The 121,896-nt window shown below is 54.3% G+C and overlaps 7 protein-coding genes and 1 pseudogene across 9 annotated transcripts in view; 4 read left to right on the top strand and 4 right to left on the bottom strand.

Annotated features, from left to right (window-relative positions):
- Positions 1–1,052: 1,052 nt before the first annotated feature.
- Positions 1,053–11,206, top strand: NXF1 (nuclear RNA export factor 1). The gene is given in 26 exon segments (XM_038411146.2): positions 1,053–1,245; positions 1,831–2,045; positions 2,431–2,596; positions 2,936–2,948; positions 2,951–3,009; positions 3,011–3,019; positions 3,413–3,517; positions 3,846–3,875; positions 3,877–3,930; positions 4,019–4,088; positions 4,194–4,282; positions 4,413–4,433; positions 4,435–4,521; positions 4,610–4,719; positions 6,381–6,417; positions 6,501–6,569; positions 6,805–6,837; positions 6,839–6,861; positions 7,040–7,147; positions 7,622–7,680; positions 8,013–8,128; positions 8,451–8,493; positions 8,628–8,700; positions 9,253–9,435; positions 9,524–9,584; positions 10,047–11,206. Coding segments are annotated over 26 exon segments (1,902 nt in total). The 5' UTR covers positions 1,053–1,215; the 3' UTR covers positions 10,086–11,206.
- A 440-nt stretch (positions 11,207–11,646) lies between these two features.
- On the top strand, positions 11,647–13,172 carry TMEM223 (transmembrane protein 223). Its single transcript, XM_038410517.2, is given in 5 exon segments — positions 11,647–11,858; positions 11,860–12,067; positions 12,657–12,863; positions 12,866–12,908; positions 12,910–13,172. Coding segments are annotated over 5 exon segments (669 nt in total). The 5' UTR covers positions 11,647–11,684; the 3' UTR covers positions 12,947–13,172.
- Positions 13,173–13,429: 257 nt separating this feature from the next.
- LOC119858454 lies at positions 13,430–25,486 on the bottom strand (annotated as a pseudogene).
- A 1,523-nt stretch (positions 25,487–27,009) lies between these two features.
- On the top strand, positions 27,010–33,296 carry CATSPER1 (cation channel sperm associated 1). Its single transcript, XM_043518666.1, has 11 exons — positions 27,010–27,106; positions 27,476–27,691; positions 28,609–28,722; positions 28,967–29,120; positions 29,605–29,696; positions 30,971–31,114; positions 31,369–31,432; positions 31,690–31,762; positions 32,191–32,251; positions 32,604–32,676; positions 32,967–33,296. The coding sequence occupies exons 1-11, from the start codon at positions 27,010–27,012 to the stop codon at positions 33,163–33,165; spliced, it is 1,287 nt and encodes a 428-aa protein (XP_043374601.1). The 3' UTR covers positions 33,166–33,296.
- Positions 33,297–34,384: 1,088 nt separating this feature from the next.
- On the bottom strand, positions 34,385–40,315 carry ZDHHC24 (zinc finger DHHC-type containing 24). Of its 2 annotated transcripts, XR_006282740.1 has the most exons (5): positions 39,816–40,298; positions 38,999–39,276; positions 38,049–38,361; positions 36,588–36,997; positions 34,385–35,134 (listed from the first exon to the last, which is right to left on the bottom strand). XR_006282740.1 is itself a non-coding variant. In XM_038411536.2 (4 exons), the coding sequence occupies exons 1-3, from the start codon at positions 40,088–40,090 to the stop codon at positions 38,051–38,053; spliced, it is 864 nt and encodes a 287-aa protein (XP_038267464.1). In that variant the 5' UTR covers positions 40,091–40,315; the 3' UTR covers positions 34,385–35,134; positions 38,049–38,050. The 2 variants fall into 2 exon arrangements, 1 of the variants encoding a protein (XP_038267464.1); XM_038411536.2 differs by lacking the exon at positions 36,588–36,997 and having other exon boundaries at positions 39,816–40,315.
- A 2,678-nt stretch (positions 40,316–42,993) lies between these two features.
- On the top strand, positions 42,994–73,808 carry ACTN3 (actinin alpha 3). Its single transcript, XM_043518564.1, has 21 exons — positions 42,994–43,359; positions 55,068–55,182; positions 55,813–55,932; positions 56,433–56,519; positions 58,131–58,218; positions 58,533–58,611; positions 59,135–59,216; positions 60,787–60,872; positions 61,244–61,336; positions 61,741–61,971; positions 62,538–62,685; positions 63,089–63,239; positions 63,615–63,723; positions 63,875–64,015; positions 65,063–65,245; positions 65,530–65,664; positions 70,314–70,493; positions 70,753–70,899; positions 71,522–71,587; positions 71,744–71,902; positions 72,849–73,808. The coding sequence occupies exons 1-21, from the start codon at positions 43,228–43,230 to the stop codon at positions 73,005–73,007; spliced, it is 2,691 nt and encodes an 896-aa protein (XP_043374499.1). The 5' UTR covers positions 42,994–43,227; the 3' UTR covers positions 73,008–73,808.
- Positions 73,809–79,026: 5,218 nt separating this feature from the next.
- RCE1 (Ras converting CAAX endopeptidase 1) lies at positions 79,027–86,747 on the bottom strand. 2 transcript variants are annotated; one of them, XM_038408411.2, is made up of 8 exons: positions 86,371–86,747; positions 83,793–83,895; positions 83,018–83,101; positions 82,400–82,478; positions 81,677–81,844; positions 80,954–81,025; positions 79,841–79,903; positions 79,027–79,354 (listed from the first exon to the last, which is right to left on the bottom strand). In XM_038408411.2, the coding sequence occupies exons 1-8, from the start codon at positions 86,577–86,579 to the stop codon at positions 79,125–79,127; spliced, it is 1,008 nt and encodes a 335-aa protein (XP_038264339.1). In that variant the 5' UTR covers positions 86,580–86,747; the 3' UTR covers positions 79,027–79,124. The 2 variants fall into 2 exon arrangements, with proteins under 2 accessions (XP_038264339.1, XP_038264340.1); XM_038408412.2 differs by having other exon boundaries at positions 86,402–86,746.
- Positions 86,748–98,980: 12,233 nt separating this feature from the next.
- C7H11orf80 (chromosome 7 C11orf80 homolog) overlaps positions 98,981–121,896 on the bottom strand; it is a 57,842-nt gene continuing 34,926 nt past the window's right edge. The window contains exons 12-16 of the mRNA XM_038408410.2: positions 121,563–121,673; positions 118,912–119,007; positions 104,084–104,201; positions 102,256–102,539; positions 98,981–99,128 (exon numbers count right to left, since the gene is read on the bottom strand). Of these exons, the coding sequence (XP_038264338.2) occupies positions 99,075–99,128; positions 102,256–102,539; positions 104,084–104,201; positions 118,912–119,007; positions 121,563–121,673 (663 nt within the window). The 3' untranslated portion in view covers positions 98,981–99,074. The remainder of the gene's footprint in view (positions 99,129–102,255; positions 102,540–104,083; positions 104,202–118,911; positions 119,008–121,562; positions 121,674–121,896) is intronic.

Here is a 121,896-nt window from a genome sequence, read left to right as displayed (position 1 = left end):
CTGGAGGTCTTAAGTAATTCATCTTAATCGCCACCTGGGTATTGGTTCCTGCACGAGCTGTGGTAACCCTCCCCCCATGGAGTGCATACAGTCCCTGGCCCACAGTGATACCTAAAGCATTAATGTGATATGGTCACTTAATATGTTATGGTCTCAAAAGATACTGCCTGGGGCATGTTTTTGGGAAATGCCTGTTCTGGTTGTGGGATCTCTAGCAGTCCCAGGGCCCTGGAAAGTGTCCATCCCACCAGTTGCTCCTCTACAGGCTCAGTACCTCCCACTTTCCACCTCTAGTTCATTAGTTGGTTTGTAGTAGTGCGTGGGAACCCTAGTCCCGGGCCCTGTTGTGCTGGCACTGCAAAAACAGAGCAGAGACAACCTGTGCCCCAAAGAGGTTGCAAATAATGCCAATCAAGGGTTAAAAAAAAAAGTTGGCCCCCATAAAAATCGCCAGATTTCTATTTTATAAAATGATCTGGGGAACTGATTTCATTTTGGTCTGGTTCATAATGGTTTCCACCTGTTTGGGGCCTTCACAAGGGTGGTCCCAGGGACTGAGGCTAATGGGGGCAGGAGAGGGCAGCTCTCTAAAGATGAAGCTGCAGCCACAGAATGTAGCCAAAGATCCCCTGGTGGGACTTGAACCCAGGACCTTGGGGGTGTAGGACAGGAGAAAAGGCAGATGATCTAGGTAGTTAGTGGTCCCACAGCAACATTCTCTGCTAGGATGCAACTTGAACACAGATCAAGTTGGGAGTCCTGGCTGCCGCAGGTAAGACTCGAACCCGCGTGCCAGGCGAAGCTCTGTCCCTAAGATTCCCTCCCTTCCAGCAGCCGCTGATACTACGGAAAGGAAAGAGAGGGGGCTTTTGTGGGCATGCGCAGTACAGCGTTCTGAGCCGCGTTGAGCGTCGGCTTTTTTGAGCATGCGTAGTGTCTCCACCTCTTCGGAAACAAATTGGGGGAGGCGGAATTCAGCGCACGCGTAACTTCTCCCCTCAGAAAGCGTCCGACGCTGCTGAATTACGCATGCGCAATGCCTTCAGTCGGGCCGCCCACCGCATGCGTAGCTTCCGGGAGGCTGTTTACGCATGCGCTTGGGCCGCAGATCGGAGCCGAGCGGTTGGAATCGTTGCCTGGTTCCTCCGCTCGGCTAACTAGCGAGATTATCCTTCCCCTCCCCCGCCCAGCAGCGGCGCGCGGAGCCCCCCCTCGATGGCGGAGGAAGGGAAAGGGGGGTACAGTTGATGGGGCGGGCAGGCGGAGTGGACTGTGGCTGAGGCCTTTGGGAGCTCTTGGGGGTGGCGTTTAGGGGGGCGGAGCCTTGGGTCGGGTGGGGAGAGGGCTTGAGGGCGGTGCTGGTAGAGGTGGCTGGGGGGTGGCGCATTTGGGGTCTGGAGGGGAGAAGGGTGGAGGGCCTCTGAGAGGGCGGGCCTTTGGGGTCTGGAGGGGAGAGGGTTGAAGGGCGGGGCTTTGGGGGTTGCGTTCTGGGGGGTCTGTGCAGTCTCGGGGGGGGCTTGCGGAGTGCGGAGGGGATGCTGGCTGGAGGCTGTATCTGTTGTGATCTAGTTCGGGCTTCCCTAGCTCCTGGGGAATCCCTGTTCCCTATCTCCCCGCCCAGCTTGGGGGGAGGGCAGGGTGATGAGGGGCTCTGGGGGTGATGGGTGCAGTGGAAATGCTGGCGGGTGTTGGGAGCCCTGCGGACTGGACTGGGAAGAGGTGGAGGCGACAGGAGGGTTAGGGGTTAGTGTAGGCAGTTTGCCATGTGTCAAGCATTCAAAGAGGGCAGTCCCTGGATTATGTCTGATGTTCCTTTTGCCCCTCTTCACAGAACATGATGACCGTGTGGGCGGCACAGGTGGTGGTGGGGGCTTCGCTGGGAGGAGGAGGAAAGGTCGGGGACCGTTCCGAGGCAAGATGTACAGTGAGGGGAACCACCGCTCGTGGAACCGGGGTGTAGCAGGTCCCAGCCCTTCTGGTCAGCTGGAGGAGGGTGATGGAGATGTTCCCATGAGCGATGCCCATGACAGTCTTCGAACCAGATAGTGAGTGAGAGGTGCTGTTGGGCATTGTGTGTGATGGAGTGGCTCAGGGAGGTGGGATGCCTTCTAGGGGATGCCAATTTCAGTCAGGCCCCAAGGGGAGGGGACTGGTTGGCTCAGGGAGGCAGGGAATGGGATCTGGGGCCATTTTTCTCCAGGGGGCACCAGCACCACTCCAACTCTTGATTGGGGAGCAGGGGAAAGCTGCACTGTCACTGTGCTTTGTATAAATAGGGCCTCCATGTCTGGAGGTTGCTGCGAAGATTTTATTCCAATGCAGCGATGACCACTGGGTTCACTCAGGTGTTTCTGGGTCCCTTTAGCTTTCAAGGTACCTTCCCCCCCCCCCATCTTTAACGCTAAGCTCTCGTATTCCTTTGCTTCCCAGCACTCCCTATGGGCCACGGCTGAACAGGCGAGGCGATGACTGGCACAGCCGGGGCCGGGGAGGTGCCACCAACATCCATGTCACAGTGAAACGAGATCTCACGCCCCAGGACCGGAGTGGCAGTGCCAGCCGCAACAGCAGCCGGAGGAGGTGGTACAAGGTCACAGTGAGTGCTGGAGGGTGAGGGAGGGAACAGGGAATTTGGCCAAGCCCCTACGCCATAGCTCTGGCACATCCTGGTAACCCCAGGCACATCCCTTGCAGGTCACCTTGCCGTCCTGTCCCTCTGACTCAGTTTGTGAAGGGGGCATAATGTCCAGCCTGGCTGCCAGGTGCCTGACCAGCAGGCAGCTCCCTGGGCAGTGGGGAAGGACCCTGTTGCTCATTGGTTGATTCTCCTGGTTCCTAACACACAGGCCTACTCTCTAAAACCTCCCTAGCTCCCAGCCCCATAGTTTGCTGCCAGCTTACTGACATGCTACTTACAAGTGCCTTTTTTTCCTAGATTCCTTATGGAAAGAGTATGAAAAGTCATGGCTTCTGAGCTCCCTCCAGAACTTGTCCAGTGTCCCTTTTACCTCCAGTGGAGGTGAGAGCTGCACTGAGATGTCATGCAGGCTGTGAGCAGGGAGACAGAGTCAGCACTCCTGGGTTCTGTCCCAGTCTCTGGAAGGTAATGGAGTCTATTGAGTTAGAGCAGCGAGGGAGGGGGCAGGGTTAAATTACTAATTCTGGGAGGGAAGTGGAGTCTAGTGGTTGTAGCAGGGGGGCACTAGTAGTTAGGTCAGGACTTCTGGGTGCTCTTCCTGGCTCTGGTACAGACTTGTTATGCAGGCTTGGGTGAGTCAGTCTCCCTGTGCCTCACCTTCCCCAGTGGAGCTGCGGGATGGGAATGCCTGTAGGCAGGCGTAGCTCAGCCAGGTTCTTCCTGACAGGGCGGAGGATACCAGAGCTCCCTGACTTGCTTGTCTTTTCCCCTCAGTTCCACTACGACCAAAGCCGGGCCTACTTCTATATTGAGGACATGACGACAGCCAATGCGCTCAAGCAGCTGTCCCGCAAGATCACAGATCAAGACAATTACAAGGTATGATTCTCCCTCCCCTGGGCCATTCTGTGTTTGGCACCTGGCTGGAAAGACCCCCATGTTGAGGAAGGGATGTAATGCCTAGAACTGGCCTTGTGCCTTCCTTTCCCCGGGGGATCCCTTGGGCCTGGCCGGGTCTCTACTCTCTTCTGCCTGAATTAGCATGGGAACATGCCTGTGTCCGGACCTCACATAGCCTGACAAACACATCTCTGCCCTGCATGGGCCCCCTCTGTGGGCACCCCCATCCACCCTACTAGAACCCTGACATGGCTTCCTGCCCAGTGTTGGCTCTTGCCCTCTGTGACCCAGCTTGCCTCTGTTCCAGGTGGTGCTAATTGTCAACCACTCATCTCCACCCCCAGTCTGTCCAGAAGGAGCTGAAGCCAGAGGAGATTGAGCAGCTGAAGGGAGTGGTGCAGGTTAGCTCTATTGTGCCCCCACTGGGCTCTGCAGGGTTTGCAGCCAGTCCCCTCTGACCCATGGTCTCTGTGCTTTCAGGTCACCATGAGTAAGAGATACGACGGGTCCCAGCAGGCCCTGGACCTGAAGAACCTTCGCACAGACCCAGGTGTGTGTTCTCCTGGCAGATGTGGGGGGCTGGTACTGAGGAAGTGGTGCTGAGGGAACGGGTAGGGCCATGGTGTGGGGTGCTCAGCCTGTTTGTTTTTTCCAGACCTGGTGGCACAGAACATTGATGTGGTGCTGAACCGGCGGAACTGCATGCAGGCCGTGCTGCAGATCATTGAAGAGAACATCCCGGAGGTGAGGGGGGGGGCCGGGGGCGGGCTTCCTGGAACCTCAGTCTGGGCACTCAGTGCCCTGCCACCAAACTGGGGATGGGTAGCTCTGCCTTGGATCCTCCTCTGACTCTCTGTCCCCTCTGCAATTGCAGCTGCTCTCGCTGAATCTCACCAGGCAACAAGCTGTACCAGCTGGATGATCTGGCAGAGCTGGTCCAGAAAGCCACCAATCTCAAGATCCTCAATCTGACCCGCAATGAGGTAGGTGCTTGCCACCATCCCCGGTCCGGCCACCCCTCTGCGGCCTTGCGCTCATGTGTCTGCCCCTCTGCTCTTTTCCCTGCCACAGCTGAAGTCTGAGTGCGAGCTGGACAAGGTGAAGGAGCTCAAGCTGGAGGAGTTATGGTTAGATGGAAACCCTCTGTGCAACAATTTCCGGGACCAGTCCAGCTATGTCAGGTCAGTGGCAGCCTCTGGGGCCTGTGGATCACCTGGCCCCAATCACTTGGCCTTTCGTGCCCGGTGCGGGGCAATGCAGTAGAACGAAGATGCCATCTCCTTGCTGGGAGCTGGATCCCGGCTCCTCTTGCCAGTGGCTCTAGTGACAGTGTCTGTCTCCCCACATCCCTCTCTGGTTGTGCTGAGGCTCTGAGCCCCCCTGGGCGCATGGGACCTGACTGCTGCATGGCTGATGATGTGGTTTTTATTTCAGTCAGTTCGGAGCCCTGCTCCCTTTCACCACATGCACTCTACTCCCGTAAAGTAACAGCTAGACTCTGCCTGTACACTACTTTCCTCTCCCCCTCTCTCCCCATTCCTCCTCCCTCACCCTGGGCACTGGGACTCCAGGATGCATAGCCTCTTCTAATATCCCTGTTCCACATTGCCATGGGAGAGCCACTGTCCATACCTGCTCTCCCTAGTCGCACACAGGAGGGGTTTGTTGTCTCTGCCCCCTGATGGATGTTTAGGGGGATGCCCCCCCATATCGCTCTGCACCAAGCGCTCCCGGAGCTGCTGTGATTGCCAGTCCCTGCGCCCCCTGTTTGGCCCTCAACGATGGCTGGCTAGCCAGAGACGGGTAAGATTCCTCACGGAAGGAACAACCTAAGACAGGCACAGCCGTGCAGTGGGCCAAACTAGACCGCACAGCGGTCGGCGCAGAGGGGCCCTTCCTGGTGTAAGGGCCTGGCACATGCTACGTTGTTCTCTCGTGCTCTCGGTGAGCAGCTGCACACAAGCCCATCAGTGGCCCCAGGTCCTGCCATGGCAGCAGGCATGGCTAGGACTGGCTCTGAGCAGGAGCAGGAGCAGGAGGCCCGGGCTTTCCATTGACCAGAATGCTGTGTTCTCCCAGAGCGAGTCTTCCTCGAGCCTCTGCAGCACCAATACTCTGGGATAGGTGTGAGGAGCCATGCAGGGGAGGAAGAGGCTCTGCTCCTGGGCTCCCGGATCCCTCTTTCCTTCTGTTCTGTCCTCCTTTTTTCTGTGCCATTGCATCCATCTCCTCTGTCATTCCTGCCCTGCGTGCCATGGCATGGACATTAATTAGATCTGGGCCTTGATGCAGGAAGCTTCCCCCTGCTGTAAGTTGGTTGCATGACGGCGACTCCATGATCAGTGGGAATCCATGTCCACTCCCCCCACCATCCTGCCCTTGTCTTTCCCTCCCCACCCCCACTCTCTCCTCACTGGAGAATAGCCGCATAGGTGAGTAAGAGCCAGGTAAGTGTGGAGCCCTTCAGCCATGTGGCACCAGCCCCATAGTGTTTCTGGGCCTGTAATCTGCCAAGGCTCCAAGATCTAGAGGGGGAAGATGTTGTAAAGCCCTGGTCTCTTTCCCTCCCCACCTTAGTGAAGAATCTTGGGGCATCTGCTCTGTCCCTGCCATCCAGCCCCTCAGCGCTGGGTCCCTGCCCTGCTGGGGTGAGAAGGGGTGCTGCATTGGGTAAGGGGGAGTGTGGTGGGCACAGGAACAGTCCTGTTCTGTGGCCTGCAGAGTCAGTGCCAAGGGCATGGGGGTGGGTCCAAAGTGCTGGGTGGGGTCAGGGAGGGAAGGAGGCCCCATGGGGGCCAGGCTGGCCCTGCTGCCTCACTGATTCATGTCCCATTTTTGACAGCTCCATCCGACTGCGGTTCCCGAAGCTTCTGCGCTTGGTGAGTGATTTGCGCTAACTTGGGCTGCCCTGTTCAGGACCCATTGCTGGGGCACTCACTGCTCTACCTTTGCCTCTCTGCAGGACGGCCATGAGCTCCCCCCTCCTATTGTCTTTGACGTGGAAGCACCCACCACCCTCCCACCCTGCAAGGTAAAGGGGCCAGGGAGTGGGGGACTTTAATCTAGGACGCTAATCACTCTGGCCAACAGATGGGCCCTGGTGCCAGGCTGGGGAAGGCACTCATGGGCTGTGGAGAGGGGATGGACTGTGAGCCAGGGCACTAATTGCTACTGCCAGCAGGGCAAGCCCTGGGGCAGGGGCAAGGGTGTTTTGGGGGGAAGGGCTCCAAGCCAAGGTACTAACTGGCGCATTCTCTGACCCACAGGGCAGCTACTTCGGCTCAGATGACCTCAAGGGTGCTGGTGCTGCGCTTCCTGCAGCAGTAAGTACCTTGATGTGGGGGGATGAGTTATTTAGGGAGCTAGAATGGAGGGGGGCATATGGGTCATGTTGTTCCAGAGTCACGGGCAGAGGGCATTCAGGTGTGGGGAGAGCTCTGGGGCAGGAATAGTGTCCTAGCAGCACAGCTACCCTTTGCTAACACGCTCTCTTCCTGGCAGGTATTACTCTGTATATGACTCTGGCGACAGGCAGGGGCTGCTGGATGCCTACCACGATGGGGCCTGCTGTTCCCTCAGCATCCCTTTCCTCTCGCAGAACCCCTCCAGGTGCGTCCACTAGGGGTTAGTCACTGCCCTCCCAAGGGACTGCAGAGCTGAGAATTCGGACCCCTGAGTTCTATCCTCTGCACAGGAGGGCTGTGAGTCTATGGGGGTGGGGGGCTGGGAGTCAGGATTCTTGGGTACTATCCCCAGCTCTCATAGGTGAATAGTGTCTTCTGGCTAGAGCAGGGGGCTGGGAGCCTGGACTCTTGGTTCTATTTCTGGATCGACCCCAACTCACGGTGTCCGCTCAGGCAACTCTCTTCCCCTCTCTGTGCCCTGTTTTTTCTCTGTTAAATGGGACTCACCCCTGCCCTGTGCAGTAGGGTGAGACTGCTTCTGTTCCCATTTGTGAAGTTCAGGGAGAGGCGAAGAGTCGGGTAAGAGGAAGGTTTCCATTGCATTTTCCTGTGGGGCTGATGGGGCAAGAGCTACAGGGTACTGTTTTCCAGCTACTCACTGGGCATCTCTTCTCAACAGGAGCATCCTGAGTGAATACTTCAAGGGCAGCAGGAATGTGAAGAAACTCAAGGACCCCAGTAAGTGCTAAGGGGCTGCATCGATCACACTCAAAACAGCACTCCCCTCTTATCAGCTCAGGCGCTCTGCAGACTCAGGCAGCATCACTGTGTCAGTTACACTAGAGGCAGCTCTAGCCCCTGTTTGAAGGATCAGCTCAGGCTGTTCAGACTGAGGCAGCGTTTTTGCATTGGTTACACTCAGGTAGTTTCCCCGCCCCTCCCCCAAGTGACCAGCTCAGACTCGCTGCAGTCTCCTGGTCTGGGTTTCTGTGCAGGGCAGACTTGAGGTTGTGGTGCTGTGACTGGGTTGTCAAGCTGGGTGGGGTCTCACCTCCCCCTCCTCCCTCCAGCCCTACGCTTCAAACTGCTCAAGCATACGAGGCTGAACGTGGTTGCCTTCCTCAACGAGCTGCCCAAGACCCAGCATGACATTAACTCCTTTGTGGTGGATGTCTGTGCACAGACAGTGAGTGCCCCTGTCCTGGGGGTTGGGTGGGCTGTGCTGAGATGGGGGGGGTTGAGGGTGGGGGGAAATGTCCCTATCTTGGGGCAGGGCAGGCTGTGCAGTGCGGTGGGAGGGATGGGAGGTGGGGGAGAGTGCCCCCACCTTGAGAGCAGGGTGGGCTGTGCTGTGAGGTGGGGTGGGGGGGGAGTGCCCCTGGGGGCAGCGTGGGGGAGAGAGGGGAAGTGGTCGGGCAGTGGGGGGGGGCAGCGTTGGCAGGTCCCTTGGGCCATGGGCATGGTGTGGGGGTGGCAGTTCAGTGACACGACCCCCTCTCATATTGCAGAACACCCTGCTGTGCTTTGCTGTCCATGGAGTCTTCAAAGAAGGTGAGTGTCCAGAAGACCCCTACCCTCCATTTCCAAGCTCCTCCCTGCACCTCTCCTTGCTAAGACCCCCTCACCCCATGGCAGATCTCTTTCCCCATACCCACCTCACTGGGCTCTGTTCTCTCTGTGTGCAGTGGATGGCAAGTCCCGGGATGTGGTGAGAGGCTTCACCCGCATGTTCATTGCTGTGCCGGCTGGTATCACAGGGTAAGTGGGGGAAGGGGACACTGGGGACAGAAGCTGGGGGGGGGGGGGCAGCGGTATCCCCTTGGATGTGCAGGAGTAGAACAGACTCAAGGCTGCTGCCTCTCGGAGGGAGGGCTGATAGCCTGTCCCTCCCCCCACATGCCCAGGTGGGGAGATGGATGGGATTCCCCCCAGCAGTGCCTTGCCCCTCCTGTGTATGTGTATGGCAGGTGGACCAATGGAGGTGGTTCCCCCTAGTTAGTACCTTCCCATCTCCCACAAGGAGTGGGAGAGGGGGCAATGTATGGAGATCCTTTTTCCTCACCCCAGGGTGTGGAGGGGGGAATGGGAATCCCCACATTCCCCTCCTCAGTTCTGCGGGGGAGAAATCCCCCCAGTGCCCTTCCCCTCCACCCAGGCTCTGTATGTGTGGGGTGGGGGGGTGGAGGAGAGATCTTCCCCTCACATGAGGGCTCTTAAGTGAGGGATGGATGGGATCCCCTATGCCCCCAGGCTCTGGGGGAAGGAATGGATGAGGATCCCCCGCCAAAGCCTCTCTCCCTACCCCCTCAGATTGTGCATTGTGAACGACCAGCTGTTTGTGCGCAAAGCGAACACGGAAGAGATCCGCAAGGCCTTCGTGATGCCAGCACCCACGCCCTCGTCCAGCCCTGTGCCCACGCTGTCAGCTGAGCAGCAAGAGATGCTACAGGCCTTTGCCATGCAGTCTGGCATGAACGTCGAGTGGTCCCAAAAGTAAGTAGGCCCTGGGGAAGGTTGTGGGGAGGGTTGATGCTGCCCCATGGCCTATCACTTGCTCACTGACAGTGTCCCTCTGCCCTAGGTGCCTCCAGGACAATGACTGGGACTACAGCCAGGCAGCCCAGGTTTTCACCCAGCTCAAGGTGAGCCAGTGCCTGGATCTGATTCCATCCCTGGGGCCTGGGGTCAGAATCCTGCACCAGAGAGGGGGAGGGGAGGAGCCAGGGGCATGTTTGTTCCCCACCAGTGGCCTCAGTGCTCAGAGATTGAGGGTGGGATGGGGCCAGGAGCCACCTTGGATACCTTGACCCCTCTCTATCCCCACAAGGATCTTCTTTCCTAGGCCCCCTGAGGAAGGCAGCCCTGGCTCCATCATTCTCTGCTCCCAGGCACCTCATAGGCACAGGAAACGACAGTCTTGTGGAGAAGGCACTGGGCTAGGAGTCAGGACTCTTGTGTCAACACTATCCCTGGCTCTGGGAGAGGAGTGGGGTCTAGTAGATTGGTGGGGGGCTTGGATGCAGGGGTTCTATGCAGCCTCTCCCTGGGCAATGGGGGCGTTGCAATGCCCAGAGTCCCAGTGACTGGTTCCTAATCTCTTTCAGACGGAGGGGAAGATCCCGGACGTGGCATTTCTCAAGTGAGCAGCGACCCTGCAGTTCCCCCACCACTGATGTTTTATTTTCCATGACAGTTTTTGTAAATAAATGAAAGTTTAAAATGACAAAGGTGGGGGCTCATCGCTGGGAGCAACCATGGGGCTTGGACTCTGAAGGGGGAGCCCCTGCAGCCGGCCCATGGAGCCAGGGGTGATGCAGACAGTTCTGGCCATGCTGTCCTGCCTGCAGCCCCAGCCATTTCCAGCAGCAGTGGAAGCAAGACTGAGAAGCAGGTGTTGCTGGGGCACCCAGAAGCTTGGAGGACAGAGCCAGAATCCTTTCCCTCAGGCTTTTAGCCGGGAGGGGGAAAATGACTTTTTTTTTTTTTTTTGGTATGTTTTAAAACAAGCAGTCTTGTGAGTGGCTTCAGTGAGTTGGGCTAGGTGTACCGCTTACAGCCCCTGCGCTTTCCAAGCAGATGAGCCAAGTTGCCCTCAGACTTCAACCCTGTGGTGTTCACAGTCCCTAGAGTCCCCCATTCCCACAAATGGACTTGCACTCTTCTCTGGGGAAAGGCACCCGCAAGGGCCCTGGAGCTATCTCCCTGAGAACATGTCTCATGCATGTTGAGATTGAGAGATGGACAGAGGAGCTGCCAGGTCCTGGCAGGCCTTTGCCACCTGCCTGCTCTCTATTGCAGCAGCTGCTGTGTGGGTACATGGGGCACAGCCTCAGGAAGATGACATGGCTTCCCTTAGGGTGCTGATGGGATTGTGGGGTTGTGTGGGACCTGGAGAGGTTGGTGCTCTCAGCTTGTCATTGGGCAATGGGCAATGACAAGCAATGGGCTTGTCATTGGCTATGCTCTCCCCTGTTCCCCACCCTGGAGCTAGGGGCTGAGGGTGGGGCTGCAAGATTCCTATGTGCCAGGGCAGCACTGGAGTAGCAGGCACCAGGGGTTTTCCTACACCCATGGGGGAAGGTACTGGCTTCACCCTCTAGCAGCACGCCTTCCTGCTTGTACATCTCTGTGCTGTGGAATCACCCCCTAAATCTTTGGGCTGAAGCAGACTGTTGCAGGGCAGAGCTGGGCACCACTGCCCTCTGTTTCTCTGTGGCTGTATGTGCTAGGACCCCCGTGTTCAATAAAGTGGTGTTTGTTAGAATCTCGGCTGAAGGCTCTGTTGGATACATCCCCTCCTGTTCCCCAGTCCCTCCTCTAGGGCCTCTCCATGTAGCCCCCCAATCCAAGTACCATCCTTTCCAGGTCCTTTCCCCAGGCCAGTCCCCCCCTCCGGTCCCTGTCCTCCATTCTCCGCTCTCCCCTGCCAGGCCCTCTACATTCCTCCCTAATCCCAGTCCCCCCCTCCATATTACCCCCCAATACCAGTACCATCCCTTCCAGGTCATCTTTCCCCCCGCCCCCCCATCCCAGTTGCTTCCCCAGGCCCTCTCCCCCTTCAAAGCCCTCTCCACCGTCCATCCTGGCGGGGTGGCTTCCCCCTCCCCGCCATCCCCCAGTGTAAGAAGGCGCTGTGGGTAAGGGGGAGGAGCCTCCTGCCCCTACACAGAAGCGCCGGTTTCCTATTTGAGAGAAGTCGTGAGGACTACAAGTCCCAGGCGCCCCCGCGCTCCAGCGGAGAGATGGCGGGGGCTGGGCAGCTGCGGCTGTGGGGACTGCGCTGTTGCACGTGGGGGACGGGGGGCCCCTGGGCCCGGCTCAGCGGTGCGCGGGGCTTGGCAGGCCCGGCGCGCGGGGCGTCCCCCCTGGACACGCACGTGCCCCGGGACCTGCTGCTGTTCCGGCACGAGCGCGCCCCGCTTCTTCCGCCTGCTCGGGCTGTTCTGCGCGGGGCAGTTCGTGTTCTGGGCGTACCTGGCGCACTTCGCCTTCAGCGCGCTGCGGCCCGCGGGGCAGCCCGCGGCCAGCGCCCGGCCCGCGCCCACCCTGCCCGGTGGGGCCTCGATCAACCCCGGCCTCCAACAAGTGGCGCTACGGGCTTCCACCGTGTCCTGTCTGACCGTGGGTGAGAGCCGGGAGCGGGTCCCGAGCGGAGGGACCCCCGAGCCGGGGGGGCCCCGGGAGAGAGGGGCGTGGGGGTTCCCACCCAGTGTCTATGGGAGCACAGCACAGCACTCAGGCGGGGGGAACTGGTGATTCCAGTCCTCGCATCCTGGGGAAGCGGGGCGGGATAAGCCTTGGGGTAAGCGTGAACCGAAGACGCTGGTAATGGGATTCTCCCCTCTCTCCGCAGAGAGAGAGTCTGCCCCGGGGGGGTTGGTCATGACAGGGAGCTGGGTCATTGCCCTGGGGAAGAGGGATCTGGGACCCGAGCCTGGTTCCGCCCTGCAGCTGCGCCTGGGCCACCTGAGCAGCTGAGTGGAATCAGGCTTCTGAAACTCAGAGCCAAATCCTGCTGCTGGGAGATGGGGAGGCTGTGCCCCCAGCCTTGCTGATGTCCCTCAGTTCTAATCTGCAGCCCCCTGGTATCCCAGCCTTGGGCTCCCTCCCCAAGTTTTGCCAGTGCCTCCCAACCTACAGCCCTCTGCTAGCCCAGTCTGGTATGGTGGATGGCATCTGGGGGTTTCATTCTCTCTCTTTCTCCCCCCATCCCAGTTCACTGATTGTGGCTGCCGGCTTCATGTATTCACGCCGCTCGGTGTGGCAGGTTGTGCTGCGCCAGGGGGGACGGGATGTGACCCTCAGCACCTACTACCCCTTCGGGCTGAGCTCATCTTTTACAGTGCCCCTGCGCCAGGTCTCCTGCATGGCCCATCGTTCTGAGGTGCCTGCCATGATTCCCCTCAAGGTCAAGGGGCGGCCCTTTACTTTCTGCTGGACAAGCAGGGACTGGTCTACAACCCCAGCTTTTGACCTCACTGTGGGGGCTTACAGGAAGCTGTGATGGGGGGAATGAGGATGCTTCCCCGCTGCTGGAGGATCCTGGGGGGTTGCCGCTGGACAGTTAAAGAAGAGTTCCCAGATTGGGGGCAATGGACAGATTTACCCCCACACACTCCCACCAACCTCCTGCCTTTCCCCAAGGACAGCAGGTCCCCCCATTGAAGGGGGCACTATGGCCTGGTGGGATGGGGCTCCAATTGTGTGCTTTTGAAATAAAAGTGAAACTGGAGCAGCTGCTGTGAACTCCCTGCCAGCCATGAATATCTGGGGCCGGCAGGGTTGGGAGGTGGTGTTCATATGCAAGGAAGCTGATAAAGGAGCGATGGACTGGGGATACTAGGGTGGAAAGAATCAATGGGGGAAGGGGAGGCATGCATCATGGTGGACCTGTGCTGGAGGGGTCTGAGCTAGGGAAGCATTTGTGCAGGAGAATCTGAGCCTGTGACACCCCCTATGTGTGAACAGGCTCCAGCAAGATGGGTGCGCACCCTGCACAGATCACATGGCACTAAGTTTGGGGAAATCAGTTTATGGGGGCGATGTGATGCTAAGGGGTCCCAGCCCCCCTCCCCCTTTCCCATGAGCAGTGAATCCTGGAGGGAGGGCTCACGCTTCCCTCGCCTGCATTGTCGCTGTCCCCTTCTCCTCCAGGCTGGGCCTGAGTGGTGAGACCTGATGGCCAGGCCAGCCCCTGCTCACGGGCGAGGCGCTGCCAGCGGGCGTCGTCACTTGGATGGGTGAGGTAGCGCTGCCCCACACGGGTCTCCAGCTCCCGCAGGGCCAGCCAGGTCTGGAAATCCTGGGGGGGCATGGAGACAGCTCATCAACAGGTGCTGTGGGGAGTCCAGGCTCCTCCTATCAAGGGTGCACCATGTACTGAGGAAGGGATCTCCAGGGGATGGGGAGAGCTAGGGAGGGGGTTGAGTTAGCCATTTACTGTTGGGAGAGGGGACTGGAGACTGGGGGGAAGCTGAGCAGGTGTTGAGTTCTGGGGTGGAGGGAGTTTACGTGGAGTTAGACAGTGCCAGGGGATGGAAGAGGTGTGTTATGGGGTATGGATTGTGGGACAGAAGGTATCTGCAGGCAGGATATGGTGGGGTGAATAGGGATTGAGGGGTGGAGGGAAGGTACCTGCAGCCAGGGGTGGTTCAGCGCCTTGTTCACACTCAGTCGCTTCCTCAGCTTCACCTGCAGCAGCTGGTGGAATGAGGCTGACAGCTGGGAGGGAAGGAGGGGGTTACATAGGCCAAGACCTCTCCCCACTCCTCCCCCCAGGGAGCACAGCCATTGGCTGCCAGAGGCCTGCAACAGCCAAATTTCCTGGAGATGCCATAGGGCTGCTGTAGGTACATGCAGGCCATGCTCTGGAGGTGCAGGGGCAGTGGGAGGGGTAGTGTGCTGCGAGTGGCATGCCACGGGGGAGCAGAGCAGGGCAGGGTGGTGGTGGGGGGCAGAAGGTCTCGCCCTCGAGAGAGATGCTGGCCCAGGTCTGCCGGAGGTACATGGCCGTCTGGAGGTAAGGGGGCAGTGTGATTGGGGTGCAGGATGGTGGGGGAGACAGGAGGTCTCACACTCAAGGAAGATGTTGACTCAGGTCTGCTGGGAGTACATGAATGGTGGCAGTCTGGAGGTGGGGGGGCAGGGTCGAGGTAGGAGGGTCTCACCCTCAAGGGAGATGCTGGCCCAGGTCTGCCGGGGTACATGAAGGCTGCATTCTTGATCTGATCGTGACGTCCTCCTCCTCGTTGAAAGGGAAGGTCCCGCTCAGGCTGACATAGATGATGACGCCCACGGCCCACATGTCCAGGGCACGGTTGTAGCCATGTTGCCGCAGGACTTCGGGTGCCAGGTACGCTGGGGTCCCCACCACTGAGCGCCGGAATGATGACTCCTCAATGATGCGGGCGAAACCAAAATCACAGAGCTTCACCTGAGAGTGAGAGGTTAGCATGAGGGTTGGGAATATGGAGCACTTCCCTGCTGGGGGGCCTGACTGAGAGGGGACCGGCTGGCTTGGAGTAGGGGCCTTTCCCCTCTAGGGAGGGTGCCAGCTCTGGTCCAGCCCCAGGTTGGTAATGCAGTCCTTGACGGAAAGGGGAAGGGAGAGTGGGGTGCGGAGCTAGGATGGGTGTTCAGGAGAGGGGGCTAGAAGGGTGAGGTGGTGGAACAGGAGGGGCAGGGCTCCAGGGAGGTGAGCTGGGAGGCAGGGCAGGGATTGTCCCACCTGGGGGTAGGGCTCATCTGAGACCAGCAGCACTTCTCTGGCTTGAGGTCACAGTGCACGATGTTCCGGGTGTGCAGGTGGCGCAGGGCAGACAGGATCTGCAAGCACAGGGGGAATATCACAGGAGGGGGTGGTTATCTGCATGTGGCGGGAGTTCCTGACAGGTCCACGCACAGACTGGATGTGGCATGGGGGCTGTTGCACGCTCACATGCGCTGGTGAGTGCTGTGTGAACCGCGACCCAGGCATTGGGGAGCAGTGATGGGATGGTGTGTGTACGTGCACAGTGATGGCGAGGAGCATGCAATGATGTGCAGTGCTGACGTGCACAGTATACCACCGTGCTGAGTGGCGTGAGTGGTGAGCCAGGGTGTGGTATGCAATGGTGACAGGACCACAGTGGGGGCACAATGGAGATGGGCAGCGATGCGGAGCAGTGCATGAGAGCAAATGGCGTGCCACAGGGGAGCAGCATGTTGGGGGGGCCAGGACGGGAGCGGTGGGCCATGGGGGAGCAGTGGGTGTGGTGTGTGTACATTTTCACAAGGACTCTGAGTAATATGCATGCTGTGATCATGGATGGTGCAGCATCATTAACATGCCCGACGGGGACACCTGTGGGGAGCACCAGGCTGAAGAGTTTGCTTGGTCCTCCCTTGATTGCTGTGAGGCCACGTGGTGTGGGGCGGGGAGAGCTGGGGCACCCACCTGGGCAATGAGGAACTTGGCAAGGGGTTCTGGCAAGCCGCCCTGTCTCGCTGGACAGGATCATTTCCAGCATGTCGCCACGCAGCCGCTCCATCACCACGAAGAGCCGGGGCAGGGCCCTCGAACATGCACTCCAGGTGCACCACGCAGGGGGAGTGCAGGCTCTGGCAGGGGAGAGGATGGAGCTCCCTGAATGGGGATCCTCCCCAGCCTTTGGGCCCCGACCCTGCTCACAGCCCAAGAACCCTCCCCACCACTCAGACCCTGCCTCTAACCCTGCAGGCCCTTCTCTAGTAGCTGGTGCTGGACTGGCTTGGAGCTCCCTCCAGGGGGCAGGGCCCCAACAAAGCCTCCAGTGCATTGGGGAGGGAGTGCTGCCTGTCCAGCCATTGCCCCGTTTCCCCCACTGGGCCTGGGGGTCAGAGGGCAGCCAAACATGTCCCTGGAGGAGTCCCCCATGTTCCCCCCACCCAAGGGTCCCCTTTTCCACACACCCCTCCTTTCCCACCAGGGTCCTTGTGTTTCCCATCCCCAGGGCTCACCTGCAGGATGGAGACCTCATTGCGAACTGATTTTCCTGCCGGGGAGGGAAGCGCAGCTTGTCGATGACTTTGATGGCCACGTCCCGGCCAGATTTCCTGTGCTTTCCTGGGGTGCAGGGCAGTGGTATCAAGGCTCGGGTGGAGGCAGGGCTGGGGCAGGAGGGGTGTGTGACAGGGCTGGGGGGAGATTTGCACTGGCACACCAAGGTGAGCAGTGGGCAAACCATGCTCCTGGAAGCATGGGCAGTGATGGGATGGGCATGGCTACAGCACCTGGGGAGCCGTAGTCAACGTGTTTGCCCCTGGGGGGGTGCACATCCCAGAGATCCCAGACTTGGTCCAAGGGGGAGGTGGGGGGGATCAGCACAGAGGAGGGGAGTTATTGGGGGGGACACAGGAAAGGGGAGCCAGGATAGGAGGTTGGGGAGCAGGGGCGGGGAAGGCACCTACCGCCGTACACCACCCCGACTGCCCAGCGCCCAGCACCTCGTCAGGGAAGATCTGATAGGAACGGCTGATGTCCTGGGGTGAGGGACAAGGACAAGGTTGGGGGGATTGAGGCATGGTGCCCACTGGGGCAAATCCCTGACAAACCAGGCCTAATGCTCCCACTACTGCCACCCCGCCACCCACCCTTATGCCTGCTTCTCACCCCAACACCAGCCCCCATGTTTGCTCATCCCCTTCCCCGTGCTAGACCATACACCCCACCACCTCCTAGGGTTCCCAGTGCCACCCTCTCCAACTCACCATGTCATCTGGGGACTCATAGTCAGAATCTGCAGAGATAAGAAACAATGGAGACATTAGAAGACCCTGGCCAAGCTGGGACTGGGACATTCATACCCACGCCCTGTTATCCTGGGAGCAGAGAACAGCACCTCTCAGATGGCCACTGGGGATGTTTATACAAGGATCCCTCACCTCGTACTGAGATGCAACTGTCTCTGGAGTATGGCACAGGGGCTGTTGATATAGAGGTTACTTGCCCAGCACTGAGATGCAGCTGGCACTAGGGTGTGGCACAGGGGGCTGTTAACACAGAGGTTCCTTGCCCCACACTGAGGTGTGGCACAAAGGCGTTAACAGGATCCCTTGCCCAACATTGAGGTCTGGCTGGCTCTGCAGTGCAGCATGGGGGCTGTTGAATCAGGGATGACCCCTCACCCAGCTCTGAGAGCAGCTGGCTCTGGGGTGAGGGGCTCATGGCTGCCTATAGAGGGATCTCCACAGTACTCACTGGGCTCCTGGACAGAGCCGTCAGGCTCGGGGTTCACAGGCCATAGGGCCTGGCGGATGGCCCTGGCCCAGCCTTTCCAGCCTCCGCCCTTGCCCAGAACCTGCCCTGGCTCCCGCTCACTGCTGTGCTCGCCCACGTAGTACACCAGGGCCTCCGTCACCAACTCAAAGCAGGGGGGGCTCCCGCTGGGGGCCAAGGGTGTCAGCCCTCCCAGGGGCGGATCTGGAGGATCTCAGACAACAGCAGCTCCTGCAGGAAGAGCAAGATCATTGGACAGTGGCTGGGCTCCTCTGGGGTGAGGAATCAGGAGGGGGGTTGCCACGGGGAGAGTGCAGGCTGCTTTGGACTTGGGCCTCAGGGGAAGCAGGGTGCTGTAGGGAATGGGATGCAGGGGATGGGACGAAGTGGGGATCCCTCACCTTGTAGAACTTGCCTCCGCTCTCCACAGTGGAAGAAGCTCAGGCACTTTACTGTCCAGCACCCAGAAATGGCGCTTCCTCTGGGGGGCACAGAGATGTTATTCTGGGGGCTTATGCCCATCCCATCCCAAGGCCCCCCAACCCAAACCTCTGCTGCCCCCCCAACATTGCCCTGAAATTCATGGCCAATAATCCCCCTCATCCTGCTCTCAGTCCCCACATAACCAGCCCTGGCCAGCCGCAAGCCCCACTCCCTGACACCCCACTCCATGCCCATCCTGTTACTCTGCCTTGTGGCCCCACCCCCTGCCCATCCATGGCCCCTGCCTCCCATTCTCCTCTGACTCCACCCCGCATTCCAGCCTGCCTGAGGCTCCACCCCTGACCCCATATCTCCTGTGGCTCGACCCCTGACCCTCCTGTAACCCCACCCTCTGTCCCCAGTTAGGGCACTCACCATGGGGTCCCTGCTGGTGAAATGCACCATCCATCCCTCCAGCAGGACGGCGCTGCGCCGCCTCTTGTGTGCCGGCAGGACTGCACCACCCGCATCAAGGGATGTAGCTACTGAAACAGGGGCTAGCGCCAGGAGAGACAGGACTCAGATATTGGACTCCCCTGCCCCCAAAGGCACAGCCTTCCACCACCCAGGCTCCCTGGGCTCAGGACTCCTGGGTTCTACACCCATCTCTGGGAGGGGAGTGAGGTCTGGTGGTTAGAGCGGGGATTGGGAACCAGGATTCCTGAGTTTGCTGACCCCATAGGAGATCCCCTTCCCCTTCTGTACTATAGAGCAGCAGGCCTTGGGGAACCACACAGCCCACCCACCCATCCTTGGGGGGTCCCTACCTGAGGCTGGTGTGCAGCTCTGCCTCTAGAGTCCCAGGGTTGGGCTCTGTCTCTTCTGTGTCCTCTGCCAGCCCGTGCCCACTGGTGTCTTCCCCATCCGCCTCCCCTTCCATTGGCTCTGGCTTACTAGACGGGCACTCTGGGCTCTCGCCATCTATGTGGGTGAAGGGAGAGAGTGAGATATCCTGCTTTCTGCAAGGCCAGCAGGGAAAACACAATGCGGGATAGGGACTAGAGTGGGGCCACTGGGCACCAGGATTCCTGGGTTCTATGCCTGGCTCTGGGAGCAGAGTGGTGGCTAACGGTTAGAGCAGATGGGCTGGAAGCAGGGGTACAACAAAGAAGGGCTCAGGTCCCCCCTTGTCTCCTGACTAGAATTGGAAATTGAGCCTGGCTGTCCTGCCAGAGGGTGACCAGGCCAAATCTGAGGGTGTGGTGACCCTGTATCCCTCCTTGACCCTCCCTACCTCTGCAGTGCTGGCACACACAGGCACTGGGAACCCCCAGCCCCAGGAAGGTGGGAAGATTGGGTCTGGGCTTTTTGTGCTGCCTGCAGAAGAGGAGACACAGAAAGAGGATGGGGCCTGGGGCTCCTAGAACTGCCTGGGGCCTGGTGAGGATGGTGCTCTTCAGCCTGACACCTCTCTGGGTGAGAGCTCAAGGCTGGGAGCAGAGTGGGGTGTGGGAGCAAGCATGAGGCTGGGTGCAGAGGCAGTATAAGAGAGTAAGGGCTGGATATGGGGGATTGGGAGGGGGTGAGAGCCGGACTGGGTGGGGTGGGGAGGAGTGGGGCTGGGGACAGGAGGAGAGTGGGGGGCGGGAGAGACTAAGCTGGGGGTGAGGCAGGGCAGGGAGTGCTCTGGGCTCTCTCCTTAGAAAAGTGCTTTTGGTGCCCAAGGGGGAATCAGGACTCCTGGGTTCTATCCCTAGCACAGGGAGGGGAATGAGGTGTGGAGCTTCTGGCCCAGCCAAGCTTAGAGCAGTGGAGCTCTAATGCCGATTGAACAGGGTCACTGGGTTGTGCCCAATGTATTGTGGGATAGCAGTGCGGGGCAGTCTGGGAGGGGTCAGGCTTCCCCAGTGGGCAAGCTGAGCAGGGGGCAGAGCTGGGGCTGGGAATGGGAATGGGATAGTGCTAGGTATGTTGCCTCCCTGCCCCATGCGGCCCGTCCTTACCTGCTGTGCCAGGGACCAGGCCTTCCCCACACACTCTTCCGGCACGAACTGCTCGCAGCGCTTGTGGCAGTTGAATTTACAGTCTATGGGGGGAGAGGAGAGAGGCTGAGGGCTGGGACAGGGTGGGGCAGTGGGCCAGCCGGGATCCAGCTCTCCCTTTCCTGCTGGAGTCCTGGAGCAGTGTGGCTGTGTGCTACCTCCCACTGCAACAAAGGGGGGGTAGCTCCCTTCTCAGAGCAATTGGCTCAGGCTCTTTGCAGACTCAGGCAGTGTTGCTGCATTGGTTACAGCAAGGGCAGCTCCTCCCTTTTATCTCTGTCCCTGAATCCCCCCCACTTCTCCCTCTGTACCCGTGATGTAGGTTCCCCTGCCATACGTGACTGTTTCTGCTGGTTCCCTGTCAGCCCCAGAAGGATGGGGAGAAGCCACGGAGACTGTGACTCCCAGCTCCCTGTACAGGGTTCTCTTGATAAGTGGCCCCTGCAGGGCAGGGAGGCCTCACTGGGTCAACAGACAGCAGTCAAAGGGGGCACCTCCCTCGGGTGGTTGCTCGGACATGCCATCAGAAGGAGCTTCCAGTGCTGAAAGGGGAAGCAATGGGGGAAGAGCTCGAATCTGGGTTGCCAGGTTCTGTACCCCTATACCCCAGTGGGGCCACAGTGACTCTGAGGTCAATCCCAGCAGCGTCCCAGTCCAGGGTTAGGCCCCTCACCCCAGTCCTGGCAGGGTCCCAGCCCGGGGTCAGCCCTTTACCCCAATCCTCTGCATGGTCACAGCTGCTGGTACCTTTGCACTGCAACCCCTGGCGGAAGAGCCCCTTGAGCAGGCGCTTGCAGTGTTGGCACATGGTGGGCCGGGTGTACGAGTGGACCTGGAAGGTGTGTGGCACCTTGACCCGGTTCAGATCCATCCAGTCCTTCCAGAGCGGGCGGCCAATCAGCACAGGGCCCTGTGTCTGCTGGCCCCACTTCCAGTGACTGATCTGCAGGGGAACCAGAGTCCATGTTAGACTGTGGTGAGTGTCCCCACCCTCCCCGCAACTCCGCACTGTCCCTGTCCCTCACTGCACCCCACTTTCCAGGGGCCCAGCCAAGTTGCCAGCCATCCCCAATTCTGATTTATCCTGGGTCTCTGCCTGGCCTTCCCCATCCTATCCAGCCACCACTGCAGGGAGTTAGCAGCCAGGATTCCTGGGTTCTATCCAGCTCTGGGAGAGGAGTGAGTGTAGTGGCTAGAGCAGACATCGTATTCCTTTGTAGGGTGTATCCATCGCCTCTGAAGTCCTTGACCTTCCCAACACCCAAGAGCCATCACCCTCTGGAATACTTCCCCCAGCTCTGTGGGTCCTGGCTCCTACCTCCTCCAGGCTGCCCCCTCCTGTCTGGCCAAGGCCAGGGGTCCTGGGGCTGGTGGTAGCGCCCAGTGAGCGACTGGCCAGCTGGCTCCTCCTCACACTGCGGCAGTTGTTGGGGATCTTGAAGGCACAGCGCTTGTGATAGTTCAGCCCACAACCTGGGGGAGGGGAGGGAGAGTGAGGACTTGGCCCCCTGCCAGGCCTGGAATGGGGGTAGCTGGGTCCCCTGGTCATGGGGGTGGGAGCCCCAGAGGGGCTCCAGGAGATTGGGCAGGCCTGGAAGGAGGGGGCTACTGGTGTGCAAAGGGCTGAGGAATTCAGCCAGGCCTGGGGAGAGGGGTGCCAAAGGGACCCAGGAGATCTGGAGGGAGCATTGTCTGCCCAGTGGGACCCAGGGGATCGGGCCAGGTACAGAGATGGGGGTATGGGCACCAGAGGGACCCAGGAAGCAGGAGAGGGTTGGGGTCAGGCGACTGGGTCAGTCCCAGGGAGGGGAAGGGGTAGACACAGATTGCTCCATACCTTGACACTTTAACCCTTGGCGCACCAGCCCCCAGAGCATCTCCCCACAGTAGTCACAGAAGGCCGGGGCCTTGTAGGAGTGAACAAGCAGCACATGGGGCCGGATAGTGAAATCCAAAGAAACTGAGGCTGTGAGGAGAGAGAAGAGTGAGGAGGGGGTGGGTTTGGTAGGGAGCATGGGAATCCAGGGCCTGCCCTTCTGTGGGCCGCTGGCTCCGATCTGCCACTATGGCATGGGAACTGACTGGATGGGATGGGGGAATAGGACAAGGGGTCTTTCCTCTCTAGTGGGCGCCAGTTCTGATCTGCCCCAGGGTGGGAGACTGGCTGGCTCACATGGGGCAGGGAGGGGAAGCTGAGGCCTTTCCCCTCCAGACCCTGCTTGGCATCCACAGGCTCTGGTGCCCCAGGACTGTCTCACCTGACAGCACGACCTCAATCAGGTCCCCAGGGCGCACGACACCATCTGGCCCCAAGTGCTCCAGCACATTCTCTGACGCAGCATTGTGCCGGAACAGCATGATCTTCTCTGACACCCCTAGGAAGCCGTACTCAGGGAACTAGGAGAGAGATGGCATTAGAACCCAGGCCTCCTGGGCCCCCCTGGCCTGCACTAACCATTAGATCCCACTCCCCTTCCTGAGCCAAGCATAGAACTCAGAAGTCATGGGCTCTTTCTGTGGAATTATGGGGGACACAGACAGTAACCTCAGCCCTCCCCTGCCGCCCAGCCTGCTCTCAGCTGGTAAAGGTTGGCCTGTGAGCTCACATTAGCGTCTCCCCCCAGGGGAAGATGGGACCAGAACAGGCCTAGTTATTATAGACATGAAGTCTTCACTCTAGCTCCAGGTTTTGCTGCTCCCAGGCTGTGGGCTCCAGCTCTTCCCAGCACCATTCCCTGGCTGGGCAATCCCCCATGCCCACAACTTTCACAGAGTCCGGAGCCTACCAGGGCTTGCAACGCACTGGGAGAGGGAGGGGAGCGCAGATAGAATCCCCCCCCTAATGCCAGCCTCCTGGATTCCTGTAGCACAGGGGTTCTCAAACTGGGGGTCGGGACCCCTCAGGAGGTCGCGAGGTTATTACATGAGGAGTCGCGAACTGTCAGCCTCCACCCCAAACCCTGCTTTGCCTCCAGCATTTATAGTGGTGTTAAATTATTTAAAAGTGTTTTTCATTTATAAGGGGGGGTCACACTCAGAGGCTTGGTATGTGAAAGGGGTCACCAGTACAAAAGTTTGAGAACCACTGGTGTAGCACTTCTCGAATGCTCGCATTGTTGCAGAAATGCTATATGTTCTCATTGTAACTGCACTGAGCTAAAATGCAGCTGCTTCTGGACATGGGGACATGGGGTTGTTTATACAGGGATCCTTCACCCAGCACCAAGATGCAGACCCTTCTGGGGTGGGGTGCAGCAGCTGTTTATACAAGGATCCCTTGCTTGGCACTGAGATGCAGTTACCTCTAGGGTGGGGTGCAGTGGCTGTTTACACAAGGCTCCTTTGCCTGGTGCTGAGAGGTAGCTGCTTCTGGGCTGGGCTGCGTGGGGTGTTTATACAGGGATCCCTTGCCTGGCGCTGAGATGCAGTCACCTCTGGGGTGTAGCGCAGGGGGCTGTTTGTACAGGGCTAGTTGTATGAGACTCCCCGCTCCCTGCAGACAGACGAGCCCCCGCTGCAATGCCATGAGTGAGCACGGAGCGGAAACGAGCCGCTCTGCTGGTTAGGGCGGTTTCCTCTGTCACTTGCTCGGTGCAGGGGGACTGGGCAGCCGGGGAGGGGGCAGGCCCTCAGAGTGCACGTAGGAAGCACAGGGCCCTGCTGACCCCAGCCGCAGTGGAAAGATTGACTCAGCATGGCTGCTGCAGCACCCCCCCACACACCCCAAGTGCTCCCTGTGCTGTCCTGAGATGGGAACTGGTGGAGAGGGGGCAGGGGACAAAGGAAATGTGGGGGTGCCAGGGAACCTTTGAATAGCCACCCTCCTGTGAATGAGAGAGCGCAGGTCCACAGCAGAAGGGCAGACACCCCCTCACATTCCATAATATTAAGGGTGTCCCCTCTTTGGACCTGGACCAGAGCTCTATATCTCCCAGTCATCCAACATTTGGGTCACATCATCTTCCCCCCGACCTCGAATCCTGTCTGCAGGCTCCCTGGTAAGATCAGGCCCCTTGACCCACCCCATGTGCCTCCCCTGCTCCCCCAAGGGTGCTGTCCAAGGGCTCTGAGAACCATGAGGTTCCCTAGGGAGTGAACCACCTGTAGCCTGGCAGCCCAGCAACTCCCATCTGCCACCCTACCTCTGGGACACCGCAGTCTCCAGCCGAGTGTTTCCCCCAGGCTGTGCCTCATTTAATCTGTTTTAGGAGAACAGCAAATCAATCTCCAGGCATCAAGAGGGGAGGAGGAATAGTGGTTAGAGAAGGGGAGAGCAGGATGCCTGGGGGGTCTATTCATAGCTCAGGGAGGGGAGTGAAGTCTAGTGGTTAGAATAGGGGAGGTACTGGAAGGTAGGACTCTTCGATTCTATTCCTAGCTGAGGCAGGGGAGTGAAGCCTAGTGGTTAGAGCATGGCGGGTGGAAGCCAGGACTCTAAGGATCTGTCCCCGGCTCTGGGAGGTTCGAGCAGCTGGGGCTGGAAGTCAGGACATTGCTGGGTTCCGCGCCTGCTCCCCTACATTCCAAGCACTAATCAGACTTTGAGCAAATTCCCCTGGTGTCTCCGTGACCCACCATTGGCATCTGGGCACAGCTCTGGGATTCCTTCTGGGGATCCCTCCCATCCCCGCACCCTGGATTCTGGCCTTTTCACCTGTACTCCCCTTCTCGACACTCCTTCAGCTTAGCCCCATTACCTTCCTCTCCACCAGCTCCACTGCCAGGTGCCGCAGGTGCCCATAACGCAGCTCCTCTGGGGGCAGCATGTATGATTCTCGGGACAGCCCAATCTGCAGGCGCACAGATACTGTGCCCAGGGGGGCACTCCAGAGCCATGGGCAGCACCGGGTGCCAGGGAAAGCTGGGTCTTGTGCTGGATCCAGCTCCTGAGGGTCTCACGTGGGGATGGGGCAGGGTAGGAGGCAGGAGAGAAAGGGGTCCCTTCTCGTTCCCCCCCACAGTCCCCACACTGGCTCCCTGCACTGCCTGCCCCCACAGCTTCTCTGAGCTGCAGGAAATGCAGTGTTAACTCTCTGCTCCCCAGCAGACGGAGCTGTCTGCTGATAATGATGGGTGCAGGCAGCGCAGCCTGGTGGGTTAGTGCATGGGGTGGAGAGCCAAGACTCCAGGGTTCTGTCTTCAGCTGTGGGAGGGAGAGGGGTCTAGTGGATTAGATGGGGCGGGGGGAACCAGGACTCCTGGGTCCTATTCGCATCTTTGTAGTATTAATAACCGCATTTCTATGGTGTTCCCCCATCAAAGCAACACCCGGATGGTAATGAATTACCCCAAGTTTGGTTCCTGGTGAAGGGGGCTTACAGGGTGAGATGGAAGTGCTGGACATGATGGGTCACCACTCAGCTGTCATCTAACTCAGTGGTTCTCAACCAGGGATATGCATACTCCTGGGAGTCTTCCAGGGGGTACATCAGCTCATCTAGATATTTGCCTGTTTTTGCCCCAGGCTACATAAAAAGCACTAGCAAAGTCAGTACAAACTAAAATTTCATACAGACAATGACTTGTTTATACTGCTCTATATACTTTCAACTGAAATGTAAGTACAATATTTATATTCCAATGGATTTATTTTATAATATGGTAAAAATGTAAAAGTCAGCAATTTCTCAGTAACAGTGAGCTTTGAAACTTTTGTATTTTTATGTCTGATTTTGTAAGCAAGCAGTTTTTAAGTGAGGTGAAATTTGGGGGTACGCAAGACAAATCAGATTCCGGAAAGGGGTACAGTAGTCTGGAAAGGTTGAGAGCCACTGATCTAACTCAGCCCCAATGACTTTCATTCATTGCACTAATGTAGGGTCCCTGTCTGATCCCCTTGACTCCTGGGGTCAGTCGAGAGTCACCCATTGACTGCAGTGGGTCAGGGACCAATTCTGATCTCAGATCCCCTGGGTGAAACTGGAGTCACCCTTCCCCAAGCGGCATCGGTGCCAGCTCCTGCTCTCCACACCCTCAGCTAGATCTGTCAGGAGTGAGGGGCCTGCACAGCCACAGGGCAGCAGTGTGGGTAGGGACAATGGGGATGGGCTGGAGCTGTTCTGCTGAGACCCAGGTTCGGTTCTCTGCGTGAACAGCGTAGGCCAGATCCCCTAGTACAGTTCAGATTCAAGAGGGAGGGGATAGGACCATTCATCACAGCTGGGGGAGGGGAGGGGAAGTGAAAGCACCAGGGGCTGCAATTGCAGCAGGTCAGGGAGCTGTTATAGTGCTCCCCTGCCTGCTCTACACTCCTCCTGGCCCCCACCCCACTCCCACTCTGCAGACTCCCTGCCCTCCCCTCCACACAGATACTACCCCATCCTCAGCCCCACCCTCGGCTCTGACTCAAGTCCTCCCAGACACCTAGGCCCAACCCCTGCTTGCTCCGCCCTTCCACAGAGCCCCTGCCCCCCTCCACCTCCTACTCTGCCCCCCACAGACACTCCCCCCGCCCTGACTCTACAAGAAGGCACCACCTTGCCCTGCCCCCCTAACCATGCTCTGTCCCCCAGCTTCTTCCTGGGGCCCAACTCAGGCTCCCTCCATACTGCTAAGCCCCATCCTGTCCCTAAAGGGCCCCCCTCCTAGGCCCCCTGCTCTGTCCCCTCCCCCACTGTGGTGTTTAGGAGTCACCACAGTGACGGCATTACAAAGGCGGGGACTCTGATCTGGAACCTCCAGGTCCCCGGAGTTCTGGGGCCACCAGGGAAATCAGTCTGGAACGTGGGCTTGGCTGGGGTCACGAAAGAAGGAGGGAGGGTCATTTGGGGTTCACTGAGGGAATTGGGATGCAAGGTCCCAGTCAGGGAGAGTTGGGGCACACACACACCATGGACTACCTGACCGTGCCTGTTGTGTCCCACCCAGATGGAGAAGCCTCTGTACAAGGAGGAGATGCCCCCTGTCTCCCAGGCCTTCTTGCACACCACCTTGGCCTCCTCCCACCCCCCGAAGATATTGAAAGGTAACGGGGTGCTCCCTGGACATCCCATCCCCCCATGCCTCTGCACATGTCCCCACCCCAGCTCCTAACCCCCACTGCCCAACACCTTTCCCCAACAAGAGCCAAAGGGAAGATGGGGCTCCTCTCACTATCCTGCAACCCCCCTCACCCGCAAACACCTCATACTCCTCCCCGCTAAGACTCAGCACCACTGCCGGAGGAGAGCCAGAGGGAACATGGCGCCTTACCACACCCCAAGCTCCGCACAGACTGCACCTGCCCCCTACACAGCCCCCCAAATAAGCCACAGCCCGCCCTGCCCACCCTCCCATAACTATCATTTGTCCTGTTCCTTCCCTATCATGGCTGATCTGTGGCATCTGTGCCCAGGGAAGCAGGACCCCCGGCAGGGGCGGAAGTGGAGGGGCACCATGGTCCTGCTGTGCCTGGCATGGAAGAAGACCTTGTCCTGGCTGCTGACCCTGCGGGCTGTCATCCACAAGCTCACTCAGCTACTGGCCTTCGAAATCTTCATCATCAGCATGGTTGGCATCCACACGGCAATGCTGGTGGCGCAAACCTTCGCCGCAGTGCAGGTCCGTGGAGGTAAGGCTGCCCCTGGCCTGGCCTGGCCTGGCCTGGCCATGGGAGTCATCCCATTCCTCTCCCCCCATCCCAGGCATGGGGATCACCTCCCAGCCTTGGCCTGGCCATGGGAATCATCCCATTACCTGACCCCGCCATCCCAGCCATGGGGATTGCGCTCCCCCTTGTCTGGCCATGGGGATCATCTCATTTCCCCTTCCCCATCCCAGCCATGGGGATAGCCCCATTGCTCCCACATCTCAGCTATGGGGATTGACCACTCCCATCCTGCCCCTGCCCCAGTCATAGGCTTGGCCTAGTTCTGTCTGCCCACCCTGGGACATCCCAGTTCCCATTCACCCAGCAGTGGTCTCCCCGGTGCCCCTGCTAACCTAAGAGATGCTGCCACCCCCCCGAGGTTGCCCCATTTCCTCTTCCAAGCAGTTGGGTGGTGCATCCGTCTTACCTCAGGGACTAGCTCATGGTTATTCTGAGTATTATGGTAGTGCCTAGTGACCTGGGTAAGACCAGGGCACCTGTTGTGCTGTGCGCTGCACAGACTCATGGTGAATGACAGTCCCTGCACTGAAGAGCTCAGAGTCTGAATACACATGGGGAAACTGAGGCATCAAGTGGGAGGATGTTGCCCCAGGTCACACAGGAGGTCAATAGCACAGCTGGGAATAGAACCCAGGACTTGTGGCTCCCAGCATCCCTGCTCTAAGCACTAGGAACTCCTTCCCCAGAGACAGAGAGAGAACCCAGGAGTTCTGGCTCCCATACCCACTAGGCCATGCTGTCTGCATTCAGGAAGGGGCTGCGTCCAGCATGTGGGTGCCCATTGCCACACAGGGTGTGTTTCTAGGCCGGGCGTGGATGGTGAGGGCAGTATGGCCTAGTGGGTACATTCCCTCACACCAGCCCCCTCACCCCATCAGAGTGGTTCTTCTCCGCCATGGATGCCATCTTCTTGTGTGTATACGTGCTGGAGGCACTGCTGAAACTCATCGCCCTGGACCTCGACTACTTCCGCGATCCCTGGAACGACATTGGTGGGTCACCATGGGAGGGGGCTGAGGGAACCCTGGCAGGGAGGTGGGGCAGAGAGATTCCCTGGGGCTGGGGTCCATGGGGGGATGAGACAAGCCACCTGGGGGTGGCCTGGGGGGTCAGGGCAATGGGGCAAGAGAGGGGGCGAGTGCCTGGGATGGGGCAGTGTGTGTGTGCAGGGGGAGCGGGTGTTGGGGGGCTGTAGTGGGGCCCCCTCTCCTCGATGCTGCTTCCCCCTCCTCACAGATTTTTTCATCATGATCATGATGGTGCTGGACTTTGTGCTGCCGCTCCTCATCTACCCGGGCCACACCGGCAATGCTGTCAGCCTCTTCCGTGTGCTCCGCGTCTTCAAGGGTGTCCGGGCTGTGCGGATCCTGAGGCTGCTGCTCACGCTGCGGTTAGTGCCTGGCGGGCATGGGGGGTAGAGGGAGCAAAGTGTCAGGCAATGGAGCTGGGGCCCTGCTGGGGCCCTGGGTGCTGTACTTTTGCTATGACCCCTGCCTTCTCCCTGCCCGCCAGGGACCCTCCCCTGGTGTGACACCTGGATGCCCCCTTGCTCTTTCCCTGCCTCTCTGGGTGGCCTTCCCTGCTGTGCCTCCCTGGGTGCCCCTTTGCTCCCTGCCCCCTGTGTGTTCTGCCACCTGGGCTTCTCCCTGTCCCCCAGGTGCTGTGTCCCTGCCCTGTGCTGCCACACCCTTGCTGACCCCAGTGCCATCCCTCTGTCCCCCTTGGTATCCTCACCCTTCCCTCCTCACATGCCCTGGGACACTCCCCATGAGTGGGTTCTTTTCTGGCCAGTGCTCCATCCACAGCAGATCCCATGGGTCTCTGGGGCTCCTGCAGCCCTGAGGCCCCCCACAAAGCCCCTGTCTCTGCCCCAGGGTGCTGGAGAACCTGCAGGAGCTGACAAGCACTTTCGCGCTGTCCGGCCCGTCCATTGGGGCCATCCTGCTGCTGATGTTCACCTGCCTCTGTATCCTGCCATGTGGCGGGGGGAGGGGGCTCTGCCCTTCCCCACAGTGAGATAGATGGGGGGTGCTATGGAATGAGAGGGGGTGTAGTGGGGACTCTCTCCCCTGTGGGGTGGGGGACATAGGAGGGGCTCTCTCCCTGTCGGATCAGGGTGCAGTGGGGGCTCTCTTCCTGGGGGTACCTGACGCTTCCCAGGGCTGGGAGGCGCCTCACCATCTCCTGCTCTTAGTATGAAGCAACCTTGTCTGTGCCTACTGTAGATCAGCTACCTAAACCCACCAGCCTCTGGCAGCACCAGCCCAGCCTTCCAGGCCCCCACAAACCCCGCTCTCTCTGTCCAGGTCATGACAGGCACACCCCAGCCCCGAGTGCTCGGAGCATATCCTTCAGCATCTAGCCCTTTAGCCATTGGATGCTCCCAGACTGTCCAGGCTTACTGCTCCCAAAGGAGCCATACAAAGCAGCTGGTAAGTCAGCTCAGGCCCATCCCTTTGCCTGGCACCACAGCACCTGCATTTATAGGGAAAACAATAAGTGTATTGTCCGAGAACAGAGACTCCAGTGACATACTGAAGCAAATGGTGACACACAAAATAAAATCATTGCCTACTTTCTAGCACCTCAGCTTAACTCTCCGGGCATCCTCCTGTTGAAAGAGCCTGATCTCACCCAAAGGTCACTCCAGCATGTTCCACCAAGCCTGGCTGAGATCTCACATTCATGAAGCAAACCCGCTGTCCTTTCCCTTCCTAGGTAGGGATTCCTGCCTGTCTTCTCTGCCCCCCAACTATAGTCAAGCAAACCTTTGAAGTGTATCTCGAGGCAAGGTCTCTCCTCCATCCCCCACATCCCCCCATTTCCCTTCCTGTTAGTTTCTTACATTCCTTCATTTGCAGTCAGCTCAGACTGATGCTAGGCAACCCTTGTGAAGGAGCCAGTACACATGCAGACAGATTCATGGCTAACTGGCCCTTGTCTGACAGGAAACCTTTAGCTACACTTGCTGGTGGCCCGCCCCCCAGCCAGAGCTGTCAGACCATACTGTCAGTGCAGGTACAGAACTCCTTACACAGCATCTGCCACACGTGCCTTTTGTGATGGTAGCGGTGTGACACTGGCTTGTATCTGAGACCTCAAGTGACGTCCTTTGGTGAACTAGACAGTTCATGTCAGACTCAGCAGGTTCCTGTAACCCCTCTGCACTCCCCTCCCCAGGTGGCATTAGGAGGTCCTTGGTTCACAGCACTGTTGCTCCTTACCCCTTCACCCTCCCAGTCATGTTCTCAGTGGTGCTGCATGACCTGTTCCAGAAGTCTGACCCCAATCACTTCGGGGAGCTCTTCGACACCATCTTCACCCTCTTCCAGCTCTTCACGCTAGATGACTGGTCCTTAATCTACCTGGACTGCGTCCAAGCGGGTGAGACACCTTCCCCACCACCACAGGGCGGGACCCTGGGGTTCTATCTCCATGCTGGGAGGGTAGTGGGGGTCTTAGTGCTTAGAGCGTGGGGGGCAAGAGTCGGGGAGCCAGGACTCCTGGGTTCTAGCCCCAGTTCTGGGAGAAGAGTGGGATCTATTGGGTTATAACAGGAGAGGCAGGGAGCCAGGATCCCTGGGTTCTTTTCCTGACACTGCTCCATTACCAATAGAAGCTCACCCTTCCCTTTGCAGGTGCCTCATACATTATATTCTTCCTGATAGCCTACATCCTCATTGAGTACTTCACCTTCCTCAAGTGAGTCCAGCCCCTTCACTACACTGGTCCTCCCCTGCCCCCAGCTCCCCATCCTCCTTCCTTATCCCTATGCCCCTCCACACACCTCCTTCCCCCTGACACTTAGCCCCTGAAGAGGGAAATGGCCCCATATCCCCCTGTTTGAGCCAGACAGTTCCCACATCTGAGGGCCCAATCAGAGCTGGTGTCCCTTAGAGGGGAAAGAACCCATTGTCCCAGCCCTATCCCACGCCCCTCTTTCTCTCTCTCTCTCTCAGCCTGGTCATCGCTGTCCTGGTGGACAATTTCCAGTTGACCCTGATCAAGCGCAAAGAGCTGCAGAAGCAGAAGGTGCCTCTCCTCACACCCTAAGGAACGGGGGAAGTAGGCATGGGAGGGAGTTGTCTCAGCAGCCCAGCTACTCCAGCCTGGGAAGGGAGTGGGGTCTAGTGGGTTACAGCAGGGGTGTGAGGCTGGGAGCTAGGACTCCTGGGTTCTATTCCCAGCTCTGGGAGGGCAATGTTATCTAGTGGTTAGAGTGGGGTGGGCTGGGGGGGCAGGCTTCCTAGGTTCTATCCCTGGCTCTGGGAGAAGAGTTTGTATCTAGTGCTTAGAGGGGGGCGTCAGAAGTCAGGGCTCCTGGGTCCTCTTCCTCGTTCTGTCCCTGACTCCCTCCATGCCTGAGTTTCCCCCATTGAAACAAGGGTACAATGGGCTTTTCCCCCTGTTGGGTCCATGTTTAATGCTGGGGTTGTTCCTCTCCCCCACTTGCATTACAGACTCTACTGGAGCAGAAGGAGAGCAGCATAGAAGATATTGTATCAGGCAAGCCAGCCCAGGGTAAGCTCCCCTCCCTCTAGCTCTGGCTGGTGGGGACAGTTCAAAGGGGCAGTATGTACCCCCCTCCTCTGGGTTGCTTAGGGAGTGGGGGATACCAGGCTAGACTCCCAAGTGCCTGCACTGAGGGAAATCCCCACTAGGGGGCTGTCTCCATAATGCATTCAGCCCCCAGACACTGTGGGACAAGGGGGTTCCAGGCCATTGTTGAGATCCAGCAAACTCCTCTCACCCACACACCATCCGCTGCTGTGGATTGTTGGCAGTGGTGAGGTTCTCCTCCCTGGGCGGGTGGGGGCTGGTGTCCTCCCACCTGGCTGGAGTCTCACAGACATCTCTCTCTGTCCCCACACAGAGGTACACAGGAAGCCGGAGGACGATAAAGCCTTCCTGGCTTGGCTCATCAAGCACATGGACGGCAGCGAGAGGTAAGAGGGCCTCATGGCACAGCCTCTTCCCTCCATCCCATGTGGAAGTAGCCAACATGGGGCATGTCAGTGTGGGGTAATGAGCCCTTCCAGCTCCTCTCTCCCCTCAGATCCACAGGCCCATCCGGTCTGGAACCTCCTCCCTGCAATCCATGGGCCCATCTGGCCTGGTATCACCCAACACAGATCAGTTCCAGGGGTGCATGTACCCAGAGGGGCCCTGGCAGGAGGGGACCCCTTAGGAGAGCAGGCTTTGATCCCAGGGAAGTCACTGTGCCCCATTCCAACAGGGAGAAGCAGATGCTCTTCACCTACCTGCAGCTGATGGCATCAGTTGAGCACCTCCAGCAGCAGTTCCGCTCCCAGGCTGCCACCACTGACAAGATTGTCGACAGCTTCTTCGAGGTGGGGGATACTGGCACCTGGCGCAGGGAAGGGCTGGATGGACCCAGGGCAGGGTATACCAGGCTGGATGGGCCCATGCGCTGAGCCAGGGTGGCTGGAGGGGGGATACTGGGCTGGATGGGCCCAGGGGTCTGACCCAGAATGGGACGGGAACGGGAAACACCGGCTGGGATAGGCCTATGGGTCTAATTCAGAGTAGCAGGGAAGGGGACAGGATACTGGGTATGATGGAGCCATCAATAGCCATTGTGCTGCCAGATCCTCCCCCTGGGGTGGAGCTCAGTTTTGGGGGGCCCCATGGTGCAGCAAGTCAGGGTTGGCTCCATGCCAGAGTGCACCATGCTACCCCACCCCCTCTAGGCAGGGATCAGCAAGGAGACCCCAGTGGCCTGGGACACTACTCTCTCCCCTCTGTTCCTTGCAGACAGCTGAGCAGGACTTTCCCCACCACTGAAAAGGCTGGGCTGCCCACACTGTGGGGGAAGGATATGCCCGGAGTCCCAGGCATTGCAGGCATGAGGCTGGGACAGGCCCCAGATCCAGCCCTCGCCCAGATGCTGCCACGGCTCTGTATTAAAAGGCTCCTGGCCACCAGGGATGCAGGGGAAATGGTGTGTGAAGAGGAACAGTGAGGGAAAGGAAAGGATGTCATGCCACACCATGTATTTTCCCTGCTCTGGGCCCTGGACTCCTGGGTTCTACACCTAGCTCTGGGAGCGGAGGGGGATCTAGTGCATTAGAGTAGGGGTGGGAGGCTGGGAGCCAGGACTCCTGGATTCCATGCCCAGCTCTGATGGTCTTCCAATATACCCTGGCTCCTGGCCCTCCCCAAACACAAGACATGCAGGAGCTCAGCTAAAGATCCCTGCAGCACCTGGCTTTGGCAGCTGAGCCCTGTGGGGAAACATTTACAAGGGCAAGCAGGGCAGCCACTTAACCCGCCTGCCAGCCCCTGGAGGCGAGCACCAGCTGCCCAGGGATCCCTGCTGAGCTGGTCCTAGGGAATCTCACAGACAAAGGCTGACTGAGGTCGATGGTCAGGAGTGATGCCAGACAGCTTCAGATAGGGAACGAGGGGCAGAGGTTAAGCAGATAGGGGGATTCCCTGGGGGCAGCTCTCCTGGGTTGGGAGAATGCTCCATCCCTTGAGGGCTTTACATCCAGGCTGTACGGCTCTAAAAGCCATGCTCTGGTTCCACCCCCAGATCTGGGCCAGGGGCAGGAAAAGCTGCAGGGGGTCAGGATGGGGCTCAAGCTGGGGCTCAAAACAGGCCCCTCCAAAATCAGACAAATCAATCTTCAGTCACTGTGCACCTGGGGTTTGGAGCTTTATTGGAAAGCAGTGGGGACAGGGTGCCAGAGGAAAGCCCCCACCTGGGAGAGGGGCTGGTAAGGCAAGGACTCCAGCCTCTGGGGGTGCACTATCCTGCTGGGCCGGGCTGGGCCATGGGAGAACTGTGCAAACACAGAAGACAAGCAGTTTTAGCTCTGGGCTTGCAGAACGGCAGTCTTGTGCTGCTAGTGCTTTAAAAGGAGAGAACTGGGATCCACAAAAGGTTAGTGCAGTCAGGAGGGCGCTGGACTGGGAGCCAAGACTCCTGGGCTCTATTCCCTAAGCTGGGTAGTCCCTTTTCCTCTGGGTGCCTGTTTACCCTCCCACCTTGGGTCTGTTAAGACTGTGAGGTCTTCAGGACAGGGACTGTTTCTCATTCTGTGTTCGAGCTGCACCTGAAACAACAGGGGTCTCTGATCTTGCTCACAGGCTGCACTATGCCCAGAGCAACAGGACCCCCCAATCTTGGTTGGAATCTGTCCAGTGCCTGGTGCAACAGTCACAACAACTGCAGAGTACAGTGCAGACATGGCTCAGACGCAGCATAGGATCACCCCCTGGGCAGTGTCAGGACCCAGGTCAGATGGGGGTGCGAGTAACCCATGGGGCAGAGCAGTGGACACAGCTTGACATTTGCCCCTCAGCAGCGCTCCCGCTCTGGGGAGAGGCAAAGCCAGTGCCAGCCCCACTGCAGTACTGCAGCACCATCCGGAAGGAGACCTGCAATCAGAGAGGGAGGGATCAGAGCTGACCTGGGCCATCATGGACGAGGCCTCCCATGGGACAAACCCAGAGCAGTTTTGTGCCCGCCCTCCCCCCATCTCAATGCCTGACAAGGATGAGAAAGGGTGGGGGATGATCCCTGGATCTCAGCCACAGACTGGCCAGCACAAATTCACTCCCCCTCCCACGGGCCTGAGGCTGCCAGCTCCACAACCAGCAATGACTGGAGCAGAGCAGCCTAATCTTGGGATGAATGGATTATGGAGCAGGGTGATAGGCTAGTGGGTTACAGCGTGGGGGCTGGGAAACAGGACCCCTAGGTTCTATCCCCAGCTGTGGAGGGTAGAGGGGTCTAGTGGTTGGGGGATGTATGGGAGCCAGGACTCCTAGGTTCTGTTCTGTTCTGTCCCTGGCTCTGCCACTGATTCTCCAAGTGACTTTGGGTGAGTACCTTCCCTCTCTTGGTGCCTGTTTCCTTTCTGTCTTTTGTCTGTTCAGACTGTGAGCTCTGGGGCAAGGCCTGTCTCCCACTGTGTCTGTGCTGCATCTGATCTGGGTTGGGGAGGATAGGCCTTTAGGTGCTACTGTAATACCAACGGAAGAGCAGTGTCCTGAGCTAGGCTCTCTCTCTGTCTCTCACCCCTCCAGCTGCTGACCCTTACCATCATTAGTGAATTCATCTAGTGAGGGATCCTTCCCATTTACGATGGGGAAACTGAGGCACAGAGAGGGGAAGGGACGTAGAATAGAAATGTAGGGCTGGAAAGGACCTCGGGAGTTCACTAGTCCGTAGCCCCATGCTATGGCAGGGTTACATAGATCTAGCTCATCCCTGACAGGTATGTGTCTAACCTGTTCTTAAAACCTCCAGAGATGGACGTTCCAGTGCTTAACCACCTGAGAGTTAGAAAGATTTTCCCCCGATAGCCACCCTAAATCTCTCTTGCTGTGAATTAATCCATTTACTTGTTGTCCTGCCCTAGGTGGGAGAACAATAGCTCACCATCCTCTTTATACAACCTTTTACATATTTGAAGACTTATGTCCCGTCAGCCTTTAATTCTTTCACCTAAACATGCCCAATTCTTTCAACCGTTCCTCACAAATCCTTGCTCTCCTCTGGACTCTCCTGTTTGTTCAGAGCTTTCCTAAAGCGTGGGGCACGAAACGGGACCCAGCACGCCAGCTGAGGCCTTGAGAGTGCTGAGCAGAGCACAGCAATTACCTCCTGTGTCTTACATTCGCCCCTCCCGCTGACAGAGCCCAGCATAACATTTCCCTTTTTCACAACAACATCATGCTCTTGGCTCATGTTCAATTTGTGATCCACTACCCCCAGATCCTTTTCTGTAACTCTACTGCCTACCCAGTATGTCCCCATTTGGCAGTTGTGCATTTCATTTTTCTTTCCTAAATGGAGTACTTTGTACTTGTCTGTACTGACTTTCACCTTGCTGATTTCAGATAAGTTTTCTAGTTTATCACTGTCATTTTTCATTCTAATTCTGTGCACCAAAAAGCTGGTAGCCCTGCCCAGCTGGGCATCATCTGCAAATTTTATAAGCATACTCTTCACTCCATCATCCAAGGCATTAGTGAAACTACTGAATCATACTGGATTCAGGACAGACCCCTGCAGGACCCCAGTGGATACATCCTCCCAGTTTGACAGCAAACCATTGATAACTACTCTTTGAGGACGATCTTTCAACCAGTTGTGCAGCCACCTTATAGCAATTTCATCTAGATGACGTTTCCCTCATTTACTTATCAGAATGTCCTGTGGGACTGTGTCAAAAGCTTTACTAAAGTCCAGACATCATGTTCACTGCTTTCCCTTTATCCACTAGGCCAGTAACCCTGTCAAAGAAGGAAATTAGATCGGTTTGGTATGATTGGTTCTGACAAACCCATGCTGGCTATTTCTTATAACCCTAGTATCTTCTAGGTGTTTACAAACGGATTGTTTAATCATTTGTTCCAGTACCTTTCCAGTATTGTAGTTAGGCAGACTGGTCTATACATTCCCAGGTCCTATTTTTCCCCTCTTTTTAAAGACAGGTACTATGTTACCCTTTTCCAGTCCCCTGGACCTCACCATCCTCTAATGGTTCTGAGATTGCTTTGGCTAGTTCCTTAAGTACCATCGGGCAATTTTCATCAGGCCCTGCCAACTTGAAGACATCTAACTTATCTAAATACTATAAAAATCATAGAACTGTAGGGCTGGAAGGGACCTCAAGAGGTCATCAAATCGACCTCCCTGCACTGAAGCAGAACCAAGTAAAACCTAGACCATCCCCGACAGGTGTTTGTCCAACCGGTTCTTAAAAACCTCCACTGACGGGGATTCCACAACCTCCCCTGGAAGCCTGTTCCAGAGCTTAAGTACCATTATAGTCAAGAAGTTTTTCCTACTATCTAATCTAAATCTCTCTTGCCCATGACTGTCTGTCCTACCTTCAGTGGACATGGAGAACATTGGCCTCTTTACAACAGCCCTTAACATATTTGAAGACTGTTTCCCCCGCTTCTCCTTTAATCTGTTCTTTCCCTGGTCTGATCTGAGATCCTTCCCCCTTGCTAATAGTAATTGTGTTAAGCATCTGCTTCCAATTAACCATTTTAGTGAACACTGAAGCAAAAAAGGCATTAAATACTTCAACCTTCTCCATTATATGCTCTCCTTCCCCTTCGAGTAACAGCCTATACTTTCTTTAGTCTTACTCTTATTTCTGATGTTTTTAGAGAATCTCTTCTTGTCCAAGGTCAGCAGCAGAGCTGGGACTAGAAACCCGGAGTCCTGCATCCCAGCGCCCTACCCATTAAGCTAGTCAGTTGGTGTTGGCAATGTGGCCAGGACCCTGGCATATCCTGCCCCCTCAACATCAGGGGTGGCTCCTGAACCCACCTTCAGAAAACAACTGGCTTGGTGGAAGGCTCAGTGCGGGGAGCTCTGCTCTCAAAGGCCACGCCATCCCCAGGAAGTGGGGAGGCCAGGAGCGGGCACAGCCAGACAAGGTGCCACCTGTCCCCCAATGCCTCCTGCAGGTTGCGGCGCCAGCCCAGGTCATAGCAGCGGCTCTCCCCAAACCACTCCCTGATCGTCTGGCCACGCAGGCTCAGCAGCACGTGTAAGAAGAGGAAGCCGGAGCAGAAGAGGAAACTGACCACGCAGGTGTCCGCCACGAAAGCATAGATGAAGGTCAAGGTGCTCACCTGGCCTGGGGAAACACAAGGGGGTGCTGTCAGTACTAGGGCAACTAGAAGCCAGGTATTCCCCAAGGGTACACCTAGCATCCTTCAGACACAACCAGGTCTTGGCATGTTCCCATTAATCCTGCTCTGCTCCCTATTCCACGGACATGTGACTGCCTCTGCAGTAGGGCACAGGGACTGTTTATACCGGGATATCATAGTTGCCTCTGGGGTAGGGACTGAGGGAGGGCTGGGTGGCTCAGGTGACAGGAATGGGCTGTAGAGTTTCTAAGGAGCTGCCTATGCTGGAAGAGCCTCCCGGGTGCACACTCAAGACACAATCTGCAAAAACAACATGTGATTTAGGGGTCCCTCAGTTTCCAAGGAGATGTCCTAAAAGGGTCTATTTTTCAGAGGGTACAGGATCAGCAATCTATAAAATCAGGGCCCTTTATGGAGCTTCAGGCTGATGCCCAAAATCACCAAATCTTGGTCTAATGTTCTTGAGGTTCGCAATTCACAAAGTTTTTTTAACTGGGTATTTCCTAGTTTGTTTGTTTTGAAATAAAACTAGCTGAGAACAGCTCGGTCCCAGAGAAACCAGTGGTGCTCTGCCCCCATGTGTGGTTGGGCCCTTCCCAGCAGGTCCTGCCATGGCTGTACCCATCAGCAGCATGAGCCACGGCATGAGGAGGAGGACGATGCTGTGCAGGGTGACTCCCTCATGCAGCAGGGCCACGAAGATGTCAGCATTGAGCAGGCTGGCGTAGAGCAGGGCCACCCAGCCGTGCAGCAGGAGGCAAAGGAAGTAACGGTAGTTATGGTAGCCCACACACTGGCCCAGCAGCACACAGTGGTGGTCCCGGCGCAGCATGCACACGTTGCAGGTGTAGCAGTGGTGACAGCGGGGGGGCACGTGGGACTGGCAGGTGTAGCAGTACCTGGAAGGGAAGCAGGAGCCTCAGGGGGGTGATGCAGCGTTTCCACGTTCTCCCCCCAGCATCCCAATAGCACATTTTATTGTGCTGTCCCTAGGGCTGGAAATAGAGTGGCAGCCCCGAAAGCAGGGCAGTCCTGGGCAGAGAGTCCCCAGCAAACAATGGGCAACTGTCCCCATCCCAATCTCAGGCCACTGCCACACCACATCTTGTAGAAAAGCCCTCTCTCAAACGCAGCGACAGCAGCATGACAGTGCTCTGGCACACCAGCCGGGTGCTGAGCTGCAGTTGCCTCAGGTGGGGCACAGGTACTGTTTATACAGGGATCCCATCCCTCGCTCGGCACGGAGATGAAGCCGCCGTGGGGGTAGAGGGGAATGGGGCTGTTTATACAGGGATCCATCACCCAGCACAGAGATGCAGCCAGTTCTGGGGTGGGGGGCCAGGGCTGTTTACACAGGGATCCCTCACCTGGCGCTGAGCTGAAGCTGCCTCTGGGCTGTGAGAGATCCCTCTGCCTCCCTCTACCCAGCCATACTCACTCCCAGCCCTGTCCCACGGCGCCTCCGGACAGCATGACCCCTGTGATGCTTGGGCTGGTGGTGATGAAGAGGCCCATATTGCCCAGCACGTTGGCCAGCAGGAAGAGCAGGAGGGTCAGGTGCAGGGCCAGGGGCAGCTGGGTGGGCTCCGCAGCCCCGAGAAGCCGGCACAGCACCTCTGTGCACACGGCCCCCATCAGCGCCACGGTCACACACAGGGGCAGGCACAGCGCGGCATCCAGGCGCTGCCACCACCCGCCCCAGCCCGCCTGCATGGCTGCCCGGGGCGCTCCCCGCGAGGGGGACGGGGGTGCTGGCCACCACCCTGGCCTCAGGGGAGGGGGCTTCTCTCCGGGGCCTGGTTCCCTCCCCAGGGTCTCTGCCCCGGCCCGGGCTCTTGCGAGGCCTCTTCTCCCCTCGCCCCTCCGCCCGCCTCCGCCTCTTCCGCCGCCAGCTCGGCGCGGCCGCGCCCCCAGCCAATCGGGGGCGGGGGGGGCCGCTTTGCCCAACCTTCCCTCTGACCGAAACCGCGATCGACCAATCACGGTGCCCGGGGGAGTCATGGTGCACGGTGCGGGGACCGGTTCACCGTGCCTGGGGGGGTCACTGTGCCCGGGGGAGTCATGGTGCCCAGTGCGGGGACCGGTTCACCGTGCCTGGGGGGGTCACTGTGCCCGGGGGAGTCATGGTGCCCAGTGCGGGGACCGGATCACCGTGCCTGGGGGGGGGGCACTGTGCCCGGGGGAGTCATGGTGCCCGGTGCGGGGACCGGTTCACCGTGCCTGGGGGGGGGTCACTGTGCCCGGGGGAGTCATGGTGCCCGGTGTGGGGACCAGTTCACCGTGCCTGGGGGGGGTCACTGTGCCCGGGGGAGTCATGGTGCCCAGTGCGGGGACCAGTTCACCGTGCCTGGGGGGGGGGGTCACTGTGCCCGGGGGAGTCATGGTGCCCGGTGCGGGGACCGGGTCACCGTGCCCGGGGGAGTCATGGTGCCCGGTGCGGGGACCGGGGTCACCGTGCCTGGGGGGGTCACCGTGCCCGGGGGAGTCATGGTGCCCGGTGCGGGGACCGGGTCACCGTGCCGGGGGGGTCACTGTGCCCGGGGGAGTCATGGTGCCCAGTGTGGGGACCGGTTCACCGTGCCTGGGGGGGGTCACTGTGCCCGGGGGAGTCATGGTGCCCGGTGCGGGGACCGGGGTCACCGTGCCGGGGGGGGTCACTGTGCCCGGGGGAGTCATGGTGCCCAGTGTGGGGACCGGTTCACCGTGCCTGGGGGGGTCACTGTGCCCGGGGGAGTCATGGTGCCCGGTGTGGGGACCGGTTCACCGTGCCTGGTGGGGGTCACTGTGCCCGGGGGAGTCATGGTGCCCAGTGCGGGGACAGGTTCACCGTGCCTGGGGGGGGTCACTGTGCCCGGGGGAGTCATGGTGCCCAGTGTGGGGACCGGTTCACCGTGCCTGGGGGGGGTCACTGTGCCCGGGGGAGTCATGGTGCCCAGTGCGGGGACCGGTTCACCGTGCCTGGAGGGGGGTCACTGTGCCCGGGGGAGTCATGGTGCCCGGTGCGGGGACCGGGTCACCGTGCCCGGGGGAGTCATGGTTCCCGGTGCGGGGACCGGGGTCACCGTGCCTGGGGGGGTCACTGCCCGGGGGAGTCATGGTGCCCAGTGCGGGGACCGGTTCACCGTGCCTGGGGGGGTCACTGTGCCCAGGGGAGTCATGGTGCCCGGTGCGGGGACCGGGTCACCGTGCCTGAGGGGCCCACAATGCCCATAGGTCTCAGATCGATTTAGCAGAGCTTTGCCCTTTTTCCAGGTGGCCACCTGCCCTGCTGGTTCCCAGGCCCATGCTCTGCCCCACTGCCACACCTCGGTGCAGTACAGCCCCTGCCCTGGAGGTTCATTCTGTGATTCTTCCTTTGGGGTCATGGTTTGGTACAGACCTTCCCATGCCACGTGCAGGCCGCAGACACCCTCCCTTCCATATGCTGTCCTGCGGGATGCCACACCCTGTGGATGGACACATGCTGCCAGGCAGCGGCAGTGCTGGACAATGCTTTAAAATCCTGGAGCCGAGTGGTTAGTGTTTGGGGTGGAGGGGGAACTGCCATTTTGCAGGAGGCGGCCAACCCCTTAAATGGGCCTGGTTTGCAAAAGGTGGGAGTTCAGGATTCAGGTCCCTGGAAATTCAGGTCCTCCTTTGAGATTTCCTCTCCCTCCCACAATCGCTAGACACTTCTGGGAGCTCCGAGCCCAGTTTGTGCTGCTAATAATAGCCCTGGTGTAACCGGAGCCACAGTACAGGGAGTGGGCACTAGACACCCGCAGTGCTGGTGCAATGGGGGAAAATCAGTGTCCTCTAAGCCAACTCCCCTAGTCCCTCCAGCTTTCCCTTCCCAGGCATTCCCCCCCCACGTGGGCCCCCCTGCAGGTGCCCGGGGTGTTTATGTGTTGCTGAGTCTGGGGTGGGGTACTAGATCACAGCTTCTCTGCCAGGTGCTGGCTGGTGGATATGGTATTGCCCTCCCAGGTCTCCCCCACATGCATGGCACTGGTCAGTGACATGTTCTTCCTTGCAGGGGCCTTGCAGAATGGTAGGTAGACTCATGCTTCTTGCAAAGTATCTCCAAGTGCCTTGTGGGGGGGCAGGGGGCAGTGTCAGTCCCTTGATTTTAGAGCTGGGAAACTGAGGCATTGAGCAGGGACGGGACTTGGTCAAGGTCATACAACAGGGCACTGACAGAGCTGGGAGTGTGACCAGGAGTCCTGGCTCTGTCAGTGGCCATGCTGCCTCCCTTTGATTTTTGCAGCTGACGCCATCCTATCTCTGCTCCCAGCTCATTCCTTGGCCCTGGGTTCCTCCAGATGACTTAATGGCCTTTTCCAGGTCTGACACCTCTGCTCCTCATTATGAACTGCCTGCCCCCACCACCCCTCCAGCTCCCGCTGTGGCTTATTGTGCATTTCCTGTCCCCAGACCACCAGCAAGCCACCACTCCCTGCCCTCCAGGTACAGGGTCCCTTTAAGAGCCTGTGGGGGGGGGGGTGGGGGGGTGGGGGGGGTGTCTGGTCTGTGGCCTGCCAGCAGCTGTCCTCACCCTCCCTGGTTGGTGGGGACAGCCCCTCTGCACCCTCCCCCTGGCCTTTTAAAGGTGGAACCTGATCCCCCTTCCCCAGGCTGATAATACTTAATGGGGACCAGTCACGTGGGTGGCTTTTGACCAGGAGCTCGGGACAGGGCAAAGCTGCCAGCCACCAGGGGCAGAGGGATCTGACCTCCAGGAGAAGGGAACTGGTGCCTTGGGCAAGGGGCAGTGCATAGCAGCGAGGAGGGCCTGTGAGAGGGACGACTGGGGACTAAGGTGGAAGAGGGGACAGTCAGACGTGCAGAGAGGGACAAGAGGACAAGCCACAATGACCACGCAAGTAGAGAGCCATATCCAGTATAACCACTCATACATGGTGACTGAAGAGTACATGCAGCAGGAGGAGGACTGGGACCGGGACCTGTTGCTGGACCCCGCCTGGGAGAAGCAGCAGAGGAAGGTGGGTGGCTATGGGGGATAGTTATGGGCAGGGGAAGCAGGGTGGGAGCCTGTGAGAGGTGCTGTGGGAGGTGCCCGTGGTGCGCAGGTTTGGAGAGCTGGGCAAGGGGCTGTGTCTGCGTGATGGGGAGAGTCAGGGCCCATGGGGGAAACTCAGCAGAGTTGGAACCTCAGAGAGGTACCAGGCACTATGGTGAGGGGCTGGCCCAGGGCCCCATCTCTGCAAGAGAGAGAGTCAGGTGGAGTTGGGGGGGTGGATCCTGAGCAGGAGAGAGGTCAAGTTGGGCACTGGATGGACAGGTACAGGGTGCCATCACTGCAAAGATTTGGAGCTTTTGGGGGGGCAGCCACAGAGTGGTGCTAGGGGTTACATGGGTGGGTGCAGGCCGGATCTCATCTCTGCGAGGGGCAGCCTCTGAGCGGTGCCAGGTGCTTGGAGTTACGGGGTGGCACAGGGCTCCATATCTGAAAGGGGCAGCCTCTGAGTGGTGCCAGGTGCCCTGGGTAACAGGGCAGACAGAAGCCCCTATCTCTGCAAGGGCAAACTCTGAGCAGTGTGCAAGGTTGGAGAGCCGGGATCCATGCCATGTAGGATTGTCAAGAGCCAAGCCCCAAAGTGGCGGGTGTGGGGAGGTGATCTTTGGAGCAGGCAGCTGCTGTGCAAGGGTAACTGATACGGCTTGATGCCCCTTCCCACTCCCAGACCCAGATGGGTGACGCCAGCAGTGGGGAGTTCAAGGAGGTGGCTGCGTGTGTCCTGGAACAGAGTCTGTGGCATCCAAACTATGTCAGGAATGATGAGGATGAGAGGGGCCTGCTGAGCTAAATATACCCACCTGCCTCGCTGCGATCTGGGCTCTGGGCAGGCTGTGCACCAGGATCCTCCAGGTGTATGTGGCATGCTCGCCCGCTTGGACCGCTGCTTATGCATATGGCTGAGATGTTGTGTGTGCAGTGGCTGTGAGCAGCCCCGGGCAATTGATTCACGCACACACCCCACACACCCAAACTCTCCCTTGCAACAACCCTTGCATACACTGACCCTCAGCAACCCCACTCTCACATACACACAACAACCCCCCTGCAAACACTGACCACCCACAAAAGCCCCACTCCCACACAACAATCCCCCTGCATATACTGACCTGCAACAACCCCACTCCCACACACAACAAGCCCCCCTGCATATACTGACCCACAATAACCCCATTCTCATATACACACAACAACTCCCCTGCATACAGTGACCCACAACAACCCCACACTCACACAGACAACAACAACCCCCCTGCACACACAGACATACAACAGCTCCCCCCATTCTCTCACTCTTACACACACTCTCAAAGTGAGACACCCCCAGAGCAGTTCGCCTGATCCTGATCTCAGCCCGCAGCACATCCAGGCTGTCTCCGTTGCAATTGATGCAGTACCACTAGTGTGAGTGGGAGCAGGATCAGGCCCAGTGAATTCTGTGCCCCTTGCCCCAGGAACCTCTGTCAAAGTCCATGTTCTTATGCCCAGGGTAGATCGGGCCCAAGAACCCCTAGAGCCAGAGCACAACCCAAACTGCTAACCCAAAGCCCCTGGTCCCAGCACCACAGAACTCTCGGCTGAGGCGTGCCCAGAGGGCTGCAATAGGGCAGGCGTGCACATTGCTGTTCTCCGTCGGGCATGGATGCCTCATGTCCCCTCCCTATGGTTCTGTACGAACCAGTGGAGTCTTTCTCCCCTGGCCTGCCACTGCTGCAGGGAGCTTTGAGCAGGTGGGATGTTCCTTCCTCCCACCAGCCCTAATCTTGATTCTCAGCTCCCCAAGATCCTCTCCGCCTGTGCCCCTTAACACCAGACTCTAACCTGGCACCCTATACCCAGGGTGGTGGTACAACTACATCAGGTGGGGAAAGGCTATTAGAGCCCCTGTGACCAGGGGACAGCCAGGCTGCCCCTCCTGGTGGGGAGCACTGTCTGGCTACGGGCACATCACTGAGAGAATGCCACCAGCTTTGAAGTAGTTGCCTCTCATGTAAAGGGAGGTCCTGATCCTCCCTACACCAGGGCAACTCTGGGGTTCACTGGTTAACTCTGGATTGGCCCTGGGAAGCTGAGATCAGAATCTGGCCTTGGCCTCGTTGCACTCAGGGGGTGACTCTAGAGATCAGAATTCAGCCTTTTCTGTTGGCACAACTCCCCACAGAATGGTGCTGCTGTCTAGGTCGAGCTGCAGGCTGCGTATTGCCAGCCCTTATCCAGCCCGCACAGTCCTGACCTGAGCTCCAGAAGTACCACTTGCTCACACTGAACTGCTTGGACTACCGCTCCCCACCCATACAGATGTTTGCCTGTCCCTGCTCCCCGCTCACCAGCTGTTTCTTTGACACACGGTTCTGTTAACCTATGAAACTCACTGCCACTGGATATCACTGAAGTTGGGTGTGCAGAAAGGAGGTGGATAGCAGGGCGGTCCGGAGTCAGAGTAAAGACTGAAAGAGCAGAGGAGAGCTGGGGGAGGGGTTGTGACCCTACCTGCTTTGGGTGCTGCACCCTGAACTCTAGCAATTAGGGTCAGGAAAGTGTTTCCTCTGGGGGCAGGTTATCCTACCACTGCAGGGCTCTTACCCCTTCCTTTGGGCATTGAGGTGATGTAGATGGGCCATGAGCTGACCCAAGTGGGCCATACCTGTGGGAGTTTGCACCGGCTCTTTGTTAGACTCTTGTGTTAAGTTATCAGGGAAGGGTCCAGTGCACAGGTGGTGAGTATGCGTATGTGTTTGTGGAACCCAGTGGTCAGTGCTCTGAGTGTGCGTGTGTACCAGTGCTCTTGGTGTGTACCCTTGTGTATCAGTGTTGTGCATATCAGTGCTCTGGGTGTCTGTGTGCTTGTACTCTGATGTGTCAGTGCTGTGTTTGTGTGTGTGTGTGCACGCACCCCAGTGTGTCAGTGCTTGGGAGGGTGCCGACACGACACAGACAGGTGACCTGCCCGATTGTTCCCTCTGATAACCTAACACCCCCTCAGGGGTCCCCATCCCAAGCTGCCTGTTGGAGGAATCTGCATGTCTTGATTTTTTCCCCAGAGTGTCTGATTAAGTTGTATGCTGTTTGGGGCAGGGACTAGTCATTCTGTTCTGTGTTTGTACCGTGCCTAGAACAACGGGGGATCCTCACAACTACCCCAGTACAAAGAATACGCATTTGATAAGAGCAGGGGATTGTCTGTTTCGAATCCCCCATCCCCTCGTTAGCGGAGCAGGGATAGTTTCATGTGCTTGGGAAGCTGTTCCTGCTGATTCGAGTGTTTTGGGGGATTGGGAAGGGGGATCAGGTGGCTGCTGCTATTCCAGACACCCTGTCCTTGTAAGGTGGTTTCTATAATAAACCGCCCCCCACTCTCTGTCTGTCCCCTGCTGCTTCCCGGGTGGGGTGAGCTCATGTGGGTATTTTGGAAGAGGACACCTCTTAATTAGGCTATGGCCTAGGAGAGGGGGGCAGGGTGGGGTGGGGGCTACAGCAGCCCCGCAGCCAGGGTGGGCCTTGCTGCTGGGTTCCTGTGGGAGAGGCTATTTAAAGATGTCTGCAAGGGATCGTGAATCAACTACAGAGACAGATGGGGGGGGCACACTTGCTCCCATGGGCAGAGCAGATGGCTTCAAGAGGATAGTGTGTGTGTGTGTGTGCGCGCGTGTGTGTGCTTGTGTGACATGGGGGAGGGTGCCAGGGGCTGAAGGGAGTAGGGTCTAGTGGTTAGGGCACTGGACTGGGAGCCAGGACTCCTGGGCTCTGTTCCCAGATCTGGAAGGGGATGTGGGGTCTAATGGTTAGAGTGGGGGTGGTGAGGCTGGAATTCAGGACTACTGGGTTCTCTTTCCACTTTTGCTCTGTCACATTGCGCCAGTCTCTCTGCCTCGGTTTCCCCATCTGTAGGAGGGCTATCTACAAATAGGTGTTTGGAGAGAGCCTTGCAATCCTTCTGGGAGAAGGGTTTCCTGGCATCCCTGTCGCAGGTGCCCCACAGCCAGCCCACAGGTTGACTACCCTGAATGTTCTGCAGAGCCCCACACAGCCAGCCCGCAGGCTAACTCTACCCAGAATGCCCTGTTCTTTTGCCCTCTGCCCTGCACAAGGCCAGTGTAAGCTGTGGAAATGCCTGCATGAGGGGCTGGGGCGTGTGGGGAGGGACCATGCTGCAGCAAGGCCGGGAATGTGCTGCTGTTCAGGCACAGGAGCTCCCGTCCATGCTAAGGGCCCTTTGAATTACACAGTCTGACCCCCTGCAGCACCTTCCCTCAAGCCGATTCCTGCCCCAGCCCAGGTCTGGTGGCAGAACCATAGCCTAGAGCCCTCTGGCCTGGATTTAAAGCCCCCCAAGGATTGGAGAATCTCCTCCCCCCATCCAAGGGGAAGCTACTCCAGTGGGGAATCCCCCTCCCTGTTAAATATCTGCTTTCATTCCAGAGTGGATTTGTCCAGCATCTGCTCCCAGCCATTGGCCCTGCTAGGCCTTTGTCTGTGAGATTCTTGAGTCCCACGGATCAGAAATCTCCCATGTTGATGCCTCTAGCCCTGGATCAAGGTCCAGCCCCACGCCCCCGCCTCCTATCATGCTGAATCATGGGGGCTGCTTCAGTCTCTGGCCAGCAGGCAAGTTCCCAACAGGCAGGACGTTCTGTGCACCTTCTCTGGTCTTTCACAGCGCAACCCCAGGCCTGGATGCAAGGTCTCAGCTGGGAGATGGAAGGGGGATCTCTGAGTTGTGGGGTAAAGCCAGAATTGGGGAAGGAGCACGGAGGGATCTACCCTGAGGATGCTCAAATACTCGCTGCTTGGAGGTCCACAGCTGGAGGAGGCCGAGATGCAGCCACACTGTTCCTTGAGCAACCGGCAGGAGTGGGGAGGTCTGTACCTCTGAGCATCAGGGGAGCAAGACTAGCGGAGGGCAGTGAAAGCTGGAGAGGGCAGAGCATCTGGGTGGGTCTCGGGGAGCAGCCTTGGCCAAGGGATGGGCAGGGTGGGGAACCAGAGACATTCTGGGAGCACTCTCCCTGGCCCCTGCAATGGAAAGGAAGATGGGAGAAGGAGTGTGTGGGGATGGATGAGAGACGACTAGAATGGGGGGAAAGGAAGGAGAGCTGGCTGGAGAGAGGGGTGCCTGGGGAAGGCTGGATGGCTGGGGTGGGGGGCTGGATGGCTGAATGGATAGATGCTGGTGCAGTGTGTGTAGGTGTGGGTGGATGAGCACAGAGGGGTGTCAGGCCAAGCTGGGAGTGGGGAAGCCCCCCTCCCATGCTGCATCAGCTCCCAGCGTATTTACCAGCACCCACAGGGAGGGCGGCCCCTCAGACTATTGTGTTAGCTGGAGCCAAATCCCTTAAGCCCTTGTAAATAGCGGGGAATGAGCCACAAATACTCGCCATAACAAAGGATTAGCCCCAGGGGATCCCAGCCTGCTGCCAGGCACAGGACAGAGTTTCCCAGTGCCAGTAGAAATCCGGCTGTGCCGCAGCTCCCGCTGCCCATGTAGATGCCTGCTTGGTGAGCAGGGGGCCAGAGTGCCGGCGCATGGCTCGGGGAGTGGTGGAGTAGAGGTTGGGAGCAAAAGCAGCTTCCCCAGAGACATGCCAGGCCAGCCTCCTGCCAGGCAGCATAGCCCAGTGGCTGTGGGACTTTTCCGGCATAGCCCCATAGTGTAGACACAGCTTACACCAACAAAAGGGGTAGGAACCCCTCCCTGAAGGAAGGGTTATGTCTACACATGCCCTCTTCCATCTGCACAGCTGTGTCTGCTCTGGGGGCTACATCAGTCAGGGTGTTTTGTTCACAACTCCGACTGACCTCGCTATGCTGATATAGCCCCAGTTAGGACGCTGGAGTGTGAGCCAGGATGCATGGCTTCTAATCCCACCTCTGGGAGGAGAATGGTGTCCAGGGGTTAGAGCACAGGGGCTCTGAGCCAGGATTCCTGGGTTCTATCCCTAGCTCTGGGAGGTATGTGGGATCTAGTGGTTGGAGAAGGAGGAGGGGCTGGGACTTCGGACTCCTGGGTTCTATTCTCACCTTTGCCTTTGACCTTGGGCAAGTTCCTTCCCCTCTTGATGCTGCTGTTTGCCCTCATTGCACCATTTGTCTATTCAGACTGAGCTCTTGGGGGCAGGCTATGTCTCTCACCATGTCTGTGCAGGGCCTAGTATACCAGAGGCTGATCCCAGTCAGGGTTTGTTCAGTGCCCATTCCACTAGGGAATCCCTGCTAAACATTTCCCCCTTCTTCCCAGGGTGGGTTTGTCCAATGTTGGCTCCTGGTTCTGCTCAGCTTTAGTCTGTGAGATTCACGAACCTCCTCAGGTCTGAAATCTCCTCCCCGTATCTGTGGCTTTAGCTTGGGATGCAGCCCCCTCCTCTGAATTGCAGGGCTACTTTAGTGTCTAGCCGGGTGGTAGGATCCCAGCCCATGGACCATTCCCGTGGCTCCTCTCTGCCCCTCCCCAGCCTTTCACAGTGGGGCTGTGGGCTCTGCCACATTGTGCACAGAGGCCCCATCCCCTCCCTGCATTGCCCACCCCCAGTCTGCACATCCTGGAATCACATTAGCCCTTACACTGAGAGCTCGTGTCTAGGAAACCCACCTGGCACAGTCCCCTGGTAGGGCTGGGCCTTGTACAGGGGCTTATGAGTCTGCTGCTGGCCTCTGTGAATGGCGAGTCATTTAGCTCCAGCAGTAGTGGCAGGGCTGTGTGTCTAGTGAGGTCCTGCAGGCATCCGTTCTAGGCCAGGTGCTGATTAACAATTTAATCAGTGACCAGGAAGTAAACATAAAGTCACTGCTGGTGAAGTGTGCACATGACACAAAGATGGTGGTGTGATCAGGGCAGGCCATTCCTCCAGAGCAACCGGTCTCTTGGTAGAGTGGGCTTGGTAGAGTGGGCCCCTGTGTTTTAATACAGCCAAATGCAAAGTTATACTCCTGGGGGCAAGGAGGGCAGGTCAGCCCCCGCAGAATGAGGGACAGTGTCCTGGGAAGCAATGACTGAAAACACCGAGGGGGTCAGAGTGGACCAGCAACTCAGCATGAGCTCCCAGTGTGATTCTGCCCAAAAAGGGTGAATGCGGCCTGTGGATGGATAAACAGGAGATGGATACTGATGAGGCTGGGGTTGGGACTGCATATAGCGCTGGGCTCCACACTTTAGACAGGATGTTGAGAAATTGGAGAGGGTGCCGAAAAGAGCCACAACAAATTATTCAAGGGCTGGAAAAAATGCCTGATTGTGGGAATGTGAAAGCGCTCCATCAGTTTAGCTTCTCCAAAAACAGATTGAGAGGTGATTGATCACGGTGTACAAGGACCTTCATGGGGAGAAAGCCCTGGGTACTAGAGGGCTCTTTTATCTAGCCGAGACAGGCAGAACAAGAACCATAAGAACATAAAACCAGACATACTGAGTCGGACTAATGGTCCTTCTAGCCCAGTATCCTGTCTGCCGACCGTGGCAAATGCCAGATGCTTCAGAAGGAATGAGGAGAACAGGTAATCATCAAGTGATCCATCCCCCCTCACCCATTCCCAGCTTCTGGCAAATAGAGACTAGGGACACCATCCCTGGCTAATAGCCCTTGATGGACCTACCTTTCATGAACTTCTTTTTTGAACCCTGTTATAGTCTTGGCCTTCACAACATCCTCTGGCAAAGAGTTTCACAGGTTGCCTGTGCGTTGTGTGAAGAAATACTTCCTTTTCTTTATTTTAAACCTGCTGCCTATTTATTTAATTTTGTGACCCTAGTTCTTGTGTTATGTGAAGAGTAAATAACACTTCCTTATTTACTTTCTCCACACCAGTCATGATTTTGTAGACCTCTATCATATCCCCTCTTAGTCGTCTCTTTTCCACTGAAAAGTCCCAATCTTATTACTCTCTCCTTATATGGAAGTTGTTCCATACCCCTCATCATTTTTGTTGCTCTTTTCTGAACCTTTTCCAATTCCAGTATACCTTTTTTGAGATGGAGCGACCCCATCTACATGCAGTATTCAAGATGTGGGCGTACCTGGCTGGGAGTAAAAGCCAGACAACCTCAAATGAGAAATACGTCCGTTTTTCACAGGGAGGGTGATTACCCAGGGGAACAAACCCCCCAGAGCAGGGTGGATTCTCCAGCTCCAGGCTGGCTGCCTTTCTGGAAGAGGCTTTAGTCAAATAAAAGTCACTATGCTCAATGCAGGGGTGTCTGGGGGACATTCTCTGGCCTGTTATACACAGGAGGGCAGACTATATGATCTCATGGTCTCTTCTGGCCTTGAAATCTACTAAATGGAGCCACCGAGAGGGGAAAGGGCTTGTTCAAGGCCAGTAGCCAAGCTGGGAATGGAAGCCAGGTGTCCTGATGCCAGGTGCAATGCATCAGACCATGCTGCCTCCCTTAAGATTTCATTGTCGCTCAGGCTTTGGGGCTGGATGCTGAGAAGGTGCCTGTGTCATCCACTGAGCCCTCCGGCAGAGCCCAAGGGGGGGCGCACATCTCTGGTCACTCCTCGGGGGCCTGCTCGGGCGCGGGAGGTGGCAGCTTGGCATTCGGATGATGCTATGAAATTCTAGGGCCCCCTAAAAATAACCCTGTGGGTGAGCTGGAGAAAATGTTGCAACGACGCAGGGAGAGTCTATTTATAAACCATCCAGCTTGAGTCTCTGGAGCTGGGTCTGTCTGGGCATGGAGCTCAGCTCGCAAGAGGGCACAGGGGCTTGCAGGTAGCATGCTGGGCTGGGAGTCAGAACTGCAGGGATATGTCCCCAGCTCTGGGAGGGGAGGAGGTCTAGTGGGCTAGAGCTGGGGGTGCTCCTAGGTCCTATTCTGGGCTCTGCTGCAGAACTTGGGCAAGTCCCGTCCCTTCTTGGTGCCTCTTTCCCCTCCCACTCGTTGACTGTTCAGACTGTGAGCTGTCCGGGGTAGGGACTGTCCCTCGCTGTGGGTTTCTGCAGCGATCAACATGACAGGCTCCTAGAAGGTACTGTCATCTAGCAATGATTTTAACAATGAGCGCTCTTCTCCCATACGTTGTTGGTCAGTTCCAATTAGGAGCATTCGGATAACTGTAAAGATACCAAAGTCCCACAGATCTTGAATCAGTCCAGCTAGAAACTCTTCCCCGCTCAGTCCATCTCCTTAGGTTGCCATGACCCTCTAAGTTCTCCCATCAGCCATAGAGTCTCCCTAAGCTTACAATATCTTTTAAACCTTTTTTATGCTTCAGAAAGGGGCATCTTTTGTCTCCCATTGCTGGGAACCTTCAGCCAGATCCCAAAGGAATCCTAAGGAGATTGTGGGCTAGGCTTTCCCATTGTGCTCTTACTGGCTGGGAATTTTCAGGATTTCCCTTTCTTTCCCCTGGGAATAGTTCTTGCTCAGCTGTTGTGTTGTGCTGCCGGGATGGGGTGAGGGGCATGGGGCCAGGGCGTCTGCTACATTATCAGTGCAGAGTAGGGTTTTCAAAGCAGTTAAACCATCGAAGGGGCAATGATCCACATCGCAGATGTGGGGAAATAAACTGTAGGGACAATTCTGCCCCATGGGGGATGGGTGAAGAATAGGGTGCAAGGTGGGGGGTGATTCCAAGGGACTATTGGGATGACTCTAGAAAATCCAGCCAGTCAGGGGCATCCTGCCCCCCCAACCTCCTGCCTGCGTGGTTGTATCCTGCAGACCTCCAGTGTGGGGTATCCACAGCTCTCCAACGGATTTAAAGCTACAAGGTGTGAGTGTGTGGCAGTGTGTCATCGCCTCTGCTATATTGCGTAAGATCTGTGTGTGTGAGAGAGGCCCCATGGCCCCCTGAGGGAGAGAATTGGGGCCAGGATGGAGTCAGACCTACACTAGAGAAATGTCCTTGGCTATAGAAGTGCTCTAAGGCCCAGCCCATTTGTGCCACACCTTGTAATCACCACTCCCCCCCGCTCACAGAGCGGTGTGCATGCACTCACCCGCATGTGCACCAGGTGCTTTATAGTGGGGCTCTGCCTACCCCTGCAGTTTCATTGCAGCTCTCCTGCTGTTTGGTCTTTCCCATCAATCCCCAGCTCCCGGAGTCCTGGGAATCTCCACTCCCATTTAAACCCAAAGAAGCATGCTCACCCTAGGGGACCAGGGAAGCTGGAAGGCATGACATGGGGGCACATGGAGTGGGGGAGAGCAGCAATGCATGCTGGAATACTCTGCTGTGCAGTGGGAGGGGGTGCAGGGCTAGTGGGACTATGGTTAGAACCACCCAGGTCCCATCTAGCCCATCCCCCTGCCCAGGAAATCCCAGACGCTGAATCCCAGCAGCTGTTCTCTTCAGGGTGGCTGGCAGGGGGGTGGGCTAGAACAGCTGTTCCCTCCCCCTGCCATGCTCCATCTTAGTCATGTTAGGAATGAGGCTGCATCCTGTCGGTGGGGGGGGTGTCCCATCCACCCAGCCCCACCCTGGGCCAGGTGGGCAAAGGGAGCAGAAGCACTCTGCACTGAGGAGGGGAGGAGGGTCTGTGGGCCAGGATTCCCAGTGTCCCCTCTCAGGGATGGGGGTGGCAGCCAGCCAGCCGAGGCCCTTTGGCTGCAGTCTGCGGATCATGATCTCACCCCTCTGGGAAGCCTGGGTACACCCTGCCCCCCTAGCAGGCACGTTGTTGTGTGCCATCTAGATCTGCAGAGTCGATGCATTGCTGTAGGCCTGACTCACACATCCCCTCCCGACAGCCGGGTTCCCAGGCTGGGGCTAAATATGGGGAGGCGTTGTGGGCAGGAACATGTGCTCACCAGCAGGGGGAGCAGTGACACACACACATGCCCCATTCCCACCCCCCTTCCCTGCAGCCACCCAGGAGGGGTGGGGTGAGGTGGGGGCAGTGGGGTGGATGAGGCCAGCAGCATTTGTGTTATTAGCAGAGCTCAGAGGCTGTGGGAGTCCCAGGGTCAGCTGTGTGTTAAGGGGGAGCTGGGAGTGTTGCAGTTTTGGGCTCCCTGGTGTTTGGGAGGGTAGGTTAAAAGAAGAGGGTGAGGGCTCAGCAATAGGGGGAGTTGGGGTGGGGCTGGCCAGCCCTGGGGTTAGATGGGGGACTCCCCAGGACTGAGGTGGGGAGCAGGGTTAGGGGCAGGACAGGCCAATACCAGGGTTGGGGTGGGACTCGCCAGGGTTAGGGTCAGAGGACCGTGTGATGCTAAGGTTGGCGGTGAGCTTAAGGGCAGAGTTTGGTGATGTTGATGTTAGGGTCAGGGCTTGCCCATCCCAGGGAGGGGTTAGGGTCAGAGGTCAGTGATGTGGAGGTCAAACCTGTGTCTGGCTTGTGCTGTAAGGCTCGTGGGGGCCCCGGCTCTGGTGGGAATCAGCCCCTTGTGCCAAGGGCCTGGCACAGTGCCCTGGGAGGCCATCTGGGCTGTGTCCCCTCTAGTGAGCAGAGCCTCGATCCTGCTGATGTATGGAGCTGACCAGGACGTGGTCCTGGGGGGAAGGTGGGTGCTGTGGGGTGAGGATGGGGGAGCTATGAGGAAGAAGCCCCAAGGAGGGCGAGCAATGGGGAGCTATGTGAGGTGCAGGCAGCCTGTCCCTACCTACACCAACCCAAGTGCTGGCGTGGAAATAGCCCAGCCCCTCCTGCCTCTTGCTCATTCTGCTGTTCTGTTCCCTGGGGCGGGGAGGGGCTGTGGGGGTCTCTCTAAACCTCGCCCCCCATCTTCTCCTGCAGACATTCACGGCCTGGTGCAACTCCCACCTGCGCAAGGCGGGCACACAGATCGAGAACATCGAGGAGGATTTCCGCAATGGGCTGAAACTCATGCTGCTGCTGGAGGTGATCTCGGGTAAGGTGGTGGAGCTGGAAGCGGGGGGCAGATCCACAGAGGGCCATGTTGGGGTGATGAGGAGAGGGACAAGAATCCATGGGGAGCCACCAGTAAGGGTTCAGTGGCCACAAGGGGCAAGAAACCATGTGGGAGTGTGTGGGAGAGAACCCATGGGAAGATAAGAGGGAATTGGGGGGGACCTAGAGGGTGCAGTCACCAGGGTGTAGCCCAGCTGTAGTGGGGCGGGGAGGGGCTCTGGACCCCTGGCTCTGAATCTGGGGTTATGTGATGTGGGGTTGGCTGTGTCACGCTGCTTGGGTGTGTATGTGGTGGGGTGTGTTGTGGCCTGGCAATGAGGGGTGCACCTGGTTTGTGTGACTGAGCTCAGGGCGGTGTCTGTCACCAACTCTGCTCCCAGATGTGAGTGTGTGTGAGGAGGGTATGTGGGGATGGAGGGGGGGAAATCTGTGCTTCCCCACCCACACTGCTGAGTCCCCCTCAGTCAAGTGGGGAGGGAGTGCAGGGAACCCTAGGGTGTGTGTGGAGGTGCCCCATCACTGACTCTGCCCCCAGGCGAGTGGGGATGTGCATGGGTGTGCGGGGGGCTCTGTGCCTTCCCCGATTGGTGACTCTCCCCCAACCCCTCAGGTGAGCGGTTGCCAAAGCCGGACAAAGGCAAGATGCGTTTCCACAAGATCGCCAATGTCAACAAGGCCCTGGACTTCATTGCCAGCAAGGGGGTCAAGCTGGTCTCCATCGGGGCTGAGGGTGAGTGGGGTTGGGGGGGCAGTGGTCCTGACTAGGGTGATGAGGGCCCACAGCGCTGGTGCAGTCTCCTCCTGCATGCCCCATTACCATGGTGATGCCAGCCCCATCGCTGTGGCGCTGGTAGGCAGGCGCTGTGCATGTCTGGGAGGGTAGGGTGGCCACAGGTACTGGCAGCACCCTCCGTGCAGGTCGGGGGGGCTGGGTTGGGGTTGAGCCACGTTCCCTCATAATCCCATGGGTTGCTCTGTCTCGAGGTGGGGAGGCTGCCTGTCAGCAGTGCCTGGGCTGCAGATGTGCAGGCCCCTGAGCAGCACAAACACTGTGGGGGTGGGGCTGGGTTTACTTCTGTCTTTCCCCCCACATATGCTCTCCTCTGCCTGCCCGTCCATCTCCATCTCTCTATCTCTGTGCACCCCATCTCTCCCCCTGTCCCCTGGACACCCGTCTCTTTCTGTCACTCTGCCCCACCCCGCTCTGACTCTCCCCCTCCCCCACTTCAGAAATTGTGGACGGGAATCTGAAGATGACTCTGGGGATGATCTGGACAATTATCCTGCGCTTTGCCATCCAGGACATCTCAGTGGAAGGTGAGTGCGGGGCTGGGCTCTGCCCCTTTACACCCCACCCCCAATATGTACTCCTGTACCATATACACCAGACACCCTTCTACACTGCACCCTGTCCCCATACACAGACACCCTATATAATCCCTATACACTACACACTCCATATATCTCCCGGACACTACACATACCCCTGTATACTGTGCACCCCACACCTATCCTTATACACAATACACTCCATGCACACCCCATATACATACCCCTATACGTCCCATATAGCCCCTACGGATGCCCCATACATAACTATCTGAACCCCCCAATATAAACCCCTATACATGCACCCCAAACATTATACACTCCATATATCTCCTATTCGTTACACACACACCTATACACTATACACTCCTATACTCTACACACATACACCCCTGTACATTAGATCTTACACTCCATACACACCCCATATACACAGCCCTGTACACTATATAGCCCATATGGCTTCTATACACACCCTTATACTCTATTATATGCATACCCATCTACACAATCATGCACCCTATATAAACCCCTATACATGGACCCTACTCACTCCATATATTTCCTATACCCTGTACTACACCCCCCATATACACCCCTATACATCATATAATCCATACATATCCCATGTACATACCCCTATACACTATACACCCCAAACAGCCCCATACACATTCCTATACACTGTATACCCCTATATCTATCCCTGTACTTTATACACCCCCATACAAATGCCTTTTAGCTGCACCTCCTATACATTACACATCCCTGTATATAGCCATACACATACCCCTACACCCCAGTATTGACCATAATCTAATCTCATGCTTCAGGGCTGCGGCTGGTCAGGGCAGGGGTCAGGAAGGATTTTTTTTCTCCAGTTCACAATTGGCCAGTTGTCTGGGTGTTTTTTCCTCCTTTGAAGCATCAGAGATCGTCCACAGCTGGAGACGGGACATGTGGAGGGATGGCCAGTGCTCTGAGATTGTCCAGAGACTCTGACGTAGCTGCCTGGCTGGTGTGCCTTGCTCCCATGCTCAGGATCTAAACTGATGGCCAGATTTGGGTCAGGAATAAATTTTCCCTCAGTCTGATTGGCAGGGACCTTTCACCTTCTTCTGCAGCACAGGGCATGAGTCATCTGTGGAGATCATGCGGGCATGGGTCATCTTTGGTCATGCCTTGTCAAATCCATTCCCTGTCATCACCAGGGGCTTGGGCATTGGTGGCCCCTGGGTCTCTGCTGTTCTCGGGTCTAGGGCTCACAACAGGTCAGTCTCCTGAGGCCTGAAATGCTTTAGCCAACACAAGTGACGGGTGCAATGCAGGGGTAGTTGGGTGAGGTTCTCTGGCCTGGGCTGTGCAGCAGGGCAGACTGGGTGATCTAATGGTCCCTTCTGGGCTGGAACTCCATGAATCTGAGACCTCCCTGCTGCCCCCTCCCACACCCACCAGTGAGGGGCTGTGGGTAAGGCTCTCCCTTGCACTACAGGCCCTTCCTGCCAGGGGCCACTCCACCCCCACCCCATCTCCTGCTCCTCTGCCCCTCCGAGCAGCTGGGCCAGGGGGGTCTGAACCATGCTGCCTGGTTTCTTGCAGAGACTTCGGCCAAGGAGGGGCTGCTGCTGTGGTGCCAGAGGAAGACTGCTCCATACCGGAACGTCAATGTGCAGAACTTCCACATCAGGTAGGGGGCGCCGTGGGGAGGGGGGGCTTTGCTGGGGGCTCGGGGCTTTGGGGCAGGCCCCAGGGGTGCCCTCGCCCTGCAGCCTTCGTGAGTTGAGTTGGCTGGGGCTCAGCCCCTCTCTCAGGAGACAGTAGCTTCAGCAGTGCCGGCTGGAGTGAAGGAGCCCAGGGGCAGCTGGGCCGGAGGAGGGAGCATAGGGCGGGGCTGGGGTGTGTGTGTAGTGCCAGGCCCCAGCACAGCGCCTGCAGCTGGCCAGGGGTCATAGCCGAGGATCACCCAACTTCTTCTTCTCCTTGCCCCCGGATGCGGCACAGCTGGAAGGATGGGCTGGCCCTGTGCGCCCTGATCCACCGCCACCGGCCTGACCTCATCGACTATGCCAAGCTCAGAAAGGTGTGATGGCCCCTGCCCCTGCTGTCTCCCCCACCCTTCCCCAGGTGTTCCCCCCATTGCCCCAGCCCCCACCCTTGCTGCTTCCCTGTACTCCCTCCTCCCAGCCCCCACCCCTGCCAGCTCCCTGCTACCACAGGAAAACCCTCTCTGGCTAGCACCCCAGTGACATTGGTCCTGGCTCCTGGCACTGCCCCAGCCCCCCATTTAGTTTCTTTCTCCCTGGCTGTTTCTGCCCAAGGACGTTCAGCTCTTTGCCAGCCAGATCCCTGTCCCTGACCTGTTACCCAAGCTCTGAGCAGCAGCTTCCTGCCCCCGTGAATGCCTTCCCATCCCTGTTACCGCCAACGTGCCCACCCCTCCTCCCACTACATGGCTCAGGCCCTCGATCCTGCCCTGCTCCCTGCAGGGCCCCGTCCCTCTCATGGTGCCCCCCTTGCCTGCGGCTCACACAGCCCTCTTTGCCCCCTGGCCCAGCCTGTCACCAAGCCCCCCCAGTCTCACAGCTCTGCCCCTCTGTGCCTAGGATGACCCCATTGGGAACCTCAACACGGCCTTTGAGGTGGCTGAGAAGTACCTGGACATCCCCAAGATGCTGGACGCTGAAGGTGGGAGCTAAGCGCTACACTCCGAGAGCTGCACAGAGGGGCCTGGGGACCCACTGCTCTGGCCAGCCCTTTGCGTGACCCTGACCCTGGAACCTTGTGTTGACCCCAGCCCTAATCCCAACTCCTAACCCTTGAACCTGAACCTGACTTCTGAGCCCGACCCTTCTCCTGGGTCCCGTCAGGGCCTGGCTGAGCCAACTTGGGGCTGGAAACATGATAATTTATCCTCCTCCTACCTGAGCTCCCGCTTCAGCCCCCCAACCTGATTCTGTAGGTCAGGACGCTTGGGATCTCTCCCAGCTCAGGAGGGGATCTAGTGGGTTAGAGCAGCGGGCTAGGAGCCAGGACTCTTGGGTTCTGTTTTTGGCTCTGCCACTGATTCCTTGGTGCGTAGGTAGGACGGCCCTCCTCTACAGTGTCCCTTTTTCCGTTTACTCCTGTGTGGATCTCAGGCTGTCCCCTTGACCCACCACGCAGGGATGCTCTGTGGAACGAGGTGCCTGAGCCAGACTCTCCCCTCCCTTCATAGCCCATTTGGCTGCCATCACCAACCCTGCTGGTCTCCTTTGTGGGCCGTGGATCCAGGGGACATGGCTCTAATGCCCAGGGCAGCTGGCACTCTGGGCCTGTGCAGCCCAGCCTGGGGGGGGGGAGTGTGCTTCCAGGCAGGGGCTGGGGGGCACCGTCATAGATCCCCAGGATCTGCGCTACACACCAGCTCTGAAACAGTCTCTTGGAGGAACCCCTACGTGTGCCAGACCCCTGCCCCCATGGAGGACCCCTTCAGGGCAGGCCATGTGGCCTCACTGCCTCCTAGACTGAGCTCCTGGGCTCCTGCCCCCCTGCTTCACCCCCTGAGCTCTGCCCTGCGAGTCCAGCTGAGACAAGCTCCTGGCAGAGCCTTGTCCACCCCTCAAGGACGGACACACCCCAGCCGGGATCTGCCATGGCACCAAAGAGCCTTCTCCGAACGGAGCAGGGCTTGTGAGTCACCTGGAGTCCTGAGGTTTGTACAGAGAAATCAAGGCACTGCAGACACCACCTATACCAGGGGAGGGCTTGGCCTGTGGCTGTAGTTTCCCACCTCCCTGAGAGGCGGTAGCTAGGTCAGTGGGAGAATTTTTCCATCCCTCTAGCCCTGTCCACATTGGGGGGAGGTCAGTATAGCTACATCACTCGGGGGTGGATTTTTCACACCCCAGGGAGACATGGTTATGCCGATGTCAGTGTCTAGTGTAAACCTGCCCTGAGAGCAAACATAATCCCTTCCCCCCACTGGCTAGCCATGCAAAGTATAGGGGGAAACTGAGGCACACATAGGATTCATAAAAACATTATGAAACATTCCCATTCTGTCACAGGCCCATCCCAAGGCAAGGACTGGGGCTGGGAGGAGTGTGCTGGGGACAGGAGTTCCAGGATGGAGGGACGGGGAGGGCTATAGGAGGTCACACAGGGTGCTGGGTTTGGGGGAGAAGCAGTCGAGACTCCAGTGCAGGAGTGTGTGGCCAGGACACACCCTCGCACCCCCCACCCCCACTCCCACTGAGCAGCTGGCATCTCTCCACAGATATTGTTAACACACCCAAGCCGGACGAGAAAGCCATCATGACCTACGTGTCCTGCTTCTACCATGCTTTTGCTGGAGCAGAGCAGGTGTGTGTGTGTGTGTGTGTGTGTGTGTCTCCAGTGCAAATGGGAATGGGGGTGGGGACAGTCTTGGTTGGGGGCTGTGTGGTGCCCACCCCCATGGGTCCCAGTCTCTATTGGGATCAGTGTGATACCTGGCACAACAGGGGTCCCGATCTCAGGTGGGAGCATATGTGCAGCACCCTGCCCAACAGGGGCTTGACTTTGGTCAGGGTCCATGCAGGGCCCAGTACAGCTCTCTCCCGCGAGGCCCCACAGATGCTTGATGGGGCCCCGATCTCAGTCAGGGGAAGGGAAGGGAAGGACTGTGCTCAGGCTGCTCTCTCTTCCCCCCCGATGAGAAGTAATGTGGTGTTTCTCCCCCCACCCCACCCCAGGCTGAGACGGCTGCAAACAGGATCTGCAAGGTGCTGGCTGTCAATCAGGAGAACGAGAAACTGATGGAGGAGTACGAGAAGCTGGCAAGCGAGGTACCAATCCATCCTGCCCTGAAGACGCCATGCCCCCTCTCCCTGACATCTGCTGGGGGCTTGCTCCCAGACCTGGGCATGCTGGAGAGAAGGAGCAAGGCCTTAAATGGCATCAGGACTCCTGGGTTCTGGCCTGGCTCCAGCAAGGGAGGGAGATCTAGTGGGTTAGAACAGTGGGAGGGGTTGGGAGCCAGGTCCCCTGGGTGCAGTGGTGGTGATATACTGGCCTGATGGGGTGCAGCTATAATGCTGGGGGGGGGAGAAGGGGTGCTGAGGTCTAGGCTGGGGAGTCAGGAGCTAGCACTGCGCTATGTGCCTGTGACTCTCCCCCAAGGGCCTGTAGGCACTGGAGTGACCCAGCACTGCCCCCTGCTGGCCCTCACCCTCCCCACGGCTCCCCACAGCTGCTGGAGTGGATCCGGCGCACCATCCCATGGCTGGAGAACCGCGTGGCAGAGAAGAGCATGAGCGCCATGCGGCGCAAGCTGGAGGATTTCCGGGACTATCGCCGAGTCCATAAACCACCCCGCGTGCAGGAGAAATGCCAGCTCGAGATCAACTTCAACACCCTGCAGACCAAGCTGCGACTGAGCAACCGGCCCGCCTTCATGCCCTCCGAGGGCAAGATGGTCTCGGTGAGCCATGGCACAGGGAGGCCACATACCTGCCATGGGGCCCTTGGCACCTGGGGGGGATCTGCCATCCATCCATGGACTCTGCTTCTGCTACCCTGAGCAGCGATGAGGCCTGCATGGCACATCCAATGGGCATGGGTCCACATGGACCAGGGGCGTACACATGCCTGTTGCATGATGGTGCCCATGGGGTGGGAAGCCACATGTATCCAGGGGACAGTGAGATGTGTGCCCGAGAGGCAGTGCCCAGGGGGCAGGGAGGTATGTGTGCATGGGGGGGCAGTACCCATGGTGTGGGGATCCATGTGTCCTGAGGGTGGTGAGTACACACAGAGAACATGGACCATCACAGGGCTTGTCAGTTATTGATGGGGCCAAGGCTGGTGTGTCCAGGGGGCAGTTCCTGCCTCCCAGGTGGGCATGGGGTGGCTGTGATCTGGGTGCTGCTGCCCCAGGGGCCAGGTGGGGGTGGGGCAGGGCAAGTGGCCAACTCCAGCACTCCCCTGGTGCTGTGGGAGGAGGGGGCAGCGCCCAGGCTCATACACCTCTCTCTGCGGTGGAGGTAGGATATCGCCAATGCCTGGAAGGGGCTGGAGCAGGTGGAGAAGGGCTATGAGGAGTGGCTGCTGACCGAGATCCGCCGCTTGGAGCGCCTGGAGCACCTGGCTGAGAAGTTCAAGCAGAAGGCAACGTTGCATGAATCCTGGACCAGAGGTATCAGCCCCCAGCCCCCCTGGGCCAGGGATTTTCCCCAGCCCCTCTTGCTACAGGGCTTTCCCCACCCGCATCCCTCACTACGGGGATACCCCTTTCTGCTACAGGGATCACCCCTGCCTTCCTCTACACCCACTGCAGATCTCCCCCAGAGGGGACTGCTCCTGTCCCCGCCCCAGAAGGGCACTACCCCTCATGCCCTGCCTCCCTGCTCTGGGCTCCTCCCTGCCCTCTGGGATGGGGTAGGCTCTGCCCTCAGTGACCCCCCCATGTGGGTGATACCCATTGGGGTCCTCCCTGCCACAGAGGCCCATGGGGTATGGGGCAGGGGGTTCAGAGGGCAGGAGCTGGTAGGCTGGGGGTGGAGAAGGCTGGCTAGGCTCAGACCGTGCTGCCCCTGCAGGGAAGGAGGAAATGCTCTCGCAGAGGGACTATGAGTCAGCCTCGCTCATGGAGGTGCGGGCACTGATGCGCAAACACGAGGCCTTTGAGAGTGACCTGGCCGCCCACCAGGACCGTGTGGAGCAGATCGCCGCCATCGCCCAGGAGCTTAAGTAAGTGCTGGGCCTGAGACACACCCCCCGGCCAGAATCCCCCTGTCAGAGCCAGGGAGAGAACCCAGGAGTCCTGGCTCTCAGCCCCCTGCTCTAACCACAATGTCCCACCCAGTTCCTAATGCCCAGGCAGGTGGTGTCCCTAGCTAGGTGGGCAGTATCCAGGACTCTGTGCCCTGCCCTGTGGCACCCCGGGGGTCTGTGCCTTTCCCCAGTGGCTCTGTGCCTTGCCCCGTGGCACCCAGGTGGCTCTGTGCCTTTCCCCAGTGGCACCCCAGTGGCTGTGTGCCTTGCCCCGTGGCACCCCAGTGGCTCAGTGCCCTGCCCCATGGCTCATTGCCCATATCTTCCCACCATCTCTCCCCTCCCCCGCAGCGAGCTGGACTACCATGATGCTGCCTCGGTGAACTCCCGCTGCCAGGCCATCTGTGACCAATGGGACACACTGGGCACCCTGACCCAGAAAAGGAGGGATGCGCTGGAGGTGAGAGGGGGCCCTGGATGGCAGGGGAGCTCCTGCTGCCAACCGGAGTGGGGAGGGGTGTGGCCGGGGGATAGGCCTGCCCCAGTGCAGGGGCCAGGGGGATGGTAGTTGCCCCGTTCCCCTCTAACTCTCTGGCTCTGTCCCTGCCCAGCGGGTGGAGAAGCTGCTGGAGACCATTGACCAGCTGTACCTGGAATTTGCCAAGAGAGCCGCGCCCTTCAACAACTGGATGGATGGTGCCACTGAGGACCTGCAGGACATGTTCATTGTGCACAGCATTGAGGAGATCCAGGTGCAGCCCACAGGGCCCCTGGGCTAGATCCCTGGCTCTGGGAGGGGAGTGGGGTCTAGTGGTTAGAACAGGGAGTGCTGGGAGCCAGGACTCCTGGGTTCTATCCTGGCTCTGCCTCTGACCTTGGACAAATCACTTTCCTGCTCTGTGCCTTAGTTTCCTCTCGGTGTATGAATCCCTCGGCCCCCTGCTCTCTGGTTTCAGGGGAGGTGGGGGGCTTATGGGGTGTGGAATTAGGGGAAGTGGCAGAGCTGGGTGGGAGCGGGTCAAGGGAAGTGGGGGGGGGCTATGGGGTGTGGCACAGTCAGGCACAGTGTCCCTGTGATGCTCTGCTCAGGTGGCCAAAATCGTAAGCCCCGGGGTTACCCCTTAGCCAGACAGAGTTTTGCTGGAGAGAACAAAACCCACTTTCTAGCTAACACACTTAATTTCCCAAAGTCCCAGCCTTTGCCCGAGCAGTTTTCTCATCCACCTCAAGTTTGCAGCATCTCCATCCCCCCTGGCCAGGGGGCCCAGCTTTCCCAGGCTCAGAGGCACTGCTCCCTCTGGCCCCCGTGACGGTAACGAGGTCTCTTTGCTCCTCCTGTGTCACCATTGTCCCTGAATCCAGAGCCAGAGGGCGGCCTGGGAGGCAGGCTCTGTCCCAGGCGGGATCACTCAGGTGTCTCTTTCACCGTTTGTTAGCTTAATGGCTTTGTTTGCCTTATATGTAAATATCCTGCCACTATCCAACCAGCCAGCTGGGTCACTGACCCGTGCGCTGTCCAGGCTGGGTGTGAGCTCTGCCTCCCAAACACGCTGTACGAACACACACCCAGCACGCCGGTAACTCCGGGCAGAGCCTGTGCAGGCATCCCACAGGGATCTGGGGACCAGTGGGCCACCACTGTACACCCCAGACCTCGCAGGACACATTCTGCCCTCAGCGTGATGGGGAGTGAGGGCGTTGGGCCAGATCTGACACAGGGCGGTGGGCCGTCAGCCCACGGGCTGTGAGGGGCTCTTCGGGCAACACTCCCCCCATGGCAACTGTCCTCCTGCCTGCAGAGCCTGATCACGGCCCATGAGCAGTTCAAGGCCACACTGCCCGAGGCCGACAAGGAGCGCATGGCCATCCTAGGCATTCAGAACGAGATCCAGAAGATTGCCCAGACCTATGGCATCAAGCTGAGTGGGGTGAACCCCTACACCAACCTCTCACACCTCGACATCGCCAGCAAGTGGGACACGGTGAGTGCGGCCACTGGGAGCGGGGACCTGGCTGACCCTCCCGCCCCCTGACTGTGTCTGTCCCACCCCACTGTCCATCTAGCCATCTGACCCTGCAGGCCGTCATGCCTCCTGCTTGTCTGTCTGTGCCTATCTGTCTGGCCAGCCCTTCCTCCCCAGCCCCATTGCTCTTGGGCCCTGCCCTCCCTGAGCTGGAACCCCGCCTTCCCAACCCATTGCTCTCAGCCTCCTCCCGTCTGGAGTCCTGTCCCACAGCGTCTCACCTGCTGCTCCCTCCCCCACAGGTGAAGCAGCTGGTGCCACACCGAGACCAGACACTGCAGGAGGAGTTGGCACGGCAACAGGCCAATGAGCGGCTGCGGCGCCAATTCGCTGCCCAGGCCAATGTCTTGGGGCCCTGGATCCAGACCAAGATGGAGGTGAGAACTCCAGTGTGTGGATTCTAACTACAGCTCTAGAAGGGGAGTGAGGACTAATGGTTAGATTGGGAATGGGAGGGCTGGGAGTCAGGACTCCTGGGTTCTAGCCACAGCTCTGGGAGGAGAGTGGGGACTAACCAGGAGATCTTCAAAGATCTGAAACTCAAAAAAGAGTCTACAACAGGTGGAAACTTGATCAAATTACAAAGGATGAATATAAACAAATAACACAAGTATGTAGGGACAAAATCGGAAAGGCCAAGGAACAAAACAAGATCAAACTATCTAGAGACATAAAGGGTAACAAGAAAACATTCTACAAATACATTAAAAGCAAGAGGAAGACCAAGGACAGGTAGGCCCATTACTCAATGAGAGGGAAAACACAACAGAAAATGTGGAAATGGCAGAAGTGCTAAATGTATTTTTTTGTTTCAGTTTTCACCAAAAAGGTTAGTAGTGATTGGACGTCTAACATAGTGAATGCCAGTGAAAATGAGGTACGATCCGAGGCTAAAATAGGGAAAGAACAAATTAAAAATTACTTAAACAAGTCAAATGTCTTCAAGTCACCAGGGCCTGATGAAATACAGCCTAGAATACTTGAAGAGCTGACTGAGGAGATATCTGAACCATTAGTGATTATCTTTGAATGTCATGGAAGATGGGAAAGATTCCAGAGGACTGGAAAATGGCAAATACAGTGCCAGTCTATATAACGGGGAATAAGGACAACCCGGGGAATTACAGACCAGTCAGCATAACTTCAGTACCTGGAAAGATAATGGAGCAAATAATTAAGGAATCAATTTGCAAACACCTAGAAGATAATAAGGTGATCAGTATCAGTCAGCATGGATTTATCAAGAACAAAGCCTGTCAAACCATAAGAACATAAGAATGGCCTTACTGGGTCAGACAAAAGGTCCATCTAGCACAGTATCCTGTCTTCCGATAGCAGCCAATGCCAGGTGCCCCAGAGGGAATGAACAGAACAGGTAATCATCAGTGGTTTGAGCATTGGCCTGATAAACCCAGGGTTGTGAGTTCAATCCTTGAGGGGGCCATTTAGGGATCTGGGGCAAAAATTGGGGATTGGTCCTACTTTGAGCAGTGGGTTGGACTAGATGACCTCCTGAGGTCCCTTCCAACCATGGTATTCTATTCTATTCTATTCTATGATCCATCCCCTGTCACTCATTCCCAGCTTCTGGCAAACAGAGGCTAGGGACACCACTCCTGCCTATCATGGCTAATAGCCATTGATGGACCTATCCTCCAAGAATTTATATAGTTCTTTTTTTAACCCTGTTATGGTCTTGGCCTTCACAACATCCTCTGGCAAGGGGTTCCACAGGTTGACTGTGAGTTGTGTGAAGAAATACTTCCTTTTATTTGTTTTAAACCTGCTGCCTATTAATTTCATTTGGTGACCCCTAGTTCTTGTGTTATGAGAAGTAGCACACAACACTTCCTTATCTACTTTCTCTACACCAGTCATGATTTTATAGACCTTAATCTTATCTTCCCTTAGATGTCTCTTTTCCAAGCTGAAAAGTCCCAGTTTTATCAATCTCTCCTCATATGGAAGCCGTTCCATACCCCTAATAATTTTTGTTACCCTTTTCTGAACCTTTTCCAGTTCCAATATATCTTTTTTGAGATGGAGTGACCACATCTGCACACAGTATTCAAGATGTGGGCATACCATGGACTTATATAGAGGCAACATGATATTTTCTGTCCTAATACCTATCCCTTTCTTAATTATTCCCAGCATTCTGTTTGCTTTTTTGACTGCCGCTGCACATTGAGTGGATGTTTTCAGAGAAGATCCAAGATCTCTTTCTTGAGTGGTAACAGCTAATTTAGACCCCATCATTTTATATGTATAGTTGGGATTGAAAAGCATAATGTGCATTACTTTGCATTTATCAAGATTAAATTTCATCTGTCATTTTGTTGCCCAATCACCCAGTTTTGAGAGATCCCTTTGTAGCTCTTCGCAGTCTGCTTGGGTCTTAACTATCTTTAGTAATTTTGTATCATCTGCAAATTTTGCAACCTCACTGTTTACCCCTTTTTCCAGATCATTTATGAATATGTTGAATAGGACTAGTCCCAGAACAGACCCCTGGGGGACACCACTATTTACATCTCTCCATTCTGAAAACTGATCATTTATACCTACTCTTTGTTTCCTATCTTTTGACCGGTTACCAATCCATGAGAGCACCTTCTCTCTTATCCTGTGGCAGCTTACTTTGCATAAGAACCTTTGGTGAGGGACCTTGTCAAAGGCTTTCTGAAAATCTAAGTACACTATATCCACTGGATCCCCTTGGTCCACATGTTGTTGACCCCCTCAAAGAATTCTAGTAGATTGGTGAGGCATGATTTCCTTTTACTAAAACCATGTTGACTCTTCCTCAAAAAATTACGTTCATATATATGTCTGACAATATTGTTCTTTATTATAGTTTCAACCAGTTTCCCCGGTACTGAAGTCAGTTTTACAGGCCTGTAATTGCTGGGATCACCTCTGGAGCCATTTTTAAAAATTGGTCTCACATTAGCTATCCTCCAATCTTCTGGTACAGAAGCTGACTTAAATTATAGGTTACAGACTACAGTTAATAGTTCTGCAACTTCACTTTTGAGTTCCTTCAGAACTCTTGGGTGAATACCATCTGGTCCTGGTGACTTATTGCTGTTTAATTTATCAGTTTGTTCCAAAACCTCCTCTAATGATACCTCAATCTGGGACAGTTCCTCAGATCAGTTCCTCGGAACCAACTTAATAGCTTTCTTTGACAAGGGTAACAAGCCTTGTGGATAGGGGAGAAGCGGTAGACATGATGTATCTTGACTTTAGTAAGGCTTTTGATACTGTCTCGCATGACCTTCTCATAAACAAACTAGGAAAATACAACCTAGATGGAGCTAGTATAAGTAAGTCCCTACCAAATTCACGGCCATGAAAAACACATCACGGACCGTGAAATCTGGTCTCCCCCATGAAATCTGTATCGTATAGGGTAAAAGTACACAAAAGACCAGATTTCATGGGGGAGACCAGCATTTCTCAAATTGGGGGGCCTGACCCAAAAGGGGATTGTGGGGGGTTGCAAAGTTATTGTAGGGGGGTCACAGTATTGCCACCCTTACTTCTGTGCTGCTTTCAGAGCTGGGTAGCCAGAGAGCAGAGGCTGCTGGCCAGGTGCCTACCTCTGAAGGCAGCATCCTGCCAGCAGCAGCACAGAAGTAAGGGTGGCAATACTGTGACCCCCCACAATAACCTTGCAACCCCGCCACAGCTCCCTTTTGGGTCACGACCTCTACGGTTACAACACCGTGAAATTTCAGATTTAGATATCTGAAATCATGACATTTATGATTTTTAAAATCTTATGACCGTGAAATTGACCGATTGGACCATGAATTTGATAGGGCCCTAACTATAAGGTGGGTGCATAACTGGTTGGAAAACCGTTCCCAGAGAGTAGTTATCAGTGGTTCACAGTCAGGCTGGAAAGACATAAAGAGTGGGGAACTGCAGGGATCAGTTCTGGGTCTGGTTCTGTCCAATATCTTCATCAATGATTTAGATAATGGCATACAGATTACACTTGTAAAGTTTGTGCATGATACCAAGCTGGGAGAGGTTGCAAGTGCTTTGGAGGATAGGATTGAAATTCAAAATGATCTGGACAAACTGGAGAAATGGTCTGAAGTAAATAGGATGAAATTCAATAAGGACAAGTGCAAAGTACTCCACTTAGGAAGGAACAATCATTGCACACATACAAAATGGGAAATGACTGCCTCGGAAGGAGTACTGCGGAAAGGGATCTGGGGGTCATAGTGGATCCCAAGCTAAATATGAGTCAACAATCTAACACTTGCAAAAAAAGGCAAACATTCTTCTGGGATGTATTAACAGGAGTGTTGTAAGCAAGACATAAGAAGTAATTATTCCGATCTACTCCGTGCTGATTAGGCCTCAGCTGGAGTATTGTGTCAAGTTCTGGGCGCCACATTTCAGGAAAGATGTGGACAAATTGGAGAAAGTCCTGAGAAGAGTGACAAAAATGATTAAACGTCTAGAAAATATGACCTATGAGGGAAGATAGAAAAAATTAGGTTTGTTTAATCTGGAGAAGAGAAGACTGAGAGGGGACATGATAATAGTTTTCAAGTACATCAAATATTGTTACAAGCAGGAGGGAGAAGAATTGTTCTTAATCGCTGAGGATAGAACAAGAAGCAATGGGCTTAAATTGCAGCCAGGGAGGTTTAGGTTGGACATTAGGAAACTATCAGGGTGGTTAAGCACTGGAATAAATTGTTTAGGGAGGTTGTGGAATCTCCATCATTGGAGGTTTTTGAGAGCTGGTTAGACACACACCTGTCAGGGATGGTCCTGTTATTACTTAGTCCTGATGGAGTGCAGGGGACTGGAATAGGTGACCACTCGAGTTCCCTTCCAATCCTATGATTCTATGAATCTATAATGCTTAGAGCGGGGGAGTGGGAAGCAGGGAGCCAGGACTCCTGGGTTCACTCCCAGCTCTGGGACGGGAATGGGGCTCAGTAAGGAGAGCAGGGCACAGTGTCCTCACCCAGTGACAGCCCGCTGCCCCCCACAGGAGATTGGGCACATCTCAGTGGACATCAGCGGTTCCCTCGAGGACCAGATGAACCATCTCAAGCAGCAGGAGCAGAACATCATTAACTACAAGGCCAACATCGACAAACTGGAGGGCGACCACCAGCTCATCCAGGAGGCCCTGGTCTTTGACAACAAGCATACCAGCTACACCATGGAGGTGAGAGGCCAGATGGGGCTGTGGGGATCCCTGTGGGGCGGCTCTCCAAGCAGGGATCGGGGCTCTCGGGGGGAGGGGATGGCTAAGGGTGCTCTGAGAGGGGCAGAGGGTCTCAGGGGAGGGGTTTGGAGGGGAAGGTTGTCGTGACTCATTGGGGGACACATGATTGTGCTTTGTGCACGGGGAACAGGAGTGATGGCAGGGTGATCTTGGTGGGGTGATCCCCCAGGTGCTGTGATCTCCTCTTCTGTCCCCACAGCACATCCGGGTGGGCTGGGAGCAGCTGCTGACGACGATCGCCCGAACCATCAATGAGGTGGAGAACCAGATCCTGACCCGCGATGCCAAGGGCATCAGCCAGGAGCAGATGAACGAGTTCCGGGCATCCTTCAACCACTTCGATCGGGTGAGACACGGCCCCCCACATCCTGATGACCCCCCCCCGCCTGGATAGCCCTTCCCCATCAATAATCCAACCCCAATAACCCCGCCCCTGCCTGAATAGCCCTTCCCCATCAATAAACCTGCCCCTGCCTGGATAGCCCTTCCCCATCAATAACCCTGCCCCTGCCTGGATAGCTCCGCCCCATAGAGAACCATCCTGGATAACTCCACCCTTGTCCAGATAGCTCCGCCCCTGTTGATATCCTTTCTTGATAACCCCACTCCCCCAGCTGTCTCCCATCTAGGTAACCCAACTCCCCACCACGGCTGCTCACAGCCAGCTTTGCCGGTGCCTCGTAGTCCCAACCCACAGCTCTCTGCTATCCCAGCCCTGGGCTTCCCCTGCCCCACAGCTCTGCTGATGCCCCTCAATCCTGACACAGCCTGAGTGTGGTGGGGGGGCATGAATGGCTCACAGAGTTGGAGCTCTGCACCCTAGTGGAGGTCCCTGTGGGGCTTCGGGGGGGACACACTGGCAGCAGGAGCTCAAGCTGCCTGGGCTGCACCCATGCCAGGCAGGTCTGGTCCCTAGGGGCTCATTCCTGGCCTGATGTCTTCTCTTCCCTCCCTGCCTCCTGCCACAGAAGAGGAACGGGATGATGGACCCTGACGACTTCCGCGCCTGCCTCATCTCCATGGGCTATGACCTGGTAAGAGACCCCTGCACAGGGGAGCCAGTACTGGCTGAACTGAGCCCATGACCCATTCTTTGCAGCACAGCACCCCCTAGTGCCACACTGGGCTCAGCCCCAAGCCTAACTCAGTGCAGCCCCAGCCCCAGCCTCACCCCCATTCCTATCCCGCAGGGCGAGGTGGAGTTTGCCCGGATCATGACACTGGTGGATCCCAACAGCACAGGCGTGGTGACGTTCCAGGCCTTCATCGACTTCATGACCCGTGAGACAGCCGAGACTGACACGGCTGAGCAGGTTGTGGCCTCCTTCAAGATCCTGGCATCAGACAAGGTCAGTCCAGCCAGGTCCTCCACCCAGACTCCTCGGAGGGCTCTGCTGGGCTGGGAGTGTCTTCCTCAACCACTGGGGCCTGTGGGGTAGCAGCTGATGAAGGGCATGGGGCTGGGCTTGCTGCAGGGCATGCTGGGATTGGTAGCCTCTAGGTCACACTGAGCCAGCTCCCATGGGTCTGCTGGGGTTTCTCTTGGGTCTCTTGTTTGCTGTAAAGGTACGTGGAGGGCAGGTTTTATCCCACTCCACCTCCACTGGCTCCTAGCGATGTGCCCTCACCCCATGCCTTTTGAGGACCCTGAGTCACAGGCTGCGGTTCTGGAGGGTTCCCCCCTCCCCAGGTTTGGATGCAGCAGCATCAGGCTCTCAGAGCATCCGGGCCATCTGCTCATGTAGTTAGATCCAGGGTTCTCAAACTTCATTGCACTGTGACCCCCTTCTGACAACAAAAATTACTACACAACCCCAGGAGGGAGGACTAAAGCCTGAACCTGCCTGAGTCCCATTGCCCCAAGGGGGCAAAGCCCAAGGGCTTCAGTCCCAGGCAGAGGGCCTGTAACCTGAGCCCCGCCACCCAGGGCTGAAGCCCTCAGGCTTTGGCCCCAGGCAGTTGGGCTTGAGCTTCGGCTCTGGTCGTGACCCACTTTGGGGTCCTGACCCACAGTTTGAGAACCGCTGAGTTAGACCCTGCGCGGCCAGGGGGCACCAGTGGGGGTGGCCCTGCGGCAAGTCCCCGGGACAGACTGTGCTAGAGTAGGGAGTGTGGGCAGTGCAGGCCCAAATGGGCCCCACAGACCTCACTTCAGCAATGCACTGCCCCGTGCTCGTCTCCCTAGGCTAGCCAGGGCCTGGAGTCCGCTAGCAGCGGCAGGGCCCCTGTTGGGCAGGGGAGGGGGCTGGGGGCTGGGCTGCTGCTCCTCTAACCATCTCCCCTCCCACCTTTCAGAACTACATCACCATGGAAGAGCTGCGGCGGGAGCTGCCCCCGGAGCAGGCCGAGTATTGCATCAGCCGCATGACAAAGTACAGCGGGGCTGATGCGGTGTCGGGCGCATTGGACTACGTCTCCTTCTCCAGTGCCCTGTACGGGGAAAGCGACCTGTAACCCCCATACTGGGAGCCCCCCGCTGCACCTCCCAGGATCAGCACCCCTTCCCCAGATCGGTGGGGGGAACCTGCCCTGGATTCCCGCCACCCTACCCCATGGAACGACGACACTGTGGAGCCCCACGCGGCCTGGACAGATGGATGGGGATCTGTCTGGGTTAGGACCCTCTGTCCCCCACGTCTTGCCCCCAGTCCTCCCCAAAGCCCAGCTCCAGCTAGGAGCCGCCTCAGCTCCGTGTCTTTGCTGCTGCCCAAGTAGATGCGTGCTTCCCCGCCTGGATCAGCCTCCCTTGTCTCCCAGTCTCAGCACCTCCCTTCCCCCCTCTGGGGGTGCAGGCCTTGTGCTTTGAACCCCAACCTTCCCCCTCAATGCCTCAAAAATGAAGGAGGTGGGGCCAGTTCTCGGCATGTCTGTCCCCAGCTAGGGGCTAGCTGTGCCGTCAAGGGGTCCCGTGGCCCCCGTCTCTGTGGCTCTGGTGCAGGGAGCTGCGCACTGGGGGTGGGGCACAAGGAACGGAACTGGGGAGCAGAGCTAGGTCGGGCTGGGCTAGGTGTGCTCCTTACACCCGCTAATAAATGAAACACAACAGAGAGACCCACCAACCACCTGGCTTCTGTACAGTGCGTGTGAGAGAGGCTTTGCCCCCTAGGCTGGAGAGGATCAGTACTGTGTGTGTGCATGTGTGTGGGGCAGAATCGGTGCATATAGAGCAGGGGGTGAGCAGAGCAGTGCCATTCTCAGGTTCCCAGGTGTTTTACAAGCACTGCTGGGCAAAGGTGGTGCCTGTCTTGCAGACGGGTCTGAGTGAGTCCATTTGGCCGCAGCACTGGTAGGTGAGGTGCCCACGAGCCAGTGTGGGTGCAAATGTACCTGTACTGGTGTGAGCTGCTCTCCAGCCAGCCACAGTGTAACTTGCCCTTCTGCAGGGCTCCTCCTGGGAAAAGTTTTGTACTCTGCTGCCCTGGGACATGGGGACTGGCAGCCACCTGCCATTACAAATGTGAAGAAACTGGGAGATCAAACCCTCCATGTCCCGTGATTCCTCACCTGTCAGCCTCCATGCTGGTGGGTGTCTCTGACCAGCCTTTGCCAATATAAACACAGAGCGGTGCATGCTATAAAAACCCTGCCAAAACCACACTCCACTGCTCATACAGCTCTCTCCTTGGGGCGAGGCTGAGCAAACCCACTGGGACAGATGTTGGTCATGTCGCTTATTGCACCACTAGTAGGTGCTCCAGTTCTCTCGGAGGCTGGTCTAAGACCCAGTGAAGACAAGACCAGAGAAAAGTAAAAGCCTATTACTGGGGGATGAAAGGGCGGGATGGGGTCTAGGGTCTGTGGGAGTTAGGCATCTTGATGGCTTTGGGTCTAGGTGTCTTCTGCTTAATTCCTACATAGAGATTGAAGCCTGAAATCCCCAAGAAAAGTAAAGCCATCGTTATTAATGAGGGTATTGCAGTGGGGCCTACGAGCTGCAGTCATGGACCCCATTCTGCCAGGTGCTGTACAAACACAGACCAGCCAGGCAGTCCCTGCCCCCAGTGCGCCATCAGCCTACTACAAGGGTCAACAGGTGGAGCTGGCCAGACAGGGGAGCACAAGGAACCAGACACCTCTGCTCAGCAGGAGAGGCCGTGAGCTCTGCACCAGCAGCCTGAGCAGTGTCAAGTTTTCTGCAGAGGTTATGGCAAAGCAGAGTTTTGCGACGGGATTGGCAGGAGGCTCAGGAGGTGACTGTTGTGGATGTTTACAGGGAGCTCCTCCCAAGTGGGTGGGGCAGTGCAGGAGAAAGCACCGAGGGGCTTGATTGGAAATGTAACGAGTGGGTAATGGAGGTGGGTGTCATGGGCTGATGGCAGGTGGCTGTTGCATCTCAATAGCAGATGGGAGATGATAGATTGGCTGGGGCTAGGCTGTGAAAGTAAAGCCAAGAAGCTTAGTGTTTTATGTGGGGGTAAAATGTCACTTGTGTGCCATATCTGGTGGTGGTTAAACATCCAGTGTGTCGGGGGGTGGGGGTGTCTGATCAAAAAGGAACCTCCCCCCTGAGCTGGGATAGAACCCAGGAGTCCTGGCTCATAAGGTGTGTGTGTGTGAATCTAGTGGATTACAGTATCAGGGAGTTAGGAGGCCTGGGTTCTACCCCCAGCTCTGTGTGGCCTTGGGTGAGTCGTTCCCTGCAGGGCTTGGGGCTTCTATTGCTCCCTGCTCCCTGCCTGGAGCCTAATGCCATGAATCAATGGCTCCTGGCACAACCCATCTCTTCAGAGGGTGCTGAGGATGGAGGGGGAGGAATTTCTGTGCGCTCTGTCACTATGACCAAACAGATGCTGTAATTCCAGGTGAAGGAAAGCCTGGCACAGTGGGAAAAATACTCAAAAGCTGCAGCGATTGGCTGGTTCTCTGCCCATCAGGGGCAAGTGGGGTGGGCTTACCCCTGCTGCTGAGCATGATGGGAAAGGAGCCTTATAAAATGCCCTTGTGCATGTAGTAGTAAGCTATTTGTCAGTGTGCTTCCTTGAGGTGTATGTGGTAGAGAATCAGGCAGGCTGGGCCCTAAGAATTTTTTTCCCCATTAATTAAGGTTTTGGTGACTCAAGTGTTTTGTATTGTGGCTGCCTTGGGGTGGGGGAAGGGGACTTTTTAAATCCTTTCTTTACTGTGGTATGACTGGCAGTTAGGATTCCTGGCTTCTAGCCCCAGCTCTGAGAGGGGAGTTTTGTCTAGTGCTTAGAAAAGGGCAGACAGGACTCCTGGGCCCTATTCCTCATCCCTGTGTAATCCTGGGGAAGCCACCCACCATTTACACTACAGCCAGGATCGATCCACCAGCGGTCGATTTAGCAGGTTTAGTGAAGACCCGCCAAATCGACAGCAGATCGCTCTCCAGTCGACCCCTGTACTCTATCCCGATGAGAAGAGTAAGGTAAGTCGATGGGAGAATTTCTCCCGTCAACTCCCTGCAGTGTAGGCCCTGCGGTAACTTGACCTAAGGTATGTTGACTCCAGCTACATTATTCACATAGCTGGAGTTGTGTAGTGTAAGTTGACTTACCGTGGTAGTGTAGACACTGTTATCTCTGCTGGTAAAATTAAGCCAATACCTTGCCTGGGAGGTGTTATGTTTGATTCATTACCACACTGGGATGGGGTGGGGTGTAACTGGATAGGAAGTGGCCCTAGTGCTACAAGACTGCTGCTAGATGAATGAGTGTCAAAGCAGTGAAAAGTAAGGGGATGCAATTAGTGAAACCAGAAGATCTTGTATGTTTCTGAGCTCCCACACACGGAGGCTGTTTGTTGCTAATGTGGGGAGGGATTCTAAGGCCAGAGGGACCTGTTCTGAGTCCCCAGCCAGACTCCCTGCAGGTCCTGAGGCCAGAGGATCCCCACAGTCACTCCTGTCCCCAGCTCAGATCTGGTGGTGGAGCCCAGAGCATGGCTTTTCGAGCCATCTGGCCTGCATGTAAAGCCCCCAAGGAATGAAACATATCCCCACCCCACCCCAACTTGGCCTCAGGGTGAGCTGCCCCACTGAGGACTCATGCTTTCTCCTAAACATCTGCCTCTTGTTCCCAGTATGGATTTGTCCAACATCTGCTCCTCGCTGCTGGCCCTGCTTGGTCTTTGCAAGAGACTCAAGCTTCTTTGGGTCAGAAATCTCTGCCTTGCTGATTTTAACCCACTAGGATCCAGCTTCCCCCACTAGGATATGAGAACAGCCATATTCGCTCAGACTAATGGTCCATCTAGCCCATTATCCTGGTTTTCAGCAGTGGCTGGTGCCAGATGTTTCAGAGCCAATAAACATAACGCAAAAAGAAAAGGAGTACCCGTGGCACCTTAGAGACTAACAAATTTATTAGAGCATAAGCTTTCGTGAGCTACAGCTCAGTGAGCTGTAGCTCACGAAAGCTTATGCTCTAATAAATTTGTTAGTCTCTAAGGTGCCACGGGTACTCCTTTTCTTTTTGCGAATACAGACTAACACGGCTGCTACTCTGAAATAAACATAACGGCAATTTATCAAATGAGCCATCCCCTGTAGTCCCAATTAGCGGTTTAGGGATGATCAAAACATGGGGTTGCATTCCTGACCATCTTGGCAGCTAGCTATTGAGGAACCTACCCTCCATGAACTCAGCTAATTCTTTTTTGAAACCGTGTAGTTATACTTTTGGCCTTTACAACAATCCTGGCAATGAGTTCCATGTGCTGACTGTGCCTTGTGTGATGTGCTTCCTTATGTTTGTTTTAAGCCAGCTGCCTAGTCATTGGGTGACCCTGGTCTGTGTGTTGGGTGAAGGGTTAATTACACTTGATTTGCTTTCTCCACACCAGGAATGATTTTTGTTGCAGGGATGTGTGGTGCTGGGGGGGGGCGGGGTGTGTGAAGGACACAGCAGAGCCTGTTGGTGATGCTGCTAGTGAGAGCGGAAATGTTCCTGCATGGTTGCATAAGAAGCTGGTGCAGCAGGAGAGCGACTGCTAGTGAGCCACCCCCCCACCCATATTCAGGCATCACCTTCCCTGTCCAAAATGCAGGCCCCTACAGAGGGATTTCCCCCATGTGTAAGCTTTTACTTAGCACCTTCCAGAACACTAGCAGCAGCTACTAGGCTCTGTCAGGTAGTGCCCCTCTCCTACAATAGCACCACTTGCTCCTAGGCAGAGCTCCCTGATACAGGAGATAGGATCCCGATCGTCCCTTACACAGAAATCTGCCTCGCCTCCATGTATATCGCCCCTTCACAGGGCCCTGAGAGCACAGGCGCTAGCCCCTTTGCTGCCCTCTAGTGGCCCCTAACATAATAACCACTTGGCTCCGGACGGGCATGCACAAGACCAAACGCCCGCCGCAGAAGCTGCGCATGCGTCATGGTGCACGCGCAGTCCCCGCCCTCTTGAAGACGGGGGCGGGGCTTAGCTCGTATTGGCCGGGTCGGCGGCATAGCCCGGAAGCAACTGACCTACGCGCGAGCCCGCGGGGGCGTTTCCGGAGCCACAGGCGAGCGCGCGCGCCCCGCGCGGGCAGCTATTCCCCGGGGCCCGACCCCAGCCCTCAGTCCCCGGCGGTGCGTGGCCGTGGCGCTCACAGGCTCGCGGGCAGCCGAGGCCCAGCTACGTGACAAAGAGACGCTGTTGTGCTCCGCCTGAAGCCCGGCGGGGGTGAGGGGCGCTGGCAGTGGGAGGGGCAGAGCCGCGAGACTCAGCCCCAGCGCGGCAGGCGCTGCGTGTTGGGATTACTAGACGGGGCAATGCGACAGCGGAGTCCGAACTACGACCTTGCACGCTAGATTCAGAGCGGCATTAACAGCGGTCAGGTGTAAACTTTTGAAAGACCCACCCTAAGGTGGGGGGTAGGGGTAGAGTTACGAAAACCTGCACGATGAGGTTGCTCCTAAGTGAGGGTCTACTGGCCATGCGGGGTCTAGTCCAGGCTTCCTTTTAAACCTTCTGCCTTTTAATGTTATTTGCAGCTCGCCACCCCCATTCTATATACACAGTTGGGATTATTTTGAAAGATCCTTTTGTAGCTCATATGAATAGGACTGGTGGTTCCTGGGGGGGACGACACCACTATTTACTGCTCTCCATTCCAAAAATTGACCATTTAGTCCTATCTTTTAAACCAGTTATTGATCCATGACAGGACCTTTCCACCCTATCTAATGACCGTTCACCTTGCTTAAAAAGGCTTTCAGAAAATGTAAGTGCACTGGATCCCTGTTGTCCACATACTTCTTTATTGACTCTTCCCCAATGAATTCTGTTCATGAATGTATCTGACAATTTTGTTCTTTACTATAGTTTGCCCAGTACTGAAGTCAGGCTTACCAACCTGTAATTGCCAGATCATCTCTGGAGCCCTTTTGGTGTCTCCAAAATTGGTGTCACATTAGCTATCCTCCAGTCATTTGGTACAGAAGCTGATTTAAATAAGTTACCCATGGGGGGGGGGAGAGGCTGCTGTAGCAGCCCCCAAAATCAGTAGAAGAAAGACAAGTTAGCACACCTTCCAAAGTACTTTAATAATAAAAAAATATATCTCTTGCTGTCAGTGAGAGGGTGCAGGGGGTGGTGTCGGGCCTGAGACCCGTGCCCCAGGTGTCAGGAACACACAGAGAAGCCAGAGCTGGCTGCAGACAGAGAGCAAATAGGGATGTTTCCAAAGAAGGCTGGGTCAGTCATGGGGTGCAGGAGCAGGAGGAAGAGCACCATGCCCAGCACATAGAAGATGACAACAGTGAGGCGCTGGGGATGCTCCAGGGCAGCACAGATGGCAGGGAAGCCAATGTAGTTGCAGAAGGAGTGGCACAACACAGGGCCAATCAGGTGTCCTGGATGGGAGAAGAGAACAAGTTTTTTTGTTTTGTTTTTTTAACCACAATGTGCCACAACCATGCATTCATACTCCTAGAGATGAGCTGAAGCAGCCCTGTGACTCAACTTTGGGGGGACTGGAGCCCATGTTCTCTCCAATTTTTTACGTCCATGGGCAGAATGAATTTTGTTATATGTGCACCAATATGGAGGTGATGTGTGACACAAGGTTGGGGGGGGAGTCTGGGGTGCAGGCTGCCCTGGGGGAGAGGCAACCCCCCCCAGCCCTCTCTCTGCAGCGCTTAGAGGGAACTTAAACTGGAGCCCAACTGGTTATAAGGGAGGAACACTGGGCATAAACAGGGGAAGGGACTCTTTCCAAGAGAGGCATCTGATCTTCTCTCACTAGAGCCCCTGTGGTAGAGGGTACAGAAATGGATGGTGGTTCCATGCCAGGCTGGGGAGGGAATTCTGGGAACAGGAAGGCAACCTGCAGCACTGACCTGTCCTAATGAAGATGAATGCAGTGTAGGCCCCAAAGACAGCTGTGTATGAGAACTGGAAAGCTGCAGGAGAGAGCAGAATCTTTTGGAAAGAGAGTCACTGAAATTCCCTTATACAGTATCACCACTGATCACTTCTGGCAAAAAACTGTGTGTGCTTAAAACAGAGTTGCCACATCTTTTCCCACCATCAGGGATCCAGAGAGAGGCCAAACTAACTACAATTATGTTAATTAAACTCACTTTATAGATTACAATTTACATTTAGTGAACAAAATAATTTTGATTTATAAAATACAGTGGACTAGAACATAAACCCCACCCTTTCATACTGTTTTGAGTTTCAGCTTCAATAAAGACATGTATTTCTTGATGTGTTGGCTTCTTGACTGATTGAACAATTAACCCTCCTCTGCCAATGTCTCTGTTCCTGTCACTTTACCTTGTCTAAAGGATGTTTAGTAAGCCTATTTCCTTCACTGGTCTTCCCCTAACTTTTCCTCTTTCTAGGTATTACCCTTTTGTGGCTCTTTCAGCTCTGTTACTAGGTCCCCTTTGATGATGGAACTCAATCACTGGGGTTGTATCCACTGGCTCCCCACTTACTGCATCCCCTTCTTTTCTGGTGTTTGTTGCTGCCTTGCTTACCACTGGCAGCTTCCCTCTAGATTTCACCAGCTATTCTGGAGGGAAGCTGCTGTTCATCCACCCCCAACTCACTCCAGATCCTTCACAGACAACTTGTGCTGCTCATTGTGCTTTTGACCCAACAGCTTCCAATACAGTGGGGCAATACATATGCCCCTCCCCAAAGATGGCTGCATCTCCACACCGGCAATACAGGCACACATCATCGGTGGCAGACTGGGAGTGGGGGTGATGGAGGGGATTCTCCTCAGTCAAGAGCCAGAGACAGGCCCAGGGGAGCTCCAGGGCTGGCTAGATGTGTGTGATTGCTCTAGGTGGGGGTTTGACCATAACTACCTCTACCCCGGTAATGAGAAGGACACGCTAACAGGTTCACACACAACCAGCTGCACCCAGAGCAGGCTAAGATAGTGCTCGTCTAGGAGTCCTTAGTTCAGGACCATCGCCCTAGCAACCATTTCCTACCTGCTGACAGGAAGATGCTGGCTATGCTGCCCTGGCGGAACCGTAACTGCTCAATAACGTGGTGGAAGTGAGCTGGAAGAGGGAAATGTCCATCAATGTCTGTGGCTAGCCCAGCCCCCCTCCCCAGCCTCCACTGGCAGGAGCTAATCTGACGAGAATCCTGCTTGCCTCAACCCCACCTGCACCTGCTCCCCATCTCTGTGAGCATGCTGGTCCCTAATGGGCACCAGGCAGGGGGTTGTACACAGGGCGGAGGGTTCTAATCCATGCTCCTGTGCCCAAGGCAGACACCCGTAGCTCAGAAGGGCTTGTTTTGTACTCAGTGGAATTGGGGAGGGGAGCAGAGAAGCTGAACTTGGCCTTCCCTTCACTGTATGGGAAGAGGTAGATACTGGTTCCCTTACAAGCTGCTCGGGGGGGGGGGTGGGGTGGGGAATCAGTGCAAACCCCTCAGTCCCACTGGGTACAGGAAGAGGAAGGGAGACAGAGAGGAGGGGTGGGGAAGAGTGGCATGGGAAGGAGCAATGCTGGGCCTAGGTCACATGCCCCCTGACTCTGCCCCCACCACTCCCAGCAACCTGGAGCTGGGGGTGGGGGATGGAAGCTGTGCTCAGAGCCATACTGTTGACCCTGCCGGGATGTTTTGTAATGGCTGGGGAGGGAGCTCTGTTGGACACCATGGGGCAGCTCGGTCAGGGGCCCTGAGCAGTGCTGGGTACTCACCAACACCAAAGAAGAGCGGGCAGGTGAAGATGGCTGGCCCCAGGCCGGTGCAAGGGATAAGCATGGGCAGCATACAGGCCCGGAACACCAGCTCCTCCGTCAGGGGTGCGATCACCTGGTTGCGGAGCCAGCGCATGTCACTCAGGCACAGCACCCAGAAGTGGGGATCTGCAGGGAGAAGGGGGGTAGTATGATGTGTCTGGCGCTGCTGGAAGTCTCTGGGATGTCCTGTGGAGGCCTGGCACAGAGCTCACCGCCCCAGTGCTGCTTGGGCATTTCATCTCAATAGATATGAGCAAAAAGCACAGACCAGGATGAGGATGCCTCCTCCCCTGACTCTGGGACCCCCTTCTTTGTCCCTGTGCATTCCCACTAGCTCTGAGCAGCTCCCAGGAGACACAGAGCTCTGCCAACCTATGCCCACTAGTGCCCTTAGCTCACCACCAATACTCCCTGCAGCTTGCTGTTACAGGCAGCATGGTCTAGAGACACCAAGCTAGGCCAGGACTCCTGGGGTCTAATCCTTGCTCTGCCAATGACCTCAGGTGAGTCCCTTCCCCTCTCCATGCCCCAGTTTCCACTCCCACCGTTTGTCTAGCTAGACTGTGAGCTCCTCAGGGCAGGGACTGTCTCTCACTGTGTCCGTGCAGCACGCAGCACGAGCGGAGACGATTTTGGTCTGTGTTCCTACGTGCTACCATCATCTAAATAGCAAGGCCTTACCAAACATGACCTTCAGTCCATCAACCCAGTCCCAGGGACAGTCCATCGAGAGCTGAATGAGGGGCCCAAGGAACAGGACCTGGCACAGAAAAGGAGGTGCTGAGTGAGCATCCCCTTTGGCATTCAGGTTTACCCCAGCTGTCAGTCCTGTCCCCTCACCAAGACAACAGCCATTGTTTAAACATCACATAAAGGATCTGGATGCCTAGTTCCCTGGCATTTTAATGGGCACCTAAAGCCCCTAGGCAATTTGGAAATCTCAGCTCAGCACCATTAAGCCCTGTCTGCTCAGTGAGTTACAGTCCTTCCGACTGATCTCAGAAGGGCAGCTCTGCTACGCCCAGTCTGCTAGCAAGGTCAGGACAAAGCAGCCTGCACCACATCCCCACCATGGAGGAATCCATGCCCTGCAATGAAGGTAACAGCACAGGGCAGACGACTGAGCCTGGCATCTCTGTGTTTGCTGGCACACTACAGCAAGCGGGGGTGGATAGAAGGCGGCTTGACAGGCCAGCCATTGGCCCCCAAGAGAAAGCAGGCACCTGCTCCCAGCAGAGCCTCTATCAGGTCCTAGCAAGTTGGGGCAAGGCAGCCCTAGGGCAATAGCCCCGCACCTACCATAGTGAGCAACAAGGGCAGTAGAGTCGCTGGCACAATGCCCTCCAGTCGGAAGCCCAGCAGAACTAGCAGGGATATACCTGGCTGAGCAAAACACAAGACACATGTGGATCAGGACCATGCAGGACATCACCCCTTGGCCCAGCCCTGCAGCCACCTCCTGCACCCCAGTGACTAGTGCACAGGGCTGGCATTCAGGGCTCCTGGTTTCTATTCCAGCTCTACCAGAGACCTTGGGCTAGTCGCTTCTCCTCTCAGTGCCTTTGTTTCCCCTCACTCTGTGTCTGTTTAGACTGTGAGTTCTTTGGGGCAGGGCCTGTCTCTCACTGTGTACCTGTGCAGTACCCGGCACGATGGGGCTCTGATTTCGGTTGGGGGGGGGTCTGTGCAGTCCCCAGCATGACGGGGGCTCCTGATCTTGATCAAGGTGTGTGAGCACCCATGTAATACAATACTCAGAGCCAGAGGGTGAGGTAGTGGCTGGCACAGCATTAACTAAAAAGATTCTCCCTGATGGGATTAGCCAGGAAGGAGGGGCGATGTGAAGGGCCAGGCTGGCTGCAAGGGAGTCCCAGGGCTTGAGGGACAGCCTCCGGTTTCACACTTCAACATACTGGCCTAGGGGCCCTCACAAAACAAGTGTCACATGACTACCCCTATCAGCCATGACTGTCCCAGCTTGCTACATGAGTCACATGACTACTCTCCCACATAGGCAGCCCAGCTTGCCCATATATCAGGGAGGGAGGAGATAGGGAACAGGTGACAATCTTACCTTAATGCCTGTCAGCTCCTTCCAGAGCCAGACGAAGAGTGGCGAGAGGCCGGAGACGATCAGAACGCTGGTGAATCGCCGCTTGATCACGGCTGGGTGGTCTCTGCAAATGGAGACAAACCTTCAGGGTGCAGAGGAACGGAGACCGCTCTGTCGTGCGGCCTAGGGGCTAGGTCCTCAGGACTCCTGGGTTCTATTCCTGGCTCTGCCACGAACCCACTGTGTGAGCTTGGGCTATGCTTTTCCTTCTGTGTGTCTTGATGTAAGCCGGGGCATCGAGCTCATTTGGGGGAGGGAGCAGAGTCCCACTGTTAATGACAATTTCATATTGGGGGCAGAATTCCCCCACCCCATACCCCTCTGGCCTTTATTTCTCTTCCTTCCCCACCCTCCTTCCTGGAGTTCCCTCCTTCTTCCCCATCTTTGTGGCTCTTCACATCCATTGCACCCAGCGCTGCACAAACTTGGAGGAAAGAGGCAGCCCCTCTGCCCCAAAGGGTTTCCATTCTAAGTTTCTCCCAGCCAGAAGCGATGGCCTAGCTACTGTAGAGGGTCAGAATGGGCCATCACTATGGTCCTTTCTAGCTTCAGAATCAATGAATCTACAAAGCACAAGGGCTAGATTGGTTCTTTAAAAAAAAAAAAAAAAGTAATATCCAAGATTTTGCACAATCTGAATATGTCCTATGGGCAATGCAGATACTACAGGGGGCCAGATTTGGGTAGGGGCTGTCTCTCACTGTATGTCTGTGCAGTGCAAAGCCCAATGGGGGCGGGGGAGGGATCTCAGTAACTGTTGCAATACACATAACAATAACCAGCAACTTATAAGGGAGATTTCTCCCTAATCCCTCTTGGAGGGTTAGAAAAGAACACTGGGAGTCAGAACTCCTGCAGGGTTCCATTCCCAGTTCTGTCAGAGGTGTTCAATTTAAATGCATGAGAATTTTAGGGGGACCCTGCTGTTTTAAATATGTCTTGAAGTTCACTTGACTCTTGGTCTTGATATCATGAATCAGTGAGTTCCACAGATTATGCACTGGATAACAACTTTTAACAATCCCTTTCATCAGTTGTGAATGTGCTGCCTCCCAATTCCATTGCACCCTCCTAACAGCCATTGTATGATGAGGGGTGAATAGCAGCACCTGATGCTTTCTATCCCCCAGTCATTATTGTATTGTATGAGCTTGCATCATGTCCCCACACTCCACCCACTGCACCCAATATTTACATTTTATAAAATCCCCACAGCAAGAGAAATGTTTCTACCAATTTTATATATATAAAAGGGAGAGGGGTGGGAGGAGCCAGGACTCTTGGGTTCTATCATATCTGGCACGTAAATACCTTGCAATGCCAGCTACAAAAGTGCCATGCAAATGCCTGTTCTCACTTTCTGGTGACATTGTAAATAAGAAGAGGGCATCATTATCTCCTATAAATGTAAATAAACTTGTTTGTCTTAGTGATTATATATATGTATATATAGAACGCAAGAGTCCTGGCTCCTCCCACCCCTCTCTCTTTTAATCATTCTCCTCACAGTACTTGGAATAGAACCCAAGCAGGTATCCTGACTCCCTCCCCCTCACACTCTAACCCACTAACTCCCCACCCAGAGCCGGAAACAACCCAAGATGAAGAAGGTGCAGGGTGGATCAGGGATCACACTCTTCTTCCCATCAACCCCCCCCCCACACACACTAGAGACAAAGATTATTAGGCTAGGGTTTGGTGTGTGTGTATGGGGGCATAACACGCCCCTTTCATCTGATTAATGCCCTGGAAAGTCCCAGGGCATTGGGGTTGCTGGAGAGGCAGGGGACATCCCAGGAGTATGGGGCAAAGTGGGTCTAGAGTCTGCTCCTCACCTGGATAGGTGACTGGGCAGGATATGCCAGGGTTCCCTCTAACTGGGGCAGTCAGTACCGGGGGGTCACTCTCCAGGGAAGGTGGTTCCAGGGTGCCAGGTCAGTACGGCAGAGCAGGGTGTAACTCACCGGGACAGGTGGCTTGGGGCCGGGGAGGGGGTAGGTCGGTACTGGGGGAGGTCAGAGTGTCACTCACCGGGGCAGGTGCCTCGCAGGGGGGGTCACTCACCAGGGCAGATGGCTCCAGAGGGGGGGCGGGTTGGTACTGGGATGGGGGAAGGGTCATTCACCGGGGCAGGTGGCTCGCGGGGGGGCACTCACCGGGGCAGGTGGCTCGCGGGGGGGGGCACTCACCGGGGCAGGTGGCTCGCGGGGGGGGCGCACTCACCGGGGCAGGTGGCTCGCGGGGGGGCACTCACCGGGGCAGGTGGCTCGCGGGGGGGGGGCGGGTTGGTACTGGGATGGGGGAAGGGTCATTCACCGGGGCAGGTGGCTCGCGGGGGGGGGGGCACTCACCGGGGCAGGTGGCTCGCGGGGGGGGCGCACTCACCGGGGCAGGTGGCTCGCGGGGGGGCACTGCCCGGGGCAGGTGGCTCGCGGGGGGGCACTCACCGGGGCAGGTGGCTCGCGGGGGGGCACTCACCGGGGCAGATGGCTCCAGAGGGGGGGCGGGTTGGTACTGGGATGGGGGAAGGGTCATTCACCGGGGCAGGTGGCTCGCGGGGGGGCACTCACCGGGGCAGGTGGCTGTTCCACACGTAGAGGCTGCCCACGTAGGCGCAGGCCAGGCTGAGGCAGGCGAGCAGCGCGGCCCAGCAGAGCGCGGGGGAGCCGGGGCCCGGCGCCAGCCCGCCAGCGAACACCCAGGGGGAGTTGGCCGGGCCCGGCGCCTCCGGCCCGGCCGCGGCCGCATCCGCTCCAGCCGACATCGCCCGGCCGGCCCGGCCCGCCCCCCGTGACGGGGAGAGGCGGGAGCGAGGGAGGGACCGGGACGGGCCGAGACACCCCCATAGCGCCCGCGGCCTGGGCTCCGCGCTCCGGGACGGGAGAGCCGGGACCTCCCCAGCGCCCCGGGTATCGGCCCGCCCCGCCACCCGCGTCCCCGCTACCGCCTCGGGCCTCCCCGCCTCCTCCAGCTCTACCCAGTCACCCCTCTCCGCCCGGCTACTCCCTAACCCTCCCTGGGCACCCCCCTTCCTCACTACTCCCCCAGTCCGCCCCGGTCACCCTCGCTTTTCCCCCAGCACCCCCCAGTCACCCCATTACACCTCCAGCACCTCCTCATTACACCCCCAGTCACCCCCCCATTAGCCCCCAGCACTCCCCAGTCACCTCCCCATTAACCCCCAGTCACCCCCATTACACCTCCAGCGCCTCCTCATTACACCCCCAGTCACCCCCCCATTAGCCCCCAGCACTCCCCAGTCACCTCCCCATTAACCCCCCAGTCACCCCATTACACCTTCACCACCTCCTCATTACACCCCCAGTCACCCCCCATTATCCCCCAGCACTCCCCAGTCACCTCCCCATTAACCTCCAGTCACCCCACTACACTTCCAGCACCTCCTCATTACACCCCCAGTCACCCCCCCATTAGCCCCCAGCACCCCCAGTCCACCCCCAGTAACCCCCCCGTCACCCCCAGACACCTTCACCACCTCCCGCATTACACCCCCAGCACTCCCCAGTCACCTCCCCATACCCCACCCCATTACACCCCAGCACCGCCTCAACAAACCCCCAGTCACCCCCCATTAGCCCCCAGCACGCCCAGCCACCCCCCATTAACCCCCCCCCCACTACTCCAGCACCCCCGACACCCCCAGCACCCCCAGGAACCCCAGCACGCCCCGTACCTCCCCATTAACCCCAGGTCAACCCCCATTACACGCCACGCCTCCTCATTACACCCCCAGTCACGCCCCCCAGAGCCCCCAGCCGCCCCAGTCACCGCCCCAGGAACCCCCCAGTCACCCCCATACACCTTCACCACCTCCTCATTACACCCCCAGCACGCCCCAGTCACCTCCCATTACCCCCGTCACCCCCGTACACCTCCACACCGCCCACAACACCCAGCTCCCCCCCAGCCCCCCGCACGCCCCAGTCACCCCCCATGAACCCCAGTCACCCCACTACCTCCAGCACCTCCTCATACACCCCCAGGCACCCCCCATTAGCCCCAGCACGCCCCCGTCACCTCCCCGAACCCCCATGGCACCCCCAGACCCCGCCAGCCCGCCGCATGACACCCCCAGCACCCCCCCATTAGCCCCCAGCACTCCCCAGTCACCGCCCCCATAACCCCCCCAGGCACCCCAGTACACCTGCACCACCTCCTCAAGGACACCCCCAGTCACCCCCCAGGATCCCCCAGCACCCCAGCACGTCCCCAGTAACCTCCAGTCACCCCCATTACACCGCCAGCGCCCCTCATTACACCCCCAGCACCCCCCATAGCCCTAACACTCCCCAGTCACCGCCCCACCCCCCCAGCACCCCATTACACCTCCGCCAGCACCGCCTCACACCCCCAGCCCCCCCCAGCACCCCCATATCCCCCCCAGTCACCTCCCCACCCGTCACCCCCCATGACACCGCCAGCACCGCCGCATTACACCCCCCGTCCCCCCCAGAGCCCCCAGCACTCCCCAGCACCCCCCATTAACCCCCAGTCACCCCCAGTACACTGGCCAGCACCTCCTCATTAACACCCCCGGCACCCCCAGTAGCCCCCACACCCAGTCACGCCCCATTACCCCCAGTCACCCAGGACACCCAGCACCTCCCGCAGGCACACCCCCAGTCCACCCCCCAGTAGCCCCCCAGTCACCCCATTAACACCGCAGCACCTCCGCGTACAACCCCAGTCACCGCCCGCACGCCCATAGCCCCCCCAGCACTCCCCAGGCACCTCCCCAGCACCCGGGCACTCCCCATGGACCCCCCAGCACCCGCCATGCCAGTGGCCCCCGCACCCCCACAGGCACCCCCAGACCCGCCCGCACGCCCCAGTCACCCCCCGAGCCCCCATCACGCCCCACTCACGCCCCTCTGACCCCGCCCGCACGCCGCGGGCCACCCCCCACATCCCCACACACACGACCCGACTACCCCGCAGTACTCCCTGATCACAAAAAACACGGCCCATCGCAAATCACCAGCACGCTCCGATCATTCCCTTCCCTTACAACCCTTCAGCACTCCCTGGTCACTCCTGTCCCCCTGCTGCCTCCACAGCTCTCCCTGGTCAACCCATCCCCATTCCACAGCACCCCTTGATCACTCTCCTGGGCTGCTTCCTCCACTAATGATGGAAATCATTAAGAAAGGGATAGATAATAAGACAGAAAATATCATATTGCTCTATATAAATCCATGGTATGCCCACATCTTGAATACTGCATGCAGATGTAATCACCCCATCTCAAAAAAGATATATTAGAATTGGAAAAGGTTCAGAAAAGGGCAACAAAAAGGATTAGGGGTATGGAATGGCTGAAGAGTAATAAGAGATTAATAAAACCGGGAGAGATTAATAAAACTGGGACTTTTCAGGTTGGAAAAGAGATGACTAAGGGGGGATATGATGCAGGTTTATAAAATCATGAGTGATGTGGAGAAAATAGATAAGGAAGTGTTATTTACTCATAACACAAGAACTAGGGATCACCAATAGGGTTATCAAGCGATTAAAAATTAATTGCGATTAATCACGCAATTAAAAAAATTGTGACTAATCGCACTGTTAAACAATAATAGAATACCATTTATTTAAATAGTTTTGGATGTTTTTTACATTTTCAAATATACTGATTTCAATTACAACACAGAACACAGTGTACAGTGCTCACTTTATTTTTTATTATAAGTATTTACACTGTACAAAGAAACAAGAAATCGTATTATTCAATTCACCTAATACAAGTACTGAAAGTTGAACTTACAAATGTAGAATTATGGAATAAAAAACTGCATTCAAAAACAAAACAATGTACAATTTTAGAGTCTGCGAGTCTATTCAGTCCTACTTCTTGTTCAGCCAATCGCTCAGACAAACAAGTTTGTTTACATTTGCAGGAGATAATGCTGCCCATTTCTTGTTTACAATGTCACCTGAAAGTGAGAACAGGCATTCTCATGGCACTTTTGTAGCTGGTGTTGCAAGATATTTATGTGCCAGATGTGCTAAAGATTCATATGTCCCTTCATGCTTCAACCACCATTCCAGGGAACATGCGTCTATGTTAATGACGGGTTCTGCTTGATAACAATCCAAAGCAGTGTGGACCGACACATGTTCATTTTAATCATCTGAGTCAGATGCCACCAGCAGATGGTTGATTTTCTTTTTTGGTGGTTCAGGTTCTGTAGTTTCCTCATTGGAATGTTGCTCTTTTAAGACTTCTGAAAGCATGCTGCACACCTCATCTCTCTCAGATTTTGGAAGGCACTTCAGATTCTTAAACTTTGGGTCCAGTGCAGTAGCCATCTTTAGAAATCTCACACTGGTACCTCCTTTGCGTTTGTCAGATCTGCAATGAAAGTGTTCTTAATATGAACAACATGTGCTGGGTCATCATCTGAGACTGCTATAGTGTGCAATATATGGCAGAATGCAGGTAAAACAGAGCAGGGGACATATAATTCTCCCCCAAGGAGTTCAGTCACAAATTTAATTAACATATTATTTTTTTAACTAATGTCTTCAGCATGGAAGCATGTCCTCTGGAATGGTAGCCAAAGCATGAAGGGGCATACGAATGTTTAGCATATCTGGCACGTAAATACCTTGCAATGCCAGCTACAAAAGTGCCATGCAAATGCCTGTTCTCACTTTCTGGTGACATTATAAGTAAGAAGAGGGCAGCATTATTTCCTGTAAATGTAAATAAACTTGTTTGTCTTAGCGATTGGCTGAACAAGAAGTAGGACTGAGTGGACTTGTCAGCTCTGAAGTTTTACATTGTTTTGTTTTTGAGTGCAGTTATGTAACAAAAAAATGTACATTTGTAAGTTGCACTTTCAGAACAAAGAGATTGTACTATAGTACTTGTGTGAGGTGAATTGAAAAATACTATTTCTTTTGTTTATCATTTTTACAGTGCAACTATTTATAATAAAAAATAATAAACATTTTGATTTCAATTACAACACAGAATAAAATCTATATGAAAATATAGAAAAACATCCAAAATATTTAACAAATTTTAATTGGTATTGTTTAACAGTGTGATTAAAACTGCAATTAATTTTTTAAATTGTGATTAATTTTTTTTAGTTAATTGAACGAGTTTATTGCGATTAATTGATAGCCCTGGTCACCAAATGAAATTAATAGGCAGCAGCTTTAAAACAAACAAAAGGAAGTATTTTTTCACACAACGTACAGGCAACCTGTGGAACTCCTTGCCAGAGGATGTTGTGAAGGCCAAGACTATAACAGGGTTCAAAAAAGAACTAGATAAGTTTATGGAGGATAGGTCCATCAATGGCTATTAGCCAGGATGTGGAGGGATGGTGTCCCTAGCCTCTCTTTGCCAAAAGCTGGGAATGGGCAACGGGATGGATCACTTGATGATTACCTGTTCTATTCATTCCCCCTTGGGCACCTGGCACTGGCCACTGTCAGAAGACAGGACACTGGGCTAGATGGACCTTTGGTCTGACCCACTATGGCTGTTCTTATGTTCTCCCCCTCCCTTCCCCATGGCACTCCCTAGTCATCCCACCATAGTGCCCCCTCAACCATCCATTGGGCCCAATATCCCCATAGTTCCTCCTCACCTCCACATCACGGCTGAGATAACTCCTCTTCCCCAACACCACCAGCACAGTACTTCTGTCTTGGGTCCACACTCCCCACAGCTCCCAGCCACAGCATCCCCATCTCTCCAGGAAACCCCAGCCCTGGGCCCATCCCCTGCACCCCTTCAGGAACCCCACAGCACTCCCAACTATGGGCCCATCCCTCCATCCCCCTGGCACCTCCACCACTACAACACTAGGCTTGTTCCCATACCTGCCACAGCATCCTGCATCCCTCCAGGAACACTCACCACAGCATCCCCAGACTAGTGTCCATCCCCTATGGCACACCCATTCCCCAGCCTAGGTGCTGGCCCTTCTCCAACAAGACCCTACAGCTTCCAAAATCTTCCACTCAATCCAGTCCTGGATGCTAGTTCCCACTCACCCCAGTGACTCCCCGTGGCTCTGCCTCCTAAGCTGGGCATAGATCTTCATCCCCCCAATCGTACCCTGCTCCTCCACCACCACCATCACCAAGCCTCTGTTCCCTGCTAACTACAATAACTTCCTTCTCTGTCCCCACCATGAGCTCTCCAGAACCTCCCCTGTGCCCTACTGAGTGATCCAAACCTCTTCCTCCAACCCTGACCTGCTCCCTGCTCCGCAAAGCCCCCTTCTCTCCAACCTCACAGCAACCCTAGGCTAGGACCTGTCTGCCACCACCTCTCTCTGACACTTCCATAACTCTCCCCCACCACTCCCTCCAACCCTCCCTCCCACCGCAGGAAAATACACCCACTAGCCCTTTCCTCTGAGGATTTCACAGCTGCTCACGACCCTTCTGGCAGACGATTTGGGGTTGCTGTCCCCATGTTATTGGGGGTGGGAGGAGGAAGTCAAGGCACAGCAGCCACACTCAGCATGTGACAGAGCTGGGAAGAGAAGAAGAGGCTACATACCTTACAGTAACTTGAGTTCTTCAAGATGTTTTTGTCTGGATGGGTGCTCCACCATAGGATGTGTGTGTGCCCATGCACTCTTGATCAGAGACACAAAGTAATGCTTGTAGGCCTGCGCCTACGCAGAAGAACACCTTGTGCTCTACACGAGGGGACACAGGAAGGTATGAACCTGCTGCCTTCTCAGCCCCAAAGCCAGAGATTCCACACCAGAGGGGAAGGAAGGTGGGAGGTGGAGCATGCCTAGGGACAAAAATATCTTGAAGAATCCAAGTTTCTGTAAGATAAGTAACCTCTCCTTCTTCTTCAAGTATATGTCCCTATGGGTGCTCCACCATATGAGACTGTCAATCAGTAATTCAAAGAGGAGACCTTCCCAGAGCTTAAGTCAAGAACCATAAAGAGAACTGCATCCTCAAATATCAGAGGGGTAGCTGTGTTAGTCTGTATCCACAAAAACAACAAGGAGTCTGGTGGCATCCTCAAAGGCAGTATCATCTCTGGAAGCAGGTAAGATGGCATAATGCTTGGCAAAGATCTGAACAGAAGACCAAGTCACAGTCCAGCAGATTTCTGGTATGGGAACGTCTTTTAGTAGAGCTGTAGATGTGGACTGAGTTCTAGTGGAATGTGCTGTCGCTCGGGGACTGGGGGGCTGTACCCCAATTCTTTCATAACAGGTCAAAATAAAATCTAAAACCCACTTAGACAACCGCTGTGTAGAAATAGTCATGGTCTTGCCAGAAATGTCTGATCAGGAAATTTGCAATTGTATTCTGAAGGCCTGGTAGATAGACAGGTGATATGTCTATTTAATTGGAAATACACCATTTCCAGTGTCTTAGCGACATGCTATGCCTGGAGGTTGATGTAATGCAGGGGTTCTCAAACTGGGGGTCACAAAGTTATTAATGGGGGGGTCACGAGCTTTCAGCCTCCACCCCAAACCCCACTTTATCTCCGGCATTTATAATGGTGTTAAATATATAAAAAAGTGTTTTAAATGTATAAGGGGGGTCGCACTCAGAGGCTTGCTGTGTGAAAGGGGTCACCAGTACAAAAGTTTGAGAACCACTGATGTAATACATCACTGCCCTGTTGTCTAGCATTAATCTGACTGAGTGGTGGTTTATATCATGGAGGCAGTACTGGCAAGCATATCAAACTGCACTCTGCTCCAGGATGTTGATATGAAGCATCAATTCTTGCAGAGACCGTTTACTCTGAGCTGTATTTCACTGTAAGTGAACTCCCCATCCTAACAGAGAAGCATCTGTTGTGAGGATCTTTGATGGTGTGGGACATGAGAATGGGGTTCCCATACAGATTCTGTTCTTCTACCACATAAGGGAATCCAATACCTTGTGAAGCACTGTGACCCATTTTGAGGGTGTCATGCTGTCTGGAATGGTTCGTGACAGAGAGACTTAAAAAGCAGGGCAGACACCCCAAACTGGTGGTAGGTTCTATAATTAGATTTCACCAATCCGCTAACAGATGTGAATTCTTAAAGCACTATAACATTTTTACCAGGAAGTTACAGATGGTCCCCTTGGGCATTCCAGTCTATCTTGCCACCCAGGCAAGCTGTAGTAAGCGATAAACTTACACCAAAGATTCAGGTTGATTCCAGTCCCAGAAGACCAGTCACTTACTCCAGGTCAATTTGTACCTCAGATTTCCCACCAAAGACAATGCTTGTAGCCAATCCTATAGTAAACTAACTAAGGATTTATTAACTAGAAAAAGAAATGAGAGTTATTGACAGGTTAAAGCAGGCAAACATATATACATACATGAATTACAGTCTATGGTTACAAAAGGTGACTGAGTTGTGGTAATCTGTCAGCACTGAATGTCTTTGAGGGCTAACCCAGGTTGACCACGGGAATCTCTGCCTCTGTTTCCTAACTCCAGCACTCTGAGAGTCCAAACAGCAAAAAGGGAGAGAAAATGTTCTTGTGTCCCTGCTTTATCCCCTTCTTCCAGCATGCTGGGACTGGCTTTCTTCCAGTAGCACCTTCATGGGTCAGAGAAGGCCATTCACCGAGTCTTTGTATCATGATGTTCCACATGGCCCATTTAGTTTTGATAGTCTGTCTTGATGGTTAGTCATGATGGGTGGTGGACCATTCCTCCTGACTGGGTCAACAGGTTCAGAGCAAGCATTTTTACAATTATAAAGCAAAACGTACATATCACCTTATATAGCATGGGATACAGACATTAAAAGTGAAATTAATGCATAAAGAAACTTAAAAGTATTCCATAGAGACTAAATACATTCATACAAGTTCAATACCCAGCTTAACCATACTAACAGGTAAGCAGGACTGATTTCCAGGAATGAATTTGTCAGTGTTCAGCTGAGGCCTAAAGTCTTGGGCAAGAGTTGGCCCCTGGTTTGCCAATGTCACAGAGGGGTTGGGTCTGTTTGGGGTATATATGTTCTTAACCACATCTGGAAACACCTGAGGCATAGTCTTGCATAGGGAGTAACAAACTTGGAGGTGGACATGTAGCCCAAGAGCTGAAGACAAGCTCTCATGGTTGTTTGTGAGTTCAACTGTAGGACTGAGAATAGGCCTGAGAGGGTGGAAAATCTCTCCCTGCGAAGGTCGTCTTTTGCTGTTGTGGAGTCCAGAATGGTTCCTATGAAGTTTATCCTTTGTATCGGAGTTAGTATAGATTTTTTGTGATTGATGCAAAATCTTAGTGATTGAAACAAGGTTAATGCCTTGGTCACAGCTGACTGGACCTCTTGGTGTGATCAACCCCTCATCTACCAGTCATCCAAATATGGGAATACTGAGATCCTCATTGATGGAGGCAAGTTTCTGCTACAAAAAGGATCTTTTTAAAAACTCTTGGAGCTGTGAAGAGTCCATAGAGAAGAACTCAATATTCATATTGATCTGTTCCTATTAGAAAGCGCAGGAAGTAGTTTTGCGATGGGTGGATGACTACATGAAAGTAGACATCTTGTAGGTTGAGGGCAACGAACCAGTCTCCTAGATCCAAGGATAGGTGAATGGTAGCTAATGTCACCACTCTGAAGTGTTGTGCTAGAATTATTTAAGTTCCTAAGATCAAGGATTGGTCTCTACCCACTGACTCTCTTGGAAACTAGGAAGTAGTTGGAACAGAATCCTTTCCCAACAAACTCTGTTGGAATCGGCTCTACTGCCTCCAGAAGGAGGGATAAGACCTCTTGCCTTAAGAGCTTTTTGGGAGAGACTCAGGCCCCAGCTTCTAATTTTCTCCAGGGGTCTTCAACCCCCGCTCAGCCCCAGGCCCTGCCCCAACTCCTCCCCTTCCCCCAAGCCGCCACCCTTGGCCTGACTCTTCCTGTCCCCGCTCCATCTCTGGCCCTTCCCCACTCCATCATTTCCCCCAAGGCCCCACCCCACTCCACCTCTTTCCGCCCCCTCTCCTAAGTGTGTCCCGTCCCCGCTCTTCCCCCTCCCTTCCTCCCTCCCTCCCAGTGCCTCCTGCACACTGTGGAACAGCGGGCGGGGGGGAGCTGGCTGCTGGTGGGTGTCAGTGCCTATGGTAAAAGGGGGTCCCTGAAGCGGGACCGGAATGTGGGGTGGTATGGGGGATAGAATGGAAGTGGATAGACAACTTCTAGTATCCACTTGTCTGAAGTAAGGAGTCCCCAGGCAGGTAAGTAGCGGGACAGTCAATCTCCAAAGGTGGGAACTGCACAAAGGGGAATCCAGTGATGTGGGTTGATTGATGTCTTTGTCTGAAGTGTCAAAACTGTCGACCGAGAAAGATTAGGTAGTCCTTGTTTCTGCTCCTTGCCCCTTCTCCTGAAGGCTTTCTGAGGCTTTGGAAAGGTTGACTGCTGATGGTACTGGATTGACTTGACTATTTGGGCAGACTGAGTCCTACTAAATTGTCTTTTTGTTGCAAGCATGTAGATTCCCAGTGACAGCAGCGTAGCCCTGGACTTCTTGAGGGCATGGAGACAGCAGTCTGTATGCTCACAGAAGCACTTGGGTCCTTCAAAGGGGAGAGCCTCAACTATGGACTGTACCTCTCTCAGAAGACCCAAGGACTGGAAGCAAGATGCTCTTTTCATGACCATCGCTATGGCCCATGGATATGGAGGTTGTGTTGGTGGCATCTAGAGCAGCTTGGATGGAGGTTTCTGTGACCAACTGTCCTTCCACAATGATGGACTGAAACTGGTCTTGTGGCAAATGTTCAATAAAGGGTGTAAATTTTGAATATGTGGCAAAGTTGTACTTTGCACAAAGTTGTACATCCACCACTAAGGAGTTAGGGCTAGGGTGGGAAGAGAAGTGTTCCACTCCCTTTGATGGGATGTAGTACTTTTTGTCAGATCTCTTACAAATGATGGAATTGTGGCTGGTTTTGTGTTTGCCAAAATGTACGTTCAGGAGATAGTGATGCCTCATTAATAAGTAAGGCAAACTTCCTTTGAAGATTAATATTCAAGATGTCTGCCAAAGAATATTGTGACGCTTGGACTTCCTTTAGGGGGATTTGGAGAGTCTGCCAGCCTCTTCATGAGGTCCTGGAATGTTTTAAAAGCATCAACATAGGTGGGCAGTGGTGGCATTACTACCTCATCTGGAGATGAAGAGGACTTGACTGAAGGAGGCAAGACCTCCTCAGTCTGAGGTTCTGGCTCCTGCTCTGTATCATTTAGTACTGAAGAAGAGCATGGTACTGGGGAATGAACAACTGTTGGCCATGGATGGGACAGTACCGGACGGTGCCTGTAACCTCTTCTTGGCATCCAATAAAACTGGTCACCAAACTGGCTTCAAGGATCCCAGTAATCACATTGGGGGGATAGGGAAAGAGTCCCCAGTAGTCATACTCCCTGAATCTGAAGTGCCTATCAGATTCTCTAGGATCCTTCTCAATAGAGGAATTCCTGGGAGCTGGATGGCACAGTACTAGGATTCCTGTACTGAGACCTCAAAGTCTGATAATTCATCTCCTGAGATGGTGCCTCAGGCATAATGCCCAGTGCTGACTGCTGAAGACTTGGGTGGGTTTCAGCCTGCAGGTGTCTAAGCAGCACCGGTGAGGGGGCTCTGATAGCTCTCCGTAGTAATGGAGATTCAGGCTCATCTGAAACGATAAGATCTTCAGATGATAGAAACCTAGAAGGAACCAGAGGGTTGTAGTAGCCTATACTCGAGGCTTGAGTCAGTACTGGACGTGAAATTGTGGACCAGTGAGATGGAGACTGCTGCAGTACCAAGGTGAATGCAAGGTCCTGTCTACTTCAGAGCTTGAGTAAGAAGCCGGTACCAAGGGATGTATAGTAGCCCTCTGTGTATCACAGTGCCATGTAGGATCAGGCAGTGTTGCTGCGGTAGGTTGTTCGGTAGAGTGCTTATCCAGACAAGGCTTCTTACACAGTACCAACACCTCAGTACCTGACTCAACTGGAGCATCTACAATACCCTTTAAGGGATGTGAGATCTCCCAAGAGTGGGTCTTATGGGGTGACCTACCCTTTTTCTTCATTTCTCTGGTTAGGAAGGTGTGCTTCTTCCTTTCTGAGGTCTTTGTGTGTGTGGTCACAGATGAGGCTGGACCAGTGACCAGAGTGGTCTGCAATGTTGAGGCTGATGTACGGGGGAGCAAATGGACCCCTCCAGAGCTAGGCCATATTCCCTTAAGAGGTGTTTTAGTCTAGCCTCCCTATCTTTTTTTTGGTTCTGCCCTTAAATCCCAGACAGACCCTACACTATGAGGGGATATGGGAGTCCCCCAAACACCATAGGCAACTCAAATGTCCATCACTGTTGGGGAAAAAACCTGTAGCAGGTCTGGCAGGGCTTAAACCCTGGGGTCTTGGGCATAACAAATTGTGCTCCCTCCAGCACAAACAAAGGTTCCAGAAGAAGGAGGCAGAAAAACTCTGTCCACAAAAAAAGAAAAGTCAATAACTATGAAACAAAAATAAAGAAAGACTTTCATGAGATGAAACAAAAGTGGGAAAGTAACAGCAAAGACTCTGTCTTGAGCTGCCGGCAGTTGAGGAGGACCTGAGCCCACCACCACTCATTCAGAAGATGAGGTGTTCTGCACAGGGGCAGGCCCACGAGCACTACTTTGCAGTCTCCAATCAAGAGCACACAGGCACAAACATCCTATGGTGGAGCTCCCACGGGCTATATACTCAAAGAAGAACCCAGGAGTCCTCTACCACTGTCATGTCCCTTGACCACAAAGCCATCCACCCTCCCTCCTTCTAATACAACAATGTCAGCTCTTTGGGGCAAGGGACCAACTTTGTTCCATTTTTGTACAGTGCCCAGCACAGAGGGGTCCTAGTGTGTATCAGGGCTCCTAGGCCCTACTGCAGTGGTTCTCAAATTTTTGTACTGGTGACCCCTTTCACATAGCAAGCCTCTGAGTGCAACCCCCCCTTATAAATTAAAAACACTTTTTTATATATTTAACACCATTATAAATGCTGGACGCAAAGTGGGATTTAGGGTGGAGGCTGACAGCTCATGCCCCCCCATGTAATAATCTCGTGACCCCCAGAGGGGTCCCAACCCTCAGTTTGAGAACCCCTGGCCCTACTGCCATCCAACAATAAAGAACAAGAACCTCATTGAACGGATGGTCTTTATTTGGGTTTGTTTGCATGGGGGAGCACAGCTGTTCTCATACCCTTGGCTAAGGGCATCTCCATTTCAGGATGTCCATTCAGAAAGGTTGGAAATCTCTTGCAGCCACAAGTGGTCACCCTGCGGGACAAATACAAACAGGCATTGGTCTGTGACTAGACAGGAGCAGAGAATCCTGCCCACTGGCGAGGGAGGTTACAGCAACACTTGGAGGCCATGTCCAAGTGCTGCTCACATATCCAGGCCAAACTCTTCCAAAGCAAAGAGTGACATCAGGTGCCTCATTTTTTGAGCATGCAACTAGAGATGCTGTAAGGACCCTCATTTCCAGACAGTGATTGGACATCACCCTCAAATTCAGGCCCCTTTCAGGGCTCTCATGTTGGGCTACCAAGAGCCTGGCACCACAAATGACTGGTGCCTTTTTCAAACGGTAAATGGAAGTCTCCACCTCAAAGAACTTCCAGTCTTTCCCTTGTGCTAAACAGGCCCCTTTGGCCAAGATACTAATTGTATGTGATTCCCACAGATCTCAGTGGGCTCCTGGAATCCTGGTTCCCACCCTCCCTACTCTAACGATTAGATCTCACTCCCCTCCCAGAGCTGGGACTAGAACCCAGGAGTCCTGATTCCCAGTCCCTGCCCCTGTGCTCTAACCCACTAGACCCCCCTCCAATCTCCTTGCTGAGCACCAGACTCCCAGCCCACCTTGCTCTCCTCTGAAAACCAAACCCAGATTTTTGAATAATCTAGAAGGATTTTTGAAAAGAAATCCCCATAGCCATATTTACATATTACTCCTGATTGATAATCCTTAGCCCTTCTATCTAAGCCTCTCAAAATGCTTTCCAGACTGTGACGATGCCCCCCATAAGGCTTTACGGAAATATACTTATGAATGTATATATGACATAACTAGAACATGTGTTATGCTACATATGCCATGTGACATATCTCTGTAAAGGTTATGATCTACTGAATCTATTAATCCTATTTGTATGCATGTATCATTTTTGTATTAAAAGTTATGAATATTGGCTGCATACTTGTTTGATTCTGAGTAGGTTTTAGTGAAGCAGTTGGTCAGCTTCCTGAGAAAAGACTATTCTCAGTAAGTGCCCAATCAAGAAGCCCTTAAGCCAACAATGAATTTGGAGATGCCAATCTGGGCTTTCCCAGGAACGTGGCTTGATTGGTAAGGAACTCAGTCATGCATGGACATGCGACTTGCCCAGGTGACTCCAAAACTCCATTTTGTAGCTGGACTTTGCATAGGAGAGAGGAGGGGGGGTCTCCACCCACAAGAGAAAGTCTATTTAAACCCCTGGAAGACCCCTCCATTTTGTCTTCAGCTGGCTAAAGAGAGAGCCTCTCCACCCACCCACAAGGATACCTGAAAGAAACTGGAACAAAGGACTGTAACTACGGGGGGGAAGGAGGAGGGAGAGCGATTGCTGGACCCAGACTAGAAGGAGACTAGTCTGTAAAAGGAAGCTTACTGGGTGAGGTTTTTATCTGTATTCAGTTTCTTAGACATAGGCTTGCGTGTTCTATTTTATTTTGCTTGGTAATTCACTTTGTTCGGTCTGTTACTACTTGGAACCACTTAAATCCTACTTTCTGTATTTAATAAAATCACTTTTTACTTATTAATTAACCCAGAGTATATGTTAATACCTGGGGTGGGGGGGCAAACAGCTGTGCATGTCTCTATCAGTTTTATAGAGGGCAAGCAATTTCTGAGTTTGCCCTGTATAAGCTTTATACAGGGTAAAATGGATTTATATAGGGTTTGGACCCCACTGGGAGTTGGGCATCTGAGTGTGTGACGGGGCAAGGCCAGATGGCTATAGAAAAGTAGTGGGAGATAGATATATTAGTTCCAGGGTAAACAAATCCCTGGTACCAGGTTAAGTGAAATGGAAGCTACTCCAGGTCAATTAAGACCCCTGCGTCCAATTAAGAGCTTTCCAGAAGGCAGGGAGAAGGCTAGGTTGATTGGGACACCTGAAGCCAATCAGAGGCTGGCTGAAACTAGTTAAAAGCCTCCCAGCCAGTCAGGTGGGTGTGCATGTCAGCAGCTGTGGGAAGAAGTTGTGCTGTTGGAGAGGCTGAGTAGTACATACCATCTCAGGCACAAGGAAGGAGGCCCTGAGGGCTACCTAAGGGTAAAGTGGAGCTTGAGAAAGTGAGGGCTGCTGTGGGGGAAGTAGCCCAGGGAATTGTACATGTCATGTTTCTAAAAGGTCAGCTACCATAGCTGATACTATTAGGGTCCCTGGGCTGGAGCCCGGAGTAGAGGGTGGGCCCGGGCTCCCACCCACACCTTTGCCCCCTGTTTAATCACTGAGACTGGGAGACAACAGAGACTGTGCAAGGAAGGATAACTTCTTCTCACCTCCCTCGCTGACTTATGATGAAAATGGCTCAGTAGCCCGTGACCCATGTCTCTAGAGAAAGAAGGGTTATGTGCAGAGTCACAGGTTTCAGAGTAGCAGCCGTGTTAGTCTGTATTCGCAAAAAGAAAGGAGTACTTGTGGCACCTTAGAGACTAACACATTTATTAGAGCATAAGCTTTAGTGAGCTACAGCTCACTTCATCGGATGCATTTGGTGGCCATCCGATGAAGTGAGCTGTAGCTCACAAAAGCTTATGCTCTAATAACTTTGTTAGTCTCTAAGGTGCCACAAGTACTCCTTTTCTTTGTGTAGGGTCACAGTGAGCCTCTGAGGCTAGCAAAATCTGCCAGGAAATGCGGGACCCAAGGAGGCAAGGACAGAGCTTTGTCACAGAGTGTTAAAGACGGGAACATTTCCTAAGCTGCTTTCAGTTAAGCTTGCAGTTTGTGGGACGTGGTTCAGACCTGGGTCTGTGTTTGTGGCCAGCAAGCATGTCTGGCACAGCCAGGCAGGGTTCTGGAGTCCTAAGCTGTCAGGGAAAGCAGGGACAAAAGTAGTCTTGGCACATTAAGTGGCAGCTCCCAAGGGGTTTCTGTGATCCAACCTGTCACACACACATTTATACCTGAAGCCATGGCTCCTTCTGGTAGTTGGGTCAGTGTTATCCCCATTTTGCAGACAGGGAAAGTGAGGTAGAGAGGGAAGGCACATTAGAACCATGCTCCTGCCTCCAGGCCACACCACCCCTCAGTACTGGAGAACATGGCCTTGTGGGTGCCATCAAGTTTGGCCCTTCCCTTTTGCTCAAACCAAGTTTGATTTCTGGAGAGGTTCTTCCCTGACCAACCTGCCACAGATTCTCACTGCTTCTGGCTCCGCCCTTTGATACAGCTGTAAAGCCTTCCTCTCTTTCACCTAGGAACATGCTGGCATCTACTCCTTCCTTGGGACTCCACAGGCAAAAACTCAGCTGGCTGCCAAAGTCTGTCATGAGATCATCCGTCCTCTCCTGCAAGCCATCCGGTGTCTCTCGCTCCAGAGCCCCACCTGCATTGTTCTCCATGGTTTCTGTCTTCCTCCTCTTAGTTTCACTTATTTTTCCCCACAAGTCAGCTCTGTCCAGCAGAGAGGCTGTAAACATAAAATGAACATGATGCTCTCACGATAACTGTCTTATATTGTTCTATCGCTGGGAAATGCTGCAGAGCTAGTTACCCAGTGTCTCATACCATGCTGTAGGCGAATGGGACCTCTTTGCCAGGCTTGGCAAAGGCCACATGTAATCCTAGGGAGCTCGTGAATCTGGTGGACGCAGGCTGAGCAGGGCCAGCAGCTGGAAGGCTGAATACCTTCACATTAGGAATAAGGGGCAAATGTTTAGCCAGGAGGGAGATTCCCTATCGGGGCAGCTCCCCATGGTTGGGATTCTCCATCCCTTAGCGGCTTTACATCCAGACCGGATGTCTCCCTGAATTATCTGGTCTAGCTCCACCACAAGATTGATGGTGAATGCAGGAATCACTGGGTGAGGTTCTTTGGCCTGTTTGATACAGGCCAGGGGGTCATGCCTGATGGTCAGAATGGTCCCTGGCCATGAAATCTATGGATGAATGCTTGGCAAAATCCACTGTGCGCATGTGTAAATGCAGATAAGAGCAGGCCATTCAATCAACTCCAGTGCTGGTGGTAAGGGAAATAGAAACTGCACAGGAAAATGATCTTGGAGCCATCATGGGGCTGCTCAGTGGGGAAGGGAGGACGAGGGGGTTAGAGAAAGGAATAAGATATTAAGGAGTGTTAAGGGTAGAGACAGCCCATCCCAGGGAGCAGGGCAGAGGACTCTTGGGCTCTATTCCCAACTCTGCCACTGGCCTGCGGCATGCCCTTGGGCAAGTCCATTCCTTCTCAGTGCCTTTGTTTCCCCTCCACTCTTTGTCTATTCTGATTGTCTCTCACTGTGGGTCTATGCAGTGCTCAGTCTGATGTGAGTCTGATCTCAGTTGGGGAGGGTCTGTGCAGAGCCTGGCACAATAGGGGCCCTAATTCAGTCATGCAAAGAATAATAGGCAATATGATTGTGGTTGTTCTATGAACTGCTGGCCTGTTTATCTACTTTTCTAGTACAAAGGTGGCTGGATCCAAGCCCCAATGCGGTCACCAGAAAGAGGATTTGTGGGGCGTCTGGGTGGCTATCACCTGGAGGAGCTGTGTTGTGATGGGGCAAGGCCAGATGGTTATAGGAAAGTAGTGAGAAACAGGTATGTTAGCCCCAGGCTAAACAAATCCCTGTTACCATGGTAACCAAATGGCAGTTGCTCCAGGTTAAGCAAGACACCTGGGGCCAATTAAGATCCTTCCAGAAAGCAGTGGAGACAGCTAGGTTGATCCTTCCAGAAAGCAGTGGAGACAATCAGGGGTTGGCTGAAACTAGTTAAAAACCTCCCAGTTAGTCAGGTGGGCATGCATGTCAGAAGTTGTGGGAGGAAGTTGTGCTGTTGAAGAGACTGAGCAGTACACACCATATCAGGCACAAGGAAGGAGGCCCTGAGGTAAGGGTGAAGTGGAGCTTGAGGAAGTGGGGGCTGCTGTGGGGAAGTAGCCCAGGGAATTGTGTGTGTCCTGTTTCTCAAAGGTCAGCTATCATAGCTGATACTATTAGGGTCCCATTTTCTTACCTGGCTCTGAATTGACAGAACTGATGCTGTCAGATGCCTCTTCCTGTGATAGCTTCTGGCCAGCTGTTGGTAAGTCACACGCAGCGAGCCAGGCTGGGTTAGCATTTTCAGGTACCTGCTGTTGAAAGTTACCCTCATTAAGTTTGATGAGCAGGGGACAGCTCTGCCAACCTGGCTACACTGGAGAACTGGGTAGGGGAGGCTGAACTGACGCAAAAGTGCAGCATGTCACCAGCAGCCATGCAGAACTGACTGCACTGCTCCCCACAGCCAAGCACGGTGCTCTCAGCAGCACGCCTGGCAGTACAAGTGCATTTTGAGTAGCTATCCCACAGAGTGGTTGCAGACGTGTATTCTGCTCAGGTCAGTGTGTGCCCAGTGCACCAAAGCCAGAGAACTTTACCTAACAGTACACATGGGGCAGCACTTGCACCTCCTGACCCCTTAGCCTCTCCCCTGGCTATTTAAAGGCTTCACTACACCCTTCCCTAGTTCCTTCTCATCTCCCATGGTTTGAGTCAGAGTGGTTTTCTCCTCAGGCTTTATTCCACAGTGCTGTGATTTTTCTGTATATAGTTTTTATTGTGGCTAGCTTACCAGTACCCTTAAGTTTAGTTTATTATTACTAGTTAGATAAGATTTTGCACACACTTTCCAGGTTTCAGTGGCCAGAAAGGAGGTTCCCCTTTGGAACTGGAGAAAGGGATTCTACTCATGGTACTTCCTGCTCCCCAAGTCCAAGGGAGGGGGGTGAGATCTATCCTCAGTCTCCGTCTCAACAAGTACATCAATTACATGGGGTTCCACATGGTCACGCTAACTACTATTCTCCCCGCTTTGAATCACAGTGACTGGTTTGCTGCCCTCAATCTTCAGGATGCTTACTTCCATGTAGTGATTTTCCCAAGCCACAGTAGATTTCTGAGATTTGTAATGACAGATCAGCATTATCAGTACACCGTGCTTCTCTTTGGCCTGTCCTTAGCTCCCTGGGTATTTACCAAATGCCTGATTACAGTAGGAGCATATCTCAGAAAAGAGGAATGAGAGGGTTACTCGCATTGTGGAGTAACTGAGGCTCTTTGAGATGAGTATCTCTGTGGGTGCTCCACTTCAGGTGTTGGTGCATCCCGGCGCCTGTTGATGGGAGATTTTCGGTAGCAGTGCCTAGTCAGGATGTGCATGTGCAGTAGCTGTCTTGCCGTGCCATTAGCGCTTCATCTAGCATGTGCACGGCCTGACTCCTTCAGTTCCTTTCCTACCACACAATCTTTAATGCGAACTCCGAATTAGAGGGGAGAAAGGTGAGTATTGGAACACCCATAGGGGGACACATCTCGAAGAACCTCAGTTACTGCATAAGGTGAGTAACCCTCTCTTCTTCTTTGAGTACTATCCCTGTGGATGCTCCACTTCAGGTGACTGTAAAGCAGTGCCCTTCTGTGGATGGATGGGCTGCGGAGTTGTATGCATAGTTGGTGCTAGCATCGTTCGGCCTAGTATCGCATCTGAGCCTGAGCTTTGCATTATTGCATAGAGATTAATTAATGTGTGTTTGGATGCCCAAGTGGTGACTCGATATATCTCTGTGAGTGGTAGGTTATTCAAAAAGGCTGTTGAGGTTGACATTGATCTCATCAAATGGGCTCTGATCCCCACTGGGAGTTCCCTTTTTTGTTGTTGTTAGCATAGGTGGATGCAATTGGAGATCCATTTTGAATGTCTTTGTTTTGATATTGCGGATTCCTTTGATCATTCAGTTGTGGAGATGAACAGTCTCAGTGATTTTCTGAATGGTTTCATTCTATCTAGATAAAATGCTAATGCGCATCTAACATCTAGAGAGTGTAGGATTGTCTCTTGTACAGTCCCATGTGGGTTAGGGTAAAATGTAGGTAAGTGAATTGGTTGGTTGAGATGAAAGGATGATGATACCTTGGGGAAAAATTTTGCATGTGGTTGTAGTGTCACTTTGTCTTTGACGAATATGGTAGATGGAGGGTGGGCCATGAGAGCCCCTATTCCACTTACTCTTTGTGCAGAAGTAATCGTGACCAGGAATGCTACCTTCATTGAGAGGTGTAGTAGAGAACAAGTCATGAATGGATCCAATGGTGCTTTGGTAAGGCCTCTAAGGACCAGGTTTAGATCCCATGCTGGTGTGGGGTTGAGTATTTCTGGGTTATACTTGTGAGGAAATGCTTTGTGAACGGGTGTGTGAATATTGAGACACCATTGATCTTATGATGGAAAGCAGCTATGGCTGGTAGGTGTACTTTAACCGTACTTATGGAAAGTCCTGATTGTTTCAGTTCTAATATGTACTCCAAGATCAAATGAAGTGGTGCTGTAAGTGCAGTTATGCATCTGTTTCTGCACCATATGGAGAACCTCTTCCATTTCTGTAGGTATGTTGCATAAGTGGATGTTTTTCTGTTGTTTAGTAATACCTGTTTAACCTGTTCCGAGCAGCTTAATTCTTCATGTTGGTGCCCTGGAGGAGCCATGCCTTCAGGTGAAGTTTCTCCAGGTCCAGATGGAGGACTTGACCTTCGTCTTGTGAGAGAAGATCCCGTCACCATGGGAGAGTGTATAGTGCTTAGATCACCATGCATCTCAGGTATGGGAACCATGTCTGGCTGGGCCATTTCAGGGCTATAAGTATGACCTTGACTTCGTTGTTTCATATCTTGTGTATTACCCTGGAGATTAACCGTGTCAGTGGGAATGCTGCAGGAGAGGTGTGTTTCATCTGATGAGGAAGCCATCCCTTAGGAATTGTGTTCCCAGTCCTGCTCGTGAGCAAAACTTTGGGCATTTGTTGTTTCATGTGAATAGGTCAATGTGTGGGAACCCTTACATGTGGAATATGTGTTGTGTTGTGTTGTCATTCAGTTCCTATTCATGTTCTTGGGGCAACTGTCTGCTTAATGTGTCCACCGGCATGTTCTGCTGACCCAGGAGGTATGATGCTGTAATGGTGATGTTGTGTTTTATGCAACAGTTCCATAGTTTTATGGCTTCTGTGCATAGGGAGTGAGATCATGCTGCGCCCTGTCGGTTTATGTAGAACATACATACAATGTTGTCCATCAATGACTCTTATTGTTTTGTTCTGAAATGGTTGCATGCATTGCGAACTGTGCATAATTCAAGCAGGTTGATGTGTAAATGTGTCACTGCGGATTCTCTTGGATTGTATGTTGGTTTAGGTGGGTGCCCCAGCCAATCGGTGAGGCATCCGTTGTGATCAGTATGGATGGTGGATCCTGCTGGAATGGGGTCCCTGAGCATATGTTTCCTGGATTTGTCCACCATTGTAAGAAGTGTTGGACTTTTGGTATTAGTGTTAGGCTTTTGTTCAGGCTGCAAAAGGAAGAGCAGATACTCCCAAAACTGGTGGTTAACACTGAAGTTAAACTCACCAACCAGTCACAAACTGTGCTTCTGATCCCCCACACTGGTTATCAAGAAGTTGAAAAAAGAAATCACACAGCCCCCTTTATTGCATTCCAGTTCTCTGGCTTCCAATCAGCACATAGCTCCAGTACAGTGAGAAGTTATTTAAAAACTCTACTCACTATGCAAAATGTTCTTCTAACCCCAAAGGGTCAGTCACATTACCAGGTCAATATTAGTTTGGATCTTACCCAAAATACCATGCTGCCAGCCAATCCTTTAGTGTCTAAAACTAAAGGTTTATTATAAAGAAAAAAGAAAGAACAAGAAGAGCGATTTTCAATGGTAAAGCAATCAGATATATACACGGACTTCAAAGTTCATATATCAGGTTCTCAGCAGTATTGGTGAATTTGCTGGCTTGAAAGTCCCTCTGGAACACATGCAGCTTGGATGGGGTCATTCAGTCCTTTGTTCAGAGCTTAAATTTGTAGAGAAGTTACTCCAGAAGTGGGAAGGAGGATTGAAGACAAGATGGAGATGATGCAGCTGTCTTTTATATCCTTTGCCATGTGTTTGGTACTTCCTTTGTCCCAAACACAAACTCATAGCACATGGCATGGAAAAACCTTGGAGTCCCCTATCCATACACATGCTCCTACAAGTCCTGCTGACTCATAAGGTGTAGCCCCTGGCTTCTTTCAATGGGTTGTTTCTACAACTGATGACCCTTGATGGGCCATCAAACAGGCTAGGCACTGCTGATGTCAATCTGTATGGGGATGTCACCCAGAAACACAGTACAAGTTTTGAAATACAGATATACCATTAAAAAGATGCATCCGATGAAGTGAGCTGTAGCTCATGAAAGCTTATGCTCTAATAAATGTGTTAGTCTCTAAGGTGCCACAAGTACTCCTTTTCTTTTTACGGATACAGACTAACACGGCTGCTACTCTGAAACCTGTCAGATATACCATTGTGACATTCTATACCTTGGGAGAGCATAGTGTAACCCCCATATTCCTCATTTTCATATAATTGTGATCTTACATATAAAGCATGCCTTGTAAGGTATCAGGGGAAAGGTTATGATATGCTGAAAGCCATTTATCTATCCATATATGTGTATCATTAATGCATATGAAGTTATGAGAATTGTGTTATATGGTGGTCACTAAAGCATGCTGTAAGTTGGGGACTCAGCCAGATATTGGCTCCCCTGAGGCAACAGCAAGGAAAGTAACCAATGCCTGGGAGGGGTGTCAAACAACCCATCAACAGCCATTGCCCAGCAAGGGAACTACAATGCAATGACTCACCTGCATGAGGCCACACAAGGGGAATTGCTCAACCTTGCTTGAGGAGACTCAGCAATGCCCTCCAGACATGCCTAGACTTGTGCTCTCCAAGCACATGGACTGAGAGTATAAAACAGACAGAGTGGACACATACTGGGCCCTTCTCCTGCCTCCACCTATGCTGCAAGTCAAGACACTGAGGAGAAGAAGACAAGACTCCAACACAGGAGACTGGCCCAGGTTTAAGGAACAAACCTGTATATTAAGGACTGCAATATCCAGTGGGGTGAGAAAAACTGCTTAATCTAGTTGCTGCCCAGTCTAATAGGGTTGAGAGTTTAGACTGCGTGCTTATCTTTTATTTTCTTTTGGTAACCACTCTGACTAGTTATGCTTTGATTTATAATCACTTAAAATCTATCTTTATAGTTAATAAATTTGTTTGTTCTACCTGAAGTAGTGTGTTTGGTTTGAAGCATATCAGAGGCTCCCCTTGTAACAACAAGCTTGGTACATATCAATTTTTTTGTTAAATTGATGAACTCATATAAGCTTGTGGCGTCCAGTGGGCATAACTGAACACTGCAATACGGAGGTTCCTAGGGTTGTGTCTGGGACTGGAGATATTGGCTAGTGTCATTTGCTTGTAAATAGTTGGTAGCAGCTTACATGCCAGAGGCTGTGCGTGAACAACCCAGGAGTGGGGGTTCTCACAGAAGAGCAGGGTAAGGCTGGCTCCCAGAGTCAAGGATTGGAGTGACCTAGCAGATCACCGGTCCAGATAACACCAGAGGGGAACGTCACAACCATAAACATCTATATCTCACAATACAAAGATATAAACAAGATTATTATACTTGGCAAATCATAACATTTTCAGATACCTTACATGGCATCTCTAGTCAGATTCCTTGCAATTTTATAATATTGGTATCAATATCATAAAGTGTCTCCCATATTCCATACAGTGTCACAGATGCGTTGATGGAACCAGCAGAAACAATGTGGCAAACACCGGCCACCATCCCTCCAACTTGCAAACATGCAGACAGAAAGTATTACATACCAAATAAAGGCATGGCCTTCCTCTTCTCGCACCCCCAGCCCAACTTCTTAGCCCTGGTTTACACTAGGAGTTGAGGTTGAATTTAGCAGCATTAAATCGATTTAACCCTGCACCTGTCCACATGACAAAGCCCTTTTTTCCGACTTAAAGAGCTCTTAAAATCGGAATTTCCTTACTCCACCCCCGACAAGGGGATTAGCGCTGAAATCAGCCTTGCCGGGTCGAATTTGGGATACTGTGGATGCAGTTAGATGGTATTGGCCTCCGGGAGCTATTCCAGAGTGCTCCATTGTGACCGCTCTGGACAGCACTCTCCACTCAGATGCACTGGCCAGGTAGACAGGAAAAGGCCTGCGAACTTTTGAATTTCATTTCCTGTTTGGCCAGTGTGGCAAGCTGCAGGTGAGTGCAGAGCTCATCAGCAGAGGTGATCATGATGGAATCCCAGAATTGGAAAAAGAGCTCCAGCATGGACCGAATGGGAGGTACGGGATCTGATCGCTCTATGGGGAGAGGAATCCGTGCTATCAGAATTCCGTTCCAGTTTTTGAAATGCTAAAACATTTGTCAAAATCTCCCAGGGCATGAAGGACAGAGGCCATAACAGATCTGAAGCAGTGCCGCCTGAAACTTAAGGAACTGAGGCTAGTCTACCAGAAAACCAGAGAGGCAAATGGCTGCTCCGGGTCAGAGCCCCAAACATGCCGCCTCTATGATGAGCTGCATGCCATTTTAGGGGGTTCAGTCACCACTACCCCAGCCATGTTGTTTGACTCCTTCAATGGAGATGGAGGCAACACGGAAGCAGGTTTTGGGGAAACCAAAGGACCGAGGAAGATAGCTCACAGCAAGCAAGCGGAGAAACTGGTTTTCCCGACAGCCAGGAACTGTTTCTCACCCTGGACCTGGAGCCAGTACCCCCCAAACCCACCCAAGGCTGCCTCCCGGACCTGCCAGCTGGAGAAGGGACCTCTGGTGAGTGTACCTTTTTAAATAGTATATATGGTTTAAAAGCAATCGTGTTTCATGATTAATTTGCCCTGGCATTCGCGGCTCTCCTGGATGTACTCCCAAAGCCTTTGCAAAAGGTTTCTGGGGAGGGAGCCTTATTCCGTTCCCCATGGTAGGACACTTTACCACTCCAGGCCGGTAGCATGTAGTTGGAAAGCATTGCAGTGTATGTTTGCTAGCGTTCAAACAACATCTGTTCTTTATCTCTCTGTGTTATCCTCAGGAGAGTAATATCATTCATGGTCATCTGGTTGAAATAGGGTGCTTTTCTTAAGGGGACATTCAGAGGTGCCCGTTCCTGCTGGGCTGTTTGCCTGTGGCTGAACAGAAATGTTCCCTGCTGTTAGCCACAGGGAGGGGGGAAGAGGGAGGGGTTAGCCACGCAGTGGGGGGAGGCAAAATGCGACCTTTTAATGAAAGCACATGTGCTATGTATGTAATGTTAACAGCAAGGTTTACCATGAAAGAGTGTATCCATTGTTCTATAAAATGTGTCTTTTTAAATACCACTGTCCTTTTTTTTTTTCTCCACCAGCTGCATGTGTTTCAAGGATCACAGGATCTTCTCCTTCCCAGAGGCTAGTGAAGATTAGAAGGTGAAAAAAATGCCCTTGCGATGAAATGTTCTCTGAGCTCATGCTGTCCTCCCACACTGACAGAGCACAGATGAATGCGTGGAGGCAGACAATGTCAGAGTGCAGGAAAGCACAAAATGACAGGGAGGAGAGGTGGCGGGCTGAGGAGAGTAAGTGGTGGGCTGAAGAGAGGGATGAAGCTGAAAGGTGGCGGCAGCGTGATGAGAGGGGGCAGGATTCAATGCTGAGGCTGCTGGAGGATCAAACTAATATGCTCCAGCATATGGTTGAGCTGCAGGAAAGGCAGCAGGAGCACAGACCGCCGCTACAGCCCCTGTGTAACCAACCGCCCCCCCTCCCCAAGTTCCATAGCCTCCTCACCCAGATGCTCAAGAACATGGTGGGGGGGCCTCTGGCCACCCAGCAACTCCACCCCAGAGGGTTGCCCAAGCAACAGAAGGCTGGCATTCAATAAGTTTTAAAGTTTTAAACTTTTGAAGTAGTGTGTGGCCTTGTCCTTCCCTCCTCCACCACCCCTCCTGGGCTACCTTGGCAGTTATCCCCCTATTTGTGTGATGAATTAATATAGAATGCATGAATGTGATGCAACAATGACTTTATTGCCTCTGCAAGCGGAGAATGAAGGGAGGAGGGGAGGGTGGTTAGCTTACAGGGAAGTAGAGTGAACCAAGGGGGGGGGTTTCATCAAGGAGAAACAAACAGAACTTTCACACCATAGCCTGGCCAGTCATGAAACTGGTTTTCAAAGCTTCTCTGATGCGCACCGCGCCCTCCTGTGCTGTTCTAACCACCCTAGTGTCTGGCTGCGCGTAACCAGCATCCAGGCAATTTGCCTCAACCTCCCACCCCGCCATAAACGTCTTCCCCCTTACTCTCACAGATATTGTGGAGCACATAGCAAGCAGTAATAACAGTGGGAATATTGGTTTTGCTGAGATCTAACCGAGCCAGTAAACTACGCCAGAGCGCTTTTAAAAGTCCAAATACACATTCTACCACCATTCTGCACTTGCTCAGCCTGTAGTGGAACAGCTCCTGACTACTGTCCAGGGTGCCTGTGTATGGCTTCATGAGCCATGGCATTAAGGAGTAGGCTGGGTCCACAAGGATAACCATGTTGATGTTGGTGAAACATCCCTTCTGATCCACCAGTGCTTGCAGCACTATTGAAAAGTACCCCTTGCGGTTTATGTACTTGCCAGCTTGGTGCTCCGGTGCCAAGATAGGGATATGGGTTCCGTCTATGGTCCCACCACAGTTAGGGAATCCCATTTCAGCAAAGGCATCCACTATGCACATTTCCCAGGGTCACTACCCTTGATATCAGCAGATCTTTGATTGCTTGGCTACTTGCATCACAGCAGCCCCCACAGTAGATTTGCCCACTCCAAATTGATTCCCGACTGACCGGTAGCTGTCTGGCGTTGCAAGCTTCCACCTGGCTATTGCCACTCGCTTCTCAGCTGTGAGAGCTGCTCTCATCTTGGTATTCTTGTGCCTCAGGACAGGGGAAAGCAAGTCACAAAGTTCCATGAAAGTGCCCTTACTCATGCAAAAGTTTCGCAGTCACTGGGAATCATCCCAGACCTGCAACACTATGCGGTCCCACCAGTCTGTGATTGTTTTTCGGGCCCAGAATCTGCATTCTACTGCATGAACCTGCCCCATTAGCACCAATGCCCACATTGCCAGGGCCCGTGCTTTGAGAGAAGTCTGTGTCCATGTCCTCATCACTCTCGTCACCGTGCTGATGTCGCCTACTCGCCCGGTTTTGCTTTGCCAGGTTCTGGTGCTGCATATACTGCTGGATAATGCGCATGGTGTTTAATGTGCTCCTAATTGCCACAGTGATCTGAGCGGGCTCCATGCTTGCCCTGGTATGGCGTCTGCATGGAAAAAAGATGTGGAACAATTGTCTGCCGTTGCTCTGACAGAGGGAGGGGCGACTGACGACATGACTTACAGGGTTAGCTTACAGGGAATTAAAATCAACAAAAGGGTGGCTTTACACCTTTATTTATTTATTCTAGGGAGACCTCACCTAGAATACTGTGTGCAGTTCTGGTCTCCCATGTTTAAAAAGGATGAATTCAAACTGGAGCAGGTACAGAGAAGGGCTACTAGGATGATCCGAGGAATGGAAAACTTGTCTTATGAAAGGAGACTTAAGGAGCTTGGCTTGTTTAGCCTAACTAAAAGAAGGTTGAGGGGAGATATGATTGCTCTCTATAAATATATCAGAGGGATAAATATAGGAGAGGGAGAGGAATTATTTAAGCTCAGCACCAATGTGGACACAAGAACAAATGGGTATAAACTGGCCACCAGGAAGTTTAGACTTGAAATCAGACGAAGGTTTTTAACCATCAGAGGAGTGAAGTTTTGGAATAACCTTCCAAGGGAAGCAGTGGGGGCAAAAGATCTATCTGGTTTTAAGATTCTACTCGATAAGTTTATGGAGGAGATGGTATGATGGGATAATGGGATTTTGGTAAGTAATTGATCTTTAAATATTCAGGGTAAATAGGCCAAATCCCCTGAGATGGGATATTAGATGGATGGGATCTGATTTACTATAGAAAACTCTTTCCTGGGTATCTGGCTGGTGAATCTTGCCCATGTGCTCAGGGTTTGGCTGATTGCCATGTTTGGGGTCGGGAGGGAGTTTTCCTCCAGGGCAGATTGGAGAGGCCCTGGAGGTTTTTTTGCCTTCCTCTGTAGCATGGGGCATGGTTGACTGGAGGGAGGCTTCTCTGCTCCTTGAAGTTTTGAACCATGATTTGAGGACTTCAATAGCTCAGACATGGGTGAGGTTTTTCATAGGAGTGGGTGGGTGACATTCTGTGGCCTGCGCTGTGCAGGAGGTCGGACTAGATGATCAGAGTGGTCCCTTCTGACCTTAGTATCTATGAATCTATGAATCTACATCAAGGAGAAAGAAAAACAACTGTCACACAGAATGGCCCCCTCAAGGATTGAACTCAAAATCCTGGGTTTAGCAGGCCAATGCTCAATCCACTGAGCTATCCCTACCCCTGGTATTTCAGGCAGGACTGAATCTCCATTAAATTTTTCAAGGTGCCCCTGACAGACCTCACTGAAACGATTGTCGGCCGCTGATTTCATGGAGGGAGGGACAGGGGAGCAAATGAATACAAAACAAATCTGGTGTATTTCTTGTTTTGATCCACTCCATCTATCTTTTACATCTTTGGCTGGCAGCAGATGGTGCAGTAGGACTGCTAGCCATCCACATCTCCTGGCTGCTCAGCAGAAGATGGTGCAATAGGACTACTAGCCATCCTCATCTCCTGCCTGCTCACCATAAGATGGTACAATAGGACTGCTGGCAGGACTAAAGAGAATGACCTCGTCGAGTCATTCCTAATTTATTTTCTGAGCCCATGTCTGCCCAGGCGCTCCTGACCGACCTTACCGAGGCGGCCAGGAGCACCTTGGACATGATGATGATGGTTATCAGACCTATTGCACCATCTGCTGCCACAAGGCAATGGGTTGCTGCTGCTGTGTAGCAATGCAGAACCGCGTCTGCCAGCACCCAGGAGACACAGGGTGATAGTGAGCTGAGTGGGCTCCATGCTTGCCGTGGTGTGGCATCTGCACAGGTAACTTAGGAAAAAAGGCGTGAAACGATTGTCTGCCATTGCTTGCACGGAGGGAGGGAGGGAGGGCCTGACGACATGTACCCAGAACCACCCACGACAATGTTTTTGCCCCATCAGGCATTGGGATCTCAACCCAGAATTCCAATGGGCGGCGGAGACTGCGGGAACCGTTGGATAGCTACCCACCGTGCAACACTCTGGAAGTCAACGCTAGCCTCCATACTGTGGAAGCACTCCGCCGAGTTAATGCACTTAATGCACTTAGAGCATTTTGTGTGGGGACACACACAATTGACTATATAAAAACGATTTATAAAAAAACGACTTCTATAAATTCGAAATTCCTAATTTCATAGTGTAGACATACCCTTAGTGGTGGATGGGGGCAACCAATGGGGTAAACAATTACAATCCTGATCCACGCTCCAAGACAAGGATTGGAAGAGATTAAATCTATTTGGGTGGAAAGTCTACTCTTCGGCAACTCTGCAATTCCGCACGGCCAACTACACAGAGTTACTAGCAACATAAAACCACAATAATTACACTGAAATCTCAGAGGACAAGAAGGAACAATTCCATCATTAACGAGGGACAGCTCGTAGTCAGAACAGCACCCAAAGCATCCCTCGATGTTGCAGACATGGCCTCATGCACGGCCGCATGCACAATAGCAATAGTAATGTGCAGTGCTTCATCCTTCATTTTTGGGAATCCTGAGGGAACTTCAAACTAAGGTAGAAGACCTCCCATTTGATAGGGGTAAGCTGTTCTCCACCAAGATAGATGAGGTCCTACATTCCATGAAGGACTCACGAGTGACACTAAGAACACTCAGCATTTACACAACCCCAGTCAGAAGGAGGAGACACCAACCATACTCCCGCAACAGAGACAATATATTGCAACAACAACAGAGACAATTCGATAACCAGAGACAAAGACACCAGCCACAGAGACGTTATCCTTCCCAGTCTCAGTCTGTGGCGTCCCAAGCACCATGAGCCAAGATGCAATTTTGAAACGTTGATCAAGGGTCTGACTGACCTCCCCCAACCAGTGCCAATACTACAAACAACCCAGACCTTTGGTCATCAACTATGACCATTTTGTCATATGCAGGCCTCCATCACCACAGACCACTGGGTATTAGAGATCATCCACACAGGTTATACCATCCCTTTTATTTTCATTTCACCTACCCATCCTCCTTCCCTGTCCCTCTTCAGGGACCCTTCTCATGAGCACCTTCTACTACAAGAAGTGAATCATCTTCTGCAACTAGGTGCTGTGGAACAAGTTCCAACACAACACAAGGGGAAGGGATTTTATTCCTACTATTTCCTGACTCAAAACAAAACCCGTGGATGGAGACCCATATTATATCTCAGAAAACTTAACAAGTTTGTCCGTACCCACATATGGTCACATTAAACTCAATGATCCCAGTACTGGAAAAGGGGGACTGGTTCTCAGTCCTCGACCTACAAGAGACATACTTTCATATTACCATCCATCCTGCATGCAGACTGTTCCTACGATTCACAACAGGAAAAGACCACTTCCAGTACAGAGTGCTACCCTTCAGACTTTTGACGGCCCTGAGAGTTTTTACTAAAACCCTAGCAGTAGTAGTGGTGCATTTGCGCAGACAGGGAATATTGATCTTCCAGTACCTAGACAACTGCCCACTGAAAGGACCTACTCAAGTAGAAACAATAAATATTCCCCAGAGGAATATTACCCTCTTTCACACCCTCAGATAATAAATTAAGAAACTGAAATCCATAGGCACCGACTTCCAGATTTCCCAGGTGGTGCTCTACCCCCTGCTCTGTCCTAGGGCCCATCCCTTCCCCCAATGCCCTATTCAACCTCTTCCTGCCCCTGCTCCACCCCCTCCCCCAAGGATGCCCCATATTCAACTGGTGACTCCCCATAGTGGGGGGGCACAAGCAAAAGGGCAGTCACGTGTGTGTCCCCTTGCACCCAGCCCCGGGGCCACCACACTTTCCCCTCCCCATGTTACCTGTGGGGGGCTTTGTCCTCCCATTGTGCCTGCCCTCTCGGCACATTCTGCTGCTCTCCCTGCTCCCCAGGAGTCCAGAAGGGGAACAGGAGGGAGCCGTTTTTAACGCCGGCCCCTCCCAGTTGCTGCTCTGCAGTCTGCCTGGCAGCTGCCTGACAGCCTGTCTGGGGAGGAGTTGGCTTCCACTCCCTGCCTAGCTTGGCTGCCAGGGACCACAGCACCCGAGCCCTGGCAGGCAGCGGGAGTCATCTCCCCAGCCATGCTCTCTCAGGCAACTGTCGCACAGGGCTGGAGAACAGCGTCTCAGTGACTGGAAGGGGCTGGTCCCGTCCCTTCCACTCCCTGCATCTGGGCCATGCATTGCCCAGGCCCGCCCCCTGTTCATCCCACAGCATGCCGCCAAACAACTGATGGCAGCCAGTGGGAGGCATTGCGGGGGACACGGAAAAGCTGATTGGCAGGACCTGGCGCTGGGGGGAGAAGGAGCCTGCCAGTGGGTGCTCAGTACCCACTATTTTTTTTTCTGTGGGTGCTCCAGCCCAGGAGCACCCACGGAGTCAGCGCCTATGCTGAAATCTACTCTAAAACCAGTACAACAATTGGATTTTATTGGAGCACACCTAGACTCGTAGAGGCCAAAACATCATCACCAGTGACCAGATTCGCGCACTGACCACTCTCATATTAGTTGTCACAAACAGCCCACGGGTATCAACACACACCTGCCTTCAACTACTGGGACATATGGCGGCCGCCACCTTTGTAGTAAAACACGCTCGATTACATATGTGCTGCCTACAGGGATGGCTGAGCTCGGTATACATACCACGAAAGCACAGCCTGAACAAAACGGCCCAAGCAATATTAATCAGCTTCCTCAATGATGTTTCGATATTGGACATTTGCAGGGCAGCTCCTTGGTCTGCCATACATACTTTTACCAAGCATTATGCTATTAGGGCTGCATCTAGATCAGATGAAAATTTTGGGAAGGCAAGTGCTGCAGTTGTTCTTTAAGTAGACTCAGAGCCCTGCCCCTTAACTTGGCTTGTGAGTCCCCTGAGTGAAATACACGTCTGCACCTGCTCAAAGAAGAATGGTTACCTACCTGGACTGTAATTGTTGTTCTTCGAGATGTGGGTGAAGAGGTGTCTTCCACGCCCCACCCTCAGTCCCCTCTGCATTGGAGTGTTACCATTTAATGTTTGGTGTGAAGGAATAAGGGGGGGTTGGAGCCCTTAAACAGCCTGGGGAGGGACTAGGGGGCCATAGGGCATGAGTACCACCCCATGGTTATTGCTAGGGAAAGTTCTCTGACTTCTGAGTTCTGGATGCACACACACCTGAGTGGAGTTCATATCTTGCAGAACAACAGTTACAATACAAGAGAGTAACTGTTTGTTTTTTTCCCAGCAGCAGGTGATAGCAGAATGAAGATATTTTTCTAATATAAGACTGAAGGGCATTGAAAACCGGCTGAACAAGGTCCTGGGGGAAAATTTACAGGGGGTAATCCTACCCTGGGTCCCAGAGAGGGATGGGGTAGATGGGATCTGATGTGGGGTGTCTCCATCTCTGATGGAACAATCCACAGGGAATAGTCTGTAGGGACTCCGGCCACATGGGATTCAGCAGACACTTTCCATCTCTGCTATCTCTGATGACTAAAAGGTGCTCACATACCATGGTCATGAGCATGGAGTTAGTGGGTGGGTGGATATGTATGGTGACAGGTGACAGATAGACACAGATCAGTATACAGGGCCTCAAAGAGGGAGCCACAGGGTGAAACTGACTTACTTTTGTGATGCATGTGCCATTGGGCATCAGTCGCTTCCGAGTGACATTTTCAAAGGCTGTTTGAATGGCTGCCATTAGCTCTGGGGTATCTGAAACCTGGACACATTAATAGAATACAGTCACCTGGGGAAAGGTCCTTTGGATTCTTGAGACCTCTCCTTTGAAAAGTTCTCATGTCTCCATGGTTTGCAAGAGGCCTTAAGCTACATTTATCCTTACAAGCACTACAATAGCACTTCATCTAATGATGATGTTTTCATCCCTCTGCTGAGGGGGGAGCAGAATTCTGGGGGGAGCAATGAAGCCCAAGGGTTGCCTCCAAATCCGGAGAACAAAGCAAATAGCAAACTCTCTGCCACCTGCCATGACATCTCTCCAAGAACCGTGGCATCACAACACTAGTATCACGGCATTTCTTCAAATACTAAAAACTTGCTCACAGGGCACAAAAACAATTTGGAAGACTGTGTGACAGTGCCATCTGGTGATCTTCCTGAAAACACCAACCTGGCCACCATGGATGTAGAAGCTCTTTACACTAATATTCCACACGAGGATGGACTACAAGCTATCAAGAACAGTATACCTGATAAGGCCATGGCACACCTGGTGGCTGAGCTCTGTGACTTTGTCCTCACCCACAACCATTTCAGATTTGGGGACAACTTATACCTTCAAGTCAGTGGCACTGCTATGGGTACCCACATGGCCCCACAGTATGCCAACATTTTTATGGCTGACTTAGAACAACGCTTTCTCAGCTCTCATCCCCTAATGCCCCTCCTCTACTTGTGCTACATTGATTACATCTTCATCATATGGACCCACAGGAAGGAGGCCCTTGAGGAATTCCACCTGGATTTCAACAATTTTCACCGCACCATCAACCTCAGCCTGAACCAGTCCATACAAGAGATCCACTTCCTGGACACTACAGTGCAAATAAGTGATGGTCACATAAACACCACCGTATACCAGAAACCTACTGACCGCTATACTTACCTACATGCCTCCCGCTTCCAATCAGGACACATCACACGGTCCATTGTCTACAGCCTAGCCCTAAGATACAACCAAATTTGCTCCAATCCCTCAAACAGACAAACACCTACAAGATCTTTATCAAGCACTCTTAAAATTACAATACCCACCTGAGGAAGTGAGGAAACAGATTGACAGAGCGAGATGGGTACCCAGGAATCACCGACTACATGATAGGCCCAACAAGGAAAATAACAGAACACCACTGGCCATCACATATAGCCCCCAGCTAAAACTTCTCCAGCACATTATCAATGATCTACAACCTATCCTGGAAAAAGATCCCTCACTCTCACAGACCTTGGGAGACAGGCCAGGTCTCACTTACAGACAGCCCCCCAACCTGAAGCAAATACTCACCAGCAACTACACACCACACCACAGAAACACTAACCCGGAACCAATCCCTGTAGCAAACCTTGTTGCCTACTGTCTCCATATCTACTCTAGCGACACCATCAGAGGACCCAACCATATCAGCCACACCATCAGGGGCTCATTCACCTGCACGTGTACTAATGTTATATATGCCATCATGTGCCAGCAACGCCCCTCTGCCATGTACATTGGCCAAACCGGACAGTCCCTATGTAAAAGAATAAATGGACACAAATCGGACATCAGGAATGGTAGCATACAAAAGCCAATAGGAGAACACTTCAATCTTCGTGGACATTCCATAACAGATTTTAAAGTAGCTATACTTGAACAAAAAAACTTCAGAAACAGACTTCAAAGAGAAACTGCAGAACTAAAATTCATTTGCAAATTTTACACCATTAATTTGGGCTTGAATAGGGACTGGGATTGGCTGGCTCATTACAAAAGCAGCTTTGCCTCTCCTGGAATTGACACCTCATCATCAGTTATTGGGAGTGGACTACATCCACCCTGATCGAATTGGCCCTGTCAACACTGATTCTCCACTTGTGAGGTAACTCCCTTCTCTTCAAGTGTCAGTATATAATGCCTGCATCCGTAATTTTCACTCCATGCATCTGAAGAAGTGGTTTTTTTACCCATGAAAGCTTATGCCCAAATAAATCTGTTAGTCTTTAAGGTGCCACCAGACTCCTTGTTGTTTTCGTGGACACAGACTAACATGGCTACCCCCTGATACTTGAGTGCCATCTGGTGACTCCTCTCATGACATTATTAATATTATAGTAGCCCCGGAAGGCTACCACTTTCATCAGTATCCAATTCTGTTGGGGGTTGCACAGTCCTCAACTGAAATCAGGGTATCATTATGCCAGATGCTGCACAGACCCTGACCAAGATTGGGGGTCTTGTCTTGGCAGGAGCTGCCCTGACCCCAAGTGAGACTGGGGCCCCCATTGTGTCAGGCCTGCACAGATGCATAGTGAGATAGAGTGCCTCCCCTGAAAAGCTCACAATCTAAATAGACAAAAGGTGGGAGGGGCAACTGAGGGGCCCCAAGAGGGGAAGGGACTTGCCCAAGATCACCCAGCAGTTCAGTGGCTGAGCTATAAATAGATCACAGTAGCCCTGAGTTCCAGTTGAGTCAGCACAGCTAATCCCTAGACCATGCTGCCTCTCATGGAGAATTATAACAGTATCCTAAAAAATCCACCACATACAATAGTTACCTGCAAACTCTGCAGACATTCCCTTCTGAACTGGCTGTTAGTGCTGCTGGACACCACGCTGGAAATGGCACCTAGGATGACGGGCAGGGACAGCTTCAACCTCCGCTGGTTCTGGGAAGGGCCAAGAACATTTTACTGCACATTTCCATTCCCATCGACACCCCTCCACCTGGCCACCCAAGGACGGATCAAAAAACCAAGGCAGATCCTGTGGTGGGGACGCTCAGGGAGTCAGAATGGGATGGTCCTACTGGAATTGGCTCAGCACATAGTGGGATCTGCCTGACACCTAGGAAAACCGCCATGCATCTAGTGGGTTTATGTCTCTTTCAGA

Source organism: Dermochelys coriacea, chromosome 7, assembly GCF_009764565.3.
Source record: "Dermochelys coriacea isolate rDerCor1 chromosome 7, rDerCor1.pri.v4, whole genome shotgun sequence".
Classification (NCBI taxonomy): domain Eukaryota; kingdom Metazoa; phylum Chordata; order Testudines; family Dermochelyidae; genus Dermochelys; species Dermochelys coriacea.
This window is presented reverse-complemented; position numbering and strand designations above follow the sequence as displayed.

What these genes read in the sequence shown, in the direction of transcription:
- CATSPER1 (XM_043518666.1), top strand. Translation starts at nt 27,010, where the DNA reads ATGGAGAAGCCTCTGTACAAGGAGGAGATGCCCCCTGTCTCCCAGGCC. An exon ending in CCCCCCGAAGATATTGAAAG is followed by an intron (nt 27,107 to 27,475) that starts GTAACGGGGTGC and finishes ATCTGTGCCCAG; the next exon opens with GGAAGCAGGACCCCCGGCAG. An exon ending in AGGCTGCTGCTCACGCTGCG is followed by an intron (nt 29,121 to 29,604) that starts GTTAGTGCCTGG and finishes TCTCTGCCCCAG; the next exon opens with GGTGCTGGAGAACCTGCAGG.
- ZDHHC24 (XM_038411536.2), bottom strand. Translation starts at nt 40,090, where the DNA reads ATGCAGGCGGGCTGGGGCGGGTGGTGGCAGCGCCTGGATGCCGCGCTG. An exon ending in GCCGTGGGACAGGGCTGGGA is followed by an intron (nt 39,277 to 39,815) that starts GTGAGTATGGCT and finishes CTTCCCTTCCAG; the next exon opens with GTACTGCTACACCTGCCAGT. An exon ending in GTGGCTCATGCTGCTGATGG is followed by an intron (nt 38,362 to 38,998) that starts GTACAGCCATGG and finishes GTGTTTCCCCAG; the next exon opens with GCCAGGTGAGCACCTTGACC.
- ACTN3 (XM_043518564.1), top strand. Translation starts at nt 43,228, where the DNA reads ATGACCACGCAAGTAGAGAGCCATATCCAGTATAACCACTCATACATG. An exon ending in CCGAGGGCAAGATGGTCTCG is followed by an intron (nt 61,972 to 62,537) that starts GTGAGCCATGGC and finishes CGGTGGAGGTAG; the next exon opens with GATATCGCCAATGCCTGGAA. An exon ending in TCTCCATGGGCTATGACCTG is followed by an intron (nt 71,588 to 71,743) that starts GTAAGAGACCCC and finishes CCTATCCCGCAG; the next exon opens with GGCGAGGTGGAGTTTGCCCG.
- RCE1 (XM_038408411.2), bottom strand. Translation starts at nt 86,579, where the DNA reads ATGCGGCCGCGGCCGGGCCGGAGGCGCCGGGCCCGGCCAACTCCCCCT. An exon ending in AGGAGCTGACAGGCATTAAG is followed by an intron (nt 83,102 to 83,792) that starts GTAAGATTGTCA and finishes TGTTTTGCTCAG; the next exon opens with CCAGGTATATCCCTGCTAGT. An exon ending in TGCCCTTGTTGCTCACTATG is followed by an intron (nt 82,479 to 83,017) that starts GTAGGTGCGGGG and finishes TTTCTGTGCCAG; the next exon opens with GTCCTGTTCCTTGGGCCCCT.